The 144,179-nt window shown below is 36.0% G+C and overlaps 2 protein-coding genes and 2 long non-coding RNA genes across 6 annotated transcripts; 1 reads left to right on the top strand and 3 right to left on the bottom strand.

Annotated features, from left to right (window-relative positions):
* Positions 1-16,807: 16,807 nt before the first annotated feature.
* On the bottom strand, positions 16,808-18,459 carry PGK2 (phosphoglycerate kinase 2). The gene is given in 1 exon segment (NM_001328313.1): positions 16,808-18,459. A coding segment is annotated over 1 exon segment (1,254 nt). The 5' UTR covers positions 18,336-18,459; the 3' UTR covers positions 16,808-17,081.
* Positions 18,460-18,527: 68 nt separating this feature from the next.
* LOC107975161 (uncharacterized) lies at positions 18,528-86,493 on the top strand. 3 transcript variants are annotated; one of them, XR_008548520.2, is made up of 8 exons: positions 18,528-18,632; positions 32,892-32,945; positions 42,669-42,786; positions 53,157-53,262; positions 72,910-73,098; positions 78,810-78,882; positions 81,223-81,348; positions 85,492-86,493. It is a non-coding gene; the product is annotated as an uncharacterized LOC107975161 (long non-coding RNA). The 3 variants fall into 3 exon arrangements; XR_008548518.2 differs by lacking the exon at positions 72,910-73,098; XR_008548519.2 differs by lacking the exons at positions 72,910-73,098; positions 81,223-81,348.
* Positions 46,690-56,560, bottom strand: LOC740424 (uncharacterized). Its single transcript, XR_169692.4, has 5 exons — positions 56,405-56,560; positions 55,731-55,835; positions 55,508-55,625; positions 50,259-50,298; positions 46,690-47,994 (listed from the first exon to the last, which is right to left on the bottom strand). It is a non-coding gene; the product is annotated as an uncharacterized LOC740424 (long non-coding RNA).
* On the bottom strand, positions 67,123-103,323 carry CRISP1 (cysteine rich secretory protein 1). Its single transcript, XM_001148958.5, has 9 exons — positions 102,669-103,323; positions 100,383-100,514; positions 91,289-91,356; positions 85,957-86,085; positions 82,154-82,244; positions 80,465-80,613; positions 72,709-72,806; positions 70,247-70,335; positions 67,123-67,250 (listed from the first exon to the last, which is right to left on the bottom strand). The coding sequence occupies exons 3-9, from the start codon at positions 91,352-91,354 to the stop codon at positions 67,123-67,125; spliced, it is 750 nt and encodes a 249-aa protein (XP_001148958.2). The 5' UTR covers positions 91,355-91,356; positions 100,383-100,514; positions 102,669-103,323.
* Between the last annotated feature and the right edge of the window lie 40,856 nt (positions 103,324-144,179).

Genomic DNA, 144,179 nt, shown 5'->3' on the forward strand with positions numbered 1-144,179 from the left:
CCCTATAATTAGTCTGATATAGTGGTTCTCAACCCTATCAGATCCAATGCTTTCTTCTTATCGTAAATTTTAAATACCATTCCCTGACAGACATTATTCTGGAAATAAATGCAGGGATAATATATCCTTGACTTCTAGAGTGTGCAAAGCCCTGAGAATATAGTTTTTTTGGTGCCTCTTTTTATTTAAACTACTTGACTTACCTAAAATCAGCAAGTAAGCATAGTCCTAGTGGCCCAATATTATTTAATCCCGATAAAACACACACACACACACACACACACACACACACACACACACACAGGCAGGTGGGAGTGATCCACTCACAGGCAGCCTACTTGGAACTGAGGCCTTGCCACAGAGGCTGAGACAACCTATAGATTCAATCATGATGCCCTTGGGGGCAACTAGATCCCATGTATGGAGCAGAGATTTGGACAGCAGCTCAAAGGGGGAGAAATGGAGACTAAGAGCCACTCAAGTCCTAGACTTGGCTTAGAGCACACTTCTAGGACAGTACCACTGGCCCCAGCCTATCCCAGCCACAGAAGGGAGACTTAGATATTTTCAAGAAAGGTACTTTAAATAAAAGCAATCCCCTGAGATTCAGATATAGGGGCAGGGGCCCTGCTTGTTAAACATTTTTTTTTAAGATTGATGTTAGTAACATAATATATAACATATATTACACAATATATGTTATATATTATGTTATTAACTAATATAATACTAAGAACAGTACTGAACATTTTTTAAAAGAGTTATGTTAATAATATAATATATAATATATAATTTAACAGAGAAATTAAATGAAAGTAATTCATAATGTTACATATACTTTAATTCAAAAACTTTGTTCCACAACTACACCAGAAAATGTAATGAAATTCTCAGATACTTACAGCCTCTTTTCATGAATAGATTTGTATTTAACAAAATAAGAACATCACAAGCCCTTATTTACAGGAAGTATAGAAAATAAAAGAACAGAAGTATAGACAGACACCAGAAAAAATAGGATTAGTATAGTTAGAGACCAGACATATTTGTATATGATAAGAGAAAGAGGGAAATAACCTTAAATGAATTTGCGATTACATGACAAAGCAAATTAAAGGTTGATAAATTGAAAAAATAAGGAAGTAAGAATTTCTTGTAAATGAGCTCAATGTTATCTATAAATGCACTGATAAAATAACTCCTTGGACTGTAATTTGGGTCCCGGGGGATTATTGTACTTTGGAATGATTCCCTTGAAAATTTCTAAGTCCTATTCTTGTGGCTGAGACCAACTGGGTCTACAGTGACATGCAGAAAATGTTGCCCATGCCAAGATAGGTAACTACATGGGCTCCAGTACCCATTTCTCCTCTTTAGATTGCTCTTCAATCCTGTATATATGGGGTGAAATTGGTGAAGATTCACAGTAATTATATCTGCTATACTGAATTTCTAGCACATATTCAGGCATACTTTAAGTTACTCGCATTTAAAATAAACTTGGAGACCACGTTCTTCAAGAGGCAGTAGGGAATATAAGACAGATTTAAAAAACAGTGATTTGAGAGGTTGTAGAGGAATTATGTAATCTGCTGTTGAGGAGAGTATTGAAAATGATTGAAGATTAAAAATGGTCCTTGACTCCAAAAAGACTACCTGTGTTGTGTGGTAAGAAAGTTGGAAGGGGCCGATGACTTCAAAAAGGAGATAGTGTAGTGCGAAGTTAAAAATATCTCCCTATTTCCTGGTTTCATCTGTCTCTATGTGGATGGTAGAATCAGAGATTCAGTAGAAGGGTGTCTGACAGTCTACTAAACCATTTTCACATTTTGCTTTCAAACTCTGTGCTTTCCCAGGAATTGTTTAATTAGTAGCATGCTGTTAATGTGTAGTATTCACTGCACATTTGAAAATAGTGTGGATTATATTTATAATCAGAAAAAAAGTGTTTTTGCTTACATAATTCGTTTTTACCCAAATGAAAATATCTGAAGAACCAGAGGGACCACAAAAGAGAAATCAAATTTGTCTTCAGAATATAATTAATTTCATGACATTTATTACTCCACTTATTGAATTATTATAATTTCTAGTTATTAAAAATTCTGTGAGGAAATAAATTAAAAAATAGGTTAGTTTGTGCATGTCAATCATATATTTGTTGGCTTATTTTTTTTTCAGTTAAACATGGTTCTAATCTTGCTGTCCCACTTGTTGATAATGTTCTTCAATCTGAAAGTCTCATGATTCTTTGGACCACAATCATAAATCATTAGTATTTTTATTTTTATTTTATTATTTGCTTTAGGTTATGTTGATGTTGATTTGGCTTAATTTTTATTTTTATTTTATTTTATTTTTTATTATACTTTAAGTTTTAGGGTACATGTGCACAACGTGCAGGTTTGTTACATATGTATACATGTGCCATGTTGGTGAGCTGCACCCATTAACTCGTCATTTAGCATTAGGTATATCTCCTAATGCTATCCCTCCCCCCTCCCCCCACCCCACAACAGGCCCCGGTGTGTGATGGTCCCCTTCCTGTGTCCATGTGTTCTCATTGTTCAATTCCTATGTATGAGTGAGAACATGCAGTGTTTGGTTTTTTGTCCTTGCAATAGTTTGCTGAGAATGATGGTTTCCAGCTTCATCCATGTCCCTACAAAGGACATGAACTCATCATTTTTTATGGCTGCATAGTATTCCATGGTGTATATATGCCACATTTTCTTAATCCAGTCTATCATTGTTGGGCATTTGGATTGGTTCCAAGTCTTTGCTATTGTAAATAGTGCCACAATAAACATACGTGTGCATGTGTCTTTATAGCAGCATGATTTACAAGCCTGCATCAGCACTAGTGTTCTCTTCTACCTAGGTAACCTAAATCATGATAAAATTCCAAGATGACAGGAAAGTACTTATAGGAGTAAACTAATTATTTACATTGGGCATTTCAGAACTCTCCAAAAGTTTAAGTAGTAATAGTTTATGTCAATTTATAGGGAACAATCTAAATTTCTCATGATACCTTTATTTGCCATCTGAGAGGCCTTATGTTTTTGTTCTGGTTACTACTTTTAGGCCAGTTCTACTAAAAGTACTTCCTCTAATCTTTTGATTTATTGTAAACATCAGTTGAGGGAGAAATACAATATAATTGTTTATTTAGTTCTATTTGGATGTGCTTTACAAATTTTTAGTCTCTTTAGGCTAGCACTAATTCTATTCCATTCACTAAGTAGATCTTTTCTGTATCATCTCACAGTCATTTCTGCATCTAAATTCTTAAAGTTAAATAAGTGGTTTGTTAACTCTTACTAATACATATATGAGCACTTTAGATACAACCTGAGAGGGGCTTCTGGCTGATTTCGGTCAGGGCTGTTTTCTTTTACAGACTTAAGAGTATATTTTGGTTTGAGGGTGAGGGGGATTATCAGAAGCTTGGAATGCTCCTGTTTGAGGCAGAAGTTTTATGGCAGGGTTGGAATGTCTCTGGGAGGAGGGGAGTTTATCTTGGGGCAGATATCTTTCTGGCCAGACGGGGGTAATCTCCAGGCTGGCATCTTCCCAGCCAGAGTGGGGTTATCTCACGGCTAGGATGTCTCTGGTCAGGGAGGGGTTTGGAATGTTTCTGGTTGGAGGTGTTATTTGTGGTTTATGGTCGTGCTGACCTTAGTCATTAGGTTGATGCCCTTTGGATTTAGGTGGTTTTTTATTAAAGTGAACTTTAGAATGAGGGGCTTGTCCAAGATGGCAATGCTCCTGCTCGGTCAAGCATAATCATATGTACAAAATAGAAATAGATTTATGTCATTTAAAGTGGTGTTTTTTTTTAATTGAAGTGTCACTCAGGGCTACATGAACAGTTTTGAGAAACATGTGGGCCCAGATAATTTTATGGGAATTCTTTAATTCCATGGCTGTATTCTCTCCTAAGATCATTCAGACAAACAATATGACCATAGGTGTTTTTTTTTTTTTTTTGCAGATTTTGTGTTGATTGAAACTTTGTGCTCATTTTAGTTTCTTATCATTTCCACTTAAGACTGTGTGCTTCCCGTTTTACAACAGAAAAGCAGCATTCACACATCTTGAATCACAAGTTGCCTCAAGATGCAAAAGCCTTGATAAAGGGACAATCTGAATTATTAGTATAAAAAGAAACCTCCTTTAATTAAAACAGCAAAACCCCATGGTAAGTCCTTAAGTCTGACCTTGTCATAGACATATTCTGTTAGAGAAAATCGTGGTATTAGAAACAGATATTTAGGCTGGGTTGCAATGTTCTAAATTTTGATATATTATGGAGTGAGGTAGTGGGAATAATGATAATTTTCAAATAATCTTGTGCAGCATCTATCCTCCAGCTATTGTCATCAAAGACTGTATTGTTATTGAAGGAGAGTCTTTTACAAACAATGTAAGAAAGTTTTACCATGAAATATTGAAACCAAGACGATAAAATATAGGAAGTCTTCTAATTTTTTCTACTCATCTACGTATAATCTTCAGATTAAATATATAAGATTTATTTTGAAACACCTACTGTAAAATATTGATTTGTAATGAATTTGTCCCATCTTCACCTTTACCACTTTCAGGAGAGACAGCTTTGTGGCTGCTCTCATTAATTGGTGTCTCCACTGCATACTTTTTGTGATTTCACTGAGGAAGAGGTGAGAAGTTCTATATTTCCATCTCTGGTTAAAAGAAACATATAAAGAGTTAGAGTTTTAGATTTTAAAAAATATTTATATTTAATTATGAAATACTATAATTCTACCTTTTTAAAAACTTGAGCAAAATTTCTTGCCCACAGTTATGTGGCTATGAAAAAATGTTAATAAAAAAAGAGGTCTAAACTGTTATTTTTAAAATGAGGAACACATTATGCATAAACCATGGTAGCCTCTATCCTTAAAAGTTATAATGTGTCAGCAGTCTCTAAGTGGTAGGGTTATTTTTCTTCAGAATAAAAAATAAAGCCAGTCTTTCATGGGTCTGTACAAACAAAAATGGTCAATTATTACCAAAACTAATATCAAAGTATTGGAAAACCAAAGTGTGTATATATAAGCATACAGCTTCTTAATTTCCTTTCTCATGAAGTCTCAGAAATACTTTCAGAATCATTATCCTAGCATGCCCAAATTCAGAAAGTGTCCCATGAAACAGTGGTCCCTAGTAGTTGGAGCACAGGCTGTAAAGAGACTCCATTACTCAACCTTGGACCAGATGATCATTCTCTTTCTGCTTTAAGATTTTATTCATAAAATGAAATAATTAAGATTCCATTCCGAGATTTTATTTGCAAAATGGAATAATTCTACCTTATAGTGTAGTTCTAAGGATTACATAACATACCATTGGTAAAGTGCTTAGTCCTGGGATTAAAGTAAGTTCTCAAAAATGGAATCTATTATTAACCCATGTGAAAAAAAGAATGGTTTCAATTTGTCATTTAATTGATTCATTAATAAAAACTTGTCAAGCTCCTATAATGGATCAGACAATTGTTATGTGTTTTGAATGTCAAAATTAATAAGACATAGTTCTTCTCCAAAAGTATAGGGTGGAATATATGCATAGCCACATAAAAATAGAGCAAGTGCATTGCTTGACACCACTGAAGCAGCTATCTAGTGAACAAGAGTAGTCTTTATTCTTCCCATGGCTACAAAATAAGGAAAGATATAGTATTCCCTCAAATTAACATGTAAAAGAGAAATAAAAGAATGTGTTTGTCAAAATTTCAGTACTAATATGGTGGCCTTTATCATCACTGAGAAAAAGGATGCATTAAAACTTTAATTATCAAAGCAGGCTTTAAACACCAAGAAGAATGACTGGAGATCAAGGAGAGTATGTTTCACATACTGAAATATATCAGAACATAGCTCACCCAAACTCTCCAAGGACACTGAAAGACTGCAGCTGAACAAAGAACTTAACAGGTCTTTTAAATAAGACTGATCTGACAGTTTATAAAAATGGTTTCCTGTAAATACTTCTTTCCAAGGGAACTCTGGTCTTTTGAAAATGTTTTTAATCCATTTAACCCTGAATAGTTGCACAGATTAAACCATTTTCTTATTATTAATAATGTAAATGCATACCTATTTTGAACTTTCTTTCAAACACTGTGGTAAGCACTTCACAAATATTGTATCCATTGGTCTTGTTAAAAAAACACTTTTGACAAATTAAATTTAACAGAGTTCATTTGAGCCAAGAACAATTCATAAATCAGGCAACAGTTAGAATCAGAAGAGTCTCAGAGAGCTCCACCCAGCAGTGTGTGCGGTGCAATTTTATAGGATACCCACAGAAGCAGAGTTGAGAAATGACCTGATTGGCTACAGCTAGGCATCTGCTTTATTTGGGCATGGAGTGATCAGTTGGCTACCTATAATTGTCTGAAACATGGCTGCTTGTGATTGGCTGAAACTAGACTCTTCCTTGTACTCCTAACTTAGGTTTGAGACTGTTTACTTATTAATTTAAGTTGTAATTTGCTTTGTAGGGACTCAGGGTATGGAGACAGCCTCAGGCTAATGGCCTCCTGCTTATTTATCAGTCTTCACACACAAAGACACACACACGTGCACACAACTAATATATCTTAATATCATTTCCATTTTACAGATAAAAAACAAATAAGAATGGTTATGTCCCTCATTTTAAAAAAACTATGTTTGATCAACAGTATGTCTTTAAAATAAGGACATAACATCTCAAATTTAGTGAACTGATTTTCCTCTTGGCTGATGATTGCAAAATAATATGCTCAGTCTTTCTACTGTTTGTTTAGAATTATTCTATTCAAAGGATTAATATTATCATGAATTAACTGAATAAACAATTTCACCATTAAGTGGTGTATCTGCTTGCTTCAGAGCCAAAATAATCCTACTGGTTCTAGTTATTTGATAGACTGTGAGAAATTATATATGATTGATTACTTGAATATTGATAATTTTAAATTGGCTTATTGGTAGAGTGTTTAGACTAATAAATATAAGAGTTTATGGAAAGGTAATAGTCATGCATTCTCACCTTTGCATCATTTTTATACAATGCGACAATATATAATGCTTTGAAGTATTCAGATAATTTGCATATAGTATGACTGAATTGGAGATGTCTCCATATTTTGCAACTTGCTAGGTTACAGCTGAGTGTTTGGAGTGCAACATTCTTTTAAAAGTCACGAAATAACTGTAATTTGCTCAGGGAAGTCTTACAGGCTAGACATTCTTTGCCCCTCCAGATCTACACTCAGTCTCTCTTTACCGTTTCCACTCCTGGATCTGATTCCTCAGAAGTTCTCTTGTTTTCTGGCTTTCTATTTGCCAGAAAACAAGATTCTGCCAGTGAGAGACATCATCAGGAAATCTAAATGTGGAGAAAAGAGGTTAGGCATTTAATTCCACCTTCCTCTCTAGCCCGCACCTCAAGCTGAAATTTGGCTCTGTACCTCCTATGCAACAGCTTCTCTCTCCAGCTACAGCTTTCACTAGTCTCTGATAACAGCTCCTTCTCCTTATAAATTTCTGGTCTAGGGCACCCCCAGTTGTGGGCCCTCAGGTACTTCATCTTAATTCTTAACCCTACCCATACTTAAATAGATCCTTCAGTAAACTGCTTTGAATTAAGTATTTCAGTGTGCCTCCTAGGGTGACCAACCATTCTGGTTTGCATGACACTCATGAATTTATTTTAGCACGAAAATCAGATGCCCTTGCTACACACGAGGACAGTTGGTTACCCTCAGCTTCCTGACAGAGACTTGTCTGATCTAGATGGCTAAGATAGTGAGGGTCTGGTAAAAATATAGGCTATGTGGTTGAAAGAGAGGGAGATATTTTATCTGGAAAGAGAGTATGTTAAGTTTTGCTTCAAGACAGTTGGCTTATTTTATAGTAAAGAGTGTAGAAAGTTTAGAGAAGGGTCAGAAGAAACCATGTGTAAGGTGAGGATATAGAGTGTCTAGCATTGTGGTAGGTGATTTTTATAATATTATATATATATCTCACCATGCCATAAATGTGTTTGAGTAAAGTAGGGTCTGTAAATAGTACAGCTTACCAGCTCAGTAGACAAGAAAATCGGTTGCAGTCATTACATAAACTTAATCAATCTAAAAATTAACCTACAATTACCTTAGAATATCTGTCAGAATTTTATATCTATCTCTGAAATTAATTGAGAATTTCTAAATAAACAATGAATGAACATGAGTGTCAAGTACCTTTATATCATTTACTTAGGCATAATTATATAAATAAGTTAAAAATAATAGGTAGCAAGTAGAGTTTTGATATAAATTTCAATTTATTCTCTGCTAAGAAAATCATTAGTTTCTGCTGATGAGATAGTCAAACAATTCACTCTCAATATCTCATCACAGTCACCGGTTCCTCTCCCTTCATCACTCTTCCTGCTGGTACAGTATGCAGAACTAACTTTTTGTGTCTTTGATTAATGACTTCTCATTACTTGTATAGGAATTCAACTTTTTTTCTCTAATGATTGATTATCCTGTATCCTGGGTAGCTCACTTTCTTTACTGTAGCATGCTATAATAAGTGGAACATTCCGTTTCCTTTGACAAGAAAAAAAAATTCTTGATTGTGAAAATGAGGTTCCTGTTATGTAGCAACATGGACATTGTTACACTTTTGCTCTCATTGTACAATTTGTATTTTCCACATATCTCCCAATATTACTTTCAATTTATAAAATAACAGCATCACCAACAATAATAAATTGATAGCTGCAAATCTACTATATGCCAAATACTGTGCTAGACCCTGAAGTAGAGAGTTGAATAAGATGTAGTCTCTGACCTTCAAAAATTGAGAGAGGGATATGGCAACAAAACATTCCAATAATATTAAAGAGTAAAACAACAGGTTTGCACAAAGAACAAAATAACCCAAAAGTGTGATTCACTCATCTGGAAGTGTGGATTGGGCAGGGAAAAGTTGAGTTAAGACATTTTGCAGATGTCATATCTGAGCTTATCCAGTTAAGTCCATTTCCTTCTCAATTGTAAATGACTTGCCCTGATGAAAAGGTGATTAATGCAACAATTATACCGTATAAGAGTGTATACAATAAAAACTAAGCCTCGTTCTCACTCTAGATTTTTTTCTATCTGTGTAAGCAACCAAATCACAACTTTAAACAGCCAAACAAGAATAAGCAAATACAAAACCAAATACTTAAATGTGCAGGTATTGTATTAACTATCAATTTTCTCCTACAGAAACCAATTTCAGACACCTTGTGAATACCCACTTTTCCTTACCTGGGGAGTTCTTCACCTTCTTTTAATCTAAATAACTCTGTTAAGACAAAGAGTAGTTGAATCCATTTCACTGTATTTATATTTCTTTAAGTTCTCAGACACTGTAGTTGGGGGGATGTAGCCTTTATATATAGAAAGTAAATTTCAAGTTGCAAAAGGAATTTATAGTTGGAGAGCCAAGGTTCTGATTTTTTTTTTCTTCATCTACAATTTAGACCTCAATGTACAATGTCCCCTAGCTTCTAGGTCATTCTTTTCTTTTTGTAAAGAGTCTTAGTAGATAAAAATTACAGCCAACCGTCTCAAGTATACCAACCAGAGTTCCAGAGCCATATAATTTAAAAACTAGAAGGAACCTCAGATAACATATAAATAAATATATTCTTTTTCAGCTAAAGAAGCCCAGAGAAGTGAAATGATTTGCCTCAGTTAAAACAAGTAGGTAGTGGCATGACTGTTCACTAGAACTAATTCCTGTTTCCTTTTAAAGTGGTCTTTATCCTAATACAAAAGCTGAAATAGAAACACTGGAGAGCTTATTACAGTACATGTTGCTGGATCTCATCACCAGAGGTTGTAATTTGTTAGGGCTAATGGAGGCCCAGTAATCTGCATTTCTAACAAGTTTCTGGATGCTGCTGCTGCCTTGGTAAAAATACATTGAGAAACCTGCTCTACAGCATGCATCTTGAGGCCTTACATAAGTATTTTTAAACCCAAGCCTGTAATAACTTAGTAGAAAGAAGTCCTGACTCTAAAGTGAATATTTCCTTTTTCCTCCTAATAAGACACTTCATCTCTCTGTAGTACACTTAAAGGTTTGACCTAGGACCTTAAGATTTTCTCTCGGTAATTACGTATTTATTTAATTTAAAGCCAGTTAATGTATGCATGCTTCTTAAAATATGAAATAATATAATATTTTTATTGTATGACTTACACTTTTTTCATTAATTGAAAGTACCTTCATCACCATTCATGATTATTGATTTACACGTCCTGGATTTACCTATCCAATATTTACCTATCTTGTCAAATTAGTCAACAAGGACTGTAAATTATTCTGTTACAAACTTGCAATCCCCTGCTAACCCTTTACCTCTCTGCTTCCATCTTCCTTTCCCTCCCCATTCACTACCTGAGCTCATGTGGTCATGTCAGAAGTATATCATTAACCTGCAATGATTATACTTTTACTTTTATTTGCTCCACAGACACAAATTGACAAAAATCATTCTTCTTTCAAAGGAATCACAGTGTCTAAATAATTCCAAGGTTTTATAAATATATTAAGAAAACAATTAAATGCATTGAGCAAATATAACTGCCTTATTAAAAGATATTTTTAACATCACTAGACTATTTTTGCTTCTCTAAAAGTATAATTTTCTAATAGATCAGCTATACACATTTAATTTGCATGCTCATTGCTTTCTATTAAAGCGATTATGTATGTTTTCTGGAAAAAAAATCCTAACTTTTTATAGACAGAATTTAACTAGGGTTTTTGACAGAGATATTCTCAATCAACTACCTATTCCTCTCACTTTGGATAGTAATGAAGGCCGTCATAGAAAATGAAGGTTTATAATGAGACACTATAGTACCCTACCATGGGGACAATGAATGGCAACATGTTCTCTTTAATCTCTCCTTTCTTCATTTTATTTTTTTAGGGCAAGCATGGAGCCATTATGAAAGCTAAAATTGAATTTTTCTTGAACATTTAAACATACACACACATAGAGGGTATATTTGGGTAGCGATTGTTTCCAAATGACATTCTTTTGGAGAAGGATGGAAGGTTGTATCTTTTGAAGAATTTTATGAGCCTTAATTTTTTGGAGAGTCTTAAGGCTTCTGTATGATTCTAAAGAGTTAGAGAAACCTGTGGTAATCCAAAGAGTGAAACTAAAGACTGGTGTTTATCACAGCTTTACTAACTAATGTTCCTTGAAATAAGCTATATCAATTTACAGATATTATTAAAAATGCACAGAAAATAAATGAACACTAATATCCAAGCATGTGAATTAAATAACTCAAATTGCAACCTTGGCAATACCACAATCTTATGGTAACATTTTAAGGTTTTTAAAATTTTGATATTAATACATAGCAAAGTATTTTTAATGTGTACAATTATATGTAACTACAGAATTCTTATAACTATACAAAATATTATATTAAATATATACATATAACATATACGTACATATATGATAGATGCATGTATATGTATTTATATACAGTCATACATACATTGTTTAACAACTAGGATATGTGTACTTACACAAATCTAAATGGTATAGCCTACTACACACCTAAGCTTTATGGAGTAGCCTATTGCTCCTAGGTTACAAACTCATATGGCATGTTACTCTACTGAATACTGTAGACAATTGTAACACAATGGTTAAGTATTTGTATATTTAAACATATATAAACATAGAAAAGGTACAGTAAAAATACTGTATAAAAGGCAAAAATGGTACACCTATGTAGGGCACTTACCATGAATGAAGCTTGTAGGACTGAGAATTACTCTGGTGAGTGAGTAGAGGGTGAATATGAAGGCCTGGAACATTACTGTATACTACTGCAGACTTTAGAAACACTGTACATGAAGGCCACACTAAATTTATTACAAATATTTTTTTCTTCAATAATAAATTAACGATCTTGCTGTAAGTTTTTACTTTATAAACTTTTCATTTTTAAAATTTTTGACTCCTACTTTTTCTTTATTAACAAATTAGAGTAAACATCATATTTGTGTGGTTGCAAGGGCACAGCCTACTTTGACAGCTTGGAAAAAATAAACAGTAATTTATGTTACAAAAAAAAAAAGAAAACTTCTGTAACAAAACTTATCTTAAAACACAAAGACATTGTACAGCTGTACAAAAATTTTTATTTCTTTATATTCTTATTCCATAGCCTTTTTCTATTTTTAAAATAATTTTTAACTTTTTAAACTTTTTTGTTAAAAACTAAGACATGTACACACACCTTAGCCTAGGCCTACAGAGGGTCAGGATCATTGAGGCATCACTAGGTAATAGAAATTTTCCAACTCAACTATGATCTTATGGGTCCACTATTGTACACGCAGCCTGTTGTTGAGTGAAATGTTGTTACTGGGCACATGACTGTATATTGCTCCACAAACATCTTTTTCTAAGACTTCATTGTGTTATGTTATTTTTTCAATATGCTAATTCACTGATTTTTTTCCTGTGCACTTTCAAGTCTTTTATTTATTTCTACACCACTTAATATTTTATACTGGCAGTACTTGAATTTGTCATGTATTTTTATAATTCTTGTCAGTTTATTTTCTATCTCGTGATTATCTTCTATATTCATTTTTCTTCTTTCATAATTTTTTAAATGAAGCGTGCTTGTTCTCTAAATGGTCTCCTTTCTCTTAGGGTAAATCATCTATGAAAACATTTTCTCCATGGATCTACTGGGGTATTGTGAAATTGTCATAGGTTCTTCTTTTTGATATTGTCTTAACTTCACCCTTTGTTATTCTTCCTTTCAGTAACAGTTTTAATGGGGCCCATGATGACTCAGTTAAAGAACATTATTGTCCAGTTTCCCTTTCACTTAGATGTGATCATATTATGAAATGCAGGCTGAGATGATGTAAACAAAATTGATATCTGTGACTTCCAGTGCTCCTCCTTAAGAAGACGATGTTTTCTCTGAATTCCCCTTTCCCTGCACAGTAGGTTGGAAAATGTCAATGACTGAATTGATCCTCCTGCTCCTAGAGATGAAAATGAAGTACAGATAATGACAGAGACATTTTTGCTCTATTAGGTCCTTGGATGAGCTCAAGAAATGTCTGCTTATCCCTAACTACCTTGGAAAGTTACCTTAAGAAAGTAAAATTGCTATGTTGCTTGAGAAGCTATATTTTTAAGTATTTTTATTATAGTAGTTTCTAGAACAAGATTTCTCAACCTTAATACAATTGACATTTGAGGCTGAATATGTTTTTGTAGTAAAAAGCTGTCATGTGTATTTTACGGTGTTTTGTAGCAACATTAGCCACTACCACTAGACCCCTATGGTATTCTTCTGGTCGTGACAAGCAAAAATGTCTCTGGACTTTGGCAAATGTCCCCTGTGGAATAAATGTGTTTCTGTTTGAGAACCACTAGTCTGTAGACTAACGAATGTAGACATTGTTCCCTGTAGTAATGCTGCCTTAATAAAACTTATAAAATATTGCATTCACTTAGGAGTCAGTGAGAAGAAGTGAAGAGGCATTGAAGGCTGGAAGGTGGTGATAATTCTTCTGCTGCAGCATTGATAAAACTGTTAACTGTGGAAAGTACTAGGCAGAACATATTTCTATGGAGATTAAAGCAGCTAGAGAAGTGCTTAGAAAGGCAGAATGTCAGTATATTTTGATTGTTACATGTAGTTTTTAGTAAAATATTATAACAAAAAATGAGCACAGCTAAGAAAAAATGAACAGTTGAAATTAGAAATAGAGGTGACAGAACTTTTTAGGGAGATAACCTAAAATTGGCTAATAAGCTAGAAAAGTGAGATCTCTCAGAGTTGAAAAAACTAACTGCCTCGATACTTCAAACAACGGGAGAAAGAGTGTCACTCATGGCTTTTTTTAGAGACCCCCCCCATTTGGACTTTTCAGCCAAAAGTATGAAAAAGCCACATGCAAAGATTAGATTATAAATATTGCCTTCATACCACTACCAACTTTTTCATATGACCACATTAGTCATCTTTAAAATAAAGAAAAGTGGGCCCAGGGCCAGGCTTACACCTGTAATCCCAGCACTTCGGGGGGCCAAGGGGTGTGGATAACCTGAGGTCAGGAGTTGGAAACCAGCCTAGCCAACATGGTTAAACCCTGTCTCTACTAAAAGTACAAAATTTAGCCAAGTATGGTGGCATGTGCCTATAGTTCCAGCTACTTGTGAGGCTGAGGCAGGGGAATCACTTGAACCCAGGAGGCGGAGCTTGCAGTGAGTTGAGATGCCCCACTGCACTCCAGCCTGGGTGACAGAGCGAGACTCCGTCTCAAAAAAAAAAAAAAAAAAAAAAGGGCCCAGCAAAGAAGTCAATTAATTAAAAACAAGAATCAGAGGGTTAAGAAGTGTAACTAGAAGACATTTTTGGTGAAGTTCTTCCAAATGAAACTAAATACACCAGAAACCTTAATTCTTGCAAAAGTTGAAAAACCACTAGCTCCGCATTGAAAGGCTTTTAATTGTGTGATACAAAAAGACATCCTTGGTTTATTAAACCGAAACCAGCAGCTGGTCATGGTGGCTCACACCTGTAATCCCAGTACTTTGGGAGGCTAAGGCGGGAAGATCATTTGAGGCCAGGAGTTCAAGACCAGCCTGGTCAACATGGTGAAACCCCACCTTTACTAAAAATACAAAAATTAGCCAGATGTGGTGGTGCATGCCTGTAATCCCAGCTACCTGGGAGACTGAGTCATGAGAGTCACTTGAACCTGGGAGGTAAAGGCTGCAGTGAGCCAAGATCGTGCCACCTCACCCCAGCCTGAGTGACAGAGAGAGATTCTGTCTTGGAAAAAAACAAACAAACAAAACTATACCAGCAAAAAGAGGCTAGGAAATCTGTGCAGTGGCCTGATATGGCCTGATGAAGCATACCGTCTGCTTGAGGATATGCCATGGAAGTTAAGGAAACAAAATGTCCCAATTGGTCAAATGACCGGCCAGAAAAGGACAATGGATAAGTTCCTCCCAGAGACCAGAACCAGTCTAACCAAAGAAATTGGGCTGCTGCCAGGTCAGGGAGTTCTTGAAATTCTGATCCAGAGTGATTTATTTCATAATTGTAATGAATCAGTGGCTTTTTCTAGGTGAGTATTTTTGTTGCTGTTGTCCTATTTCTTTTTCACTATTGTATATTGGCTATGTATGGAGTCGGGGGCTGGGAGGTATGAGAAAAATGACTGTGTTTTTGAGTTCATCGCTGTTCCGCCCCCACTAGATCACACAGAAAGAACTGTGCGTAATTCAGAGATATCCAGTTTTTAGTAGGGTGCAGTAACTGGACAAGTCATTCGATTGTATCGTATCTCTTGGAGAACAGATGTTTTCTTTTTGGAAAGCAAAACAGAACAAAACAAAACATGAATACTTGTACATGGATACTTGGGAGGCCAGCATGGCAGTCTGTCAGAAACCATTAATTTTCTTCAGTGTTTTTCCCCTCCTTACTTCCTTTCAGCAATAGAATCTATTGACTTTTAGCTGGGCACAAGGTATGCAGCTAGAGAGAATACATCCCCAATCTTTCCTTGCAAAATAGGCCTTATCTCACAACTAATGCCAATAGGATACATGAAAACAAATCTCTAAACTTTTTGAATCATGTATTGAAAAGAAAACTAATTGCCTTTCAAGAACTTCCCCCTTCAGGTTGGCAATCAAGTAGCAAAAGCTTGAACAGTGGCCTCATACCATACACAGACTGAACCCCCTCACTGGGAGTAACAGATCTGTTTCACCAGTTTGGTTCCCTAGATGACCTTATAAAGGAAAGCCGATGTTATTTGCCCTGGATTCTCATGTGAGAGAGCGACATGTTTTATTCTTGTTTCAACTACTCAAGTTTTGGTTCCATTAATCCTAACTCCTACATCTTTCCTGGGATTATTATGATATTAACATTCTGCTTAAAATATGTTGAAATTTCAGGTGTATTAAGATTCATATTTGAAGCTCAATTATTCAGGATATTGAATATCACAATTGATCTGGGGTTATGGGACATAAGACATTATAGCTGGGAAAGGTTAATCTGCATTTTTACTCTTAATTACTATTCTTGTTAATAGCGTTGCCCTAAACTACCTCTGTCTACAGAATAAAGCAAAATATTTTCCAATAAGTGTTTTTGTTTTTTCTACATTTCTTATCATTTTATCTTCTGTTTTCTAATAGAGAATTTTTATCTCTATTTTCCCATTATTAAACCAGCTATGTATATATATTTTATTTATCTCAAAAACCAAGTTTTAGAACTTACCAGTTATATTATCTATTTATTAAATAATGCCTGCCTTAAAAATAAAACAATTACTTATTTACAACTTGGGTTTAACTTGTAGCTCTTTTTCTAGCTGGCATTTGTGTGTACTCTTGTGCATTGATATGCACACAAACATAATTCTTACCTTGAGTTTAATTTCTTTTCTTTTTAAAAATTCCTTGGGTTTAATAAGTATCTTTCATTTCTCTTTTTTTTGGTCCTATTTAGTATAACATTTCCTCTTAGCAGAACTTCAATGGTACCCATGAGTTCTTTATATGTAATTATTTTTCTCAGTTTATTTGGGCATATTTATTGTTTGTTTGTCAACTTTCATTCCACCCTTTTCCAACAACTTAAGTTTTATCTTTTGGGTTTCAAATTATAAAACAATAGCAAAGTTGGACTACAATAAAAAGATTCAGTTTCTTCAGCTCACTTTCTTTAATAGGCAACTTAAGAATATGTCCTCCCTAGATAGCACAATGGTGAAGTTCAAATGAGAACTTGAATAGGCAAATGCGTGACCAAACTAAAATGAATTGCTGTGCTGATATTAAGAGTTCCTGACGGCCCACTGCTTGTCCATTACATAGGTCTTGATCTAGGAGTAGATTTTAACAAAAGTCACATCGAGATGTAAAAGCATTAAGCTGACTTAAGGGCCATGGACAGAAAACAGAAGGAAGTAACACTATGTTAACTAAATGTTGCTGAGGGCCTCTACTCCAGGAAGGATTTTACCTTCCAGAAGCTCTAGACTGGCCCCGCCTCCAGTGCTGACATGGCTGACTTTATCTTCAGTGTTCCATTTGGCACAGCAAGTAGCAGTGTCTCCACCCCCTATAACAGTGATGCAGCCCTTGGAAGTGGCTTTCACAATTTCATCCATGAGGGCTTTGGTTCCCTTAGCAAAGGCATCCCATTCAAATACTCCTAACGGCCCATTCCAAACAATTAGCCTTGCTTGAGCCACAACTTGAGCATGATTCTTGTTGCTCTCAGGACCACAGTCCAAACCCATCCAGCCAGGAGATATGCCAGATGCTACAGTGGCTTTTCCAACCTGAGCGTTCTCATCAAACTTGTCCCCAGTAACAAAGTCAACAGGAAAAGTAATCCTTACACCATTCTTTTGTGCTTTGGCCATGATATCTTTAACGATCTTGGCTCCCTCTTCATCAAACAGGGAAGCACCAATCTCCATGTTGTTGAGTACCTTAAGGAAGGTATAAGCCATTCCACCACCAATAATCATCTCATTGACTTTGTCCAGCATATTTTTGATAAGTTGGATCTTGTCTGCCACTTTGGCTCCACCAAGTATAGCCAGAAAGGGTCTCACTGGGTTTTCCAAGGCTTTAGCAAAGTAATCTAGTTCCTTCTTCATCAAGAATCCGGATGCTTTATGGGGCAGATGCACTCCCACCATGGAACTATGAGCGCGGTGCGCAGTGCCAAAAGCATCATTGACATAGACGTCCCCTAGCTTGGAAAGTGATGCTCGGAAGGCTTCTATTTTATCTGGCTCAGCTTTAATCTTCTTTCCAGAGGGATCTTGGCCCTTCCCTTCTTCCTCCACATGAAAGCGCAGGTTCTCCAGCAGGATGACTGAACCAGGAGCTGGATTGGCACAGGCTTTCTCCACTTCTGCGCCTACACAGTCCTTCAGGAACAGAACATCCTTGCCCAGCAAGGATTTGAGCTCAACAGCAACAGGCGCTAAGGAATATTTGTCAGGCATGGGAACACCATCAGGCCGACCTAGATGACTCATAAGAACTACTGCCTTGGCTCCATTGTCCAGGCAGTACTTGATGCTTGGGATGGAAGCCTTGATCCTCTGGTTGTTTGTAATCTGGTTCTTCTTCATGGGAACATTGAAGTCTACTCTCATGATGACTCGCTTCCCTCTAACATCCAGTTTGTCTAAAGTCAACTTCTTAGAAAGAGACATCTTGACAATATGAAGACATAGGCTGACACCTGGATCTTAATGCTGAAGAACCAACTTGCTGTTGAGGGGCTGGGTCGGTGGTGACTTCTAACGCCTTTGCCCTTGTCCCGCCCCTTTCTTCTCCTCACTGTCTCGGGCACAACAGCCACTGTTAGACTGGAAAGGAAATCTAGCTTTGTGATTGGCTCATGGTCCTGTCAATCTCGATCTGAACTGTGTTGCTAGGTGAAAATTCCAACTTCCTGGGCAGAGGGCCATGTAGTGGAATAGAAGTACCTGGCTTCGGGCGAGACTTGGGTAGGTGAAGAAACCCCAGAATAAGAATGGTTCTAAAAAAACAAGAATAGTCCTGAGGTGTGCGCCGCCTTCTGGCTCTTTTTGCCCCCACCCCACAGCTCGGTTAACAGTTGCTCTTATTATTAAAAACAAATCAAAAAGAACTCCACCTCCACCCCCGCAAACCTACATACACCTCATTCATGTCAAATCTTAACCATTTTGATATGTAAAAATCTCTGCAGTGCCAAATAAAAGGAATATTTGAAATAATGATTTTCATATGAAACCTTGCTTATTCAAGTCAGGATAGTATAGTTCTGTTTTTTCCTTGTCTTGATAAATATTTCTTTGAGGATGTGGCTTGTTGTTAGTCTTCATCTTTAGATCTATTCTAGGACGGGGTGGGAATGCTGTCATATTTTCATTACTTTGCTTCTTCCATTTTCAGACTATCATGAAAGAATGTTTGGTCACTTCTGCAGGAGAATCCCGTAAGATCATAGCAAAGAGAGTATCAGTAACAAGTGCTGAAAGTAATGGTGACATTTCTTTCAGACTACAATGTTATGATGAGGCTCCTTATTTTTTGTCTCCTCTCTGTTTGCTTTCCTACCTGCACAACTTAGAAATTGAGCTGAAAAATAAATGCATGGTTTTTATGAGGATGAAAACATATATTAGAATTGAAAGTGAGTAAGATATTCTATTTTTGGAGAAAGCAAATGTATGTGGCTAGTTGGTTTAGTAATGAAAATTGGCTTTACAGTTTTTTTCATTCTACTCCATAAGTTGAGTGAACTAAATATGTAAAATGAAGGCTTTGACAGAAATATATTTGAGGCATCTCCTATTAAGATGGCTAAAATAGAAAATAAAAACAAGTGTTGAGAAAGAAGTGGGCAAATTGGAATCCTCATTTATTGCTGATAGGAATGTCTAATGGTGCAACCACTTTAAAAAACAGTTTATCGGTTCCTCAATGTTGAACATCGAGTCAACAGCATTTAAAAGCAACCTTAAATGGTGTTAAAATATATAGTAACAGAAACTCTCATTTATTGCTCCCAGGAATGAAATATGCTACAGCCATTTTGGGAAACAGCTTGGCAATTTCTTAGAAATATGCATAGACTTACCATACAAGTCATCAATCCTATTTCTAGATATTCATCCAAGGACATCAAAAACCTGTATTCTCTCAAACTTCTGTAAACAAATGTTTAGAGCAGTTTTATTAATAATTACCAAAATTGTATATTCTTCAAGTAATAAATAAATAAACTGTGATATATCCATGCAATGGAATATTATTTTTTTTAAAAAGAAAAGAAACAAGCTATTTACTTACACAAAAGCCCTGGATAAAACTTAAATGTGTCTTACTAACTGAAAGAAGCCAGGCAAAAAAATTATGTAGTTATTGTATAATTCCATTTGTATGACATTTGAAAAAAGGCAAAACTATAGGGATGGAAAACATATCAGTGGTTGCTACATGTTAAGAGAGCATGGTCAACTATAATGGGGATACACAGGAGGAGTTTTAGTGTGGTAAACTTTTCTATGAGGTACTGGAGTGGTGGATACAACATTCTATGCACTTGTCAAAATTCATAGAATCGTACGTTGTAGAGAGTAACCTTTAATGAATGCAAATAAAAAAATATGATCCAGAGTGTTAGGGAATCGTATTATATAATGTAGCCTCTGACAGATAAGCCTAACTGTATCGTAATATATAGGAAATTTTACTACATGTGATGTGGAAATTTTACTACAGGTGATGTGGACAAAAAAAGGAAATGACTTAAGTAACTTTGCAAAAGAGGTTTTCAGTTTGTAAAACTAAAGACAAAAACAGCTGTCCATAAATATAATACTCTAGTTGGTAAGTTTGAATATCACAAGCTTATAGGTGAATAATTCTTAAACTATTTGTGTTATTAGAGATAAACAAATAATGGAAGATAATTAAAAGTTTCTCACTGTCAGGAAAATAAATTACAAATAAGCAAGAGCAGAATGAAATCTGTGGTGCTGGATTAAGAGTCTGAGATATCAGTATGAATTCATATTAAGTTCAATATACACATAGGTTGATATGGAAAATAATTACAGATATGTGTATAAATATGTGTTAATTTTCTCTTGCTACTGTAGCAAGTTGTCACAAATTTAGCTACTTGAAATAACACAATTTTGTGTTCAAAAACAATTCTGTAGGTCAGAGATTCAGGTTGGCTCTGCTGGTTTCTTGCTCTGGATTTCATAAAGTTTTGTTGGCTGGGTTTTCATTACAAGGCTCTAGGAAGAATTTACCTCTAAGCTCATTTAGGCTTTTGGCAGGATTCAGTTCCTTCCAATTATAGGACTGAGCTACCTGCTTTTGGCTGGCTGTTAATAAATCCCTAAAGGCCCTCTCAGGTTTGTAGTTTCCTGTATCTGAGAGCCAGCAATGATGCATTGAATTCTTCTTACAATTTGAATCTCTCTGATTTTCATTTGTACTCCATCTGTTTTCCACTTTCATCCAGAGAAAATTCTCTGCTGTTAAGGACTCATTTGATTAAGTTGGGCCAAACTAGATAATACAGGATAAACTCCCTAATTAAATACTGTGATATAATTATATCTGCAAAGTCTCTTTTGTCATGTAGCATCAGTATTTACAAGTTCTGGGGAATAGGACATGGACATCTTTGGTGGGCCATTATTCTGCCTACTCAAACAGGATTTTGATAAACACAAATATTTTCAAGCTCTGTTCATAAGAGGGCAGAGAAGCAGTGACTTATAAATAAATAAGTGGGGGTGGGGGAAAGGACAAAACTTCTCTACAGAGGAATTCCAAATAATGTGTGTAGACACATTCCTCTACTAGAGGTGGAGCTTAATGGACTGTTTGAATGTAGTGATAAATAGATTCTGAGTATTCAAATTATTATTCACCATGATTTACAAATACTAGATTTGAAATACCCAAAAGGAAAATATACTCTTCTGTTTTAGCACCTTTCTGTAAAGAAGATTTGCAGTGTGCTCTGCACTGAGCTAAACCACAGGGGCATTTTGTCACCACTTCCCCAAGATCTGTCTTCATGTAACAGCATCAAGCTCTGAGGACCTTTTGTCTTTCAAAATTAAAATCCTGTTACCACATATCATCCCACATAGAGGCTGAAATGTCTTCTTGACTAAATCCAGTTTTCATCTATGTTCACAGTATCAGTGTCTCTACGTTCTCCTGTTCTTGGACAGGTTTTCCAGGTTTTCTTTATGCAAATGTCCTCTGTTTCCCTCCAGGTCTTTTAAGGGCTGCTTACTTAGCTACTAGTATTTGCTCATGGTGGTGACTGATTAAAGTCTATGATGGAAAGATTTCATTATAGGTTATCCATTTTCTTTGAAAATTGAAACATGTTATGGATATAATCAATTATTCTTTCTATTAGGAAGCCTTTGAAATATTTGGGGCAGTTTAGCTTCAATTCACCTTTCCATTGACAATGATTGTAAAATATGCAAATATATATTCCATACATTATGCAGAGTTCTGGGTGCTGAAATGACTAATAATCTATAGTTATGTATATTCTCATGTACATATTGTGTCATTTTAGTCACTAATTTTTAATATTTCAAAACACACCAATCCTTCTTTTAACAATTTAAAAACAATTTTTAAATTGTTTATGAATTTGTAAATGTCCCTATTAATAATAGCAGCAAACTTCAATTTATGCATTTGAAAATGTTTCCATGAGTATTTGGGATCATTGTAAAAGGTAGACTAAGGTGGCTGTATGGTGCTATCTCTCCCTTTCAATGGCGAAAACCGCTACTCTTGCATCAACCTAATATATAACTTTTTACACAGTGCAGAATTAGTTTGAAAACAACATAATAATTCACACGATAACATTATGTATGAATTAGCCAATGCATTTGTTTTAAAGTATACTTTTTTGCATTTGTTCCTCCATCTACTTATCTATTCTTCTTCTTTTTTTCTCTTTATTATTATTATTATTATTATTGTTATACTTTAAGTTTTAGGGTACATGTGCACAATGTGCAGGTTAGTTACATATGTATACATACGCTATGCTGGTGCGCTGCACCCATTAACTCGTCATCTAGCATTAGGTATATCTCCCAATGTTATCCCTCCCCCCTGCCCCCACCCCACAACAGTCTCCAGAGTGTGATGTTCCCCTTCCTGTGTCCATGTGTTCTCATTGTTCAATTCCCACCTATGAGTGAGAATATGCGGTGTTTGGTTTTTTGTTCTTGTGATAGTTTACTGAGAATGATGATTTCCAATTTCATCCATGTCCCTACAAAGGACATGAACTCATCATTTTTATGGCTGCATAGTATTCCATGGTGTATATGTGCCACATTTTCTTAATCCAGTCTATCATTGTTGGACATTTGGGTTGGTTCCAAGTCTTTGCTATTGTGAATAATGCTGCAAGAAACATACGTGTGCATGTGTCTTTATAGCAGCATGATTTATAGTCCTTTGGGTATATACCCAGTAATGGGATGGCTGGGTCAAATGGTATTTCTAGTTCTAGATCCCTGAGGAATCGCCACACTGACTTCCACAATGGTTGAACTAGTTTACAGTCCCACCAACAGTGTAAAAGTGTTCCTATTTCTCCACATCCTCTCCAGCACCTGTTGTTTCCTGACTTTCTAATGATTGCCATTCTAACTGGTGTGAAATGGTATCTCACTGTGGTTTTGATTTGCATTTCTCTGATCACCAGTGATGGTGAGCATTTTTTCATGTGTTTTTTGGCTGCATAAATGTCTTCTTTTGAGAAGTGTCTGTTCATGTCCTTTGCCCACTTTTTGATGGGGTTGTTTGTTTTTTTCTTGTAAATTTGTTTGAGTTCATTGTAGATTCTGGATATTAGCCCTTTGTCAGATGAGTAGGTTGCGAAAATTTTCTCCCATTTTGTAGGTTGCCTGTTCACTCTGATGGTAGTTTCTTTTGCTGTGCAGAAGCTCTTTAGTTTAATGAGATCCCATTTGTCAATTTTGGCTTTTGTTGCCATTGCTTTTGGTGTTTTAGACATGAAATCCTTGCCCATGCCTATGTCCTGAATGGTAATGCCTAGGTTTTCTTCTAGGGTTTTTATGGTATTAGGTCTAACGTTTAAGTCTTTAACCCATCTTGAATTGATTTTTGTATAAGGTGTAAGGAAGGGATCCAGTTTCAGCTTTCCACATATAGCTAGCCAGTTTTCCCAGCACCATTTATTAAATAGGGAATCATTTCCCCATTGCTTGTTTTTCTCAGGTTTGTCAAAGATCAGATAGTTGTAGGTAAGTGGCGTTATTTCTGAGGGCTCTGTTCTGTTCCATTGATCTATAGCTCTGTTTTGGTACCAGTACCATGCTGGTTTGGTTACTGTAGCCTTGTAGTATAGTTTGAAGTCAGGTAGTGTGATGCCTCCAGCTTTGTTCTTTTGGCTCAGGATTGACTTGGCAATGCGGGCTCTTTTTTGGTTCCATATGAAATTTAAAGTAGTTTTTTCCAATTCTGTAAAGAAAGTCATTGGTAGCTTGATGGGGGTGGCATTGAATCTATAAATTACCTTGGGCAGTATGGCCATTTTCATAATATTGATTCTTCCTACACATGAGCATGGAATGTTCTTCCATTTGTTTGTATCCTCTTTGATTTCCTTGAGCAGTGGTTTGTAGTTCTCCTTGAAGAGGTCCTTCACATCCCTTGTAAGTTGGATTCCTAGGTATTTTATTCTCTTTGAAGCAATTGTGAATGGGAGTGCACTCATGATTTGGCACTCTGTTTGTCTGTTGTTGATGTATAAGAATGCTTGTGATTTTTGTACATTGATTTTGTATCCTGAGACTTTACTGAAGTTGCTTATCAGCTTAAGGAGATTTTGGGCTGAGACAATGGGGTTTTCTAGATATACAATCATGTCGTCTGCAAACAGGGACAATTTGACTTCCTCTTTTCCTAATTGAATACCTTTATTTCCTTCTCCTGCCTAATTGCCCTGGCCAGAACTTCCAACACTATGTTGAATAGGAGTGGTGAGAGAGGGCATCCCTGTCTTGTGCCAGTTTTCAAAGGGAATGCTTCCAGTTTTTGCCCATTCAGTATGATATTGGCTGTGGGTTTGTCATAGTAGCTCTTATTATTTTGAGATACGTCCCATCAATACCTAATTTATTGAGAGTTTTTAGCATGAAGGGTTGTTGAATTTTGTCAAAGGCCTTTTCTGCATCTGTTGAGATAATCATGTGGTTTTTGCCTTTGGTTCTGTTTATATGCTGGATTACATTTATTGATTTGCGTATATTGAACCAGCCTTGCATCCCAGGGATGAAGCCCACTTGATCATGGTGGATAAGCTTTTTGATGTGCTGCTGGATTCGGTTTGCCAGTATTTTATGGAGGATTTTTGCATGGATGTTCATCAAGGATATTGGTCTAAAATTCTCTTTTTTGGTTGTGTCTTTGCCCGGCTTTGGTATCAGGATGATGCTGGCCTCATATAATGACTTAGAGAGGATTCCGTCTTTTTCTATTGATTGGAAGAGTTTCAGGAGGAATGGTACCAGTTCCTCCTTGTACCTCTGGTAGAGTTCGGCTGTGAATCCATCTGGTCCTGGACTCTTTTTGGTTGGTAAGCTATTGATTATTGCCACAATTTCAGCTCCTGTTATTGGTCTATTCAGAGATTCAGCTTCTTCCTGGTTTAGTCTTGGGAGAGTTTATGTGTCAAGGAATTTATCCATTTCTTCTAGATTTTCTAGTTTATTTGTGTAGAGGTGTTTGTAGTATTCTCTGATGGTAGTTTGTATTTCTGTGGGATTGGTGGTGATATCCCCTTTATCATTTTTTATTGCGTTTATTTGATTCTTCTCTCTTTTTTTCTTTATTAGTCTTGCTAGCGGTCTACCAATTTTGTTGATCCTTTCAAAAAACCAGCTCCTGGATTCGTTAAATTTTTGAAGGGTTTTTTGTGTCTCTATTTCGTTCAGTTCTGCTCTGATTTTAGTTATTTCTTGCCTTCTGCTAGCTTTTGAATGTGTTTGCTCTTGCTTTTCTAGTTCTTTTAATTGTGATGTTAGGGTGTCAATTTTGGATCTTTCCTGCTTTCTCTTGTGGGCATTTAGTGCTATAAATTTCCCTCTACACACTGCTTTGAATGTGTCCCAGAGATTCTGGTATGTTGTGTCTTTGTTCTCGTTGGTTTCAAAGAACATCTTTATTTCTGCCTTCATTTTGTTATGTACCCAGTAGTCATTCAGGAGCAGGTTGTTCAGCTTCCATGTAGTTGAGCGGTTTTGAGTGAGATTCTTAATCCTGAGTTCTAGTTTGATTGCACTGTGGTCTGAGAGACAGTTTGTTACAATTTCTGTTCTTTTATATTTGCTGAGGAGAGCGTTACTTCCAAGTATGTGGTCAATTTTGGAATAGGTGTGGTGTGGTGCTGAAAAAAATGTATATTCTGTTGATTTGGGGTGGAGAGGACTGTAGATGTCTATTAGGTCCGCTTGGTGCAGAGCTGAGTTCAATTCCTGGGTATCCTTGTTGACTTTCTGTCTCGTTGATCTGTCTAATGTTGACAGTTGGGTGTTAAAGTCTCCCATTATTAATGTGTGGGAGTCTAAGTCTCTGTGTAGGTCACTCAGGCTTGCTTTATGAATCTGGGTGCTCCTGTATTGGGTGCATATATATTTAGGATAGTTAGCTCTTCTTGTTGAATTGATCTCTTTACCATTAAGTAATGGCCTTCTTTGTCTCTTTTGATCTTTGTTGGTTTAAAGTCTGTTTTATCAGAGACTAGGATTGCAACCCCTGCCTTTTTTTGTTTTCCATTTGCTTGGTAGATCTTCCTCCATCCTTTTATTTTGAGCCTATATGTGTCTCTGCCTGTGAGATGGGTTTCCTGAATACAGCACACTGATGGGTCTTGACTCTTTATCCAATTTGCCTGTCTGTGTCTTTTAATTGGAGCATTTAGTCCATTTACATTTAAAGTTAATATTGTTATGTGTGAATTTGATCCTGTCATTATGATGTTAGCTGGGGATTTTGCTCGTTAGTTGATGCAGTTTCTTCCTAATCTTGATGGTCTTTAAATTTTGGCATGATTTTGCAGTAGCTGGTACCGGTTGTTCCTTTCCATGTTTAACGCTTCCTTCAGGAGCTCTTTTAGGGCAGGCCTGGTGGTGACAAAATCTCTCAGCATTTGCTTGTCTGTAAAGTATTTTATTTCTCCTTCACTTATGAAGCTTAGTTTGGCTGGATATGAAATTCTGGGTTGAAAATTCTTTTCTTTAAGAATGTTGAATATTGGCCTCCACTCTCTTCTGCCTTGTAGAGTTTCTGCTGAGAGATCTGCTGTTAGTCTGATGGGCTTCCCTTTGAGGGCAACCTGACCTTTCTCTCTGGCTGCCCTTAACATTTTTTCCTTCATTTCAACTTTGGTGTATCTGACAATTATGTGTCTTGATGTCGCTCTTCTCGAGGAGTATCTTTGTGGCGTTCTCTGTATTTCCTGAATCTGAACGTTGGCCTGCCTTGCTAGATTGGAGAAGTTCTCCTGGATAATATCCTGCAGAGTGTTTTCCAGCTTGGTTCCATTCTCCACGTCACTTTCAGGTACACCAATCAGATGTAGATTTGGTCTTTTCACATAGTCCCATATTTCTTGGAGGCTTTGCTCATTTCTTTTTATTCTTTTTTCTCTGAACTTCCCTTCTCGCTTCATTTCATTCATTTCATCTTCCATCGCTGATACTCTTTCTTCCAGTTGATCGCATTGGCTCCTGAGGCTTCTGCATTCTTCATGTAGTTCTCGAGCCTTGGTTTTCAGCTCCATCAGCTCCTTTAAGCACTTCTCTGTATTGATTATTCTAGTTATACATTCTTCTAAATTTTTTTCAATGTTTTCAACTTCTTTGCCTTTGGTTTGAATGTCCTCCTGTAGCTCGGAGTAATTTGATCATCTGAAGCCTTCTTCTCTCAGCCTGTCAAAGTCATTCTCCATCCAGCTTTGTTCCGTTGCTGGTGAGGAACTGCATTCCTTTGGAGGAGGAGAGGCGCTCTGCTTTTTAGAGTTTCCAGTTTTTCTGCTCTGCTTTTTCCCCATCTTTGTGGTTTTATCTACTTTTGGTCTTTGATGATGGTGATGTACAGATGGGTTTTTGGTGTGGATGTCCTTTCTGTTTCTTAGTTTTCTTTCTAACAGACAGGACCCTCAGCTTCAGGTCTATTGGAGTACCGGGCCATGTGAGGTGTCAGTCTGCCCCTGCTGGGGGGTGCCTCCCAGTTAGGCTGCTTGAGGGTCAGGGGTCAGGGACCCACTTGAGGAGGCAGTCTGCCCATTCTTTGATCTCCAGCTGCGTGCTGGGAGAACCACTGCTCTCTTCAAAGCTGTCAGACAGGGACATTTAAGTCTGCAGAGGTTACTGCTGTCTTTTTGTTTGTCTGTGCCCTGCCCCCAGAGGTGGAGCCTACAGAGGCAGGCAGGCCTCCTTGAGCTGTGGTGGGCTCCACCCAGTTTGAGCTTCCCGGCTGCTTTGTTTACCTGAGCAAGCCTGGGCAATGGCGGGCACCCCTCCCCCAGCCTCGCTGCTGCCTTGCAGTTTGATCTCAGACTGCTGTGCTAGCAATCAGCGAGACTCTGTGGGAATAGGACCCTCCGAGCCAGGTGCAGGATATAATCTCCTGGTGCGCCGTTTTTTAAGCCCATCAGAAAAGTGCAGTATTCGGGTGGGAGTGACCCGATTTTCCAGGTGCCGTCTGTCACCACTTCCTTTGACTAAGAAAGGGAACTCCCTGACCCCTTACGCTTCCCGAGTGAGGCAATGCCTCACCCTACTTCAGCTCATGCACGGGTGTGCACACCCACTGACCTGCGCCAACTGTCTGGCACTCCCTAGTGAGATGAACCTGGTACCTCAGATGGAAATGCAGAAATCACCCATCTTCTGCGTCGCTCACGCTGGGAGCTGTAGACCGGAGCTGTTCCTATTTGGCCATCTTGGCTCCTCCCCTTACCTATTCTTCTAACATAGTTCTGTTGCATAAATTTTAAGCAAATTTTACTCTCTTTACATTTTGTTTTTATAATCTAATTTTTTTGAAGATAAAAGGAATCATGGAAATATGGCTAAAATTAAATAGCTAAGTTACCCAATCACAAATAGGTAATTTTTAGGACTTTTGTGTATTGAATTCCTACAGATCTCTGTTATTGATTATTAATTGATGTAAGCACTGAATAGGACAAACTCAATGTGACGTCTAAGATAAGAATTTTAATGTTATTACAATAAAGTTAATGAGACATAAGTTCTAAAAATATATATAATAATGTATATAATAATACAAATCATTACCAGTTCAAACTAATCCTAGGGGAGGATTGATGTATTGCTAAGATTAGGTTTTATTTTCCTTAGGGAGTCCAAATTAGATCAGTAGATGCAGTCATCCTGAACAAGAAAATTGTGTTATAAAAGTTATAATTTAAAAGGGTGTTTCAAGAGGGAACATTTTAATTAAAATTTTAATAAAAGAGATTGGAAGCTAGAGAGTTTAATTCACACTGATAAGTTATGTTAGAGTTATTTTTAACTAATGAATAACCTGTGATTATTTTTCTAAAGACATTCCAAAAACTTTTCAATTTAGCTTTAAATATATTTTATTATTCTAAAATAAAATAATGAATTACTTCGTTAAAACCAAAACAATTTTAAGTATCAGCTTGTCTTCTAATACTGAAACTCAGGACATTCACATTACTATATGTTTTTTTTCTATTACCCCCTAGCTCAAAAATTTCTGTAGAAAATAGAAGTATGGGATACCTCTTGAGAAATGAATGGTCCATTGAATTTTAATAAAAGATATCTTTTTATTTATTAAGGCTACTACTTAATCATAGTTATGACCTATCTAATTGTGGCTTGCATTATGCAAAGCATATTTATAATTTAAATAATTATATTAGTTGGTTAACTTTCGATACAGTCAAAATATTTGCCTGATACTATTTATTGGAGTTTCATCTATTATAACATATTGAGGATAACACTGTGATCGAGAAAGGGTATAGGTGAGAAAGGAGACAGCTGTAGTTTGCATAAGCTCTAATCTAAAAGAAAGACAAATGATAAAAATGTGTCTTTGTATCTCCAACATTAACTAGGGGAGTTGGGACAGTTACTGGATAAATTCAGTATAGGCGATAAGAATAATTGACAAACTAGCTTAATGGAAATATTTGGAAGAATATATACATTCCAAAAATATGGCCAGACATCACTGACTTCTGTATAAGATGAAGACCTGTAAAATAGATTCTAGTTCTCAGTCTCTTACCTAGTTTTGGAGATTCCAATGTGAGACAGGGAATTATATGGAACTCCTTTTAGCAACCACCAAAACCTATGGGAGGCCCATGGGAGCCTAAGGTTTTTGAATTCTTGCATTCTTGGGAGGCAGAAAGTGGCCTTCAGTGGAAGTCCACAAACCAAGAAGAGAGATTGAGTTGCTGTAGAGGATATTTGTTGCACTGTTTCTCCCTCCATTGTATGCACTTGAAATCAAGCCTATCCATGAGTGTGATCAGGATGGAGTTAATTGGAGCAGCAGTTGGAAAGGGTATGTCTTGTGAACTTTGATGGGCTAAGTCCTGGGCAGTCTTAAAATTTTGATGTTATAATTCAGTAAAAATAAAGTGTCAAGAAAAAAGGAAAAAAGAAAAAAAGTGAAAAGACAAATAAAAGAGAAGAAAGAGAAAGAAACTAAAAAAGTGAAAAGACAAATAAAAGAGATGAAAGAGAAAGAATCTTGGATAAAAAGCTTGAAACCAGTGCTTTGGGGACCAGTTTGAAATCTCTCTTTCTTTTATTGTTCCAATTGTAGAGTTCTACAGAGGCGATACTGGAGCCAGGCTGGGGTGAAGCCCCAAGAACAATAATTATGCTTAGGTCTGGCAGGCTCTAGCTCTCAGCTGATAATCTAGGAAAGAAGCTATTGAAGTAGACATACTGTAATATTTCCTGGAGGACAGACAATATCTATGCTGGAAGTGGGAACAGGGAGCAGGAAATCATGCGCTATATCATAAGAGGCTCTTTCAATGTTTATTTTCCTCCAATTTCAATACACACACATAAATTTAGTTAGCACTTGAGGCTTGGCTTACCCTGCAGATTGGTAATAAAGACAATAAAGGTATTTATAAGGAGAAAAATTCAACATGTCTGAGGAGCTTCAGCATTATGAGTGAAAGCTAACAGATAACAAAATATATCTAAGGAAGCAAAATTCATAGCTTAACACAAGATTTAAATAAATGAAAAAAGTCTTAAATAATTACAATGGAAATACGAAGGACAATGAAGCCATTATAAAGCATAACCACTTCAACATATTGGATACAAAAAATGTTGAAATATGTAACTTAAATGGATAGATTGCATGGTAAAATAAAAGCTTTTAAAATAATGAATGAGTGATCAGATAATTTGTGGATGAATTCTTGCATAACACACCAGAAAAGGGCCAAGAGAAAGTGAATGAGGACGAAGTTAAGGTGTGAGGAAATTAAAATTTGTAACAATATTAATATCTATCACAGAGAAGGCATAAAAGGAGAAAATATATAAAATGAAGATGATTAAGGTTTTAACAAATAACATCATATAATGGAATAAAAAATCAGATCTCAGGTTCAAAGTGTTCATAACATGATATGCAGAATAGCCAATATTTGAAACAAATTCACACTCTAGAAACACTACAATACATTTTAGGAACATTAACACCGAGAACATATAGTTTTCTTAAGTTTCCAAGATAGAAAAGCAGATCACTGCAAGGGAAAAGATTCAGATTGAGAGCCCACAACAGGGTAACTATAGTCAATAACTTAATTTTACATTTTAGAATAACCATTATAAAAGAGTGTAATTGTATTGTTTGTAACACAAATGATACATGCTTGAGGGGATGGACACTCCATTCTCCACGATGTGATTATTTCATAAATGCTTGAGGGTATGGACACTCCATTCTCCATGATGTGATTATTTCATAAATGCTTGAGGGTATGGACACTCCATTCTCCATGATGTGATTATTTCACATTGCATGCCTGTATCAAAACATCTCATGTATCCCACAAATATACACACTTACTATGTACTGACAAAAATTAAAAATTAAAAAAATTGAATTAAATACAAACATTTCCACAATTAGCAAAAACAATTTTTAACCTAAATTTTATATCTAGCTAATGTATAATTTAAATGGGAGAGTTAATTAAAAGTATTTCAAATCATAAAGAATATCAGAATTTTTGTCTCACTGGGAGACAAAAGAAGCTTTTTAAAAAAATAAATAAAAACAAAAGACCAACTCTGGGTAATTTTATTCAAATAGGAGGAAATTTAAGTGCAGAACAAATCAATAAGTTTGGAAAACTAAGCATGACTAAAAATTCTAGTAAAGTTAATTGTCCAGATAAGTAATCATCACAGTTTTTAGAGTATTTATTGTTGTTTTAAATCATAATTTGATTTTTATAATATTGCCTTGTCTCAGATGAGACTTTGGACTGTGGACTTTTGGGTTAATGCTAAAATGAGTTAAGACTGTGGGCTGGGTGCAGTGGCTCACACCTGTAATCCCAGCGCTTTGGGAGGCCTAGGCTGGTGGATTTCCTGAGCTCAGGAGTTCAAGACCAGCCTGGGCAACAGGATGAAACCCCATCTCTACTAAAATATAAAAAATCAGCCAGGTGTGGCAGTATGCTCCTGTAGTCCCAGCTACTAGAGAGGCCGAAGCAGGAGAATTGCTTGAACACAGGAGGCAGAGGTTGCAGTGAGCCAAGATCACGGCACTGCACTCCAGCCTGGGTGACAGAGCAAGACTGTCTCCAAAAAACAACAACAACAACAACAACAACAAAAAACTGGGGAGGCATGGTTGGTTTGGTTTGGAAATGTGAGCACATGAAATTTGGAGGGGCCGGGGTGGAGTGATATGTTTTGGCTGTGTCTTCACCAAATCTCAACTTGAATTGTATCTCCCAGAATTCCTACATGTTGTTGGGGGACCCAGGGGGAGGTAATTGAATCATGGGGGCCGTTCTTTCCCATTCTATTCTCACAATAGTAAATAAGTCTTATGCGATCTGATGGGTTTATCAAGGGTTTCCACTTTTGCTTCTTCCTCATTTTCTCTTGCTGCTGACACATAAGAAGTGCCTTTCGCCTCCCGCCATGATTCTGAGGCCTCCCCAGCCATGTGGAACTGTAAGTCCAATTAAACCTCTTTTTCTTCCCAGTCTTGGGTAGGTCTTTATCAGTAGCATGAAAATAGACTAATACAGGCATATTTCAGACACACTTTGTTTTTTTCAAATTTTAACTTCTCTGAAATCAGGACGCACCTGGCAATGAAGTGAGTTACAGATATGAATAGAATCTACTATTCATTCTAGTAAGAAGACATGGAAAATTTTGTTCAATTTGTCTTGGTTTCACTTTTCTGTTGGCAATATATGTAAAATATACCTTTCATTATCCTATGTACAGAATTCTGGGTGCTGAGATGACCAATAATCTATATTAATATAAGCAAATTTAATCAATTATTTTAGGAACAAAATAGACTAATCCTTTAGTAAATATGAATACTTACTTTTAATGAAACAATTAATATTCCATTTAAAGCTATTAATGTAAAGTTTAAAAAAATTGCATTCTAAAAAATTTTTATTTTTTTTAAATTAACGCCTTAGGATTTATTTTAGATTGCCATTGATAGCTCATTAGTCTTTTTAAAGCATCATTTATTCCTTTGCTCTGTCTTTTTTTAAGCTTTTATTTTAGGTTCAGGAGTGCATGTGCAAGTTTGTTATATAGGTAAATTGCATGTCATGGAGTTTTGCAGTACAGATTATTTTATCACCCAGGTAATAAGCATGATGCCCAATAGGTGGCTTTTCATTCTTCACCTTCTTCCAACCCTCCACCCTTAAGTAGGCCTCAGTGTTTCTTGTTCCCTTCTTTGTTCCATGAGTACTCAATGTTTAGATCCCACTTCAAAGTGAGAGCCTGCAGTATTTGTTTTTCTGTTCCTGCATTAGTTTGCTTAGGATAATGGCCTCTAGCTCCATCCACATTGCTATAAAGGCAGCTAGAAAGAAGGGGCAGGTCACCTACACAGGGACCTTATGCTAACAGCAGAACCTTCAGCAGAAACCCTACATGCCAGAAGAGATTGGGAGCCTAGTCAACATTCTTAAAAAAAGAAGTTCCAACCAAGAATTTCACATCCAGACAAACTAAACTTCGTAAGCAAAGGAGAAATAAAATCCTTTTCAGACAAGAAAATGTTAAGAAAATTTGTTACCACTATATTTGCCTTACAAGAGGTCCTTAAAAATTGAAAAATAACTTCTATATGTCTGCATAATTGTCTTGCAATAGACAGGAGTCTTATTTTCCTGTTTGACTTTGTATTTTTACAGAGCTCAAAACTTTCAGTAAGACAGCCAGGCGCGGTGGCTGATGCCTGTAATCCCAGCACTTTGGGAGGCCGAGGTGGGCGGATCACGAGGTCAGGAGATCAAGACCATCCTGGCTAACACAGTGAAACCCTGTCTCTACTAAAAATATAAAAAATTAGCTGGGCATGCTGGCGGGCACCTGTAATTCCAGCTACTCGGGAGGCAGAGGCAGGAGAATGGCGTGAACCCGGGAGGCGGAGCTTGCAGTGAGCTGAGATCATGCCACTGCACTCCAGCCTGGGTGCGGAGCAAGACTCCATCTCAAAAAAAAAAAAAGAAAAGCTTTCAGTAGGACATAAAAGATTATGACTAGGGCAACCAATTACTGAGTTTTCATAAAACAAATCTTTTCATTAGTCTAGGGTTAATGTTTAATTACAGTTGTAATATATCCAATAGCAGTCTCCATAATAAAAACCATGTTTTATAATTTTTAATAATTTTATAATGTTTACATGCATAAACATTTTATGTTTTATAATTAATTATATTTAATTGATTAATTTTCAATATCTTTAAAGTTTTGCAGTGTAATCTACCATGTGGTTTAATCTATAATAATATGCTGAAAATAACACTGCCACAGAGAAGGGGTAGAGGCTGGAGTTGAGAGGGTTGTAGTCTGTTTCCTCCCTCTGACAGTGATCCTGGCATATGCCATGAGATTCCTGTGCTGCTGAAATACTCCATGATTGAAAGGCTGTGGTCATAAAGAGGGGAGTGGGAAATATTAGTTTGTCTCACATTTTTGAGATATGTGAGCTATGTACCATATTAATCACATTTGGGTTCTGATATGGGTTGGCTGTGTCTCCACCCAAATCTCATCTTGCATTATAGCTCCCAAAATTCCCACATGTCATGGCAGGGACCCATTGGGAGGTAATTGAATCATGGGGTTGGTTCTTTCCCATGTTGTTCTCGTGACAGTGAATAAGTCTCACGAGATTTGATGGTTTCATAAAGGGAAGTTCCCCTGCACAGGCTCTTTTTGCCTGCCACCATGCAAGAGGTGACTTTGCTCCTCCTTTGCCTTCCACCATGATTGTGAGGTGTCCCTGGCCATGTGGAACTTTGAGCCATTTAAACCTCTTTCCTTTATAAATTACCCAGTCTCGGGTATGTCTTTATTAGCAGTGTGAGAACACACTAATACACGTTCTCACAAATTATTTTAATTTTTGAAGCAACTTGAATCTTTCTCTTATGGGGGAGGTAATTTGTACCCAGATCAATCAAAGAAATCACTGTCTATGGCAGCTATAGCTTTACAAAATGTATTTCTTAAATAATAAGACTTGAAAATTAAAATTACTCCTTGATCCATGGGTTGCAGAATTGGTGTTGTGTTAGTAGGCATGAAAACAGTATTAATCTCCTTGTACAACTCCATCAGAGCTCTTGGGTAACCAGGTGCATTGTCAATGACCAGTAACATTTTGAAAGCAATATTATTTTGTCAGTATTCTGTCTCAACAGTGGGCTTAAAATATTCAGAAAAATATGCAGTAAAAAAATGTTCTGGGCTGGGCGCGGTGGCTCATGCCTGTAATCCCAGCACTTTGGGAGGCCGAGGCAGTTGAATCATGAGGTCAGGAGTTCCAGACCAGCCTGGCCAACATGGTGAAACCCTGTCTCTACTAAAAATACAAAAATTAGCTGGGCGTGGTGGCGTGTGCCTGTAATCCCAGGTACTCGGAAGGCTGAGGCAGGAGAATCGTTGGAACCCAGGAGGCGGAAGTTGCAGTGAGCTGAGATCGCGCCACTTCACTTCAGCCTGGGCGACAGAGCAATACTCCATCTTGAAAAAAAAAAAAAAAATTCTGGAAGACAGCTGCTTAGAAGCAGCTGTAGTCTGCAGCTCTCATGGAGAAGAACGAAAATTTCGAGTGAATTCTACACCTTCAACTGAGGTAACCAGGTTAACCAGGTTCTGGCTTTGGGACTGACTAGGTGGTCAGCATGATCCACAGAGAGTGAGGAAAAGTAGGGTGGGGTGATGGTCCACCCAGGAGTGTCATGGAATCAGGGGAACCCCTACCCCTAGCTAAGGGAGGTGGTGAGTGATTGTTTGACCTGGGCCAGGAAACCACATGTTTCTCATGGATCTTTTCAGCCCATGGATGAAGAGATCCCCTTGTGAGCCCATACCACCAGGGCATTAGGTCCAAAGCACAGAGCTGGGCAGACTCTTGGCAGTTGCTCAGGCACACACAGAGACCCAGGAATTTTTGCAAACTCAGGCCCCTGGAATTCTGATGAGGCAGATCTGTCCATTTCCCTAGGAAAGGGGCTGAAGTCTGGGAGCCAAGTGGCGTTGTTCAGCAGGCCCTGCTCCCAAGTTAAGACCCACTGGCTTGGAATTCCAGCTGGCCAGAGGCAGCAGGCTGGATACTGCATGAGATGTTCGAGTTCCCTGGAGGAGGGGCAGCTGCTATCTTTGCAGCCTGAGTTTGCTGTTTTGGCCTGCCAGCTCCAGGGAGTCTGGGTGGTCCAAACCAGGAGCAATTCCCCAGAGCAGAGCACAGCTGCTGTGGCAGATCATGGCCAGACTGCTTCTTTTTGTTGTTGTTGTTGGAGTCTCACTCTGTTGCCCAGGCTGGAGTGCAGTGGCACTATCTTGGCTCACTGCAACTTCCACTTCCAGGATTCAAGCCATTCTTCTGCTTCAGCCTCCCGAGTAGCTGGGACTACAGGTGCCCGCCACCACACCCAGCTAATTTTTGTATTTTTAATAGAGACAGGGTTTCACCATATTGGCCAGGCTGATCTTGAACTCCTGACCTTGTGATCCACCCACCTTGGCCTCCCAAAGTGGTGGAATTACAGGCGTGAGCCACCACGCCAGGCCCAGACTGCTTCTTTAAGTGAGACCCCAATCCATCCCTCCTCAATGGGCAGGGCCTCCCTTCAATAATTTTAGCAACTCCAGCCAATGTTTCATGGAAAGAACTCTGATCTTTCTGGGTGGAGTCCCTCAGGGGAGGGGTGGCCGTGGTCTTCACAGTTCAGTGACTTACCCTTTCCTGACTGCTGGATCTGGAGAGTTCAGGTGGTCTGGAGGAGGGGGCTTTCCCCCAGCGCAGCATACCTACTCCACCAATGGGCTGCCAGACTGCTTCTTTAAGTGGGTCCCTGATCCCATGCTTTCTGACTGAGTGAGACCTCCCAACAGGGATCTCCAGGCACTTCTTGTAATAGCATTCGGGGCGGCATCGGTTGGTGCCCCTCTGAGATGGAGCTCTGGGAGGAAGGAACAGGCTGCCATCTGTACTCTTTTGCAGCTTCACTGGTAATACCTCCAGGTGCAGGGGATACCCGGGTGATTAAAGCCTGGAGTGGGCCCCCAGCCAACCACAGCAACCCTACAGAAGAGGCAGAAGAGAAGTCTGACTGCTAAAAGAAAAACAAACAAATAGAAATCAACAACAATAGCAGCATCAACAAAAAAGACACCACAAAAACCCCTTTCAAAGGTCAGCAACCTTAAAGATCAAAGACAGATAAGCCCACAAAGATGAGAAAGAATCAATATAAAAATGCTGAAAATTCAAGAAGCCGGAGTGCCTCTTCTCCTCCAAATGATCACAGCACCTCTTCAGCAAGGGCATAGAACTAGGCTGAGGCTGAGATGGCTTAATTGACAGAAATAGGCTTCAGACTGTGGGTAATAATGAACTTCACTGAGCTAAAGGAGCATGTTCTAACCCAATGGACAGAAGCTAATAATAATGATATAAAATTACAGGAGATGATAACCAGAATAGCCAGTTTAGGGAGGAATATAAATGACCTGATGGAGCAGAAAAACACAACAAAACTTCACAGTGCAATCATAAGTATCAACAGCCAAATAGGCCAGGTGGAGGAAAGAATCTCAGAGCTTGAAGACTGTCTTTCTGAAATAAGACAAGCAGAAAAGAATAGAGAAAAAAGAATGAAAAGTCATGAACAAAACCTCTGAGAAATATGAGATTATGTAAAAAAAAAAAAAAAAAAAAAAAAACCTGTGACTGATTGGAGTACCTGAAAGAGACGGGGAGAACAAAACCACGTTGGAAAACATACTTCAGGATATCATCCAGGAGGACTTCAACCTAGCAAGACAGGCCAACACTCAAATTCAGGAAATCCAGAGAAGTCCAGTAAGATACTCCATGAGATCAACCCCAAGACACCTAATTCTCAGATTCTCCACAGTTGAAATGAAAGAAAAAATGTTAAGGGCAGCCAAAGAGAAAGGCTAGGTCACCTACAAACGGAAACCCATCAGACTAACAGCAGACCTCTCAGCAGAAACTCTGTAAGCCAGAAGAGATTGAGGGCCAATATTCAACATTCTGAAATAAAAGAATGTCCAACCCAGAATTTTGTGTCTGGCCAAACTAAGCTTCCTAAGTGAAGGAGAAATAAGATTGTTTTCAGACAAGCAAATGCTGAGGAAGTCCATCACCACCAGGCCTGCCTTGTAAGAGCTCCTGAAGGAAGCACTAAATATGGAATAGAAAAACTGTTACCATCCACTACAAAAACACACTGAAGTACACAGACAGTGACACTATGAAGCAACTGCATAAATAAGTCTGCACAATAACCAGCTAGCATCATGGTGACAGGAACAAATTAACACATAACAATACTAACCTTGTAGGTAAATGGGCTGAATGCCACAATTAAAAGACACAGAATGGCAAACTGGATAAACAGTCAAGACCCATCAGTGCGATGTATTCAAGAGACCCATCTCACCTCATGTGCAAACGCACACAAAGGCTCAAAATAAAGGGATGGAGGAGAATTTAGGAAGCAAATGGAAAACAGAAAAAAGCAGGGGTTGCAATCCTAATTTCTGACAAAACAGACTTTAAACCAACAAAATTCAAAAAAGACAAAGAAGAGCACTACATAATGGTAATGGGTTCAATTCATCAAGAAGAGCTAAATATCCTAAATATATATGCACCCAACACATAAGCACCCAGACTCACAGAGCAAGTCCCTAGAGACTTTCAAAGAGACTTAGACTTCTACACAATAATAGTGGGAGACTTTGATACCCCACTGACAATATTAGACAGATCATTGGGACAGAAAATTAACAAAGATATTCAGGACCTGAACTCAGTTCTGGATTAAGTGCACCTGATAGATATCTACAGAACTCTCCACCCAAATTCAACAGAATATACGTTTTCTCATTGCCACATGGCACTTACTCTAAAATTGATCACATAATTGGAAGCAAAACACTTCTCAGCAAATGCAAAAGAACTAAAATCATAACAGCCTCTCAGACCACAGCACAATCAAATTAGAAACTCACTGAAAACCACACAACTACGTAGAAATTGAACAACCTTCTCTTGAAATACAAATGGGCAGTCATTAACCCTTAAAGTTCCAAAATGATTTCCTTTGACTCCATGTCTCACATCCAGGTCATGCTGATTCAAGAGGTGGGCTTCCATGGCCTTGGGCAGCTCTGCCCCTGTGACTTTGCAGGGTACATCCCCTCTCCCAGCCACTTTCACGAGCTCACATTGAGTGTCTGCACATGCTCTCTTGCCTGCCACCATATAAGATATGCCCTTGCTCCTCCTTGGCCTTCTGCAATAATTGTGAGGCCTTCTCAGTCATGTGGAACTGAGTCCATTAAACCTCTTTTTCTTTATAAATTACCCAGTTTGAATATTTCTTCGTAGCAATATGAAAATGGACTAATACACATACCTCAAAATAATAACAGCCATATATGACAAAACCACAACCAATATCATACTGAGTGGGCAAAAGCTGGAGGCATTCCTCTTGAAAACTGGCACAAGGCATGGATGCCCTCTCTCACCACTCCTATTCAACATAGTTTTGAAAGTTCAGGCCAGGGCAATCTGGCAAGGGAAGGAAATAAAGCATATTCAAATGGAAAGAAAGACAGTCAAATTATCTTTGCAGATAACATGATCCTATATCTAGGAAACCCTATTGTCTCAGCCCAAAAGCTTCTTAAGCTGATAAGGAAATTCAGCAGTCCCAGGATACAAAATCACTGTGCAAAAATTGCTGCCATTCCTATACACACCAAGAACAGGCAAGCAGAGAGCCAAATCATAAATGAGCTCCCATTTACAATTGCTACAAAGAGAATAAAATACCTAGGAATACAGCTAACATGGGAAGTGAAGGACCTCTTCAAGGAGAACTACAAACCACTGCTCTGGGAAATCAGAGAGGACACAAACAAATGGAAAATCATTTTATGCTCATGGATAAAAAGAAACAGTATCATGAAAATGGCCATACTGCCCAAAGTAATTTATAGATTAAATGCTATTCCCATTTAACTACCATTTTACATTCTTCACAGAATTAGAAATAAACTATGGAACCGAAAAAGAGCTCATATAACCAAGATAATCCTAAGCAAAAAGAACAAAGCTGGAGGCATCATGCTACCCAACTTCAAACTATACTACAAGGCTACAGTAACCAAAACAGCATGGTATCAGTACAAAAACAGACACATAGACCAATGGAACAGAATAGAGAACTCAGAAATAAGACTGCACATCTACTACCATCTGATTTTTAACAAACCTGACAAAATTAAGCAATAGGGAAATAATTCCCTATTTAATAAATGGTGCTGGGAGAACAGGCTAGCCATATGCAGGAAATTGAAACTAGATCCCTTCCTTACACCTTATGCAAAAATTAACTCAAGGTGGTTTAAAGACTTAAATGTAAAACCCAAAACTATAAAAATCCTAGAAAAACATCTATTTCATTTACATCATTCAGAACATAGGCATGGGCAAAGATTTTATGATGAAAATGCTAAAAACAATTGCAACAAAAGCAAAAATTGACATGTGGGATCTAATTAAACTAAAGAGCTTCTGCACAGGAAAATAAACTATAATTAGAGTGAGCAGACAACTTATAGAACGGGGGAAACTTTTTGCAATTTATCCATCTGACAAACGTCTAATATTCAGAGTCTACAAGGAAGTTAGACAAATGCAAAAGAAAAAGACAAACAACCCCATTAAATAGTGAGCAAAGGACATGAACAGATACTTCTCAAAAGAAGATATTCATGTGGCCAACAAACATATATAAGAAAAGCCCAACATCAATCATCCTTAGAGAAATGCAAATTCAAACCACAATGAAATACCATGTCACACCAGTCAGAATGGTGATTATTAAAAAGTGAAGAAACAACAGATGCTGGTGAGATTGCAGAGAAAAAGGAATGCTTTTACGCTGTTGGTGGGAGTGTAAATTAGTGAAACCATTGTGTAAGACAGTGTGGCAATTCCTCAGTGATTTAGAAGCAGAATTACCATTTGTCTCAGCAATCCCATTACTTGGTATATACCCAAAGGAATATATGTCATTCTGTCATAAAGATACTTGCACACATATGTTTCTTACAGCACTATTCACAATAGCAAAGACATGGAATCAACCCAAATGCCCATCGATGATAGCTTGGAGAAAGAAAATGTGGTACATATATAGCATGGAATACTATGCAGCCACAAAAGGAATGAGATCATGTCCTTTGCAGAGACATGGATGGAGCTGGAAGCTGTTATCCTCAGCAAACTAATGCATGAACAGAAAACCAAACACCACATATTCTCACTTATAAGTGGGACCTGAATGATGAGAACACATGGACACATGAAGGGGAGCAACATACACTGAGGTCTTGTTGGGGGCGGTGAGAGGAGTGAGAGCATCAAGAAGAATAGCTAATAGATACTGGCCTTAATACCTAGGTGATGGGTTCATCTATGCAGCAAACTACCATGGCACATGTTTACCTATGTTACAAACCTGCACATCCTGCACATGTACCCTGGAACTTAAAATAAAAGTTGAAGAAAAAAAATGTTCTGCCATCCAGGCTTTGTTATTTCATTTATATGATACAGGCAGATTAGATTTATTATAATTTTTAAGGGCCTTAGGATTTTTGGAATGGTCGATGAGCATTGACTGAAGTTGAAACTTAAAGTCACTACGTGTATGAGCCCCTAACAAGAGAGTCAGCTTGTTCTCCGAGGCTTTGAAGCCAGACATTGACTTCTCCTCTGTAGCTATGAAATTCCTAGATGGCATATTCTTCCAATACAAAGTTGTGTTGTGTATATTGAAAATCTGTTGTTCAATTGGATACACACAAACTCAAAGGTGGGAACAATAAACACTGGGGATCCCAGAAAAGAGAAGGTGGGAGAGGGCATGGTTGAACAACTGCCTATCAGATGTTATTCTCACTACTTGGGCAATGGGATCATTAGAAGCTCAAACCTCAATATCATGCAATATAACCATGTAAGAAACCTGCACATGTACCCTCCGAATCTAAAATAAAATAAAATGAAAGAAAAATCTGTTGATTAGTGTAGCCCCCTGTATTAATTATCTTTTTTTTTTTCTTTTTTTGAGACAGATTCTTGTGCTGTCACCCAGGCTGGAGTGCAATGTTGAAATCTCGGCTCACTGCAACTTCTGCCTCCCGGATTCAGGCAATTCTTGTGTCTCAGCCTCCTAAGAAGCTGAGATTACAGGTGTGTACCACCACACCTGGATAATTTTTGTATTTTCAGTAGAGATGGGGCTTTGCCATGTTGTCCAGGCTGATCTTGAACTCCTTGCCTCAAGCAGTCTGCCCACCCCAGCTTCCAAAAGTGCTGGGATTATAGGTGTGAGCCACCACGGCCTGCCAGCATTAATTATCTTAGATCTGGATAACTTGCTGCAGCTTCTCCATCAACATTTGCTCTTTCACTTTGTACTTTTGTTTTATGAAGATGGCTTCTTTCCTTAAACCTCCTGGAGCAACTTCTGCTACCTTCAAACTTTTCTTCTGCAACTTCCTCCTCTCTCTCAGCCTTCATAAAATCGAAGAGGGTTAGGGCCGTGCTCTGGATTAGGCTTTGCTTAAGGAAATGTGGCTGGTTTGGTCTATGCAGACTACTAAAACTTTTTCCATATTAGCTATAAGGCTGTTTTGCTTTTTTATTATTCATGTGTTCATTAGAGTAGCACTTTTAATTTCCTTCAAGAACTTTTCGTTTGCATTCACAACTTGCTAACTGGCACAAGAGGCCTAACTTTTGACCTATCTCAGCTGTCAACCTGCCTTCCTCACTAAGCTTACTCATTTTAGCCTTTTGATATAAAGTGAGAGACTTGTAACTCTTCCTTGTGTTTGAATACTTAGAGAATATTGTAGTGTTGTGACTTGGCCTAATTTCAATATTGTTCTGTGGAAATAGGGAGGTCCAAGGAGAGGAAGATATATGGGAACTGCCTATTGTTGGAGCAGTCACAACACACATAACATATATTAATTAAGTTTGCATCTTATATGGGTGTGGTCCATGGCACCTCAAAACTATTACAATAGTGACATCAGGGATCACTGGTCACTGTAACAAGTACAATAATAATGAAAAAGTTGAAAATATTTTGAGAATTACAGTATTGTGAGAATGTGGCACAGAAACGTGAAGGGAGCACATACTGTTTGGAAATGGTCCTAAGAGACTTATTTGATGCAGGGCTACCAAAATCTTTAATTTGTTAAAAAAAAAAAAGAGCAGTATCTGTATAACACAATAAAGTGAAGTGCAGTAAAACAAGGTATGCTTGTATTTATACACTTATGTTCATAGCAGCATAATTTGCGATAGCCAAAGGTGAAAACAACCCAAACGTTCATTGACAGCTGAATGTATAAACCAAACGTGCTATATACACACAATGGAATATTTTCAGCCTTCAGAATAAATGACTTTCCAACACATTAAAACATGGATGAACACGGATTGAAGATATTATGCTGAGGGAAATAAGTCAGTTACAAAAGGACAAGCACTATATGGGTACACTTATATGAGGTACCTAGAGTAGTCAAATTGTTAAAAACAAAAAGTGAAATAGAAAAAAAAAAACAAATTGATAGAAACAAAAAGGTCTCCAGGAGCTGAGGAAAGGGAAAATGAGCAGTTATTGTTTAATGTGCATAGTTCCAGTTTAGGAAGATGAAAAAGCTCTGTAGATAGTGAGATGGTTGCAAAATAGTATCAATGTACTTTATGTTCCTGATCACTAATGCTACATAACTAAAAAGTGATAAAATGGTAAATTTTATGGGAATTCCTCTATTGGAAAAGAGGCAGAAGCTGTTGTTTTTATTATTTACATACATTACAAATGTAACTTAAAAATGAGATTGATTTTGTGGCTTCTTGAGAAACCAAATGAATAAAAATGGAACTAAGGGGTGTCAATGATAAACACAGCCAAACATTAGGTAAATTGTTGAGAAAAATACTTTAGCTGGTAATAACTATTGCAGTAGGGAAAAAAATCCAGTGGGAACTTAAGTCAACTTAGATTCATACAGAATGACTGGGCATTTTAAAGGGAGGATGAGGAAATAGGGAGAGGGTGAGTGGAAGCTCAATAGTGCCAAGGAAAGAAAAAAAATTTTAAAGTGAGCAGTTTGTCCACGGGAAACCCACCTGGGTTTGCTAACTGGCACTAACTGGCACTTGTGGGAATTAGGCTGCTCTTTTCCCACAGACACTGAGACAGGGGCCCTAATCGTCAGGTGTTGGCTGAAACAAACTTTTGAAGATCTTGAGTTTTTTCAGGAAGGCACTTTAAGAAAGGCTAATATCATCCTATGTATGCAGCCTTGAACTGTTTGAAATGATCGAAGTGTTTGTTCAAGTGTTTATAGGCCAAAATTGGCAGGTATATTCAAGAAATAGGCTCCTCTGTGACAGGCTAGAGTTAGGTAAAAGAGAATCTTTTTTAGAGGTTAAGCATCTTCTATAAGTCATATATTAAGGAAATTACACTTCCTTGGGATCTGAATTATAAGGGGAACTCAGTAGGTCAAGTGTAAGTTTGTAATAAGCCAGTAGAATTATAACAGTTTTTCTCATTTTTCTGGTCACACATGCTTACAGTCACTTAAAAATACAGGTATTTGCCAACACACAGGCTTACCCTTTTATAAGGGTTAGCTGCTATATCTTTATCCAAGAATGTCCATTCCCTCCTCTGAAAATTTTTAGACTCATTGTACCAGCCTTCAATTACATTTGATCATGAGACAGGATAAGATGACAATTGTATATTTCCTTGACATTTACTATCTGAAAAAAGGAAATAGGGCTGGGCCATACCCTACAAGAATATTTTTCTCATTTTTATTTTACAAATGCTTCACTGATCATCTAGGCAACATCTAGAGGGGGTAAACTCAGTTATATCCCTGTTGGCAATCTTCTTTCTTTCTCATTGATAAATAAGTATGTGGTGCCCAGGTTCAGTGATAAGGTGATAGCAGGAGATGATAAACAAGCGTTGAAATCAGATCAACCAACCTTTCAGTTTCTGTCTCTTTCAAGCTAATGGAGATGAGTGAAACCAAATCAGAGAAGCTTAAGAATTGTAACAGGGTCCATGGCTACTCTGAAGCCATTCTATTCATTATGTAAGGACCATGAATGAAATAAGCATCTGTTCTATTTAACCATCCACCTATGGTGTGGGCTTTTCATCCAGCATGGTATTTAGGAATGATCTTCCTTTCTGTGGGCCAGGGAAAATGCAAATTGTCAACTTATTGAACCCAGTCCCACATTGTTTCCCAGGGCCACAGTTTTTCAGTCAAATACTCATCCACCACTCCACCTCCACCTCCTCCCACATCTCAGGCACTTTTTGGTAGAGTGGCCACGTCTTCTAGTTCAGAGTGTCCCAAGGTATGTGAAAACTAAATCCAGGAGGTCTACCTAATGATAGACTTGCCTTTCTCTACACAATATCTGAGTTCCTTCTCTGAAAAACACCCTGCTACCTACACCAAGGAAATTAATACGGCTAAGGAAAACACATGACAGTGTATTCATTTCTTGTCTTTACAACAACCACCAACAGTAGCCAACTCAGCTTATAGTGTTGCTTCTCTGTGATAGGCAACATAAGTCTTCAAAAGGCCATTCAGATTTCTGCCCCATTTTAAGAGAATATGAATTTAAGTAATTCAAAAGCCTGACATTCTGTCACAAGGGATTGTGAGGAGAAGACAAGAAAGAGAAAGAAAGTTAAAAAAAAGAACTATTATTTCCTGCCCTACCTGTTCATCCCTATCTCTGGTAGTTTCCATCCTCGATGGGGTAGTGAGCTTTAGAAATATCTAGATAGATATGGAAGCAGCTAGAAAATTGGGGGTATTTGTATACTTTCCTCAGAGAATAAGAAGGAGTAAGCAAACTTTGAGGGAAGACTTGAGTTAATGTTTTACAATGTGTCCTTGGTAAAGAAATAAATCAAACTGCTAGAGCCCATGTCCTTTAATATGGCTTGGGTTAATAACTTTTCAGATACCATAGAAATGGCACACAAAATTGCTAAGGGTGCTCAAGAGTAAACAAGAGGTAGAGAAAATCCAAGATAACAGTATTTTATTTTAATTTGCAAAGACAGATTTTAAAAAGTATTGTACTGCATTAGACCAAATTTGCTACGTTGAATTCAAATTTATTTTATTTTTTTTTCAAATTTTTTTTCTCCACTATTTAACAACAAGACTAGTGAGGAAAGTTAGCTCAATTCATAGAAAATAAACAAATCAATATTTTCCCTACACTTTTCAGTGTAATGTTAGCCATTTGGTGATCTGCAGAGTCAGGTTGGTAGGGCTGTGTTGGGCTGTGCCCACAGTGGAAACCTTAGCCACCACCACCTACTACTGATGAAAAGCACCAGCCAGTCCTCTTAGTTCCTGCACCCAATGTTGCTTTCTAAAGAGCTACTTTTAAGAGCTACTTTCTTTAAGAGCTACTTTTACTTGCTATGTATTTTTAAGGTGGATGTGTGATAAAATAAGGTCATATATGTGTCTATATACAAGTAGTACACTTGAGAAATAAAAAAAATTCTTGACGAGTTACAAATGCTAAAGCATACAATATGGTGGAATCCTTTTGTCATAAGAGTTTTGGAGAATAGCTAAAAGAGCTTAGTTTTATTCAGTTTTGCTACTGAAAATTAATTTGTCAATGATATTGCTCAAAGATTACCAATAATCTATAGATATAGAAGTTCCATTAGTACTTTTTATTATTTTATAATAAAATATTCTTGTAGATATTTTTAATATCCACTTGTGTAGAAAGTACTAATGGCTTTTCTGAAAACTAGCAGTGAACCTAATTTACATGGTTATTGTATTGCCATGAGATGGGCTCACCTTTGACCCCTTAAAAATGTTCTTATGCGCAGATCAGAAGAATTGCCTATCGACAATTCCTAAAGCTAAAGAAATCCTAGCGGTAATATATTGTGGGTAGCTGAGACAAGTGCATTGAGTGGAAACCATCTAAGCATCTAGCTGCCTGTCCAGTCATTATTGCATTGCTCAAATATTCTATAATTTTTAGAGCTTTGATTCCCTTATCCTTGGTGACCTGAATTTGGAACCTATAAATGTGAATATTCAAATTAAATAATAAAACCTGTGTATTAGACCATATTTCACTGTCAAGTATGGGTACATATGCAAATACAGACTGTATGATGTAACTTCGTCTTGCCAGGAAATTAACAACCTCTGGAGAGTTTTGAGCACATTGGGCCATACAGAGCCGCTACATATCCCTGCTTGCAATTTTCCACTCCTGTTCTTTGATCTGTATCAGTTTACACTGCTTTGACATCATCTTGGCCTTTTGTGCAGCATCTTTACTCCAGTTCTATAGAGGAAGAGTAAATATCAAACTCATGATCTTATTAAAATTTCCATGATGAGTCTAGATTATTTTTTAAAACCACATCTAGCAATATCCTCAACTTATAAGCTAAAAATTTAAATAATGAAATTACTCTTTTATTTATGGTAGAAAAAATAAAAAGTTCGTTAAATTCACAAATTCAAAATTTGATAATAACAATCAGATTAGCCTCTCTTTCTGATGTAGTAAAGACTTAAGGAAATGCTTTCAGTAGATCTACCAAGATAGAAATCCATCACATCATTTATTTGTAGTTTTACCTCTGACACATTATTTTTTCTCGATATCTCAGTTTCTTTGACTCATAGTTCATATTAAAACATTTGTTCCAAAGGCTTAATGTGATAATCAATGCCATATAATTATTATATGGCAAATCCTGCACTATGTCCTGAATTAATAAATGGTAACTATTTTTGGAAAGCAGTATAGTATTGGGCATCTATATTTAAAATTGTGAATAATAAAAATTAATAGGTAACACAACACACTAGAATCTGTTTTTAAGTCTGCAAATATTTTTTCTTACTTTTTCCTCACAGCAACTCCAAAATGGAGGTACTATTGTTATCTCCATTTACAAATTAGGAAACTGAGGCACAGATATGCTCTTGGGTACTTGTCAGCAGCAGTTGTTCTACAAGTAAGGTGAAAAGTAGAACCTCTTTATCACTAGGTATTGGATAAATAATCTCCCTAAGATTGTTTCATCCTCTCTCTACATCGATTTAAAGGACTGCCACTATATTCACATGCAAAATATTGCCAAAAAAAGTGTGAACATTGTTTTTTCAATAGGCTTTTATGTAAGTTATTTAGCTACACATTAGAATAATTTTAGAATGACAACCTAACTTAGAATTTCAGTATTTTCTCTTTTAGTGGAAAAAGTCTTAACTATGATATGTATGTGCTGCCATCTGATGATAACTTTCTAGGACTACATTTCATGTTAATGAATTAACTAAACTACAGGATGAATGAAATAATTCATTAGCCTGACACTGTGTAAAGACATGCTTGTCAGGTTTTAATTTTTTCATGCAAGAAAAGACACATTTGTTACAGCCTGTGTCTAAGGAACAGAGATACAACGCCATATTCAGTTCTCCCAGGAGAGGGAATATTGTCGCACTTGTTAATAAAGATAACTTGCCTATTACGACCAGGTTACCATGTACTTAGAACAGGAACTTACCTAGTTAAATCCCAACTGACTGCTTGTTATGGATGCAGTGCATCATCATTCTGAAGGGCATATTCGCCCAGCAGCTCGGAGTCCTGCCCAGAAGCAGCTCTACTGTCTGCCCTTTCTGAAAATTGCCATAATCCCTTTGCTGGGCAAGCCCACTTCGAGAGCTGGTAGACGTACATTTCAGGCTACCTTTCTCCAGTTCAGGACAACTCAGAAGAGCTTTCCTAGTTTTATAGCTTGCCGGGGGATTAGCTAAGGCTTGTGTTGTGACTATATCACAAATCAGTTTCTTCTTGTGCTTAATCTTGCTCCTTGACAGGTAAATTATAAACATAAATCTGTAGATTGTAGCCTAATAAACATTCTGCATGCTAATTTCCATCTCAGAGTAAGCTTATTATATCCAAGGAAACCTTCCTGTAACACTAATTATATCCAGTTTGTACTTCAGACCACTTTGAGAAAACTATCTAGGATATTACCTCTGATTACTGCTGGTAAAATACTTCTGTTTTATGATACATCCAGGAATAAAGCCACGAATGTGTACTCATCATTGCTGCACGAAAGCTATGAATTCTAGCTTTAACAAGTGATTTTATTTAATCAAGTTATCACTTTAGGTAATGACTTCTTTTCTGTTTTTGAAAATCTCTGCAGGCAGTTATGTTTGGGCCTGCACTCCAACTGTAATTATATCAAGTTCACCCCACACATCCCATGCATTGCTCATAAAACAGCTTATTCTATATTCTCCTATTTCCTTTGAAATGTCACTCAGTTTTAGTGATAAACTTAATTTATAATCTTGTTACTATTTCATGATTTTGTACCTTGGTACTTGAATACATGCATTCTTATAATATTTTCTAATGTCTCCTTTGTACTTATCTTAAATCCCCAGGAATAAGGTTTCTAAAACCTTATTTTTAAATAAAAAAATGAGAAAACTTATTTTTAAATGAGCTCATATAAGGCTACATTTTTTATTGATTCTTCAATCTTGTTAGTACTAACTAGGCACACTTACTTGCTCATCTGGCAACCAAGGAGTTTGGACCCCATTTGTCCTAAGGAAGAAAAGTGGTTAAGAGCAGAATACCTGGAGCTGGCCCACTTCCATTGGAATATGGGCTCCAATGCTTATAACTTTGGATAAGGTGCTTAATTTTTCTGAATGTCAGTGTCATTATCTGTAAAATGGAGATGGTAGTATTATCTACCTCACAGGATTATTGAAAGAATTAAATGAGTCAATGTAAGAAGGTACTAGAAAATTGCCTGTCAATAATAAGCACCATATGCATGTTAGCTAAAACCCTTCCAACAGGGGAGTGCTTATGATAGCTATTGATTTGTATTGTTTTGTTCAAATGACATTTTGAACAAAGATTAAAATTTTGAAATTCTTTTTTATTCTTTTGTTTCCTTCTTTATGTGATTTGTGTGAAGAAATTGTTCATTAGAATCACCCTCCAGGGCCTGCACTATTTCTAACTCTTGTTCTTTAGGCCAGTCCAGGGTTCAAGAAGCAGGCTGAAGGTGCTCATAAACCTGAGTGATACTGCTGGCCAATGAATGTGAAGCTAATTACCTCATGCGCCTGATACTTTCCTAAACTGGTCTTGTGGAAGAACATAGGTTTAGAGTGGAAACACAGTTTCTCTAAGCTCTTATGAAATGCAATGAAACTAGAGAGTAAATTTACCTACATTTGTTTATCTGACAACATCAACAGGCTAAATATCTGGATATCTTAAATCTCAGATGAGTGTCTTAGCCTCTGGATTACTGCCCAATGAGGAAAGCTATGAAATGCATGGATAACTTGTTAATCAGTATTTGCCATATGTGCTAGCAGCATCAGCATCAGTTGGGAGATTATAGTGGCCTCCATGTCAGACCTCCTAAATCAGAATATCAGAGAAGGGGGCCCAGGTAAGTGTGCTTTACTAAGTTCTTCGGAAGATTCTTAAAGACAATGAAGTTTGAGAAGCACTATCTTAGGGTATATAAGCATGAAGCTAGACTGGCGGAGCTCTGTCATTGACTAACTGTATGATGGTGAGAAAGTTGCTTATCTCCTCTGAGCTACTATTTCTTTTTCTGTATCATATGTTTGTTGTGAAGATCAAACTTTTAGTATATTGCAAGTGCATGGAACTTAACAAAAACTCAGTAGACATTATTACTATTATTGCCAATATTGATGTTGCTGTTTTTTAGGTCTTACCATCTGCAGCATGTTGCTGGCTGGTGAAATGACGCCTCTCCTGAGGGTGTTATATGCGTTAATAATTTCTTCTTGTACAGCTGGTGATTCAATGTTTGTTATTTAAGTGGTAAAATTGTTCACTACATTTATTAAATATTTAAATGGTAAATAATATAACTGCAAATAAACAATGGATAAAACCTAAAAATGCTACATAACAAGGCACCAGTTGAGATTGCTTTTAACAATTTTAGAATCCATAGTAGTAAGTATACTGTAAATGTATGTACAGGTATATAGTTTTCCATAGCTATACCTTATTTAGGTTATAAACATGTATATTTTGCATAAATTCCTTATATATTGTTTTTAAAAACAAATTGATGAGAGGGCACAGAGTTGGTGCTCATTACGTCTAACCTCAGAAGCAGGAGACAGATTAGTTTACTTAGTCTGTTCCATTTTTAGAAGCAATGATTTTTTTTGAAAAGGTTTAAATCATCAAGCTTCAGCTAAATTTTTAGAGTGATCCAGATAAAGGGAGACAAAGGAGGATGAAGACTCATGCAATCAGCTGACATTTTTCTTAGGCTGATTTATTTAACATGTAGTTCAGCCTCCACAGTATTCTATTTCTTTTACAGAATAATTGTGTGTTTTACAATTAATGGCATCTTCTATTAATGAAATACTTTATTATATTGATTTTCATTCCTAGGTTACCATACTTCATCTGCCAATGCATTGAAAACTTGGAATGTAAATTAATTCAGCCATTGTGGAAGATGGTGTAGTGATTTCTCAAAGACCTAGAAGCAGAAATATCATTTTATCCAGAAATCCCATTACTGTGTATACACCCAAAAGAATATAAACCATTCTATTACAAAGATACATGTGTGCATATGTTCATTGCAGCATTATTCACAATAGTAAAGACATAGAGTCAACCCAAATGCCCATCAATGACAAAGAATATGTGGTACATATACACGATGGAATACCATGCACCCATAAAAAGGAACAAGATCACGTTTTTTGTAGGGACATGGATGGAGCTGGAAAGCATTGTCCTCAGCAAAATAACACAGGAACAGAAAACCAAACACCCCATGTCCTCACTTACAAGTGGGAGCTAAACAATGAGAACACATGGACACAGGGAGAGGAACAACACACATTGGGGCCTGTTGGGGGGTGGGGTGGGGGAGAGAGAGCATTAGGAAAAGTAGCTAACTCATGCTAGGCTCAATGCATAGGTGATGGGTTGATAGGTGCAGCAAACCACCATGGCACATGGTTACCTATGTAACAAGCCTGCACATCCTGCACATGTACCCCAGAACTTAAAATAAAAATAAAAATTCAAAAAAACTCAAGAAAAAGAAAATTTGATTTCTCATTGTAATATTGAAAATATAAGTTAATAGATGTAAATTGCAGGATATTTACATCATTAGAAGCAAGTTTCATGACCGATAAATGTTTGTATGGGACAAAATTCTAACCAGCCTATGGAGGTTGAGGAGACTTCCCTGCTATTTTCACTAATTTTACCCAGCTTGTCTTTCACAAGTATGAATCTTGATGACACCATATGACCCCACATCTAGGACAACCTGAAATGTGTGTTTTATTGAAGCAAGTTTTTGCCTATGTTTACTGTAGAGATAATTTTATAGCCTCCTATATCCTGCTGTTGCTCTTGGGCAGGTTTCCCAGGTTTTGTGGGTGAAGATGTCCTCTGACTGATTCTCTGGCAATCCTTTGATGGCTGCTAGCTTAGGCCAACTTCTCTAGAGTGATGACTAAACTAAAGGTAAGAAGATATCAATACATACTGTTAAAGTCAAGAGAGTGCATTTTGAAATCAACTTTGAAATATGACACAACCAATAATCTATTATTTATTCTATTAATAAGATGTTGAGAATTTAATCAAATTCAATTCACCTTTCTCTTGAAAATATACGTAAAATATACATTTTACTAGGCTTGTGCAGAGACAAGATGCAAAGATACGCAATCATTTATATTTCTATAAGCAAATTTAATCACCTGTTTCATGAACAAAATGATGAATTATTCACTCATTTGATATTAACATATACATTTTATGAAGTAATGGTCTTCATTTTGAAACTACCCATGAACTACAAAGTTTGTATTGTAAAAAATTTCCATGAACTTTTAGGATTGTTCTTAAAGGTAAAAAAGTGTCTGTGCAGTTCTATTTACTCATTATTCAATGCAGAACAACTTTTTTTTTAAATTAAGAGATTCTTATTCTATCACATTGTGGAAAGATAAGTAATGCATACATTTTGGCATACCTCTTTTTCTATTATTATATTGGTTTCTACATCTATTTAGCTATTCTTTTCTCTAACATATTACTATTACATAAATATTAAGATAATTTAGTTTTATTGAATTTTCATTTTTCCAATATGGACATTTGTTGTTTCCTAAGTGAATGTAAAGTGCATTAGATAATCATAGGGACAAAGTAAAATGGCTAAACCACTCAAATCACAAGGACATATTTTCTGTAGGTACTATGCATACTGAACACCTCCTTTTCTCTGTTATTAGTTATTATTTCAGGTAAGCACAGAATAGGACAAACCCATGATGTGAGGTCCTACATGGAAATTTTAATTTTATTAAATTGAAGTAAATAAGAATCATTACAAAATAAACAAGGCAAATCATCTCTATCTCAAACTAATCCTAGAAGAGGACTGATATGTTGCTGAGATTCACTTGTGTTTCATATTCTCTTAGAATCCAAATTGTAGCTGCAATTACCTTGCATAACAAAAAATTGTGTTCTAAATTTTTTTGTTTTTCATAAAGTGCTTCAAAAATGATCCTTCTATAGAATTTTAAAATAACGATGAGGAGCTAGAGATTTCAAATCCACAATAACAAAGTTAATTTTCTAATGATACTTCATTACTAAGATTTTCTTAATTTTAGTCTTAGGGAGATTTTTTTAAATCATTAAATAATGTAATGAATTTGTTAATAAAAACTGGAATACAACTTCTACATGCCTGCATAATTATCTTCTAATACACACACGCAGGAGCCTCATTTTCCTTTATGAATTTTGATCACTGCAGAATTATACCTTCCAAAAGGAAATAGAAGAATGTGACTAAAACAAATTCGATTTTCATAAAACACACCTTTCTTTATTCATCACAGTTATGCTATATACTCTAGAGGTCTGCATAATGTAAAATAGATTTTCTCATTAAATAACTGCACATGATTGAATAATGTTTAATGTCTTTAAAATGTACCCTCTGTAATACATCATGCGATATCTTTTACTGCCATACAGGATACAGGCGGGGGAGGAGAGACTTGTAGTCTGTATGGGGTCTAGCTCTAGCAAAGAAAAGGAAATATAATATGTGTTTTTAGTTCCAGCATTAAGTAGGGGAACTGAGGAAAGTTAGATAGAACTAAGGAAGATAGAACTGAGGAGCGTTAGATAGAGATTAGATAGAACTGTGTAAAGGGACACGGATCATTGATTCTCATAACCTTAATAGAAATATCCCTTAAGAATATACGCATTCCAGAAAATGGCCAGACATCACTAATTTCCTTATAAGGTGGAAATTTAAGTAAGACATACTAATTTTCTCAACTTCCTCTACCCCTAGAGATGACAGAAATTAGACCTGAATTTTAATACAGCCTTTTTTTCAATTATAAAAATTGATGTGCCCAAGGATGTTTAATTATTTTGTTTTCTTGAGGGGCACAAGTAAATAGCCTTATTAGGAGATGTCCAAAGTTCATGGGGAAAAGATAGGCTGCTGTACAGGATTTTTGTTGAACTATCTATCTTGCACTCATTCCTGTTGAGATCAAGCCAGTGATTGAGATTAGGATGGATGTAACTGGGGTAGCAGTGGGGAGGGGAATGAACTTTGATGAAACAAGTGCTGGCCAGGTCTGGAATTTAGGTCTAAGAAGTCCAAAAAATAAAATGTCAAACAAAAGGAAACATCAAGAAAATAAAAGGAGGCAAAAGAAACTTGTACCTTGACATGAGACGGGTGTCCTGGAAATAGATTTAGAGCATCTGCTGCTCTTACTTTGGCAATTGTAGAGTAATTTTAGAACACTGCTGGAGGCATGCTGAAGTGGGAAGCCAAAAACCTAGAACAACAAATATATTTAAGTCTGGCAGCCTCTATGCCTTGACAATTAAAATAGATATAGCAGAGAAGGAAGAAATTATGAATACAGCAGCAGAGAGGTTACCTTGTGAGAAGGAATTGTCCATTTGCGGGAACAGAGAAAAGGGAGGAAGAGACCATTAACTGCAACATAAAGCATCTCACGTCTTGTGACTTTCTTCAACTCAACCTAAAGCAGAAAATAAATAAATAAATAAATAAAGTGAGAAGTCTTGTCTGATGCCTTCAGATATGCCAACAAAGCCAAGAAATATATTGATTCAAAAGTATTTAATCTTAGGAGAGGAAAATAACAGTGGAACATCATATACTAAAAGAAACTGAACTATTTAAAAAATCAATACAAATTGTGAAAAGCACAAAGGTTGTAAAAGAAATAAACATAATGGAAATCTAAATAGTGATCAAGCTACTGTAAAACATAACTGCTTAGCAATATTGGAAATGAAATAAAAAATAGTTAAAATAAAAACTCAAAAGGATAGGTTGCATAGTTCATCAGTTATATAAATAGGTAAAGAAAGAGTGAGTGAGTTGAAGCAAGGAGGTGCAATGCTTTCAGAATGCATTGAAAAGCGACAAAGAGAGAGAATGATAACAAAGTCAAGATATGTGAAAACTAAAAGAAATTATCAAGATCCACCAGTGATAGTCATAAAAAGAGAGAAAGTATAAATAAATGTGACAAAGTATTTGAGAACATGATTATGTATCATGAAAAGTAACATAAGATCTCACATAAAAAGAGGATTATGCCAAGAATGGTGGTGCACTCCTATAGTCCCAGATACTCAGGAGGCTGAGGCAGGAGTAATTCTGGAGCCCAGGAGTTCAAGCCTCTAGTGCACTATGATCGTGCCTGTAAGTAGTCACTGCACTCCGGCCTGGGTAACATAGCAGGACCCTCACCTCTGAAAAATAGAGGGAGAGAGAGAGAGAGAAAGAGACAGAGAGAGAGAGAGAGGATCATGCATTATACAAAACAGCTAAGATTTAAGACACATACCTAGAAACATCACAATGAATTTAAACAACACAGCAAGAAGGAAAATTGTTTAAAGTTTTCAGAAAGGAAAAATAAGTCACATATAAGAGAAAAGACCTAGATGGATGTCTAGTTTTCAAAATACTCCTGGGTATTTTAAACAAATTTGTTAAGTAATTGCAGCTGTATTTTATATTTTGAACGATTGCAGTCATGACAGGCATGTTACAATGGCTTCTTTGTACATAATATACATTACTTTTTATATTTGTTTAGCAGCTCCTTTTATCAGGTTTAATAATTTCACTTCCATTCTTAATATATTATGAAATATCAAGATATTAGTCCAATTAAAATTTATTAGCCAGTATGAATGAAGAACACATTAAAACTCTATTAAACAGATATTTTTAAAAATCTGGAAAAATAACTGACACACATGTTCATGGGTGAGATGGTCTGGCAATGAAAGAAGCAAATTTTTCTCAAACAATCTATAAATAAATACAAAGACAATCATAATCCATAGGATTTTTAGAGGGTGGATAGATGAATATATTGTAAGTTTTAAATGGGAAAATAAGAACTTTTTAATAGGGAAATTTAAGAAAGATAATAAAAGAGCCCCTCACCCTATCAGATATTAAGACAAATATGAAGCTTGAATATTGAAATCACAGAGAAAAAGGCATAGAATGATTATTCTATGAACTAGAGATTATTATGTTAAGTGAAATAATCCAGGCACAGAAAGACAAACATCACATGTTCTCACATTTGTGGGATCTAAAAATCATAGCAATTGAACCAATGGACATAGATAATAAATAGAAGGATGGTTACCAGAGGCTGCGTAGGGTAGTGGGGCGTTGGGGAGCAGGTAGGGGTGGTTAATGGGTACAAAAATAGCTAGAAAGAATGAATAAGTCCTACTGTTTGATAGCACAATAGAGTGACTATAGTCAATAATAATTGTACATTTTAAAATAATTTGAAAGAGTGTAATTGGATTGTTTGTAACTCAAAGGATAAATGCTTGAGGAGATGAATACCCCATTCTCCATGATGTGCTTATTTGACATTGCATGTCTGTATCAAAACATCTTATGCACCCCATAAATATAGATACCTACTACATATACGCAAAACATAAAAATCAAATAAATAAATAAATGAAAAGAGAAAATAGTTTATAGGGTAAATAATATTTGATAAATTATCTTACTGTAAGGGGAAAAGTAGAAAAATAGATCCTCAGCTAACCTAAATTATTTTTTAAAATATTATAATATATGAAATATGTTGTAGGAAAGAATTCAGGAGCAAAGAAAACTGCAGGTCCAGGAGTTTCTACGAGTACATGCTCATGTAAAGGGGTTTATGGAAGAAAAGTTAAGACATTTTTAACAAACAGATGAAGACTACTAAAGGAGGTGAAAACCTGAAAGATGAATATTAATATACAATTAATAGCAAATGGGTAACTTATGACCATATTTTAAAAAACTCAAATTACTTGTATTTGTTCAAAACAAAATGGTTTGTGCATTAAACAGATATTATTAGATATTGCTTGTTGAAAATATTTCCATGGTTCAGATTATACTGGAGAAATCCTGTGTTGTTTCTTTGTGGCATCGTTTTATCTTTTAAGTTATCTTTTCCAATAGACTGGGTCCATATCTATATTAGTGGTACCATCAATAAATACGCTACCTTCAGCGTTTTAGAATTTTCTGAAGGCAACTGAAAAGCAGGAGCTTGACTCGCAAATGATCACATACTGTAGGTGCTTCTTCTTCGTATATTTGCAATTTTTATACAGTATAGATGCTGAACTATAACATTCCATATAAGTAGTTTGCAAATGCGCTTGACAGAGTAATAATTTTTTAAAGAAAATAACAAAGATTCATAACAAATAGAAATAGACAATACTAATAAAAGGATGCCTCAAACGTTTAGTTCTTTATTGTTCAGTTGAGAGCAACTTCTTGACAGAATTTTTTCTATCGAGAGGGTTTACACATACCATATGCCATAGTGATTTCTCAGCTTGCAAGTATGTTTCATAGTCCCGAACCACAGTGAAGAACTTTTTACCCAGATTTTAAAGCCCCACCAATTAGAAGAATTGCTTGTGATATATATAGCAGGTCAGGAAACCTCTGTTTTCTTGCATCTGTAGATAATTGACCTGCTACACGGCGAACTTAAGCAAAATCTTAATTCATTCAAGCAAAAAAATGCAGGTTCACTTAGTGGTAGGGTAATGGCCAAGATAGAGGAGCCACATTCTCTCAGGTCCTCCTTCTTAAAACTGAAAAACTTTAGCATACATAACAAACAAGCATAGGAAGACTCTAGAAGTGAAACTAAGAAAGCAGACTGCGTAAGGACCTTGGACTTGAGTATCAGCATGAAAATGACTTCTCTGAGTTTCCTTTTTGCTTCCCATATATACTAGACAGAGCACTGCAGAAGTCTCAACCCCAGAACCACGAACAGGATCAGACAAAAATTAAAACAAACAAACCGAAACAGAACAAGGGAAGCCTGCTCAACTCAGCCAAAGGGTTAAGAAGGGTGAAATAATAAAAAAGAAAAAAATTTTTAGCCATAACTGTCTGACTCCAGACAGACAATGAAAAGACTGTCCACAAAATGCTTGGAATGGCTTCAGTAGAACTCAGCACAGGGGTCATAACACCTTACAAACTTCTGAAAAATTAAAGCCAATGAAAAAATTTAACAGGCAGAGAGAAACAATATATACCTATGGAGGAATAACAATTTTAGTGACAGTAGATTTCTCTTCCGAAACCACAGAGTTCAGAAGAGAGTGGCATGCTTTACAAGTGCTAAAAAAAATAATGATTAATCCTGAATCTTATATCCGGTGAAAGTATACTTCAGGAATAAAGGGAAAATAAAGGCATTCTCACATAAAGAACAGTCAGATAATTTATTTGTAAGCCTACTCTTAAAGGAAGGCTAAAGGATGTTCTCTAGAGAAAAATTAAAAGAGATGATAAGAGAAGTTTTAAAAATTTAGAAAAGAAAATATCAGAATGGATAAAAATGAGAGTTAAATACAGGAGACTTTTCTCTTCACGATTTTCTTAAAATATTTGTTGGTTGAAGCAAAAATTGTTACACCACACATGGTGATGTTTAGTATATGTGAAGTTAGTACTTAGTATAAATATATTATTAAAGTGGGAGGAAAAGGTACCTAAATAAAAGTGAGGTTTCTACCCTTCACTCTAAGTGACAAAATATCAGTACAAGTAGACTGATAATTTAAGTATATATATAGTACACACACACACACACACACATATATATGTAGAGTAACCACTGGAAGAAACTATACAAAGTGATACACACATTAAAATTAAAACACATTAAAAATGTGCAAATAACTCACAGGAAGGCAAGAAAAGAGAAACAGAGGAACCACAAACAGAGAAACAAATGAAAATAAATAATATAAGGCCAACTTGAGCCTAAATACACTAATAATTTTAAAAAGCACAAAGAGAGAAAATGGTGGAGAGAATATCAAGATGGATCATGATATAGTTCAGTAAAAAATTGAATTTGAAGCTTGGCCAAAGTGAGAATTCTGCTATGACAACATCATTTAATACATTATATTTAGATATGCACGTGGATACATTTTCAGTGATAGTCATCACGAGAACATCAGGCAAGGGAAATTTCAATGATACTTGAGTCTTCCTGAATACCTCTGCGAGGCATGATGGAGCAGTGGGAATGGTGTTAGACTCAGTCCAAAGGAATGGTTAAAATGCGATAAGAACCCCATCGAAGCTCTCACATAGTTTCAGACACAAAGAGGTATCAGGGCTAAGACTCCAAACCAGGTCTGTTCTCTAAACTGAAACATGTCTCACTTAGAAGCTCATTCTCTATCATGGTTCTAACATTCTATTTATTATTTGACAGCTCTATGCAATGCTTAGTTTAACAAGTATTTAAAAATCCTGTTCATAAAATGGTTGGAATGGATGAGAAAGAAAAGAACATTTTGAAAAACCTACATTTCATGTGTGTACTTTCCACATTAATCTTCTAATAACTTCCTGTTATAGCTCTATATAGTGATATACTATTTTATGGCATCTTAAATTTTGGAAGGAGCTATTCTTTGTGTAGGATCTCTCTGTTACTTTCAAGCTATTTAACCATGAAGAAGTCATGTAAAATTTTGGAGTCTTAGTGTCTAAATATGTAAAATTGTAATAATAAATCCCACCACAAAAGGCTATATGTAGTTGAAGTGATACCATATAAATAACATAATGTATTATTAACATTCAGCATAATTCTAAATACCTGAATATAGTTACTGTTTGAAAAAATGATTTGACATTTACAACCTCAAGCTAGATACCTAAATGCAGTTGAGATTTGCAGAAATGAAATAATTATCATGCCTCTTCAGAGATAATTTAGCTTTATTTAAAGAACATATATTTTTGATAAGTCTTTTACTAAATAATATTCTCAAGTTTTTTGTAATATAATTCACTTATATGCTTAAAGAAGCTCCAATATTCACAAAATTTTATCAACAAATGACACTCCTCCCCTGAACTTTTTCATGTACTAGAGGTATTTACATAAATAATTCATCAAGAGTGTTATAGGGTGTTGTACAAATTAAGTAAAAGACCAGAGATGGTATTTATGGTCCTTTTGTGCCCAAATGCTTCATTCTAAAAGGGTTACTAAATGCAGTGTATATTGCTGTGAATGCCATAAATACCACCTCATGGTCTTGTTTCGGAAGTACTTTTCTGGAAGGTTTTTGCATTTAAGTGGTAATGAATTCTGAACTTCAAGTTCCGTGAAGCCGGATAAAAACATTTCTATTCCATTTTTACATGAGGTCATTGGTTTCACAGTATGAAAATTTCTATATTGCTTCATGATTTTTCTTCCCATAAGAACATGCAGTAACTACAGGCTAATATAAGTATAAGGAATGTACCACATTCCTACTATGATACAATGGTTTCCTGTATATGATCCCAGAACTGTTCTGGTATCACCATTCCTTTAGCAGTGTCCTTCCTTGTTAAGGAAAACACAGTATTTACCATGGTGTCCCAACTATTTAGGCTTTGAGCACATTTCAAAAGTCCACTATTACCTTGCATGGCAATTATCAGTCTGGACACTTTGAAAGATTTTATTTTCTTTGAAGGATTTTATTTTTATTTTAGTCTCCATATAAATCTATATAGAATATAGTATATATTGTAGTGTTCTTATAATGGAGAGTCAAGAATGTGCTACCTTTGTTTGGGGCCTCATTTAGGCTTTCTTTTCAAGTTACCCAGTAATCTAGATCTATTTTGTGCCACCCTGCCCTCCACTGCCACCTGACAACCTAATCAGATTTTTGTTCTGAATGGTGACCTTTTCTACCTTTGCTTCACAGATCATCCTGACTTTCATTCCTACATGTAAACACACACACACACAAACACACACACACACACACACAGAGAGAGAGAGAGAGAGAAACACATATCTGTTTTGGGCTCCTGAGTCTGTGACACTCCTCCCCAGACAGTGACCTTGAAATATACCTAGAGTTTTCATACTATGAGTAAGTGTGCTACTCTGTTCATAAACACTGTTGATAAGCTATGGACATGAGGGTGATGTTGAAGACCATTCCGAAAAATTACACCGTTGTTGGCCACACATTTTCTTGGAAATAGCCTATGAAGCTATTTAAGTCACTTAACCAATATTCATCTTTGAAGTAAACATGGTTTCTACTCCCTCCTGCAAGTGATGTGACACATGGTGGAAACCTAGGGAACTTTCTTTTATATCAACTTTCAGGAGAAAAGAGTGGATTCTGGGGAAAATAAAACACACTGAAACTAAAAACAAATACCAGGTATCGGGCTTTGTTTGTAGCTACACTGTTGGCCATATTTCTTTTTCTTTTTTCTTTTTCTTTTTTTTTTTTTTTTGAGACGGAGTCTCGCTCTGTCGCCCAGGCTGAAGTGCAGTGGCACTATCTCGGCTCACTGCAAGCTCCGCCTCCCGGGTTCACGCCATTCTCCTGCCTCAGCCTCCTGAGTAGCTGGGACTTAAGGCGCCCGCCACCACGCCCAGCTAATTTTTTGTATTTTTAGTAGAGACGGGGTTTCACCGTGTTAGCCAGGATGGTCTCGATCTCCTGAACCTCATGATCCGCCCGCCTCGGCCTCCCAAAGTGCTGGGATTACAGGCGTGAGCCACCGCGTCTGGCCCCATATTTCTTTAATGTTCAAATTTACTAATGTTTATGTCCTCATTTGAAACAGGCAAAGATTTGTGCTTCTTGATCACTGAATATATTAATATTTTACAACACTAAGAACTCATTGTTTAATATTTTGTTTTCACTTTCATTCCTCTACTTACTTAAAACGTGTGTCTGAAAAGGTTTAGCTGCATTTTTTTCAAATTATGTAATTTAATAAAATGAAATCAAAGGATTAGATATTTCAAATAACTCACAGCGGCATAAACTGTTTCCAGTTATGATATTAGAAATGTAAAAAATCAGAAAATGCTTGAGTGAAAGGAGGAATGAGAGCAACAGAGGACATAGATGGAGGAGGGAAAGACTGGATCATGTCATTTGCATTAGATTCTATAATTTTGACTTTTAGAAAACTGCATCTCTCATCAAAAGAATATAAAAACTTTAATCGTTTTTCTAACCACCTGCATAGTATTTCATATCATGGATCATTCCTAATTTTCTTAACCATTTATTGCACTTACGTGTATTTTTATAGCATTTGGTTTTCCTTTATTATAAATAATGCTTAAGTAAAAATCTTTTTATAGAGATACATTTTTGCATGTGAGTATTTCAGTATAATACATTCCTTCATGAGAAACTAACAAACCAAAAACCATGTTATTTTTAATATCACTTGGTATCTTTAAATAGGGGTCTTTCTACAAACTTTTAGTTCCCACTAATGATGTATTGAAATGGTTGCCTCTTCCCACTTCTCTGATGGGTAGATTTTAACATATAATTAATTTATTCTTGGCTGGACAGAAAGATAATCCTAACTATATTTGCAATACACTTTTTTGCATTATGAAAGAGGTAACTTTTCTGTTTAATGGCATGTGCATTTCTGTATCTATTTAGTGGATTTCTCTCCTTTTTTTTCTAATGTAACACTTCATTATTATCAATCTATAGATTCATTTTCTATATTTATGTAAACATACATAAGTCACATAGATCAACTATGTATTGACCTTTTAAAATAAAAGATTTAAAAATTAATCTTAACCTTTCACTTGCTGTACTTCTGCCTTTATACATGTTTTTTTTTTTTTTTCCAGTGAAATTACTATCTTCAAATAAATACTTTCAAGATTTCATGTCATGATTTTGTTCAAATTTCCTGCCCTAGTATCTTAATACTGTTTTCCAAAAATTATCTTTCTCATATGTAAATATCTTTATCAAAACACACATCTTTAATTTAATTTTAATTTTGGTGGTCTCTACTGAATAATTATTTTCCAAATGAATTTAGGATAAACATGTAAATTCTATAAAAGCTCTTCTTGATATTTCCATTCTGATTGCATTGAATTACTAAATAATGTGGTGAAATCAGGTATTTCTACTAAATTGAATGTCTTCTTTAATCAAAGGTAGTTTTATACTATAGATTTCTGTGAAAGCTCCTTTATTGTATTAATAAATTATTCCATACTTGTTATGTTATTTGGGTTGGGGCAGAGACTGTTCATTTATCACCATAACACTTGTTCACTGTTGAGTTCACAAAAGGGAAGAGTCCAGAGTGTGCCGCTCAACTATGTCTGAAAGGCAGAGCTCAGGGACTGGAGTTTGAAGAGAATGAATAATAATGCCAGCTAATAGTTATCGAGCACACTTTAAGCACAAGATACCTTTCTAAGGATTTTACATACGAACTCATTCAATCCTTAAAACAAACTTATGAAGTAGGTTCTATCTCTTACTATAACTTATGGATGAGGACAAAGAAAAATAATCTTTTTCAAAGTCACAGAGCAAGCACATGTTGTGTCCTGAATTCAAACCAGCTGGGTGACACCTCTGCTCATGCTCTTAATCTTTGTATTACACACTTAGAACTATTTTTTTTTGCTTTTACTACTGTGAAAGTACAGACTGCCACTGGATATTGTTTCTGCTTCAGAATTATTTGTTATTATTTATTCTATATTCAATAACATTTGGAAAGAGGTGTAAGACTGTTTCCATTTTTTAGAAAGGTGTTGCATGGTAAATAAGAGTTCTTTCTCTGTTATCTAAAATAGCTTTTTAAATGATTTTCCAAACAATATGTGTGATTCTGAAAGCTTTTGAGATAATAGAAGAATGGTGTACATGAGGTCATCCACCGCCCCCAACCTTCTTCATTACAGGGTACTTTTCACACAGTCAGTGTGCTCTGAGATATTTTGGGGGGGGAATACTTTTTATATTTAACAAATACAATTTATTGTGAAATAAGCCAACATATTATTTAAATTTGGGTAATGTAGACAAATGAGGTCAAAGTTTTGTTACTTGCTTATTTGATTTTCCTTAGACGTAGGCATACCCTTCCGCCTCCTTCCCCAACCCTTAAGAAATATTTGAATATGCTTACTCTTATGCAAAGTGGGAAGAGATGTGATTGGAATGCAAATTTTGAGAAGTATCATGTTAATTTCTAGAAAGAGCATATTGTAGTGTAAGAATACAGTAACACTGCCTGCCAATATGTTACAATAGACTGCAGGATTAGTTGGTTATCTAGCATGCAAAATTCAGAACTCAGGGCTCTAATTTAATCACTCTAAAATCTAATGCTACCTTGGTGAGGTAAGAGAAATCATAATACCTGGTAATGCAAAAATGAGTAAAGATTTTCTACAGCACACACATTTAATTTTCTTAGGGTAAATTATTACTTTGATTTTTGTAATGAGTTCCATTTATTAAATATTTCAGCTATAAAGTACCGTCCTACTTACTGTGTCCCAGGATGAGTCACTGTTCTCCTGATGTTAATATGTCCATGATTGTGCTAATGACAATTACTCAAAAGATAGATACAATCAAGTGGATAGATCTAACATATGTAGTTTAAGTAAAAAGTGAGAAAGGGTCTGAAGGATTTACATGGGAGAAATGCCCATAGATCTAGATGGAAAGACATGGGTCATGTCAAGAGGGCATCATTCTCAAATTGTCCTCTTTTCTTGGAGCCACACAGAATTTTTGTACCTGTGACGAGAACCTCTGTATGATGCAGAAAGGGTTTGAGGCATGGCTTACCTGTTTACTTTTGGAAAGTGGGTGATGTCTTTTTTTTTTTTCCAAACACTTTATTGAAATGAGTAAAGAAATATACAAGTAGGTAGAACTGCGTATAACTTTGGTATAATGTTAAAATTTGACCAAGTATTTCTAGCCTTCCCTTTCCCCATGTCAGGCCCTTCAATATTCCCTAAGGCTTTAGTGCATTTTACGTTAGTTGGCCTTAACTGTGCTCTTCCATTGTGTTGAAATAATCATAACCTTTGCAACCCTGTTTACCCAGAAGATGTTCCTCATTCCACCCTAAGGCTTTCCTGAATCTCCAAACAGAAGCTATTTATGCTCATCTGGCAATAATAATATGTGACCCATATGTCTTTAGGGACTTATTAATTTCTCATATTATGCTATTTTATATATCTTTTATACTGCCTTTGCAATGAAATGAAACTATATTCCTTCCATATATATAAACATGCATCTTGTATGCAATCAGTACTGAATACATATTTTGTTAAATTAATGGCATACGAAGTTTTTTATTGTTTCTTGCTTCACAAATGTATATATAGATGTGTCAATAAAACAATGAGACATTTAAACTACTTCCAATTAAGTGATATTTACCTTGCAAGATGAGACTGAACTCTGTTTGCTTTGTGGATTCCTTTAATGATTGATTTAAAGTAGAAGTAAAATTTTAAAAGTGAAGAATTATTACTGGATGTTAGTTGTGCAGAGAAGATAATCAGAGTGGCTGAAAATATGGGGAAGGCGGGGGTGGGAGTTTAACCACATAAGGCCTATTTTAGCCCAGGTTACTGTTGAGGGACCCAGTTACACCATAAGTTGATTTATGCCAGCTTAAAAACTATAAATCGCATGATTTAAATTTAAGGCAGGTGTTGGACTTGACCTTTTACTCCAGCACTAAGAAAGTTTAAAACAGTGTTACTTCAGGATGTATCAGGATGGGAGTTAAGGTCTCCAGCATGATTAAAATCAGTGAAATTTAGCAGAAGCTACTGAACTATAGCAAAAGACATGAATCCAACAGACATCTCCTCCTCATCGTCACAGCATAGAACAGTTGAAAATAACAAAGACCTATTTTATCTCAGTGTCACACAGACAAGTGGCTTTACAGAATAGGATAGTTGTTGAGTGGTTGCATCCCAGATAATGGACTTGTATGTCACAGTCGAAGTATTCATCATAGTAGATGCAGGGGTTAGCTGAAAGAAAATAGTATGGTTTTACAACACAGTCTTTTAAAAATCGCATTTGCTGAGGAGAGACCATCTTATTAAAGACAAAAAGAGAAATTTTTATTAACAATAGCTAACTAAATTTAATTAGCATAAGCTAACTAAATCTGAATGCAAAACAGGTGATAAGATCATGTATGAAAAGAAAAAGGTAAAATTTTTGTCTTTGTGTAAAACAGGTTTTTATCACAATTTTTTAAATCCAATATAAACAGATTGGAGAGGAATCATATTTTTAATTACACTGTCATTTTGAAAGTATTAACTATGCCATTGCAATATAAAATATTCATAATTTTTTGTCTAATTCTCTAATGCTGCATTATTTAATGGTTAAAGATTTGCTTTGGATTATTAAAAGTAATGTATAACCAATGGAAAATGGAATTAAAAAGCACATATAGGATGGCATATATAATCTCTCCATCCACCCAGAGGTTATCTCAACTAACATTCTAGTGATTTTTCTCACCTTGCTCTATCCTATGGATGTGCACGCACCTACATCCTGGTACATACAGAGGCAGAAATGCACACGAAATTCTCCAATCAGTATGAAGATACCCAAAATTTTAAATTTGTGGCAATAGCACCAAAAAGCTTACCAAAATATTTTTGACCTGAATTCTCTATCACAACTAACAAATGTATCTATTTGTCTCTATATAAAGGCAAAAATAACAACAATTTAATTCCCTCTCTCTTTTAAGATTTTCTGACCTTTATGCAGTCTTGAATTTGAATCTTGATAATGGAAAAATTTAAATTTTTCCATTATATCTCTTCTCCTTCAATTATAAAGTTTGATCATTGCATGAAATTTATAACAATCTTATAAATTTTATTTATTTTTATTTTTATTTATTTATTTTTTTTTGAGACGGAATCTCGCTCTGTGGCCCAAGCGGGAGTGCAGTGGTGCAATCTCGGCTCACTGCAAGCTCCGCCTCCCGGGTTCACGCCATTCTCCTGCCTCAGCCTCCCGAGTAGCTGGGACTACAGGCGCCCGCCATCACGCCCTGCTAATTTTTTTGTATTTTTAGTAGAGACGGGGTTTCACCGTGTTAGCCAGGGTGGTCTACGATCTCCTGACCTCGTGATCCGCCCGCCTCGGCCTCCCAAAGTGCTGGGATTACAAGCGTGAGCCACCGCGCCCGGCCTACAAATTTTAAATTTACATTTATGTCTTACTGTTTATTATTTTAGTGAATATCCTTCTATGCTATATACATTTTCCTCTTCCTAAATTATTAAACTGATTCACCTTCCAGGAACTTGGAGAATAACTACAGTAGATTTATCAAGGTGCAACAAGGAGATGAAATATGGATGTCATATTACTGCCAGAGCAATTGTATATTTGATAGTGTATCTCTGCTTCTTTTTCCTACAATCAGTAATTTGCCAGAGTCATTACTCATTTTTTAAAAAAAATCAATTACCTATCTTTATCCTACTTTATTCTCTTACGTAGTATTCTGGTGAAATATGATTATCAGTGGATTTTTTTTTTCTTTAGCAGTAACATATATTTTCTTTGAATCTGTAAAGTGTTGTAATCCATTGTTTTCTTTTTTCTGTTGTTCTTAATTTATATACTTTCCTAATATTATAAGTAAGAATTATTTTTATAAATTTTATTTGAATTACATTAAATGAATTATATCTGCATGTCTAGGTCTTACATTTTTAGCATTGTTTGTGCCCAATATGTTCAATTCTTAAGTTCATATATTTCTTTAATAGCTCTCACTTTCTCAAACACTTACAGGTGAAGAAAGGGCTTATGATATACATCATCTATGTGATAGAATCAATCTTCTTGAGTAACATTTCTCTTTCCTACTCTTCTTTTACTTCTATTAAATTGTTATACCACCACAGACATTGCTTTTCTCACCTAGATTCTAAAAATCTACTCAATTGCTATCCCTTCTCCTGCTAAGGCATAGGTAACTGGTTGATTTTTTTTTTTTTTTTTTCCGGTGGGGAGGAATCTCTCTCCATCTACATTTTTTTCCAGAAACGGGGTATAAAAAGTGAAGTGGATACAGAGAAAGAGAGAGGGAGACAGATAGAGAAGTAAATAAAAGAGTACAAGAGAAGAGAAATGAGAGAAAGGTAAAAGGAGGAAGAAGAATCCATTTTCTTTCTTACTTTAAAAGACAATAAAGTAACCTGGTTAGGTGAAGAAAAATAAGTGGCCTTTCAAGTCGGAGGTCACAGGATATTTTTCTTAGGTTTATTTTTTTCTCCACAGACTTATTACTAGTATAATTTATCTTAATCAAGATTATTCCTAGAAATTAAGAAATTATGTTTGCAGGTAGGCTTCAAAAAGTGAAATTTGGCTATCTAAGGGAATAAACAGAAATGGCACCCATTTGGCTAAAACTTCACCTTAGGTAAGATTTATTCAAGAAATTAAAAAAAAAAAAAAAGAGGCTGTAAGGAATAATGTGAGCATCAGCAAACTTTTTAGATGGTTCACAGGAACCAAAGAAGAATAAGGATCACTCAGTAAAAATTGCATGCCACAATAAGTGGTCAGGCAACTTGGGTAGGTAGTCATGGAGGGGCAAGCAATTGGAGAACACCGGTAAACTGAAAGCAACGGGCCTAAATTATGGGCTGCAGTAAGGGGGTCCAAGAACTTCTTAGAGAGCAGAGAAAAATCTACACTTACTTCAATATTTTATCTAGGTTGACCCTAATTAAATATTTTAATCTATTGGGTGGGAACTCGAGTTCTCAGACCTAGACTTTGTAATTTCCTTTGCCATAGGTTAAATCAATGGTCTTCAGTCACTCTGGCAATTGGGGAGGGGTAAGCAGAAATAATTTGTACATGAATGAGATGAAAGCTGTAGAAAAGTGCGATGTTTTTTAATGCTTAATTTAAAGGATGTATGGTTCCCAGATCAATGGGTTAACTGTAAACAAACAGAATGTATAAAACTTACTGCAAAGTTTGTCTTCACAGTTACTTGGGCAGGCTTCACATGGGACGCCCGTCTTATAAGGTTCATTCTTTGTTTCAGGATCATTTCCCCTTGAATAAAAAAAAGTGATTTCATAAAACCCATCTTTGAAAAACTCACATAAAACTTTACTCACAGTGTACAACCAATTTTAAAAACAAATTGTGTAAACATTCTTGTAAAGAACAGTGATAATTTTTAAGATGGCTGTGAGATTTCCAATCTTACAGCTATAATATTTTTTAGCACGTAGAACCAATAAATGTGAGTGACATGAAAATATTTTTCAGTCAATGTGCACATCTCGTTGGACAGTCAAGTCCTAACAGTACTTGGGAACTTTGGGTACTCCCAAGTACAAGCAAGGGGACTCACAAGCAAGAGGGCTTTAGAGCCAATTACAATAGAACATTCTTCATTAATACCTATAAGGACTTGGTAAACCATCATTTAAAAGGGCATGATTCTTACCAATGTTAAGAAGAAAACCTCAAGTGAGGCAAGTTAGAGAGGTTCTAACTCCATCTTGCACTATGTTATAAGAAACTTTTTACATGTTAATGTCTTTTATTGAAAGAGATGGTGTATATAAAAGATGAAAGTACATCAGCATGGATAAAACTAAAGTGCTGGGGTGTGGGAAAGAAAGTAGATGAGAAGTTCTAGTTCTGGACTAATTTGAAACTTTAGAAAAGACGGGCAGGGCTCAATGACTTATCCCTGTAATCTCAGCACTTTGAGAGGGCAAAGTGGAAGGATTGCTTGAGCCCGAAAGTTTGAGAAAAGCCTGGGCAAAAAAAAAGCAGCTTCATATCTAAAAAAAAAAAAAAAAAAAAAAAAAAAAAAAATTAGTTAGGCCTGGTGGCGTATGCCTGTAGTTCCAGATACTTGGAAGGCTGAGGTGGGAGGATAGCTGGAGCCCAGAAGGTCAATACTGCAGGGAGCTATGTTGACACCTCTGCACTCCAGCCTGGGTGACAGAACAAGGCCTTATCTCAAAAGGAAAAACAAAAAAGAAAAGAAAATTCTTACCCGTGTATGTCTAAAAACATAATGTAGATAACATCTGCTTCTAAATACAACTTTAAAAAGTAAATGTTCTGGTTTTAAAAAGCCTTTTTAAATATGATATTTGTTTATCTGAGCTGTTAAAATTTCACTTTGAAAAGAAGATTATTACTAAATTCAGTAAGAGATTTAATCAGAGACTTGGACTAATCTTCAACCAAGAAAATTCCCCATCATAGATCTCCATGTTTTGTACTTTTCTTTTTTGGATCAGTTGAAGTTCACTGCAGACTACCAACCCCTGAAAACGTGTATCACAAATGATGTGTTGTAGCAGCAAAGAGATTTTATTGTCTTCAGCACAATTTATATATAACTCATATAGAGTTATTATATGGTGATATTACACTCTGAATCAATAGTGATAGTGGTGGCGCCACTGAAAATGTGAAGTATGGCAGTGTGTTTTCAAATAAATCATGTTCATTGATTTATACTGAACATTTTGTATTGTGCTACATACATGGGAGGCAGTGGTTAAGCACCATGCATTGAGTTCACATTATGTAGGAAAGACTTATGTGTTAATCTAAGAAATACATGTAGCTGAAGGAGATATATGATGGCGTCACTGACTTTTATCAGCAGAAGTGCAGAAGTGATATTGAACTGGCATTTGTAGTCAAATATCAGGCAGTTCTATCCAGCTCTGAATAATCTTCACTTTTCTGATAACCGTCACTGGAGCCACACAGATGGGCCCTGCAGTCATCCTTGTCTTACTTGATCTTGCTTCATAATCACAGTTGATAGGAGAAGAAGGTGCAGCAGAACCTTACTGAAACAATCAGATTAAATTTTGTAGGAATTGTGACTAGTATCTGTGGTAGAATCTGTAACATGTATATTTAATTTTTAAAGAGAAGACATGCAACAACTTTTTGACTAGATAGCTAAATACAGGGAAAGACACTTGGCTCTTTCTATTTGTTTCCTTGTTAAGACTCCACTGCATGTCTGTCCTTTTGGTCTAACAATACTCTTGTTTTGTTGAAGTAAATGTCCTTGTTTCTTTGCTTAATCAATTTTTTTTCTCTTATATAATAATTACCTGAAGAATCAATGACACATAGGAAGACTGCTGGTAAATTGCTCTGAAAATATATTGGAGTTTTTTTTAAATAAGAGAAAATACAGTCAAAGGAATAAAATAATATATAACTAAATATGTGTTTTCACATAACTAGGAAGTAGTCAAGACTCAAACTACAGATTGTGTAACCATTCATCTTTGAAGGACATCTGGGTTATTTCCAGCTCTTGTCTATTGTGAATAAAGTTGCTACAAACATTTATGCACACAAAAAAACAATGTTTGAAAAACTAGATTAGGTTACTTTAGGGGGATATATATTTTAAAAACTAATAATACATACTCATGACAATAGTGACAAACGTAGAGATATCGAGGTGATCCTTTTTGGCGGCAAGATGCAATGGCACAGCCAATCAGGTAAGATGTGGCCCAAACAATCTGCAATGATAAAGAGTTGTTTTATTACAGATTAAATATTTTACTAAATGACTATAATATCCATATTGTCATCCATGATTAAAAGTAAACATGTTGCTTTTAGGTTTACTTTGGGCATGGCTTAATAAGAAGTCATAGAAACAAAAGGACTCCCACGTGTCTGGATACCACACATGCATGTACACGCACATAGCTGCACACAATGGAAACCAGGTGGAGAAAATCAGCTGACGGGGAGGATGACTTGATGATTGACATTGTCTCTATTTTTTGTCAGTTTTTCTTTTTGAAAGTAAGTTGGGCTTCTAGATGTAATTTCTAATTTTAACAAATCCCAAAGTTCATTTTCTCTGGGATAGGAGAGATGGGTAGAGAGAGGGTAAAAGTCCAAAAGGTAGCGTTGATCATTTTGCTATGAACAGGCTGATGTTCAAAGAGGACTTGAGTGTTGCCTTTCTGTACATGGGCCGTACATGACTGTGCATAGGATTCATTTCTCTGATCTTATCCAGTATACTCAGGGATGATCAAAACTCTGTGTCAATTCTCCATGACTCATTGGAACGAAACATGAGTGGCTGTCATCAACGCTGGCTCATTCTCCCCTTCTCATCAAACTTATGTGGACAAGATAACTTATCAGTTTACATAATGAAGGCTGCTTGGTGGTTATATAAAAATCAAAGCTTGGAAGAAACTTTTCTTATCGGTCAGTGAACAGGCATACTGTAGAGTACTGAGTTGGTTTTTGAGGAAAAGTGAGCCAGGCTTAAATTCCATCATTTACTTCTTGGGTAGGGTATACTTAGAAGTTTGCTTTATGCCTCTGAGTTTCATTTTCTCAGCTGTAAAATGGGATACAACAACGCTGTCCTCTACATTATAAGTGAATGGTAGGATTAAACATTCAAATATTTAAGTGGTTCAAAAGGAGATGTTTTCAGTAAGTGTGATTGTTCTCACTCGCCCTCCCTGCCTTATGTGAGCCTGGGTAGCTTTCTCACAGTCCTAGAGACTTTCCTCACATTTCTGTTCATGTTCTTGATTAGAGAACATGTTTGCTATGACTCTTTTAGATAAAATATTGTTTTCTCTTTACAAAGAGAGTCATGCATGGGTGCCAATCTCTCCACACCATATGGCTTTTAATTATCTGCTGCTAACCTAGGCTTTTACTAAAACTATTGCTCTATCTGGGCATAAAAATTTTATAATGTAGATTCTTTGTTTGCAGGTTCTTACTAACATTTTCTACCAATGAGTATTTTCTGTAAGAGACCCTGTTGAACTCAGAATCTAATGGAGCACATAACCTGAAACATGATTTTAATAAAAATGCAGCTGAACATCTATTTTGCTATGTTCTCTCTATATATTAATTGGTAATAAGATTATTGAACTTAATTTATTCATTTATTCTTTTAACTCATAGCAAAGAAAAATTGAAAATGAAACTTTTTTCATTAGGCCTTCAGACACAAATGATTGTAGAAAAAGAGCTTTTATTTTACAAAATTTTTCTATGAACATACTAATGTATTTATACAAGGCTACAGAAAATGTCGGAAAATGTCTGGAAAAGCCTTGTGGTATATTCCCCCACTGGGCCTGCTGTCATGGGCTTACTCACCTTTGCATTAATGTTCTTGCTGTTCAGTTCATTCTGCTTGGAACCCTGTATTCTGCTACTTGCCCTTCCCTGCGCTCAGCTGCTTCTGATTTTTAGAACATTAGGTGAAATGAAGTTCCCATCTCTCAAGTGCATATGAAAGATTAAGAGCTGTGTAAAGACCACTTGACTAGGATTCAGATCTGGGTTCTAGTCCTAGCTCCTCCATTTGCTAGTCATGAGAGGAATCCATAACTGGTGGAAGGTAAAATGTTTCTATATTCTACTGTGTTAAATTTTAAGCAAATGAAAGCGAATTTCTCTGATTTAATTGTCTTCATTCCTGGAAACAGGAAATGAGAGAAATCATTTTGATAAAACGGGTTCTATTTTGAAAGTGACACCGATTCACTTTGAAGGAGACAAATCAAGATTATCTGAAGGTGATGGAATTCAGTTAATATACCACAGTGATGAGATAATGCTTTTGTGATAAAATTAGTGCGTTAGTTGACTTATATAGGAAATAGAAGGTTTGAATCCAGGCCACAAATTTCTTAGATTTTTAGCTTTCTAGATATTTATTGTATTTTTATCCCTTAATCCTTTGATAAGGTAAATTACATGATTAGTTTAATGTTAAGATACTCCTGGATTCCTGCCACATACCCTTTGTGTCTAAGTGTATCAATCTTAAAAGAAAATGCTATTTACTAGTGTTTTATTTAGGATTTCTGCATTAATTTCTGTGATTATGCCTCTTTTTTATATGCTTTATCTTCATTGGCTTTTAACATCAAATTTAAGTAGGCTTTATTTCAAGTGGATTTTATTTTAGATTTTATGTAACTTACCAATGGGCACATGTGAGAACATAGTGAAAGGAAGCAGTCTTTAAGCCAGAAGGAGAATCCTCTCAAGAAACTAACTATGCTGGCACTCTAATCTTGGACTTCCAGCCTTTGTGAATTCAATAAAATAAACTTCTGTGGTTTAAGTCATTCAGGAATGTGATATTTTGTTATGGTAGACTGAGCACACTAAAACAGATTTTGGTATCAAGAACTGAGATGCTGCTTCAACAAATACCTAAAAATGTGGAAGCAGCCTTGGAATTGGATAATGGGTAGAGACTGGAAGTTCTTAAGTGCATGCTATAAAAAGTGTAGATTGCCTTGAGGGGAGTGTTGATAGAAATAAGGGCATTCAAGTCTATTTTGTTGTGGTCTCAGATATAAATGAGGGACATGTTCTTGGAAATTGGAAGAAAGGTAATCTTTGTTACAAAGTAGCAAACAAAATGGCTGCTGCCTTGTCTTCTAGTGTTTTGTGGAAGGCAGAAGTTGTGAATAACAAACATAGAAATTTAGCTGAGGAGATTTCAGAGCAAAGGATTGAAGGAGTGGTTTGGTTTCTCCTCATCACTTATAGTAAACCTACAAGAGGAGAGCAAGCAATTGAAGAAATCTTTATGCAAGGAAGAACCAGAACTTGAAGATTTACACAATCATTAGCCCATCTATATTGCAGAAAATGAGAAAGTATTTTCAAAAGAGAATCCTAAGGATGTCGCTGAACAACCATTAGATAAAGACACCATGGATATGATTTATGGATTTAATCATACATCTCAGCAGAAATAGAGGTGTGATTATGCAGTGGAGGTACTGCCAGTTTGAACTAAAGTGGACAGAGAAAACAGACCCGAGTGAAGGAAGGCTGTCCGACTTCTTAGACTCTTCAGAATGACATGATAGAGATATTTCACTGCAAACATGATTTATCTTTCAAGAAAAGGGAAGAATGACTCCCCAGATGTTTCAGAGATCATGAGGGCTCCCATGCCCACTACAGGTCCGGGGAGCAAGGCTGCTTCCTGCTTAGCTTCAAACAGTGTTGTCCCTGCAGATGATCTCTGAAAACAGCCATGTTAGCAGGGCCTCTTCTGAGAGTCATTTGATGAGGCTGCCTCACTGAGCTAAAGGGAAGAGGCTGCCCACAGAGCCATGGGTGATGCTGCCTCCAAGTTGGCCAAGAGTGCAGAGCATCAAACCAAAGAGAATTATTCTCAAGCCTTACTATCATATGAAATTTCTTTTTTTGTTTCCATATGAACTTTAAAGTAGTTTTTTTCCAATTCTGTGAAGAAAGTCATTGGTAGCTTGATGGGGATGGCATTGAATCTGTAAATTACCTTGGACGGTATGGCCATTTTCACGATAATGATTCTTCCTACCCATGAGCATGGAATGTTCTTCCATTTGTTTGTATCCTCTTTTATTTCCTTGGGCAGTGGTTTGTAGTTCTCCTTGAAGAGGTCCTTCACATCCCTTGTAAGTTGGATTCCTAGGTATTTTATTCTCTTTGAAGCAATTGTGAATGGGAGTTCACTCATGATTTGGCTCTCTGTTTGTCTGTTGTTGGTGTATAGGAATGCTTGTGATTTTTGTACATTGATTTTGTATCCTGAGACTTTGCTGAAGTTGCTTACCAGCTTAAGGAGATTTTGGGCTGAGACGATGGGGTTTTCTAGACAAACAATCATGTCATCTGCAAACAGGGACAATTTGACTTCCTCTTTTCCTAATTGAATACCCTTTATTTCCTTCTCCTGCCTAATTGCCCTGGCCAGAACTTCCAACACTATGTTGAATAGGAGCGGTGAGAGAGGGCATCCCTGTCTGGTGCCAGTTTTCAAAGGGAATGCTTCCAGTTTTTGCCCATTCAGTATGATATTGGCTGTGGGTTTGTCATAGATAGCTCTTATTATTTTGAAATACGTCCCAGCATCACACTACCTGACTTCAAACTATACTACAAGGCTACAGTAACCAAAACAGCATGGTACTGGTACCAAAACAGAGATATAGATCAATGGAACAGAACAGAGCCCTCAGAAATAACGCCACTTACCTACAACTACCTGATCTTTGACAAACCTGAGAAAAACAAGCAATGGGGAAAGGATTCCCTATTTAATAAATGGTGCTGGGAAAACTGGCTAGCCATATGTAGAAAGCTGAAACTGGATCCCTTCCTTACACCTTATACAAAAATTAATTCAAGATGGATTAAAGATTTAAATGCTAGACCTAAAACCATAAAAACCCTAGAAGCAAACCTAGGCATTACCATTCAGGACATAGGCGTGGGCAAGGACTTCATGTCCAAAACACCAAAAGCAATGGCAACAAAAGCCAAAATTGACAAATGGGATCTAATTAAACTAAGGAGCTTCTGCACAGCAAAAGAAACTACCATCAGAGTGAACAGGCAACCTACAACATGGGAGAAAATTTTCGCAACCTACTCATCTGACAAAGGGCTAATATCCAGAATCTACAATGAACTCAAACAAATTTACAAGAAAAAAACAAACAACCCCATCAAAAAGTGGGTGAAGGACATGAACAGACACTTCTCAAAAGAAGACATTTATGCAGGCAAAAAACACATGAAAAAATGCTCATCATCACTGGCCATCAGAGAAATGCAAATCAAAACCACTATGAGATATCATCTCACACCAGTTAGAATGGCAATCATTAAAAAGTCAGGAAACAACAGGTGCTGGAGAGGATGTGGAGAAATACGAACACTTTTACACTGTTGGTGGGACTGTAAACTAGTTCAACCATTGTGGAAGTCAGTGTGGCAATTCCTCAGGGATCTAGAACTAGAAATATCATTTGACCCAGCCATCCCATTACTGGGTATATACCCAAATGACTATAAATCATGCTGCTATAAAGACACATGCACACGTATGTTTATTGTGGCATTATTCACAATAGCAAAGACTTGGAACCAACCCAAATGTCCAACAATGATAGACTGGATTAAGAAAATGTGGCACATATACACCATGGAATACTATGCAGCCATAAAAAATGATGAGTTCATGTCCTTTGTAGGGACATGGATGAAACTGGAAACCATCATTCTCAGTAAACTATCGCAAGAACAAAAAACCAAACACCGCGTATTCTCACTCATAGGTGGGAATTGAACAATGAGATCACATGGACACAGGAAGGGGAATATCACACTCTGGGGACTGTGGTGGGGAGGGGGAAGGGGGGAGGGATAGCATTGGGAGATATACCTAATGCTAGATGACGAGTTAGTGGGTGCAGCACACCAGCATGGCACATGTATACATATGTAACTAACCTGCACAGTGTGCACATGTACCCTAAAACTTAAAGTATAAAAAAAAAAAAAAAAGATCAAAAAAAAAAAAAAAAAAAAGAAATTTCTTTTGCCTGGTTTTGGATTTGCCTGGGACCCATTGCTGCTTCCTTTTCTATTTCTATCTTTCGAAATGAGAATGTCTATCCTATGCCTGTCTTTCTGTTGTACTATGGAAGCATATAACATTTTTTGTTTCATAGGTTCACTCCTGGAGAGAAATTTTACCTCTGGATGAATCACATCTTGAATCTCATGCATTTAGATAATATTTAGGTAAGACTTTGGGCCTTAGACTTTAGAGTTGATGCTGGAATAAATTAAGAATTTGAGGGCTCTTGGGATGGAACGATTCTATTTTGCATGTGAGGAAAAAATAAATTTGTTGGGGAGGGGCAATGGTACAATGTTATGAGCTGAATTGGTCCCCCAAAATTCATATTCTGTACCCCTAACTTCCATCCAGTGTAGCTGTATCTGAAAATAGAGTTTCTAAGGAAATAATTAAGATTAAATAAAGTCATATGACTTGGGCCCTGTTCCAGTAGGATTTGTGTCCTTATATGAACAGATGCTAGATAGCTTGCTCTTATGGTCTCTCTTGTCTCTGTCTCTATCCTTGACTCTCTCTGGCTCCTCTTTTGCACTGGGGAGAAGCCATGTTAGGACATTGTGAGAAGGTGTCAGGCAGAAAGCTTTCACTAGGAACTATGCTCTATTAAGATCATAGACTTCTAGGATCCAGAATGTGGGAAAATAAATTTCTGTTGTTTAATCCACCCAGCTGTGGTGTTTTGTTATGGCATCCTAAGCAGACTAATAGAGCAAAGATGTGAAGAAATTGCAAATTTTGTAAATTGCTGGTGGGAATGTAAAATGGTGCAGCTGCAACAGAAAATATAATAGTACTCCAGTTTTTCAAATAATAAACACAGTATTCACATATGATCCAGTAATTCCTCTCCTTGGCATATGCCCCAAACAATTGAAAGCAAGCACTCAAACAGATATTTTCACACCAATATTTAAAGCAGTATTATTCACAATAGCCAAAAAAAAAAAAAAAAGGAAACAACTCAAATGCCCATCAGAACAGACAAGCAAAAGGTGATATACACATGCAGTGAAATAGCATTTAGCCTTAAAAAAAAGAATACAATTCTGACACATGCTACAACATGGATGAACATGGATTTAATATATCATGCTGAGTGAAATAAAGCAGACACAAAAGGACAAATATTGTATGTTTCCAAATTTATGAGGTACTTTGAGTAGTGAAATTCACAGAGACAGAAAGTAGAGTGGTAGTTGCCAGAGGTCTGGGGAAGTAGGGAGAGGAATGGAAGGTATTGTTTAATGAGTACAGAGTTTCGGTTTGGGAAAATGAAAATATTCTGGCGATGGCGTTGCACAACGATTTGAGTGAACTTATTGCCACTGAACATTCATGCCACGTTAATGCTGAACATGAAACCAGTTAAAATGGTAATTTTTTAAATGTATATTTTACCACAATAAAACTAAAGTTAGAAATCAGGGGTTTCTCTGTATTGTAAGGTACCATTATTTTCACTTTTACAAATACTACCAATATCAAATGAGATTGATGTCTTATGATTTTGTGAGTTCCTGAAAAATCTAGTGAGTAAAGAAGGGTACTAAGAGGTTAGGCATCTTCTCTAAGTCGTATTTTGAACAGAACACTTCCTTCTATTTCAAATTATAAGAGGAACTCAGCAAATTGAGTAAAGATTGCCATAAGAAGGTAGAATGATTTTCAGTTGTTTCTTACTTACGTTTCCACACACATGCTTATCTCTTAAACAATATGTGTGTTTGCCAGCACACAGGTTACCTGAGTGTAGTGGTCAGTAGTTATGTCATCATCCGTTGTTGTCCATTCTCCATGTTTGAAACTTGTAGACTCACTGTACCAGACTCCAATTACACTTGACCATGATACAGGATAAGATGTCATATGCATATTTTCTCCACAAAAGGTATCTGAAATGAGAAAACGGGCTGGGTCATACTCTGAACAAATGGGAAATAGTATACAAGGAGACTTTCCTCATTTTTATTTTATGAATGGTTCACTGATCATCTTGACAACATCTTCTGAGAGGGAGTAAAATAAGTTGTATCCCCGCTGAAAATCTTTCTCATTGATGAATGAGCATGTGGTACTCAAGTTTGGTGAAACGTTGATAGTAGGTGATGAACAAGTTTTGAAATCAAATCATCAACATTTCAGTCTCTGCTGCTTCCAAGCTGCTTTAGATAGGTGAAACCAAATCAGAGAAGCCTAAGAGTGCTAACAGGGTCTATGGCTTAAAGGAAGCTACACACAGGTGTTCATAATACAAAGATGTTGAATAAACAGTTGTTTATTTAGCCATTCATGTATGGTGTGGGCTTTTGGTTGAACATGGTATTCAGGAGTATCTGTCTTTTCTTAAGGCAGGCAGGAACCACTTTGCTAATTCACTGCTAAAAAGCATTGGACTAAGATTCCAAATAATCTGTAGATATAAATGTGAATTAGCATTTTTAAAACATGTTAATTAAAAAGAGATTCTCATGTTAAAATATAATGTTTATTCCTGAGTGAAGGTGATATAGTTTGGATGTCCCCTCCAAATCTCATGTTGAGATGTAATCCCCGTGTTGAAGGTGGGGCCTGACCAGAGACCTCACGGTAGTGGATTCCTCAAAGAACTTGGTGCTGTCTTCATAATGGTGAGTGAGTTCTCATGAGATCTGGTTGTTTAAAAGTGTGTGGCACTCCCCAACTCTCTCTCTCTTGCTCCCTCTCTCACCATGTGAGACACTTGCTCCCCCTTCACCTTCTGCCATGATTGTAAGCTTCCTAAGGTCTCACCAAAAGCCAAGTAGATGTGGGTGCCATGCTTCCTGTACAGCCCGCAGAGTCATAAGCTAATGAAATCTCTTCTTAATAAATTACCAAGGCTCAGGTATTTCTTTATAGCAACACAAAAACAGCGTAACACAGAAGCAATAATTTTTTTTTTATTATTTCCTGGAAACTAGCAGTAAGTTACCTAATTTATATGCTTCAAGATGGGCTCATTTTTGAGCACCTAAAATTGTCTTATGGGCAGCTGAGCAGGGCTGCATATAACTTATTTCTCAACTGCATTATCGTTCCAAAGCTAAGCAGATCCCCATGGTGCTATTGTTCAGTAGCTATATTAACTCCACAGAATGGAGACCTAGGTTTCTAGCTGCTCACTCCACTCTTCTGCAATACTGAGATTTTTTATTCATTTCTCCTCATGGTCAGAACTTGGAATCTGAAAACTCCAGAACTTGGAATCTGGAAACTTAAAGATATAAACCTTAAAAATTAATGAGTTAAAACAGTGTAATAGTCCACAATTCACTGCCTTGTATGACCCAGTGCAAATGAGGAAATCTAGATGACTTAATTTACTTTCATCAGGGTACATAACAATCCCTGTTTTACTTTTTTTTTTTTTTTTTTTTTTTAGTCCAAAGGCGGGTCATATAGATACACACTTACTTGGAAGTCTCCTCTCAAGGGGGTTGCTCTCTGTCATATCACAATACTTTGAAAAAATTCTGGCATTTTCTGCAGCCTCTTCACTCCAACTCTGTAGTGGAAAGAAAAAAAAAAGCACATGTTCCAATTAATATTTTCATAAGATTCTAATTTATTGTTTCTAATAATCCATGAGATATATCTTCAATTGTATCAACTAGAAATTTAAATAATGAGATTACTATTAAACGTTCTAGTAGAAAGAGAAAGACAACAATTTCAATTTATTATGTTGGCCCTTGAATTCACAAATTCAAAACTTGGTAATTACATTCAGAGATAGATTCTCTCTCAGATGTAGTAGAGAATTTAAGTAAATGCTTCCAGGGAAACAGACCAGAGTTACTTAGTAATTTATTTGTAGTTTAAACTCAGACATGTTATTTTATCTCTTTGAATCTCAGTTTATCCATCTGGAAACTGTTACCTGTAATTTATGCCCAAAGGTTTGTTCAAATGTGATATTCCAAGGAATACAACTGAGATGTGACAAATCTTCTGTATTGAATAAATGCTGGCTGTGATTAGAAGCAAGTATAGAGTCATATTTCCATCTAAAATTATGAATAACAAAAATAAAAGCTAACTCCACATGCCAGAATCTGTCACCAATTCTGTGTGTATCTTCTCTCACTTTAACCTCATGGCAACTCTACATAAAAAATAATATTATATCCATTTGTAAATAAGGGAAATAAGGCACAGAGATGTTAAGTAACTTTTCGGGGTCACACTATAAATAACTGACAAAATAAGAATTTGAATCCACTTAGGATGGCTTCAGAGTATGTGTTCTTGACTCTCAGTGTGCATTAACTGTGCTGAGTTGAAGCATTTGGTCAGGTATGACTAAGTAACAGCTGTTTTCCCAATGCAGAAAGGGAGAAATTCTGCATCTGTAAATATGACACTCTGTGATAAATGATCTCCCTAACATTCTCCTATCATTGTGGTGTATATGAAACTGCCCAACTTTTACAAAGAACTGAGCCTATGAACATTTGTCTTATCTGAGTTCCTTTGTCAGGAAACCCACCATCGGGCCCCGCAGGTGGTAGTAGGGAACTGAGGCTTTCCTGATCACCACACCTGGTCAAGGAGACACAGCTGCTGCCTGTTGACAAAATCCTCTTCCTTGTCCCTCCTGTTTTCTGTCCCTCCTATATAAACTTTTAACTTTGGTTGGTTAGGGAGAGGGAGGGATTTGACAGTCAGGCTGACATCACCCTCAACAAAGCCTTTCTTCCCAGGCAATGGGCAATACTCATTTTTGTGCTGCAAGCAACTAGACCTTGGCTGAAACCCTGGTGTTCAGCAGCATATACATCCATTTAAAAGAATACCCTTATATGTGCATATAACAGATTGCCAACAGAAGTCATAGAGTTTGTTTTTACTATAAGTTTTTATGTAAATCATTCAGCTACTGTTTAGACTGTTTGGAGGACACTCATTTTCAGTGTCGTCCTGAGCATGTAGTTTAATTATTATATGTATTTGCTGCCATCTTGTGGTCAATGTTTAGAATTACCCTTGGGGTTGATGAATTTACCAAACCGTGAGATGAATTAAATAACTCATTAGCCTAGCACTGGGTAAAACCATGGTTTTGTAGGTTTCGAAAGTTTCAAACAAACAAAAAAAAAATTATTTTAGTCATGGCTATGTCTAACTGATAAGCAGAGATGACACAACACATCTACCAGTGTATAGCCTCTCTGGGCTGGGGGAATACCATGGCATTCACTACTAAGAACAAAAAACCAAACACCGCATATTCTCACTCATAGGTGGGAATTGAACAATGAGAACACATGGACACAGGAAGGGGAACATCACACTCTGGGGACAGTTGTGGGGTGGGGGGAGGGGGAGGGATAGCATTAGAAGATACACCTAATGCTAAATGACGAGTTAATGGGTGCAGCACACCAGCACGGCACATGTATACATATGTAACTAACCTGCACATTGTGCACATGTACCCTAAAACTTAAAGTATAATAATAATAAAATAAAATAAAAAAAAGAAAACTTACTGGAACTGGAACTTATCTGGTTAAAATATAGCAGGATGTTTGCACTTTGAAGATGATGTATAGGACATTACCTCTGATTAATGTTGGTGAGATACTCCTATTTTGCGACATATTCAAAATTAAAATTAAAGTTTGTATTTATGATCGTACCAAAGCTCTGAATTCCAGCTTTAACAAATGACTCTACTTAGGTTCTAATATTGTGTTCAGAAACTTTTTTTTTTTTTTAAAGAAAATCTCTGCCTGGTAATTGTGGTTAACTCTTCAGTCCTATTGTTCCTTAAATTTGCTGTTGCTACTTCTAATCCTATACATGTCCTATGCATTGTTTGTGGAGCAGCTGAACTCTCATATTTCCTTTGAAATATTTCTCAGTTTTACTGGTACACTTACTTTTATCGTCTTGTTGATGTTTCATACCTTTTTACGTTAGTGCTTGAATATATGTATTCTTGTATTATTTCCAGTGTTTTTTCTGTATTTGCCTTTCATCTCCAATCTCAAATCAGAGGCTATATTTTTTACTTTTCTTTACCTCTGTTTGTACCTCCTAGGTAAACTTATTTGCTCATCTGGCAACCAAGGAATTTGGACTCTACTTCTCCAGCTCCTCGGATCTGGCCCACTTGCATTTTAATCTGTGCCCCAGTCCTTAAGATTTTGAATAAGCTACTCAATTTTCCTTAGGTTCCGTGTCATAATATGTAAAATGAAGACAATTTTATTGGGAGAAGGAAGTGAGTTAATGTAACAAGGTATTAGAAAAATGCCTGTAAATAATAAACACATGTATGTTGGCTACAACACCATGCAGGAATGCCTATGAAAGCTATTGATTTTTATTTTTAGTTCAAATACCCCTTTGGATTTTAAAGTGATTAAGAGATAAATCTCAAAATCATTTATCTATTTCCTTGTTTCATCCTCTTCATCATTTGCAAGAGAAAGGTGCTCCTTAGAATCACCCTCCAGAGCCTGCACTATTTCTAACCCTTGTTGCTATAGGCTGGTCCAGGGTTCAAGGAAGCAGGCTGAGGGTGCTCATGAAACTGAGTGATACTGCTGGATAACAAATGTGAGGGTAATCACCTAAACACCTGAGACTTCCCTAAATTTGTCTTGTAGCAGAGCATAGCAGGTTTATAATGAAAGAATTTCTCTTCCTATTTATGGGATGCAATGAAACTGGGGGATAAATTTGCCAATGTTTATTTACCTGGCCACATCAACTAACTAGATATCTGGATATTTTAATTCTAGGAAGAGTGTCTTAGCCTCTGGACTACTGCCCAATGAAGACAGCTATGAAATGCATGGATAACTTGTTAATCAATATTTGTCGTATGTACTGGCAGCATCAGCATCAGCTGGGAGCTTGTGGTGGTCTCCAGGTCAGACCTCATGAATCAGGATATCAGAGAGTGAGACCCAGGAAAGTGTGCTTTACTAAGTTCTTCAGGTGATTCTTGAGTACTTTAAAGGTTGAGAAGCACTGTCTTAGGATGTGGAGGAATGAAGCTAGAGTGGCTGAGCTCTGTCATTGACTAACCATATAATCATCAGAAAGTTACTTACCTTCTCTGGACCTTTGTTTCTTCTGCTATGTAAAAGATTTGTTGTGAAGATAAAGCTTTTAGCACTTTGAAAGTGCATAGAACTTAATAAAACTCAGTAAACACCATTACTATTATTGCAATCATGATTGTTGCTATTTTTTGATCTTACCATCTTCAGCATGTTGCTGGCTGGTGGAACTACTCTTCTCCTGAGGGCATTGTGTATATTAATGATCTCTTCTTGTACATTTGGCAAGTCGGTGACGAGCTTATTAAATTGGTCTCTAGCTGATTTCTTCTGTTACCAGAAAAATATTAATTAGTGTTACTTCTTTTAAGTGGAATTTGTCACATATATTTTGCAGACCTATAGGTAATGCAAATTTATAGTTTATATTAAACAGTGATTTATAGCATTTTTGAATTTATAATGTCTCATTATATTGGATTCCATTTCTCCAGTACTAATTTTGAGGATTTCTCAACGTCAGGCTGACATTACATTAGTCTTCAGAATAATGCACTTGTTATCCTGTTATTAGGGTTTTTCCAGGTTCATACTTTGGACCATGTTGAAGCACTTTTTATTGGGCAATAATATCCACAAAGGGAGATATCTTAAAATCACACCTGTTACTTACTTCTCTGGCTTATTCTCCACACCTCCCACCCTGCAACAATTGTACTCTCTGCTTCCCAAATAAACTACTTCCACTTGAACCCTTGTCTAGAGGTGTGTGTCTGGGAGAACCCAAACTAAGAGATTCATTATTGAGGACAAAGTTGCAAGTGTTATTAACACAAATTCTGTGTCTTCTTCCTGTTCATATGAGAAAACATCAGTGCTCTCAAGTGTATGTGTGAGAGAGTATAACATAGAATTCAAATTCAGCCTATAATCTTGAATTTGTGACTGTTCTTTTCATTTATTTATTTTTTATTCTGAAACTCACTAAGAAGAAGAATACATGACCAAAGTATTTAGGTTAGCATTAATCGCTATAAAGAGAATCTTTGTGTGTGTGTGTGTGTGTGTGTGTGTGTGTGTGTGTGTGTGTGATATCACATGTACTTCATACCTTTTTTAAAAAATGTGGCAGAACTAATGTACTATAATGTGAGGGGTGTCTGTTGCTTCCTTAACTACCACATGACCATCAGCACAATTTATGAATGAATACGATCTAGCATCATAACTTACACAATATATACAAGTATTCACTGTCATTTATATCAACAGTTTAGGGTATGGGGAGGAAACTTAAATATGGAATTCAGAAGACTCCTCTAGAGACTGTCTCTGTGGACATACTCACATGATGTCACTTTTTTCTCACATTGCAAGTCATGCTGATTTGGACTAGAGGAGAGGCTGCGGACCCACATGATTCCACATACTATTTCCAGATTACAACTCTCCTTGCTCCTCTGAAAACCTCTGCTGCAGGGAAACTCATGACATTTTCCTCTCACACCTCATTCCTAAACATTTATTTAACATCCTATCATGGATTTTTTTCTTACTTCCTCTCATTCCTGGAAATTGGGTTTCCTGAAATGAATTCATCTTTTCCACCCAGATTTCTGAAGTCAACTCAAAGGACTTCAACATCCACATGGATGAATCCAACCCTTTGATGTCTCAGGCCCTCAAAATCTTCCTCCTTTAGACTTCTCCTTCAGTCCTCTTTATCCTCACTTTAATGGTCACCTACTATATCTCATGATCATCCCAAAACACCATAGCTCCCAAATCACCTGGTCAAGCATTTCCCTGCCTGATTGGAATTTCCTGTTCTTCCAAGTTGCCACGATCAGCCATTCTGGCTGTTCTTCAATATAATCGAGCCTTCTAACTCATTCTTCATTTTCTCTACTAGCCCTCTCTTGTCTTTCCTTTCATCTCTATCTGTGTTCTCTAATTTCACAACTCTCCTTTTGCAATATTGAATCTTTTGTCTGCACACCATCATCTAGAAATGCCTACCTAAAACACTCCAACTTTGGATGAGACTGACAATTCTCTTGCCTGTTCTATCAGCTGAGCATTGCCAGAAAAATGTCTCACAAAACAAAACAACACATATCTGCATGACCCCAAATCAGTAAGATTGACCTCAAATAGTTCCTTAATTCTGCTAATCAATTCTAATGAATTGTTTGATTAACTCACTCTGTCACTCTCCACATTATTGTAGAACTTTTGCAATCTCCCCTATTCACAACTACCTTCTCTCAATAGAATGTGAAATATCCTTCTTCCCTCAGTAAAGAGAAGCCATCAGAGGGCAGCTGCTTCATCTGTCTCACCCAGTCTGTCAATCTACCTGTATCTGTCCCCTTTCTTTCCTCCTCTTCTGTGGTACAAGTGAATGGGTCATTCTTTCTAATCTTTCTAAGGCTCAATTCTCCAACAGTGTTATTTAGTCCATTCTCTTCTACCGTTCCCCCAAATCTTACATTATTTACTTTTCATTTTGTTTGCTGTCAGCCACTCTTTCTTTTTGGCCCTTCCCAGCAGTGTTTATTTATGATTATGCAGCTTATATCTCTTTTTTTGAGAAGAAGTCTCACTCTGCTGCCAGGCTGGAGTGCAGTAGCACGATCTTGGCTCACTGCAGCCTCTACTTCGCAGGCTCAAGCGATTCTCCTGCCTCAGCCCCCCAGTAGCTAGGATTACAGGTGTGCACCACCATGACTGGCTACATGCTGCTTATTTCTTAAAACAGATAAACAAGCAACCATCTCTTCATTTACGTCACTTTCCCATTCAACTATTGTTCTCTGTCTCTACTCTCTTTCCCTATCAATATTCTGGAAAATATTGCCAACTCTGGCTGTCTACAGTTGCCCAAGTAATAGAGCCTCGCATTTACCTCCCTCCATTTTTTTCAATAATATATTCTCTATTCTAGGTGATCCACCTGCCCTGCTGCTTAGGCATTAGGCAATGTCTGGAGAAATTTGAGGTTGTCATGATGGGCATGATAGGGGGAGAGTGCTCCTGCCATTTTGTGAATAGAGGGCAAGGATGCTGCTGCTAAGTTCCTGCTAGGCCCAGGACAGCCCTCACCACAACAAATAATTATCCCATACAAAATGGCAATAAGGTTGAAGTTGGGAAACCCTATATTAAAAATACTCCTATTAAAATCTGTGACAAGCTCAATTTGCATATGCAATATTGTTTTAATGACTTTATTCTACTTGGTTTATTGGCAGCTGACTCCTTTGACTAAACTTTCAGTGTAGAAATACTCTTTCTTTTGGTGTAAGGAACAAACACTCTTTATTTTTCTCTTTCCTTTCTTTGCTTCTTTCACCTGGACTGATTGTGGCTACTGTCTAGCTTTGAGCTGGCCTCCCAGAATCCACTAATGCTTTACTATGTCTCTAATCTCTCTCCCACTCCTTGATCCATTCTTTCATAATGAATTCTCCAGTCATCATTTGGAGTAAAAATTTTAAAACACAGACACAATGGATTCACTTTACTGTTAGAAGTCTTCAACAGTTTACCATTCATAAAAAGAGGAACTAAAATCTTTAACAAGGCCTTTGAATACTCTGTTTATTCTCAGCCTCTATTTAGGATATGTGCCCTTATCTCTGATTTTTTTTTGTTGTTGTTGTTATCTGAATGTGCCAGTTTCCTTCCTGCCATAGAATATTTGCCCATGCCTGTACCTTTGATAATACACCTTGTTAACTTGCAAAGCCAACTTATTCTTCAGATTGCAGGTATACCGTGTGCTCAGATAAGTCTCTAATTAACTCAGAGACGATTCAGCCTGCCTGTTACCTGATCACAACTCTCCATAGTTTTCCTTAAAAAAACTTTTTGTGTGACATCTACCAGATTGTCATGGAAAACTACCTATATAAAAAGTAAAAACAATTTCTGTTAAATTAGACACCTAATATCCCAAAAAACACTGCCACTGGTGGAAGTTTAAAATACGATTCAGGTCTGGTGGTTAGTCTATTTGCTTTCTACCTGGAGTCTGAAAAAAGAAAGCATAATACTACTTTTGTTGGCAAATTGGAACACATTATTTATTTTAACTCGGACTCATGTTTAAAGTTTATGTAATAAATTTGTGTTGGGGGCTAAATTTATCTTCTTGTTTAAATTTAAAATTCTTAAGCCTTTATTTTATGACCAAACTATCTATAAAATTATGAAAATATTCTAATAATTCTCTGTTATAGAGCATAAACCTATTGTTTTATCAATGCCTTCTACTTTTTCTTTTGTATTCTTGGTCAAAAGTGGATTGGGTATGGTTTCCCTTGGACGGGTAGGGTTCTACTTATCTGCTCCTTGCTCTGGACTTTAAACTAGTGACACTAATTTCTTCTTTCACATGACAATCTGGGCCAGGCTGTTTCCCAGAACTTGGCCTAAGTGGTCTAAACAGCCTAGTACTAGGTCTTGATGGCAAATATAGGTTTCTGACTGTTTGCCCTTTTCCCATTCCTCTGAAATGGTGGCTATACTTCAGGTTAGCTTTTTCCTTATTATGAAGCATGAAGGTCACCCTTCCTCACTGGGGAAGTAAAATGGTCAGAGAATCAGAGGGAAGGAAGAAGTCTTATTCAGGACTCTAATTCAGGACGCTAATTCCAGCTTACTGGAGGATTACTGGGCATTAAACAGGAGCTCCACCTAGTCTCTCTCTGGGGAAGAAGAGTGAGTAATAGGAACCAAATACCAAACCAACACCCTAATAGCCTAATGCATATGGATTTTCTTTCCACAATAAAACTAAGTGCCTTTTATTTCTTACTTCTCTACCTGGCCTATGAAAATGTAAAAACCACTCATTTTCTATACCAAAGTTATTTACTTCAGTTTGTCACAAAATTTTGGGTAAATTAAAATATATATTATTTTCTTTATATCACTGAAGTTATTTAAAGGTGAATATTATTGGCTGATCATAAAATATTATATCATTGAGTGTTCTACTTCTGTTTTGTGACTGTTAAAGTTATTGTTTTTAATTATTAGTGAGATTATTGTTTTTAATTATTAGTGAGATTAAGGTAGCCAATGGAATTCAAACTGCTAATCAGCTCCTCACGTCGCTCTTTGTGCTGTTGGCACCTTTCCATTTTATATTTAATTTTGATGCTTTAAATTCTTGTTATAGTAAAAAATTATATAGGTAATCTGCATTCTCAGTTTTTTTCCTGTGTTATTCAGAGAGGCCACAATGAAATAGATATGGACCCACAGAGCTAACTGATTAAGTATAATTTCAGGGCCTGCTAGTCCTCAGATATTGGCCATATTACTCAACTTTACTATTCTTTGGTTCTCTCCTTTATAAAATGGTATTAAGATGAGTACTTGCCTAACAGGGCTATTGTGAAAACAAAGTGAGTAATGGGTGCAGTGGCCTCACAACAGTGCCTCTAACATGGTGAATTGTATTAAAGTGTTAGCTCTTATCTTTATTTAGAAAGTAATTATGAAACATCCAACCCTCACATACTTTCATGGACAACATAGGCAGTAAGCAAGCAGCAGCAACCAAAAACAAGAGGCGTTTAATTTCCATCCCTGAAAGAAAAATAACACAATTTTAGATTATTCTCAATTCATGGGATAACATCTTGTAATAAACTTTATTTAAACCACTTTTACATGTGTTTGCATTTTTTTTTCTAAAAGAAACCTTTAGGATCCAAACAAGGTTTAATGTGTTAGTCATTGGGACCCAGATAGAAAGGCAGGACTGTTGTTTGAAGGATAGTAGAATCTCAAAAATATAAATTGTTTTAATCCCTGGACCTTTGAATATGTCATATTGTATGACACAAGGGAATTAAGGTAGCAGATGGAATTCAAACTGCTAATCAGCTAACATTAAAGTAGGGAGATTATCCTGGAATACCTAGGTGGACCCAATGTAATCACAAGAGTATTTAATGTTGAAGAGGAAGTCAAAAGAGTCAATGTCAGTGATGAGCATGAGACAGACTTGACCAGTCATGCTGAATTTGAAGACAGAGGAAGATACTCCAAGCTAAGGAATATGGACAGCCTCTGGAAGTAGGAAAAGGTAAGGAAAAAGATTCTCCCCATAGTTTCCCTGTTGACATTCTGATTTTAGCCTAGGAAGATCTATTTGAATTTCTGACCTCCAGAACAGTAGGATAATAAACCTGTATTTATTTTAGAACATTCAATTTATGATAACTTGTTATAGTAGCAAGAGGAAACTAATATAAGAACACAGAAAGATTCTATTTAAACTCTCCGTCAGCTACAAAGAAGAGGAGTAACTTGCTACTACTAATTTATGTAAGTGACTTGGCGATATTCCATAATATCTGATCACCTTGCTAAGCATGGTTGTCATTACAAGTCAGACAAATCAGAGCTAATGTACCTTCTCTTTTATTTTTAGTTAATATAGCTAGCTAACTCTAGGATATTAATAAGTATAGATTATTGAATTTGGTTGGCACCTTCTTTTCACCATCTGCCAAGTTTATTTCTGAATTAATCCTGCTGTGTGAGAAGCAAAAAAGGCTAACAGTTTGGTTCTCATTTTACAAAAGCAAGCACTTTTAAAGAGCAAGTTAACAAATTTGTGCAGAATAATACAGGGCAGACAATTAATCGTGCTTTTTCACCCAATGATGTAGTTTACCATTGCTCTCACGCTTCCCCTGCTGACTGCCAGACATGCTCAATATGAGAAGAACTCTCTAAATCAATTCTTTCAGAGAACATACACATGTAAACAATCTCACCTTTATCGCTCTTTTTCATCTATTTCCTTTCCTTTCTTTCTCCCTCCAAATGTTCACATAGCCTCACATTTCAAGATTTATCGTAATATGGTGACACAGATGATGAAATGTCCCTTTCTCTTTCTAATGCTCAAAAAATCTAGTAAAGCAGATAATATTAACCCTGAGGTAACTGAAACAAAAAAAGTAAATAAAAGGGAGATTCTGAGGGGAGGGGCTTCAAGAAAGATAGCTGACTACGCATCTGGCACTTGCCTTCTCCACAAAGAAGAACCAAAATAAGGAGTAGATAATTAAACTTCAAATAGACCATCTAGTATTCAACAGATAAGTGACATTAAACACCTAAAGCAAAAAAGGAGAGAAAAACAAGGCAGTTTGCTCAGTTGGGACTGACTGGGAGCCTGGAAAGGCTCCTTAACGCATGGAAAGGGTAAGTGAGTGACCCCTACTGATGCACATTTTCATCATGGACTTCTGCTTCCTAGCCATTGGGATGCTTCTAGACTCTCACAGACCCCTCGAGGCTACCAAAGAGTTGCCTGGAGACTGCCCAAAGGCAGAGTTCCAGAGGAGAGTTCACGGTGGGTCGCACGGGTTTCACACACCCTTGAGTGCTAGGCAGCTACAGAAGGGTCCTTTATTGAGAGCCTATTCCCAACCAGGCTGCATCCTGCACAGGGCCCCAGCAGTCCTTGCATATCCACATCTCTGGAGCCACATTGACATTTCCCACCTGAAGTGTCTGCTGCACCTAGCTGCTGCTGCCAGAGATGATATATTTAACAAGTGCTGAAAGAAAAAAAAAAAAAGAAACATCCACCTATGGATACTATAACCAAGAAAGTTATTCTTCATAAATGAAAGATTAAAAAAAAGTTTTTTCCAGACAAGCAAAGGCTAAGGGAATTTACTACCATTAGACTGGCCTTACCAGTAATACTTAAAGGAGCCCTACACATGGAAGTGAAAAGATATCTACCATCATGAAAACACACAAAAGTATTAAACCCACTGGTAGAGCAAACACAAATAAGGAAGAGCAAAACTCAAATGTTATCACTACATAAAACTACCTAACCACCATGATAAACAATAAGAGAAAAAGGAAACAAAAAATATACAAAACAGCCAGAAATCAACTAACAAAATGACATATCAATAATAACATTGAATGTAAATGGATTAAATTTTCCACTTAAAAAATACAGAGTGGCTGAATGGATTAAAATATGACCCAACTGTAGTCTATCTATAAGAAACTCATCTCACCTGTAAAGACAGATATAGACTGAAAGTAAAGGGATATCAAAAGATATTTCATGCAAATGGAAACCAAAACCAAGCAGGAATAGGTATAGTTTATCTTATAGCTATAAGATACAACAGACTTTAAGTTCAAAACAGCAAAAGCAGACAAAGAAGGTCATTATGTAATGAAAAAGGGATCAATTCAGCAAGAGAATGTAACAATTCTAAATGTATGCAACCAACAATGGAGCACTTAGATATATAAAGCAAATATGATTATATCTAAAGGGAGAGATAAACTCCAATGCTATAATAGTGGGGACTTCAACACCCCACTCTCAGCATTAGACAGATCATCTATATAGAAATTAACAAAGAAACATTGGATTTAAATTGGATATTAAACCAAAGGAACCTAACAGACATTTATAGAACATTTTATCCAACAGCTACAAAGTGCACTTTCCTCTCATCAGCACATGAAACATTCTCTAGGATGGACCATATGTTACAAAACAAAACAAGTCTCAACAAATTTTTAAAAATTGAAATGATGTCAAGTATCTTCTTTAACTACAGTGAAATAAAACTAGAAATCAATAACAAGAGGAACTTTGGAAACTGTAAAAAATGTGGAAATTAAACAACAGACTCCTGAATGACCACTGGGTCAAGGAAGAAATTAAGGAGTAAATCAAACAATTTTTTAAACAAATAAAAATTGAAACACAGCATACCAAAACCTATGGGGATACAGCAAAAGCAGTGTTAAAAGGCAAGTTTATACTGACAAACAACTACCTCAAGCAAAAGAAAGATTTTAAATAAACAATCTAATAATGCATCTCAAGAACTAAATGAAAATAAGGATAAATCAAACCCAAAACTGGCAGAAGAAATCACAAAGTTTAGAGCAGAACTAGACAAAATAGAGACTTTAAAAAATATACAAAGGATAAAAAAAAGTTGATTTTTGAAAATATAAACAAGACCAATAGGCCGAGTAACCAAGATAAAAAAGAGAAGGCCCAAATAAACAAAATCAGAAAAACAAAAGATATTACAATTGTCACTAGAAAAATACAGAAGACCACAAGACAATCATGGATAACTATATACTAACAACTGAAAATTTTAGAGAAAATGAATAAATTCCTGGAGACATACAACCTACCAAGATTGAATCAGAAAGAAATAGAAACCAGAGCTGACCAATAATGAATAATGACACTGAATTGTAATAAAAACTCTACCAATAAGAAAAGTCCAGGATCAGATGATTTCACTGCTGAATTCTACCGAATTTTCAAAGATGAACTAACACCTATTCTTCTCAAACAATTCCAAAAAAATTCAAGGAAAGTTGCCCTAATTCATTCTAAAAGGCTGGCATTACTCTGATACCAAAACCAGACAAGGATGCAACAAAGAAGAAATCTATAGGCCAATATCCCTGATGAACATAGATGCAAAGTTCCTTAACAAAATACTAACAAACCAAATCCAACAGCACATGTAAGATATAATGCACCATGATCATTATAGCAGTGGGATTTATAGCAGGGATGCAAGGATGGTTCAACATATGCAAATCAATAAATGTGACATATCACATTAACAAAATAAAGGAAAAGAACCATATGGTAATCTCAACAGACTCCTTAAAAGCATTTGATAAAATTTAACGTCTCTTCCTGACAAAAAACTCTCAACAAACTAAGAATTGAAAGAACCTAGCTCAGCCAGGCACAGTAACTCATGCCTGTAGTTCCAGCACTTTGGGAGGCCGAGGTGGGCAAATCACTTGAGGTCATGAATTCAAGACCAGCCTGTGCAACGTGGTGAAACCTCGTCTCTACTAAAAATACAAAATATTAGCAAGGCATGGTGGCACGCACCTATAGTCCTAGCTACTCAGGAGGTTGAGGTGGGAGAATCACTTGAACCCAGGAGGCAGAGGTTGCAGTTAGCCAAGATCATGCCATTGCGCTCAAGCCTGGGCAACAGAGCAAGACTCCATCAAAAAAAAAATAACATAACTCAACATAATAAAGGCCATATATGACAAATCCACATCTAACATCACACTAAATGGAGAAAAGCTGAATGTCTTTTCTCTAAGGCCTAAAACAAGACAACATTGCCCTTGTCCAGCACTCTTATTTAACATAGTGCTGGGAAGTTCTAGCCAGAGAAATCATGTGAGAAAAAAAAATAAAAGGCATTCAAATTGGGAAAGAGAAAGGCAAATTGTCACTCTTTGCAGATGATATGATCTTATGTCTAGAAAACCTAAAGACTCCACCAAATTCTTAGATCTGATAAGTAAGTTAAATAACTTTGCAAGATACAAAATCAACATGCAAAAATCAGTAGTGTTTCAAAGAAAATACCTAAAGATAAATTTTACCAAAGAGGTGAAAAATTTCTACAAGGAAAACTGAAAAACTCTTATGAAAGAAATTGAAAAGGACACAAAAATTATGGGCTCTAATTAATTCTAATAGAAGATTTTGAAAATATATAATATTACTGATATTATTAGAAAAATATATATATACACACACAATCTGCATATTTTACATATAGTTTTTTTGTCAAAGGTGTGTGAAAAAATTCATTGTTTCATGATATAAGATATTTGATATAATGCTAAATCTAGGTAAATTAATCCCAGAACTTATTTTCTGTGCAAGTATTAAAAGCATCCAGAAGAAAACTTATTATGATCTCTTGAGGATGATTATGGGATAATCGGTATCACCTGGGATTATGGTTACTTTGCATGTTGGCATATCCAATGAATTCTGGTTGATCAAAGTTTAGGGCAACTATGCTAAGGGAAACTGCTAAGAAGGGACCTTAGATTTTTCAGTCCATGCTTTGGCTGAGGTCAATGAATAGGTAAAATGTGTACACTCAAATTTACACCTTCTCAGAGAAAAGAAGCTACAAAAAAAAAAAAGAAAACAAAACAAAACAAAAACTGGAGGGTCATTTTTGTTTGCTTGAGGTCTAAAATAGTCAGTTGGGGTGACTGAGTCAAAATATGAGGGTAAAAGTTAATAATTCAACATCAGAAGTAAATTAAGCATTTTAGAATGAGGATTGAATACAGGAAATTATGAAGGTATCTCTATTGCCCCAGAATTATAATAGTACAGATTTTGGGCCTTGGGATAATTCCCGGACATATGGGTCAAAATCAGGTAAAGCTGAAGGGATGGAAAACTGCAGGAAATAGAGCATTTGGCAAATAGCAAATCCTGCTGATGTAAGAAAGATGCAGACCTAAAGATTAGAATTGTAGAGTATGGCTCAGAGCTGGAACAGAGGTTGTGAGGGTGAAAATATAAATGGGCCCAGGGTAAAAGACCCTGTAGATCCAGACTGAGATACTAAGCCCTAGTCCAACCTCTGGGACTTATCTTATCCCAATGTTCCAATGGGATAAATTATTCTCTACCACCTGGAAAATTGCAAATCTAGGAACTAAGTAGGCCATTTCAACCAAGGAATTTCATAGCTGCTTGAACTTAGGTAAAGGTAGCTCTTCTGAACAGAAGTATTACAGAAGAAGAAGAAGCATTACTTCATTGGCTTTAGCATCAATTCCTTCTTAACACAATTATTTTATACACAAACGGCAATCTTAAGCCAATACTCTTAAAATATTTCCAGATAATAATACCAGCAACTTGATACATTATTTAAATTATTTCTTTTCCCTTTAGTTTCAGATTGTGTTTCTTGTTGACAAATTTGTAGATCATAAACAACTAAAAGTTAATATTTTGTGAGAGGAAAGATCAAAGATGAGGGAAAAGACTGAGGACAGCTGGGTACTGCCCTATGGCATGCCCTGGGGAATGTACTCTCATAGATTCAATTGTTAGACCATGACCTTCTCAGAAAGCACTTACATGAAGAACAGTCCCTTCCTAGCCTTAACCAAAGAATTAACTCTACAAAGAATTAACATGAACTCTACAAGAAATACATCTTCTTTTTAATCTTCCTCACCTCAGTGAATCTGTTATTTGTTTAAAAAAGTTACTGAGGTATAACTTACATATAACACAGCATGCAAGTCTTAAGTGTATAGTTTGATTGATTTACAACTATGTATATGCTAGTGTAACCACTACCAAAAGCAATATATAGATGATTTCCAACACCCAGGAATGTCCCTTGCACCCCTTTCAGTCTGAAGCCCTCAAGAGTAAAACCTATCTTGATATAACTAGGATTAGTTTTATCAGTTTTTAAACTTTGAATAAGTGAAATATCTATTTTTAATGTCTAACCTTTTTCACTACTCATTATTATACTTACGAGACTCATCCACGTTGCATGTGAAGAAGTTTGTATTTGTTAATAACTGCAGAGTATTCCATGGTATACACACAGTATAATTAATTTAATCATTCTATTATTTATAAGAATTTTGATTATTTTCAGTTTGGAACTATTATAAATAAAACTATGAACATTTTCTCTGTACCTCTTTTAGTAAACACTGTTGTTATTCAGTGTGTGTGTGTGTGTGTGTGTGTGTGTGTGTGTATGTGTTTGGATATATACCCCAGAGTGGGATTATTGGGCTGTATGGTATACACATGTTTTCCTTTGGTAGGTATTGTCAAATATTTTTCCAAATGAGTTTTATCAAATCATACTTCCATCAGCTTCATACCCTCACCTATTATTTGTATTCTCAGCTTTTTTCAATTTTATCTATTATGTTTGTGTAATACTATTTCATTGCAGTTTTTAATTTGTATTTGTTTAATAACAAGATATTGAGCTTATTTACATGTGCTTATCAGCCACTTTGATCCCATCTTTTCTGTAATCTCTGTTGAATGTTTTTTCCATGGTTGTAATTAGGTTGGCTCTTTTTCTTATTCGCTTGTATGAATTCTCTACATGTTCTTGATAGGGCAATTGTCAAATGTTTTACAAATACCTTCCCTTAGTCTGTGGCTTACTATTTGAACTATCTTAGTTGTAGCTTTTGTTAAACAAAAGTTTTTAATTCAAATAAATCTAGTTAATTTTTATTTTCTTATGTTAGTGCTTATGCATGTGTTGGCGTGTGTGTGTTCTATTTAAGAAATTTTGGTTATCCAAAAGTAATGAGTCATAAAGGCATTTTCTTCCATAAGATAGATTTAACATTGAAAAAATATTGGAGAACAAAGCTGTAGGATTTACAATACCAAGTATTAAAACTCACTATAATGCTGAAGTCATTAAGACAGAGTACTAGTAACACAAATACAGATAAATGGACCAATGGCATATTATGTAATACAGAAACAAATTCACATACATAGTCACCTGATTTATGACAAAGTCTCAAATGCAATTGAGTGGGGAAAGGATGATCATTTTTATAAAAGAGATGAGGTCAATGGAATATCTAATAGAGAAAAGATAAGGATTCTGATAACTACCTTCCACTAAAAACAAAAATTATTTTCCCTTGAGTTACAGATTTAAACGTGAGTACCATCTTATTTTTACAAATCTAAATGTGCAAACTATCATATTTGTAAGACATAAATACCAGCTATTTGATGATTATCTGATATTATTTGAAGTGTGCAGTCATATTTCTTCCAAATTCTCTTGTCTAATGATTTTCTCTCATTATAGTCAATTTGATCCATTGCATTATATGTAAAAGGTCTTTGTGAAAAGAAAAGGAAGGTGATTGGTGGTTGCTTTGGTATATATTACTAAAGGTAAGATTTCCATAAGCAGTTTTGGAGAGAATAATTCAGAGAGTACAAAGCATTAATGGGATTGAGATAGAAACTGGAAAGGGAGTGAGGGAGCAGGAAGGGCCCAAAGGGAAGTTGTTGAGGAAGGCTGAGGTGGGGCACAAAATTTGTGTAATTTACAAGTCCAAGACCTAGCATGAAGACCCTGGAGACTTGAAGCAAGGGTGGAGACTGGCAGATGGAAAGACTGCAGAAAGAAGTTTGGACAGCTTAAAATCCTGCCCGCTGGGGCCCACCACTGAGTTCTCAATTTCTCCCTCATGCTGTCTTGGTTCTGATAGAGGCTGCCTTACAGCCTTTGTAAAATAAATCTTTTATCGCCATTATCCATTAAATGTCTAGCAACTCCCCAAAACAAAATGTCAAGTTATAAAAGAGACAGAGGACCACTACCTGTTTGACTATGGCCCCTTATTACTGGCTAATTCTTTTGGCAGCATTTTCAATATTTTGTGAAATAAAAGATGCCTACCTTGTCATTTTCAGATCTATATAACCCTATGGTAATTGTCCCTACGTGAAAAAATGTTTCTTCTAAGCCCTCCCCAAGAAGTTCATGAGAATGAATTCAACATGTAATATTACTTTGTATTTGTGTAGTATATCTTAGCTTATAAACCCCTTTATTAAAAGCATGGAGATAACTAACATTTACTTTTAGATAACAATAGCATTAGAATAAAACTTTGCATGTAATCTCACTTAACATTATAACAATGCTTTTGGGTAGTCACTTATGAATCTTATTTTCAAATAAAGAAACTGACAAAGATATTATATAACTTACCCAAGTCCAGACAGCCTTTAAATTTGTGTCCTGATAAGAACCCAGCCTTTCTCTAGGTAGTGTATTTGTGCTTTTAAATGACAGTCCACAGGGGAGATTTGTTCAATGAGGCAGTCAGTACAAGGTAAATGCCTATAACAGATCAAGGGATTTACGGTGGACACCAGGCATGAATACATGATAATCAGAACAAATCTAGAGTCTGTGAAGATTACAAATCATGATTGTGGGGACATTTCTAGTTTGCAACCCAGGCAACATCATCAATGGAACTCACCAATTTTAAACTTTTACCCTGGGAACAAACTGCAAAGATTAGTTGTATGATTCAGCAGAGCCACAATCAGATAACAAAGGTCACTGTAAGGGAAAATGACTTGCTGGTCCAGAAACTTCTCAACTTTATTAAATTCATTCAGTAATTATTTATTGAGGTTTTAAGATGATTTATGCTCTCTTCTAGATGCTGAGGACACATAGAATCACCAAACATATAAACTACACAATCTTATGGAGTTTGGTAACTGTTCTATAATGTGTCACATACTTGGAGAGGCTCTGGGAATGAAAAGATAAATAGTCCATTTTCCTAAGAACTTCCTGGTTAAAAGGAAAACTTCTGCAATTTGGGAGAATTCTAATAGAGATTTGTCCAGGAACAATGTGGAAGCAACTAACTACCTTGAGAGGTCTAGAAATACTGAACACTAAATTGTAAAACACTAAAAATTCCAGAAATCATTTGAGTCACATGATGAGAAATATCACAGGACACTTAGAACAAAGAAAGAAATATCACACAGACAGAAATCACATATGAGAATAGAAAATTTGCTCTGAAACTAGGTGTAATCAGATGTTTGTGAATTGTCTTATTATTCTGAAAAGTTGGGAAATGTTTGTATATGTGAGTGCATGGCCGCTTATATTGAAGTCATAGCTTGCTGGCCTCTTTTTAAAATTATGAATTAAGTCTTTGTTCTTTGTAAGAAAGAATACGTTATTATTTAATAAAAAATATTTTTCTTGTATCTTGCTTAAGAAAGGGCAATTGAATATCTAAAAGGAAAGAGTAAAAATAAGGTAAGAATTGTGTAGTCATAAGTTATTCTTTGTTAGTTCTGGGGTGAGGGTTAGGAAATAAAAATTAAAAGAAAGATCAGAGTCTCTTAAGATAGAACTTTCTGGTCTTGCTAAAGTATGTAATGAATGTCCAGAAAACCATCTGCAGGAAAGGAGAAATAAACATCACTAAAAATTGCTCACCTATACCTAGAAGAATTTCTTTTTTGGTTGAGGGAGATGGTGTTAATCTAAAAACATAGAAAAGCTTATCTGTAAACTCTTTCATAGATAAGATGAATTATCTTTAGCTTAACTTTAATTGGCTTTAAAGAGTTTTACATGATCTTGAAATTAACACTTCCAAATTATTGAGCAACTTTCTCCAACAAACTACATTGTAAAAAGAAAGCTGCAAAAGAATGCTATTACTTCACCAAACCAGCATGGTTTATATATTAGAAATGTATAATTGTCATTTATTTCTTGCTAAACTGCTGTTTATAAAGGAGAGTGTTGATTCAACATCAAGTCAAGTGTTTATGGAAACTTAATTGCTCTGGTTTTATCTGTTGGTCCTGGCAATTCCTGGCATTGCTCTACCCAACACAATGCTGTCTGTATTTATAGCACTGATGTGTTCATATAGAGTTGCTATCCAGCTTCAAATACAGTTTTAAAAGAATTTGGGAAGTGTTGGAAAGCAAAGAATAACTTGATTTGCATGTGAGTCCCAAATATTGGTGCCAGTTGGCTGTTTCTGTTCACAAATTTCCTATTTTCATAGATTGTTCTCTTTCTGTTTAAGCTTTTTAGCATAGTAGGAAACTATCTACAATAACTTTTTTCCCTAAAATAATAATCTGACACATTTATCTAGCATATCATAACATGATAGAATATTTCTAACTGGATTATCCCAGAAAAATCTTGAGAGATAGATAAAGGCTAATGTGTTTACAATCACATCATGTTTGTCTGAATATATCCATTTTAAAAAGAACCTTTAAATCAATCATTTACTCAGAGATTGGCTAACAAAAATTTTAGAAAGCCCAAATACATAATACATATTGAAGGAAGCATTCATGTGTTAAATGTGATTTTAAAATCACATTTGTAAAATAATTTTGCATATATTCTAGCTGTGGCTTTATTCTAATTATCCACTGGACACAGACATCCTCTCCTTTCCCTTCACTTTCTCCATGACTGAACTCTTACCTACAACAATCCCATTTGTGTCTCATTGCTTCTTCATACCACTCAGTAAAATTGTGCTTATGCTTCAAAGTCCTGTATGTTGCAAGGGCTCAATGACTCCAGACTTGCTCAGAAACTCAGGCCAAAAAGTACTCTAGATTTTAACAAATTCAAACTTATGTTGCACATAAAATAAAGCAAAAGTCAGTTTCTGAATCTGAATTTTAAGAACCCTGGGAGATTAATGGCCCTTTGAAATTTTCCCCCTCTTCTTCTACAATTTATAGCTTTCATAATCAGAATGAAAGTCAATATACATTTATCATTCTATTCAACTTTGTTTTAGTTGTCTACTTCTCATAATAAATAATCCCAAGGCTCAATGATTTAAAGCAATAAATGTGGTCTCTTGGTTTCTGGGAATCAGTAATTCAAGGATGGCTTGACTGAGCACATTTGGTTTATGGTGCCTCATTGATTGCAATCAGTTGTCAGTTGAGGCTGCAGACATTTATATCTCTGATGGCTTTCCTGCTTCCAAATTGATTTACTTATATGACTTGCAAGTTGGTGCTGTTTGTTGGTGGGAAGCCCTAGTTGCTCTCCAGATTGGCCTTTCCACAGGGCTTCTGATTATCCTTATAACTTGACAGTCACCTACTCCTGAGCAAATGATGCAAGAACACAGGAGAGGCTGAAATGCCTTTTATGACATAGAGTGAGAAGTCACACACTTTAATATTCTATTGTTCACAGAGTCTAGCTCTAATTCGATTAACAAGAAGACCACACAAGAGCATAACTACCAGGAGGCAAGGATTATTGAAGCTATCCTGGAAGTTGCCATCATACACTCCTACCCCTAACCTCTTTTTAACTTTAAATTCAGTTTTTTCTATGGCCCACTTGAGGAAAGTCTTGTGATTCCTCTCAAGCTATCAGAAAGATGTCAGTATAAATCTGGAAGTACGAAAACAGTATCCTTTCTTTCCCAGGAGTAAAAGTGTTTAAAAATCATGCCAAAAATGTAAATGGAAAAGGAAGGTACTGTGGTCTAAATGTTGGTGTCCCCTCAAAGTTTATATGTTGGAACCTAATACCTAACGTGATTGTGTTAAGAGTTTGGGCCTTTTGGGAAAGACTAAGTCAAAAGGGCTCCATTCCCTTCAATCTTGTTTATAAGGGGACTAATCCCATGGGTACTACACCCAAACAAGGTTGAAGGGAGTGCCTGTGCCGTTTTTGCCATGTGAGGATGCAGCTAGAAGATGCCATCTATAAGGAACAGGTCCCTTATCAGACTTTAAATCTAACAGCTCTTTGATCTTGGACTTCCCAGCCTACAGAACTGTGAGAAATAAATTTTTGTTTTTTATACATTACCCAGTCTAAGGTATTTTTATTATCACAGGCCAAACAGACTAAGAAAGAAAGATAGACAAATAAATTGCACTGTCACAAAAACAAACTTCCTAACCAATACCAAGTCTAGCAATCACACGGATCTTTCTCAAAAATGACTGTAGAGATTTAGATGCAGTTAATTTGGAATTTGTGTCAGCTAGGATGCCAAAACAAAAAGATGACATACTCAAACTGGGTAATTGAGGGAGAGTTTAATGATGGAAATTTCCAAAGTTGAGGGTAGGGTGTAATAATACCAGTACGGACAATAGAGTAACCAGTAGTAGTAAATTTGTCACTCCTAGCCTGAATGGGTGAGAGAAAGCAGGAGTTATTGTAGGTTGGAAAGTGAGGGAGCTGTGTGGAAAGGGCTGCCTTGCAAGAAGCTGTGGCCTCAGGTATTGAAACACAGCTAGCCCATAGAACTTCTTCAGGTTGGGAAGTAAGTAAATACATACCTTGGACTTTGGCCAAAACTGACTCGAAGTCAAGGTCAAGACAGCCTGTTAATACAGACAATTATGCAAATTTACATGATTTAATTTCTAACCTTCAGTTTCTTGTGAGACTCACCCAAATTTACTTGAGTTGTTTAACTCTGTATATATAACAACATCCTTGAGTTATGAAGGATATTGTTTTCTGCTCCAAATTAATCCCCAAATTTTGCTTAAGGTTGTTTGTGTAGACTTTAGTTTGGGTTTCTAATAACAAAATTGGCCAGGCGTGGTGGCTCATGCCTGTAATCCCAGCACTTTTGGAGGCCGAGGTGGGCAGATGACCTGAGGTCAGCTGTTCGAGACCAGCCTGGCCAATGAATGTGGTGAAACCCCATCTCTACTAAAAATACAAAAATTAGCCTGGTGTGGTTGTGCGTGCCTGTAATCCCAGCTACTCAGGAGACTGAGGCAGGAGAATCGCTTGAACACAGGAGGCAGAGGTTGCAGTGAGCTGAGATCGCGCCATTGCACTCTAGCCTGGGGGATAAGAGGGAAACTCCATCTCAAAACAAAAACAAAACCAAGACAAACAAACAAAAACAAAGAAAGAAAGGAAAAAAGTATGTGTCTGTCTTCCTTCTAACATGCACTCATTATTCAAAAACATTGATTTAAGTGCCATCTCCATGCCAGGTGAGATATAAGATGATGAACACATAGTTTTGAACAAAATAATTGCACTACTGGAACAGAGGTTACATTGTAATGATCACATGGCTTCAGGAAATAGACATGGTAATGAGGACAAAGTGATGGATGCTTCTAAAATGGTCACTCTACAGGGCAGTAATCCATGAATCTACTGAACATAAACTCAGCGAAAGTCAAAGCCAATTTTTTCTAAGTCCAACCCACCATACATTTGAAAAATATGTAGAAATACATTAGAAATCTGTAAACAGGTACACATTAAGAAGGGATAAGCCAAATGCTATCCCTCCCCCCTCCCCCCACCCCACAACAGGCCCCGGTGTGTGATGTTCCCCTTCCTGTGTCCATGTGTTCTCATTGTTCAATTGCCACCTATGAGTGAGAACATGTGGTGTTTGGTTTTTCGTCCTTGCGATAGTTTGCTGAGAATGATGGTTTCCAGCTTCATCCATGTCCCTACAAAGGACATGAACTCATCATTTTTTATGGCTGCATAGTATTCCATGGTGTATATGTGCCACATTTTCTTAATCCAGTCTATCATTGTTGGACATTTGGGTTGGTTCCAAGTCTTTGCTATTGTGAATAGTGCCACAATAAACATATGTGTGCATGTCTCTTTATAGAAGCATGATTTATAATCCTTTGGGTATATACCCAGTAATGGGATGGCTGGGTCAAATGGTATTTCTAGTTCTAGATCCCTGAAGAATCGCCACACTGACTTCCACAATGGTTGAACTAGTTTACAGTCCCACCAACAGTGTAAAAGTGTTCGTATTTCTCCACATCCTCTCCAGCACCTGTTGTTTCCTGACTTTTTAATGATCACCATTCTAACTGGTGTGAGATGGTATCTCATTGTGGTTTTGATTTGGATTTCTCTGATGGCCACTGATGATGAGCATTTTTTCATGTGTCTTTTGGCTGCATAAATGTCTTCTTTTGAGAAGTGTCTGTTCATATCCTTTGCCCACTTTTTGATGGGGTTGTTTGTTTTTTTCTTGTAAATTTGTTTGAGTTCATTGTAGATTCTGGATATTAGCCCTTTGTCAGATGAGCAGGTTGCGAAAATTTTCTCCCATTTTGTAGGTTGCCTGTTCACTCTGATGGTAGTTTCTTTTGCTGTGCAGAAGCTCTTTAGTTTAATGAGATCCCATTGTCAATTTTGGCTTTTATTGCCATTGCTTTTGGTGTTTTAGACATGAAGTCCTTGCCCATGCCTATGTCCTGAATAGTATTGCCTAGGTTTTCTTCTAGGGTTTTTATGGTTTTAGGTCTAACATTTGAGTCTTTAATCCATCTTGAATTAATTTTTGTGTAAGGTGTAAGGAAGGGATCCAGTTTCAGCTTTCTACATATGGCTAGCCAGTTTTCCCAGCACCATTTATTAAATAGGGAATCCTTTCCCCATTTCTTGTTTTTGTCAGGTTTGTCAAAGATCAGATAGTTGTAGATATGCGGCATTATTTCTGAGGGCTGTGTTCTGTTCCATTGGTCTATATCTCTGTTTTGGTACCAGTATCCTGCTGTTTTGGTTACTGTAGCCTTGCAGTATAGTTTGAAGTCAGGTAGCGTGATGCCTCCAGCTTTGTTCTTTTGGCTTAAGATTGGCTTGGCAATGCAGGCTCTTTTTTGGTTCCATATGAACTTTAAAGTAGTTTTTTCCAATTCTGTGAACAAAGTCATTGGTAGCTTGATGGGGATGGCATTAAGTCTATAAATTACCTTGGGCAGTATGGCCATTTTCACGATATTGATTCTTCCTACCCATGAGCATGGAATGATAGCATTTGGAGATATACCTAATGTTAAATGATGAGTTACTTGGTGCAGCACACCAACATGGCACATGTGTACATATGTAACTAACCTGCACACTGTGCACAAGTACCCTAAAACTTAAGTATAAAAAATAAAAATAAAAAATAAAATAAAATAAAAAGGGATAAGCCAGAAAAACCTAATTTTTCAAGGATATAACACAACTTTCCTTATTCCTATAAAGAAAATTTTTCCAAAATATGTGTCTGGAAGGAGTTAGGCAAAGAAACTCGTGAGTAAAATTGCAGATCTCAGGAAATATTGCTTAATTTTTAAAACTAAATGCCATTTAATTTGATTAATGATTAAATATTATGAATCAATATTTAACTTAGTCTTCATAAATTTTTAGTTTACACTTTGGCAGCCAGGTCCTAGCATAAAGCAACCACCCTAAAATTTCCTTATATGTCCTCATGTTAGGCTATTTTTCCTACCTAGAGAATATAATACTTGAAATGGTTTCTCACTATGCACACTTGAACTTAATTTTGATAATTAAGAATGAAGTTTACATTATTCATCAACAAAATGGAGCAAAAGGAACAGAGTTATTTATAGAACTGGTTATATTAAATGTGAAGGATTATTATTTCTTTCAAGATTATGTATTGCTTATATTATTGGTGGTAAAATTTCTACCTTTAGTGAAATTATTAGCAATAGTAGATAAAATATTTAAAGTTTTTTTAAAGCTCAGTACCTATACTTAACAAAAATATAAACTTGACAACCCACTTGACCTCCAGATTTTATTTCTCCAGTTTCATTTCAGTGGATCAGAACAATAAAGCTGAGCTACTAATATATTTTAAGGAGTGTTAAACTGATAGACACAAGCAGATATCTGTGTATGACTGAAAATTCCTAATTAGTTGATTGGTTTAAATACATTCCTTAACCCACAGTTACTTTGATTTTCTTATTTTTAAATATAGAAAATAAGATATATGCTCTCCCAGTATTCTTCCTGAATTAATATACCATGTTGAATTTTAGTTTTCTCTGTCTTTCCAAAGTTAGAAAAAAAATAAACAAATGAGGAGGGAGACATTTTCAGTCAATAATAGAACCTTAGCAAGCCAGAAACCTAATGTAGTTATTACTATCAATGATAGATCCTCCTTCAGTAGCTACTGAATAGTAAATATGGCAATTCTGAATAATATTAGAACTAAAACAGTTATGTAGTTTCTTGAGGCAAGTACTGATGCCTAATGCTATAAAACATTTAGAAAAATAGACCCAATTGATTTCAGATAACTAAAAACACTCAGAAAAATCATGATTTTTTTCCCTTCATGTTCTTCCAGAGAAGTTCAAATCATAACTGATAATGTGCAAAGAGTAATGACATTTGATTTTGAATGTAAATGTTAGAAGTAACTTTCCTCCTGGGGTAGGGAAAACCACCATTTTTAAGGGTTGGTTGACTCAGTCCTTCCAGCCTGCCTTCAGGATATTATTTTATGAGGCCAGCATCATCCTGATACCAAAAACTTGGTAGAGATACAGCAACGACAACAAAAACTTCAGGCCAATATCCTTGATGAACATTGATTCAAAAATCCTCAATAAAATACGGCAAACAAAATCCAGCAGTGCATCAAAAAACTTATCCACCACGATCAAGCTGCCTTCATCTACAGGATGCAAGTTTGGTCCAACATATGCAAATCAATAAATGTGACTCATCACATAAGCAGAATTAAAGACAAAAATCACATGACTATGTCAATAGAATGCAGAAAAGGCCTTTGTTAAAGAAAACCACATCCCATTCATGTTAAAAACTCTCAATAAACTAGGTATTGAAGGAACATATCTCAAAATAATAAGAGCCATATACGACAAACCCACAGCAAACATAATAACAAATGGGCAAAAGCTGGAAACATTTTCCTTGAAAACTGACACAAGATGAGGACGCCCTTTCACAACACTCCTATTCAACATATTATTGGAAATTATGGCCTGGGCAATCAGGCAAGAGAAGAAAATAAAGTGTATTCAAATAGGAATAGAGGAAGTCAAACTCTTTGTTTGCAGATGACACGATCCTATATATAGAAAACTCCATTGTCTCATCCCAGAAGATTCCTAAACTAATAAACAACTTCAACTTCAGCAAAGTCTCAGAATACAAAGTCAATGTGCAAAAGTCAATAATATTCCTATATACCAACAAGAGGCAAGCAGAGGGCCAAATCATGAATGAACTCCCATTCACAATTGCTTCCTAGGAATATAGCTAACAAAGGAAGTGAAGGACTTCATCAAGGAGAACTACAAAATACTGCTCAAACAAATCAAAAAGGACACAAACAAATAGAAAAATATTCCATGCTCATGGATAGGAAGAATCGATATTGTGAAAATAGATATACTGCCCAAAGTAATTTATAGAGTCAATGCTATTGCCATTAAACTATCATTGGCATTCTTCACAGAATTAGAACATTTTATTTTAAAATGTATGTAGAACCAAAGAAGACCCCAAATAGCCAAGAAAATTCTCAGCATAAAGAACAAAGCTGGAGGCATCACTCTGCCCAACTTCAAACTATACTGCAAGGCTACAGTAATCAAAACAGCATGGTACTGGTACAAGAACAGATACATAGACCAGTGGAACAGAATAGAGAACTCAGAAATAAGACCGCATACCTACAACCATCTGATCTTCGACAAACCTGACAAAAACAAGCAATGGGTAAGTATTTCTATTGAATAAATGGTGCTGGGAGAACTGGCTAGCCATATGTAGGAAATTGAAACTGGATCCTTTCCTTACACCTTATACAAAAATTAACTCAAGATGGATTAAAGACTTAAACGTCAAACCCCAAACTACAAAAACCCTAAAAAAAAATCTAGGCAATACCATTCTAGACATAGGCATGGGCAAAGATGTCATGACAAAAATGCCAAAAGCAATTTCAACAAAGCAAAAATTGACAAATGGGATCTAATTAAACTAAAGAGCTTCTGCACAGCAAAAGAAACTATCATCAGAGTGAACAGTCTACAGAATGGGAGAAAATTTTTTCAGTCTATTCATCTGACAAAGGTCTAATATCAAGAGAGTATAAGGAACTTAAACAAATTTGCAAAAAAAAAACACCACCAATAAAGGTGGGCAAAGGACATGAACAGATACTTCTCAAAAGAAGACATTCGTGCAGGCAACAACATATGAAAAGAAGCTGAACATCACTGATCATTAGAGAAATGCAAATCAAAACCACAATGAAATACCATCTCACTCCAGTCAGAATGGCTACTATTAAAAGTCAAAAAACAACAGTTGCTGATAAGGTTGCAGAGAAAAAGGAATGCTTTTACACTGTTGGTGGGAGTGTAAATTAGTTCAACATTTGTGGAAGACAGTGTGAAAGTTCCTCAAAGACCTAGAGGCAGAAATACCATTTGACCCAGCAATTTCATTACTGGGTATACACTCAAACAAATATAAATATTCTATTATAAAGATACATGCACATGTGTGTTCACAGCAGCACTATTCTTAACAGCAAAGACATAAAATCAACTTAAATGCCCATCAATTATAGGCTGGGTAAAGAAAATGCGATACATATATACCATGGAACACTATGTAGCCGTAAAGAGGAACGCGATTATGTCCTTTGCAGGGACATGGAAGGACTTGGAAACCATTATCCTTAACAATCTAACACAGGAACAGAAAACCAAACACTACATATTCTCACTTGTAAGTGGTTGCTGAATGATGAGAATGCATGGACGCATGAGGGGGAACAACACACACTAGGGTCTGTCGGAAGGGAAGATAGGGGGAGGGAGAGCATCAGTAAGAATAGCTAATGGATGCTGGGCTTAAAACCTAGGTTATGGAATGATCTGTGCAGCAAACCACCATGGCACACATTCACCTATGTAACTAACCTGCACATGTACCATTGAAGTTAAAATGAAAGTTGAAGAAAAAAAGAATTATCTCACCAAGCTCTGTCCTGGTAGCTGCAAAGAAACTGGACTATGAATGTGTAAAGCTCACACACACACACACAGACACACATGAAATAACTTCCCAATTTTTTTTTGAATTTTAAGAAAATTCGAGCCCTTTAAAGCTTAGATCTTGCCTTTAGGCTTTTGCAGATTTATTTAAGATAAAGTCAATATAGGCCTAATCTCATAGTATGAACCTGATAGCCTACTACAAGCGATATGTTCAATGATTCTTTCTGGTCCAGAAATTCCAAGCAGGTCAGAAGGAGAGAGAGCAAATGGGTAGCAGTGAATCATGACATTGGATTTATATAGTCCCACAGATTACTCTCTCACAAAGTACTCTTTCTATTAGAATGGAATGTTTATTGACAATATAGATGAAAAGTCGTGGCCTTATATAAATTTGGGAGCCAATTTTTTAGTTCAGACCACCAGCAGAAAGACAATATGTTCCATGTGATATTACTTTAAAATCACTTCCATCAACATGACCTGGAGAAAACCCTCAACAGTCAAACTAATAGTCAAAAATCTCTGATCTAGTAATCACAGTGTGCAAATAAATAAAATGATGTATACAACTATCTACCAGAGTATGCTGTATATTATCCGAATATATTTCAAAAGCAAGCAAAAACAAGGATGCTACCTTAGTCTCTCACAAAGGCATATGTTTAATTGTACCTGTTCCAGGTTCTGCTTCTTTACCTCTCACCTTGTCTGCTAAGGGGACGTTTTTCTCCACTAATATAAGAAGAGGAAGAATTTTCTTAATCCATTTACAATTATTCCTTAATGCAGTTAAGAAAATGACAATATTCCTGTGTAATAGAAGATATTGTCATTTCTGTCTTATATACGAATGGAGTACGGTTCTGAGAAAAAATTTAAAATCTCAGTACTATAGAAATCCAGGCCCCATAGCTTCTGAGTCTAGATTTTAAAATAATACTGTCTTCTGCTTCACATCATTTTAAAACAGATGAGGTAAATGAAACAAAATTAAAAATGCCCTTTCTCTCTTGCATAGTTTTAGTGAGGGTGATATTTCTACTAATTCATAAATTGGTCACCAAGAACAAACAATGGGGTCAATCTTCAGCAAACTAGGAAGACATTTTGCACAGAGAAATAATTTTGTGGTGAAAACTCAGATGAAATAATGTGAACACGATTCAGAGTTCAATGTGTTTGATGTGGCTATATTAATGAAACATAGGTTGAGTATCCCTTATCCAAAATGCTTGGGACCAGAAACGTTTGGGATTACAATTTTTTTTATTTTAAAATATTTGCATATACATAATGAGATATCCTGGGGATGGGACCCAAGTCTAAACATAAACTTATTCACATTTCATATATACTTTACACATAGCCTGAAGATATTTTTATACAATATTTAAAAATAATTTTGTGCATGAACCAAGGTTTGTGTACATTGAACCATCAGAAAGAAAAGGTGTTACTATCTCAGCCACCTACTTGGACAATCTGTGGTTGCTTGGCAATGCCATTATTTCTGACTCTAAATATATATGCAATCTATAACCAATAATTTTCTTACAGTTATTCACACATAAATACTTAACAGAAAACAATTATGATATACCATTAATATAGTGAAAAATCATGTGTTTAGGCTAACTAAGCAATAGAGTAGCATCACCAGAATACCTGTATCTGCTGTTAAACAGCAACAACAAACAACAGCAAGTTTTTAGTCTCCACCTATAATGTGTTTTGATTAAAACCTTACTACACACTGTATTTTTTTAACTTCCTCTGTGTTTTCTCCCTCCCATGTTTTTTATCCTTTTCTTTACTTTTATTTTTATTTTTTTGGTACAGAGTGAGTGTATATATTTATGGGGTACATGAGATATTTTGATACAGGCATACAGTGCATAATAATCACCTCAGGGCAAATGAAGTATCCATTACCCCAATTATTTATCCTTTCTTTATGTTAAAAATCTAATTCTATTATTATAGTAATTTTTAAATGTGTGATAAAATATTGCTGACTATAGTCACCTGTTGTGCTATCAAATACTAGATCTTATTTATTCTATCTAAGTAAATTTTCTCTATCCCTTAACCACCCCCACTTCCCAACCTGCCCCACCCAACAACCCTTTCCAGCCTTTGGTAACCATCATTCTACTCTCTATCTCCATGAGTTCATTGATTCTAATTTTTAGATGCCACAAATGAATGAGAATATGCAAAGTTTGTCTTTCTGTGCCTGGCTTATTTCACTTAACATAATGTCCTCCAGTTCCATCCATGTTGTTGCAAATGACAGTATCTCATTCTTTTTTATGGCTGCATAGGACTCCATTGTATATATATGGGGTATATATCACAGTTTATTTATTTATTTGTCTATTGATAGGCACTTAGGTTGCTTCCAAATCATGGCTACTGTGAATAGTGCTGCAATAAACATGAGAGTGGAGGTATTTCTTTGATATACTGATTTCCTTTCTTTTGGCTGTATACCTAGCAATGGAATTGCTAGGATCATATAATAGTTCTATTTTTAGTTTTTTGAGAAATCTCCAAACTGTTCTTCATAGTGGTTGTACTAATTTGCATTCCCACTAACAGTGTACGAGGGTTCTCTTTTCTTCACATCCTTGCCAGCATTTATTATTGCCTGTCTTCTGCATAAAAGTCATTTTAACTGGGCTAAGATAATATGTCATTGTAGTTTTGATTTGCACTTCTCTGGTCAATGGTGTTGAGCACCTTTTGGTATACTTACTTGCCATTTGTTTGTCTTCTGTTGAGGAATGTGTATTCAGATTTTTGCCTATTTTTAAATCAGGTTATTAGAATTTTTTCTTTAGAGATGTTTCACCTACTTACATATTCTGGTTATTAAACCTCTGTCAGATAGTTTGTAAATCTTTTCTCCCATTCTTTGGTTTATGTTTTCACTTCATTGATTGTTTCCTTTATGGTGCAGAAGCTTTTAACTTGATGTGATCATAGTCGTCAATTTTTGCTTTGGTTTCCTGTGCTTGTGGGATACTATTAAAAAAATATTTGCCCAGTCCAATGTCCTGGAGAATTTCCTCAATGTTTTCTGGCAGCAGTTTCATAGTTTGATATCTTTGATTTAAGTCTTCAATCCATTTTGATTTGATTTTTGTACACAGCAAAAGATAGGGTCTAGTTTCATTCTTCTGAATATAGATATCCAGTTTTCCCAGCATCATTTATTGAAGAGAATGTCCTTTCTCCAATGTATGTTATTGACACCTTTGTTGAAAATGAGTTCACTGTAGATGTATCAATTTGTTTCTAGGTTCTCCATCCTGTTCCATTGGTCTATGGGTCTGTTTTTATGCCAGTACCAAGCAGTTTCAGTTACTATAGCTCTGTAGTATAATTTGAAGTCAGGTAATGTGATTCCTCCAGTTTTATTCTTTTTGCTCAGAATAGTTTTTGCTATTCTAGGTATTTTGTGGTTTCATATAAATCTTAGGATTTTTTTTCTGGTTCTGTGAAGAATGTCATTGGTATTTTGATGGGGATTGCATTAAATCTGTAGATTGCTTTGGGTAGTAAGGATGTTTTAATACTATTAATTCTTCCAATCCATGAATCATGGAATATTTTTCTGTTTTTGTTTGTTTGTTTGTTTGTTTGTTTTTGTTTTTTGGTGTTCTCTTCAATTTCCTTCCTCAGTGTTTTATGGTTTTCATTATAAAAATCTTTCACTTTGTTTGGTTAAGTTAAATTCTAGATATTCAATTTTATGTGTGGCTATTGTAAATGGGATTACTTTTTAAATTTCTTTTTTCACATTGTTCACTGTTGGCACATAGAAATGCTACTAATTTTGTATATTGATTTTGTATCCTGTAACTTTACTGATTTTTTTATCAGTTCTAATAGTTTTGTGTGTGTGTGTGTGTGGAGTCTTTAGGTTTTTCCAAATATAAGATCATATAATCTACAAACAAGGATAATTTGACTCTTCCTTTCCAATTTGGATATCTTTTATTTCTTTCTCTTGCCTGATTTCTCTATCTAGAACTGCCAGTATTATGTTAAATAGCAGTCATAAAAGTTGGCATCCTTGTCATTATCCAGATTATGGCCGCATAATCAGAGAGTGCTAGTTGCAGGTCTAGAGATAAGGGCAAGACTGCTTTGAATTTGTTTTTACTCAAGGGAATTCTTATGACATCAGGGTCATAACCTAGCAACAGATTGCATCATCTGCAGCCTGTATAGATGACTTTACTAACTAGCTGGATATAGGGAGATAGTGTTTAGTCCTGGTATGTGCGCAAAAGACCCATTCTAGAAAGCACAGCCCTGGGGCTATGTTTCCTATTAATCCTGTTGGGGAAAGTTTAGTAGGAAAAACAAACAATTGAACTGAATATCGTGGGTCTATGCAATCTAGCTGCCTCTGAGAAATAGCTTGCTCTATTTCCTCAATTTCTGTTTTTGCTGCAGGGGTTAAATACCTGGGAGAGTCTAGGGCTTATTGCTCTTTAGGATAGAAAACAGGTTTTGTAACTTATCAGTAGTTATGCCCAAAGTGGGCGAAGCCAATTAATATCACCCAGTAATTTCTGATAATCATTTAAGGTGTGTAAGTTGTCAGTGTTCAATTTAACCTTTTGAAGTCTCACTGACCAGGAAGTTAGTATGTATCCAGAATATTTCAAAGGAGAGGACTCTGTACTTTTTCAGGGGCTATGATTAAACCTCTTAACCATGTATTCCTTTGGACACAGACATATAGACTTAAAAGTACTGGCTCTGTTGGATCTGCTAGTAAAATATCATCCATAAAATGAATAATCTTGCAATTAGGAAATTCTTTTCTACTTGGGAGAAAACCTTGATTTACATGACACTGTCACATGGTAGGACTGTTCAGCATCCCTTGAGGAAGTACTTTCCAATGAAATCAGTGAGCTGGCCTTTCATTATTGATAGCTGGTATAGTAAATGCAAAGTTTTATCTGTTCTGTTCTGCAAAGGGAATAGTATAAAAAACAGTCTTTTAAGTCAATAACGACTCTAGGCCAATCTTGAGGAATCAGCTTGGGGGAAGTGAGCACCTGTTGAAGGGGCCCCATAGGTTGCAAATTAGCATTAATAGCCTGTAAGTCATGTAATAGTCTCCATTTGCCAGATCTTTTGGGAATAATGAAAATGGGTGAATTCCAAGGGCTGTTTGATGGTTCTATGTGGCTGGCTTTTAATTGCTCCTCAATTAATTCATGGGTTCTTTGTAATTTCTCTCCCTTTAAAGGTCACTGTTCTATGCAAATTGGATCTTGAGAGAGCCACATCAGGGGTAGCGGAGGAATAACAGTGGCCATTATTAGAAAGAGGTCTACAGAGTGACCTCAACCCTCTCATAAATGGGCTAGGAGCTCTGATTTCTCTAATCATTCTTCTTATCTCTTTCTAAGCACCAAAATAAATGGGTACATACATCCGATTGCCTTGCCAATCTTGCATTACCGGGCAGGCTAAGAGCTCCCCTTCTAATGCCGCTTGCCTAAGACAGGGTCCCATAGCTGTAGTGTATCCCTTGTCTTTCTTCCAATTTATTGGAGGAGGGAGCTCAGGAAAAACCTTTGTTTTCTCTTTGGTATCTTTACCCTGTAATGGTGGGACTAAGGGAGGAGGAGCAGGCAGTAAGGTAGGTGATGGTTCTTCCACCCTTCCCTTTTTAGGCTCTTCTGGGTAGAGTGGGGCCAAAGCAGCCCTAACTAATGCCCATAACGTTAAAGATGTTACTGGGACCCGTTGCCCTTGTGCATGATGTTGTTTAAGACTACTCCTCACTTGTTCCCAGAGCTCTAGGTCTAACATGCCTTCTTCCAGGAACCATGGGTTATGGGAAACAAGAGTTTGCATTAGGTCTCTTAATTGAGCGTGTGAAACCAAGGCTCCACTAGCTTTAAGCAGCTATTTCAATACTTTTATATACTGTTTCTTTTGAGCTAATAACTGTTGTCCCGTGATGAAACCCTAGCCTGAAAATTCCCCCAAACTTGGAAATCCCGAGCAGGCATCAGTGACTTACTGACTGTGCAGTCTCTTCACCTTTATTTTTGGGGGTTCCATTGCAATCTGTTGCAGCATTCCTCACAGGGGGGCACTACCTGCCAGGTCTGTCCAGCAGACTGGCCAAGAGACAAATGAAAGAAGTATGCAAACGTCGGTATTTTGCCTGAGAGTATAGCTAGGGAACTGCACAGCTTAGCACCACCAACAAGAGTGCAGCCCCGATAAGTTAGAGCTGCTTGTATTTATTCAGTACAGATTTAATCACAAAGGCCTGGAGCAAACACAATTTGTGGGTAATTAACATTGTTGCCCCCCTGGGTAGAAAGCAGGCCTACACACGCGAATGATCAAAGGTTGGTTTCCGGAGATGAAAGTAAACGAATTCATCTACATAAATTCTTTTACATTCCCTTGTTATCTACCCTTCGCACTCTGCTTCAGGGTAAGAGAGTTAGCTGCCTTCAGCTTTTATTCTCTTCCAAAGCTTTGCAAAACCTCTTGGCCTTCCAAGAAGGTTTGCGTCTTTCCCTATAATTTTTCTCACCACCCTGACCTATCTCCTACAATGTATTATTATTATTATGTCCACAATTCTTATTTTGATTTGTATGGAAATTTTTGTTTTTGTTGTTGATTTCTGCAGTGTTAATTTTTGTGAGTCTGTTTTATTTAAAATATTTCCATCAGAAGGAGGATTTGCATCATGGTGGATGAGAGGCAGGACTAGCTTGCAGCTCCAGACAGAGAAGTGTGCAGAGGCTCACATTGTGAATTTTAGCTCCAGATTGACTGCAAGAACAAACCAGAAATCCTGAAAGGACCCACATACCCTCTGAAGAAAGCGGACTACTCCTGCAGGACCTAGGAGATACCCCAAAAACTGTGAGTGTCCCAACTGTGGAAGTGGGAAAGGGAAACCCTCCTCTCCTGAACAAACAGCACCACTGGAGAAGCTGAAGGTCTGCTTATGGGAGAAATTTCTGATCTTATCTGGAGCTGAGTCAATTTGGAGAGCAGAGCAAAATACAGAGGTAAAGGAGGCAGCAGAAAGGCCCTGGGAGCTCGCCGGGTCCCCTAGAAGGCCATTCTTGCCTGGCACCACAGAGATCCATCCAGAGGGTGGCCAGAGGAGCAGGAGGTAAAACTCCACAGGGAGAAGGAAATCTCTAGCTGAACTTTGTAACAATTCAAAGGGGGTTTGAAACCTGGCTAGATCTTGGGGGAGGGTGCAAATTCAGTGTGCAGACCCCACAGGCAGGGGTAGAACCATGCCCTTTTCATTTGCAGTTGGGAGGTGGGTAGCCTGTGGCAGATTTTCAAGCCCGTCTCACACTGCACCTGGAAATGGACTCAGGGCTGTTGAGGGGGCATGGTGGGAGTGAGACCAGCCCTTTGGTTTGCATGGGAGCTGGGTGAAGCCTGTGACTACCAGCTTTCTCTCACTTCCTTGACAACCTGCATGACTCAGCAAAGGTGGCTATAATCCTCCTAGACACATGACTCCAGTGACCTGGGATTCTCACCCCCATCCCTGACAGCAGTGGTAGCAACACGCGCCCAAGTAGATTCTGAGCTCAGACACGCCTAGCCCTGCTCCCACATGATAGTCTTTCCCTACCCACCCTGGTAGCTAAAGACAAAGGCACATACAAGATCCCTGCCCACCCCGGTTCCTCCTCATACTAACACAGCTGATGCTCTCTGGAAAGCACCAACTCCTGGCAGAAGGCCAACCAGCACAAAAATAGAGCATTAAACCACCAAGGCTAAGAACCCTGAGGGAGTCCATTGCACCCCCCTGCCTGCCACCTCCACCTCCACTCAACAGGCACTGGCATCCATGGCTGAGAGACCGATAGACAGTTCACGTCACAGGACTCTGTGCAGACAACCCCCAGTACCAGCCCGGAGCCTGGTGGACTCACTGGGTGGCTAGACCCAGAAGACAGATAACAATCACCACAGTTTGGTGTACAGGAAGCCACATCAATAGGAAAAAGGAGCAAGTACTACATCAAGGGAACACCCTGTGGGACAAAAGAATCTGAACAACAGTCTTCAGCCCTAGACTTTCCCTCTGACAGAGCCTACCCATGTGAGAAGGAACCAGAAAACCTATCCTGGTAATATGACAAAACAAGGCTCTTCAACACCCCCCCGCAAAATCACACTAGTTCACCAGCAGCAGACCCAAACCGAGAAGAAATCCCTGATTTACCTAAAAAATAGTTCAGGAGGTTAGTTATTAAGGTAATGAGGGAGGGACCAGAGAAAGGCAAAGTCCAATGCAAGGAAATCCAAAAAATGATACAAGACATGAAGGGAGAAATATTCAAGGAAATAGATAGCTTAAAGAAAAAACAAAAATTAAGGAAACTTTAGACACACTTTAAAAAATATGAAATGCTCTGGAAAATCTCAGCAATAGAAATGAACAAGTAGAAAAAAGAAATTCAGAGCTCTAAGGCAAGGTCTTCGAATTAACCTAATTCAACAAAGACAAAGAATAAGAAAATATGAACAAAGTCTCCAAGAAGTCTGGGATTATGTTAAATGACCAAACCTAAGAATAATTTGTGTTCCTGAAGAAGAGAATTCTAAAAGCTTGGAAAACATTTTGAGGGAATAATTAAGGAAAACTTCCGTGGCCTTACTAGAGAAAGGAAATTCATCACAAAAAGATCTTCACCGAGGCACATTGTCATCAGGTTATCTAAAGTTAAGACAAAGGAAAGAATCTTAAGAGCTATGAGACAGAAGCATCAGGTAACCTATAAAGAAAAACCTATCAGATTAACAGCAGATTTCTTAGCAGAAACCCCACAAGCTGGAAGGGATTGGGACCCTATTTTCAGCCTCCTCAAATGAAATAATTATCAGCCAAGAATTTTGTATTTAGTAAAACTAAGCATCATATATGAAGCAAAGACACAGTCTTTTTCAGACAAATGCTGAGAGAATTTGCCATTACCAAGCCACCACTACAGGACCTGCTAAAAGGAACTCTAAATCTTGAAACAAATCCCAACAAAACAGAACCTCTTTAAAGCATAAATCACACAGTACCTATAAAACAAAAATACAAGTTAAAAAGCAAAAACAAGAAACAAAAAGTCAAGGTATACAGGCAACAAAGAGCATGATGAATGTAACGATGCCTCACATTTCACTACCAACATTGAATGTAAATGGCCTACATGCTCCACTTCAAAGATACAGAACTCCAGAATGGAAAAGAACTCACCAACCAACTCTCTGCTGCCTTCAGGAGACTCACCTAGCATGTAAGGACTCACATAAACTTAAAGTAAAGGGGTGGAAAAAGGTATTTCATGCAAATAGACACCAAAAGCAAGCAGTGGAAGCTATTCTTACAGCAGACAAAACAAACTTTAAAGCAACAGGAGTTAAAAGAGACAAAGAGGGACATTATATAATGGTGAAAGACCTCGTCCAACAGGAAAATATCACAATCCTAAATATATATGCACCTAACACTGGAGCTCCCAAATTTATAAAACAATTACTAATAGACCTATGAAATGAGATAGATAGGAGCACAATAATAGTGGGGGACTTCAGTACTCCACTGACAGCACTAGACAGGTCATTAAGTCATAAAGTCAACAAAGAAACAATGTATTTAAACTATACCTTGTTACAAATGGACTTAACAGATATATACAGAAGATTTCATCCAACATCCCCAGAATACACATTCTATTCAACAGCGCATGGAACTGTCTCCAAGATAGACCATATGATAGGCCATAAAACGAGCTTCAATAAATTAAAAAAATTGAAATTATATTAAGCACTCTCTCAGACCACAGTGGCGTAAAACTGGAAATCAACTCCAAAAGGAACTTTCAAAACCATGCAAATACATGGAAATTAAATAACCTGCTCCTGAATGAGCACTGGATCAAAAACAAAATCAAGATGTAAATTAAAAAATTTTTCTAACTGAACAACAATAATGACTCAACCTAATGAAACCTCTGGGATACAGCAAAGGTGGTGCCAAGAGGAAAGTTGATAGTCGTAAACGCCTACATGAAAAAGACTAAGAGAGTACAACTGACATTCTAAGGTCACACCTCAAGGAATTAGAGAAACAAGAAGAAACCAAATTCAAACCCATCAGAAGAAAGGAAATAACCAAGATCACAGCAGAACTAAATGAAATTGAAACAAACAAACAACATACAAAAGATAAATGAAACAAAAAGCTGGTTCTTTGAAAAGATAAATAAAATTGACAGACCATTAGCAAGATTAACCATTAGCAAGAGAGAAAATCCAAATAATCTCACTGAGAAATGACACAGGAGACATTACAACTGACACCACTGAAATAAAAAAGTTTATTCAAGACTACTAACACCTTCACTCACATAAACTATAAAACCTGGAAGAGATGGATAAACTCCTGGAAAAATACAACCCTCCTAGCATAAATCAGGAAGAATTAGAAACCCCAAACAGACCAATAACAAGCAGAAAGAATGAAATGAATAAAATGAAAATAATGAATAAAAAACTACCAACAAAAAAATTCCAGGACCAGATGGATTCACAGCAGACTTCTGCCAGAAATTCAAAGAAGAACTGATAGCAATCCTTTTGACACTATTCCACAAGATATGGTAAGAAGGAACCCTCTCTAATTCATTGTATGAAGCCAGCCTCACCCTAATAGCAAAACCAGGAAAAGACATAACCAAAAAAGAAAACTGCAGGCTGATATCCTTGCTAAAATCCTTAACAAAATACTAGCTAACCAAATCCAACAATATATCAAAAAGATAATCCACCATGATCAAATGGGTTTCATACCTGGAATGCAGGGATGGTTTAACATCAAGTCAAGAAATGTGATACACCACATAAACAGAATTAAAAACAACAATCAGGTGATTATCTCAATAGATGAAGAAAAAGCATTTGACAAAATCCACATTCCTTTATGATTAAAACTCTCAGCAAAATTGGCATACAAGGTACATACCTTAAAGTAATAAAAGCCATCTATGACAAACCCACAGCCAACATAATACTGAATGGGGAAAAGTTGAAAGCATTCTCTCTGTTAACTGGAACAAGCCAAGGATGCCCACTCTCCCCACTCCTCTTCAACATAGTACTGGAAGCCCTAGCCAGAGCAATCAGAAGAGAGAAAGAAATAAATGGCATCCAAATTGGTAACGAGGAAGTCAAACTGTCACTGTTTGCTGATGATATGATTGTTTATCTTGAAAACCCTGAGGACTCCTCCAGAAAGCTCCTAGAACTGATAAAAAAGAAATTCAGTAAAGTTTGCAGATACAAGATCAATGTACACAGAGAGCTACAAATCAGTAGCTCTTCTATACACCAACAGTGACCAACCAGAGAATCAAATCAAGAACTCAACCCCTTTTACAATGGCTGCAAAAGTAAATAAAATAAAATACTTAGGAATATACCTAACCAAAGAGTCAAAAGACCTCTACAAGGAAAACTACAAAACACTGCTGAAAGAAACTGTAGATGACATGAACAAAAAGAAACACATCTTATGCTCACATGTGGGTAGAATCAATATTGTGAAAATGACCATACTGCCAAAAGCAATCTACAAATTCAACGCAATTCCCATCAAAATACCACCATCATTCTTCACAGAATCTGAAAAAAAATTCTAAAATTCATATAGAACCAAAAAAGAGTCCACATATACAAAGCAAGACTAAGCAAAAAGAACAAATCTGGAGGCATCACACTACCTGATTTCAAAATATACTATAAGGCCATAGTCACCAAAACAGCATGGTGCTGGTATAAAAATAAACACATAGACCTGTGGAAACCACAGAATAGAGAACCCAGAAATAAACCCAAATACAGCCAACCGATCTTCGATAAAGCAAACAAAAACATGAAGTGGGGAAAGGACACCCAACAAATAGTGCTGGGATAATTATCCCCAATTGGGTAGCCACATGTAGGAGAATGAAACTGTATCCTCATCTTCACCTTATACAAAAATCAACTCAAGATGGATTAAGGACTCAAACCTAAGATCTGAAGCTATAAAAATCATAGAAGATAACATTGGAAAAACCCTTCTAGACATTGGCTTAGGCAAGAATTTCATGACCAAGAACCCAAAAGCAAATGCAATAAAAACAAAGATAAACAGCTGGGACCTAATTAAACTAAAGATCTTTTGCACGGCAAAAGGAATAGTCAGCAGAGTAAACAGACAACCCACAGAGTGCGAGAAAATTCTTCACAATCTATACATCTGACAAAGAACGAACATCCAGAATCTACAATGAGCTCAAACAAACCAGTAAGAATAAAACAAACAATTCCATCAAAAAGTGGGCTAAGGACATGAAGAGATAACTCTCAAAAGAAGATATACAAACGGCCAACAAACATAAGAAAAAATGCTCAACATCACTAATTATCAGGGAAATGCAAATCAAAATCACAATGCGATACCACTTTACTCCAGCAAGAATGACCATAATCAAAAATTCAAAAAACAGTAGATGTTGGCATGGATGTAGTGAACAGGAAACACTTCTACACCAATGGTGGGAATGTAAACTAGTACAGCCACTATGGAAAGCAGTGTGGAGATTCCTTGAAGAACTAAAAGTAGAACCACTATTTGATCCAGCAATCCCACTACTGGGTATCCAGCCAGAGGAAAAGAAGTCATTACACGAAAAACATACTTGTACATGCATGTTTATAGAAGCACAATTCACAATTGCAAAATCATGGAACCAATCCAAGTACTCATCAATCAACAAATAGATAAATAAATTTATATATATTTATATAAATATATTTATGTATATTTATATAAATATATTTATGTATATTTATATAAATATATTTATATATATTTATATAAATATATTTATAGATATTTATATAAATATATTTATATATTTATATATAAATATATTTATATATATATCTATAAATATATATAAATATATTTATATGTATAAATATATATAAATTTATTTATATATAAATATATTTATATGTATAAATATATATAAATTTATTTATATATAAATATATTTATATATATTTGTATATTTATTTATATATTTATAGATATATATTTATATTTCTATATTGTATATATTTATATATAAATATATTTATATTTATATATTGTATATATTTATACACACATTTATGTATATTGCATATATTTATATACATATATATTCTTGTACATTTATATATATGATGGAATACTCCACAGCCATGAAAAGGAATGAATTAACAGCATTTGCAGTGACCTGGATGAGACTGGAGACTATTATTCTAAGTGAAGTAATTCAGGAATGAAAAACCAAAGATCGTATGTTCTCACTCCATATGTGGGATCTAAGCTATGAGGATGCAAAGGCCTAAGAATGATGCAATGGACTTTGCGGACTTGGGGGTAAGAGCGGGAGGGGAGTGAGGGATAAAAGACTACAAATATGGTGATGTGTATACGGCTTAGGTGAAGGGTGCAGCAAAATGTCAGAAATCACTACTAAAGAACTTACTCATGTAACCAAATATCACCTGTACCCCAATAACTTATGGAAAAAAATAAATAAAAATTTTAAAAAGTTAATGTCAAAAAATAAAAAAATCTCTATTAAACACAGTGTATATATATGTTTTATATTAAAAATCTGCTTGTGGATTTATTTTATAGTCTGTGGCTAAAAAATTTGGAGTCATGAGGAAACCAATATTCTCTCCTCATTACAATGTCCAATATATGCCAAATCAAACAAGATTTACATAATTAACTGGAAAACTTATAAAATATAAGAGGCATTAATCATTTAAACATTTTTTAAGAAGTAGAATCCATAAGGAGGAAAGTACTCAATCACAAGTAAACAGTTCAACGACTATTTACAAAATGAACAGGCTCACATTTAATGGGTTGAGTGGTGGCTTCAAAAAGAAAAGCCCATATCCTAATACCCAGAAACTATGTATGTGACCTTATTTGGAAAAGGGTTTTTGCAAATGTAATTAAGCAAAAGATTTTGAGATGTTATCATCCTGTATATCTGGGTGGTGGGCCTTAAATTCATAGCAATTTATAAAGGACAGAAAAGGGTAAGACAGAGACACAGAGACTATCTTGGAATTGTGCAACCACAAGCCAAGAAACAACAGAAACCAGGTGGAAGAGGAAAAAAGGATTCTTCCCCAGAGCCTTCAGAGGGAGCACAGCCCCGTTGACACCTTGACTTCAGACTTCTGGCCTCCAGACCTATGAAGAAAAAAAACAAAATAGTTGTTGTAATCAATCTAGTTTAGGATGATTTGTTACAGCAGTCTTAAGATATCAATATAACACATAGCTACCAAGGTCAAGAAGTAGACTGTTAACACTTAAGTATCCCCTCTTGTTCCAACCACATTCTTCTTCCTAACAGCACAGATAATTTGTGAATGCTTTTGAATTATATATGAATGAAGTCATGCAGTATTTTTTATGACTAGTTTCTTTTGCTCAATATTACATTTGTGAAGTTTAGTAGTGTCACTGATGCCATTTATATTTTCATTTTTGAATGATAATTTCATTTTACAAATGTATCACACTTTATTTGACTAACTGGCAATGGACTTTTTTATTAGCTTTTGGTAATTTTGTGCAATTCTATAATTTTTAGTAATTGCATTACAAATTCTTGGATACTTCTTCGGGATACATGTGCATATTTTTCTACTGAGTATAGAAATTATATTGCTGGGTCACATTCAAATTTAGTTTAGTTCCTGCTTCTGTAATTCCCCTAGAGTCAATTGTCCTATATATACTAACATGGTTCCTCCCTTCCCATTTTCTACCTACCTAGCAACAGAAAATCTGCTTGGACTAAAAGGAAAAATCTTCAGTATAGATTGTTACAGTAGGGTGTTTTTCCTTTATTGTGAAGAGACGTATTTATTTGGTATGACTGCCTGAAGTGATCTAATTATACTATTGATAAATAAACCTTTGCAGTGCCCACTGCTTGCTTAACCTGCTACAACACCATTCTCAGAGATATTACATAGGATCTAAATCTCATTTTTCACATTTGCCCCATGGTCTGCTTTCATCTCCAATCCCTCAAGATCCAGTCTCAAAGGTGAACTATTCCATGACTCCCTCCTGCCCTATCCAAGTTAGATTTTGTTTTAGCAGGTTTTTTGGATTGTTGTTTTTAAGTTTTTATTTAGCTTTTTATTATATAGTGAGACTGGTCCTCAATATGGAGTCAACATGGTTGGAGCTGGCCAGGCCTGATGGCTCACGCCTGTAATCTCAGCACTTTGGGAGGCCGAGGCTGGCGGATCACGAGGTCAGGAGATCAAGACCATCCTGGCTAACACGGTGAAACCCCATCTCTACTAAAAAATACAAAAAACTAGCCAGGAGTGGTGGTTGGCGCCTGTAGTCCCAGCTGCTAGGGAGGCTGAGGCAGGAGAATGGCTTGAGCCCGGGAGATGGAGCTTGCAGTGAGCCGAGATCACGCCACTGCACTACAGCCTGGGCCACAGGAGAGACTCCCTCTCAAAAAAAAAAACAACAAACAAACATGGTTGGAGTTAAAAATTATCATGCTTGTGAAAGCAACTAAATGGCAGAATAATACAAATAATATCTAATTATTATGTTTGTGTTTGTTATTCCTTTATTAAATGGAATTTTCATAATCTAGGAAGGACTCTACTGTTTCTGACAGATCAAATATCTAAAAATATCAAATAACCTGATTAGTTTATTGTGAATAACAGAAAACAAAACAAAAAACACTAATAGCTTGCTATTTTTTTTGTTTTTCAAGTAATAAACCCTAAATATAAGGGCTCCCAATTAAAACAAAGTAATAGAGGTCCTAGCATTAATTTAAAAAATGAGTTACTAATGAAGGGTTATTACAGTTGACCCTTGAAGAACATAGATTTGAACTCTGTGGGTTCACTTACATGTGAATTTTCTTCTGCCTCTGCCATTCTTGAGACAGAAAGACCAATATATCCTGTTATTCCTCCTTCTCAGCTCATTCAAAGTGAAGACAACCAGGATGAAGGCTTTTAGGATGATCCACTCCCACTTAATGAATAGCAAATACATTTTCTTTCTTATGATTTTTAAAAATAAAATTTTCTTTCCCCCAGCTTACTTTAGTGTAAGAATACAAGAAAAAATACATATAATATAAAACATTTAATTGACTGTTTTGTTATTGGTATGACTTTCAGTCAATTATAGGTTATAAGAAGTTCAGTTTTCGGGGAGCTAAACTTAGGCATGGATTTTTGATTGCACAAGGGGTTGGTGCCTCCAATTCCCATTGTTTTTCAAGGGCCCACTATATTTTGCTCATCCTAGAAAGCAGCTTTTATGCACAAGAATTGGTACCCCCTTTCTTTGACTTTCTTACAATTTTTTAGTAAAAGGAATATGATTATGTGGGAGAAATTATTGCTAGTTTCTCCAATAACCCTATTTCTGCCCATGGATGTACCATTCTGGATCAATTTTTCATCTGAATATTATTTAGCAAAAATTTATCCTGGCATTTGATAGATCTGACCAAAAGTCTTAATTTCTACTGCTTAATTCCCATTGCTATTGAAAGTTTGCATTCCTTTTTAATGTGCATGTACTTCGTGGTTCTCAAAGTATTTAACAAACAAAAGTTGTACAGTAAAGATTTGTTAAAGAAAGGAAAAAGGAAATGAAAAATGAGGATGAAAAAATGGAGACCTCTTCTTTTATTATTACAGCACATTTGGGCACAGGATTTTAAGTGTTCATTTCTTAGAATGCTATTGACTGCCTTAATATTTCTCTCAGTTTGCCTGAACTTCAGACGGGATTCTTTCTGACTATAGGCTTCTGACCTACCTTTTCTTAGAGCATTTACTTGGGAAACTGGCAATTGTAAATTTTTTCTCTGACTCTTTGAGATGTAAACCTTATATAAACCAGGAACATCTTTCTCAAGAACTTTGGAACTATTGCTTTGAATCATAATCATATAGAACCTAGAGACTGTCTTTTAAACTCTGTGGGAGAGTAGAAGCTTAACTTCACACAACAATCAGTAAACACGAATAACCTAATCACATGGACCAAGCACCCTCAATGTCCTCCAGTACTTTTCAATTAGCTGGCTCCAGTGTTTTAAAATTCTCCAGTCTTTTGTTTCAATGGAGTTGAGTTCAATCTGCCTTTCCTATTGCAATATAATCTTAACCCTTATTACGATAGTATTGAATAAGGTTTTCCTTGTCATTTTTAACAAGTATTGTGTTATTATGTATTATGTGCAAGTTTTCTTTTATACTACGTCCCTTACTGTCTCCTTACCTTTTCAGTTCCTCATTATCTTTTATACTTTAGGTCAGATGTTATGACACATCTATTTCCAAGAGACAAAAGAGTAATGAGACTAAAGTGAACTCAAGAATGTAACTCTCCCCACACAACACTGGGCTCATTTAAATTTTAAAATGTCACCATTTTCTATGGAAGCCAAGTTCAGTCCTCCTCCCTTCAGAGACAGCAACATTTTGGGTAGAGAAAGTCATCCTTTATATTTCACAAACCGAGGAGGCTTGAATGAAATAAACAAGAAGGACAAGGGGTCCACAATCTATTTTCAAGGAGCAATGGATAACAAATGGAGAAAACATTTAAAGGAAAGATGACAAGAGGAAGACACAGGTCACTTAGAGAATCAGAAAAAATAATGACAACAAAGAGATAAATTTGAAAGTGCTAATTTTAAAAATGTGAAAATAAACAAAATTCTTTAAGCCTCTGCCAAGTAATCCATGAACTTTGTACATTCCTATTGCACCAAAGAGGTGGATGAACTGATAACTTCTGAACAGTCAGTGGGAAAATGATTCTTTTCCTGTAGACATACAGTCAGATAGGGTAACCCACCAGACTGGAGGTGTCATAGGCATATTCTTTTCCACTTCCCCAACTGCTTCTCTTTCATCATCCTTAACCAACCTTAGAAAAAAAAAAAAAAAAGAAATATCTCGTATGGATTACACAGTACTAGAATCAGTAATTTAGACCTTGAAATTCTAGGATGTAGTATAATGAACTTTAACTTCTAAAAAAGAAGGAACTAGAAGTAAATCATATGTAGCTTATTTTAAGCGTTTTGTTTTTTAAAAAGTAAGGATGAACATTAGAAAACCCTCAAGGAAATCTATCATGTGTTATGTTTCAGCAATGCCAATATTTGTGAAAGCACTTTATACATTATTTTCTCCTGCATAGAATCCTCCAGTGGTTCTTCATAGTTTTTATGATATATTTTATATTATTGGTTAGAAGATAATTTTCCTCAGAATATGGTTCTGCCTACCTTTTTTGTACTCATTTGCCTTCTTTACCTCTTAAACCTTATTTGGAACATCAATATTTGTGTTTGTTGAGTAAATCATGTAACAGCTATTTCTGACAGGAGTGATAATATAATGAGCATATTTATCTAACAACATGTAGTCATTTTTCTCTCTTAAAATGATGTAAACTGAACTACCTCTGCTTATTGTACAATACTTCTACCTGTTTGCTGACTTTGGTACCTTTCATTTTGATGCTAAAATATTTGCTGATCCTCAGCTATCTGCTCATTTTTAAGAGTGAGGCACTATAGACATTCATTGGAAGCACATGAGGGCAGGTCTTATAAACTGGTAAAGTTCACCGTAGATTAATCAAACGTCAATGTGGTTTATATTTTGTATAAGCTGTATCTCAGTACAGTTTACCTGGCTCTAACAGGTAAAGCGTATTGATAAAGAAGGGTATCTAACATGATGCTAAAGCTCAGGGATGTCTTTTTTTGGCTCCCAATGAGAGTTCCAAGTGACAATAGAACCTTAGCTTCACTGACTCTCTTTTATTCTAAAATTTTTCATCTTCTTTTTTGATTTTGTGTTTTTGTTTTTGTTCATTAACAACCACTAAATTATTCTCCATTAGTAGCAGTAACTAGGAAGAGTTTGGCTTTATCATCTGATCATTTCATGACTATGGCTGATGGATGACAGAAATGTGTTCTATCACCCATGAAAGATGATGAAGAATTCATTTTGTTAATATTTTTCATATATTTTTCTATTTTTGAGCTCAAATATATGAATAATTTCATGCCCCATGGGAAGAAATGTGTGAGTTTTTTGTGTGTGTTTATTTGTAATCTGTAGTTGAAGTTGTAGAGCTAGAGCTGAAGCTATAATTCAAGCTCTCTATGTGCTTGTCTGTGAGTTTATAAACAAGAAACTTTTGACATTTACCTATGACTATAAAATGTTTTCTTACCTCCAGAATTTATTAATACATTATTATAAAAGAATGTGCATGCCTGTAGAAAGTTGTGCTATTTAAAAGACAAAGTGCACTGGACATTTCGGGAGATGATCTTATTTACTTTATTGTAATAAGGAGAATTTTAATTAATGAGAAACGTCCCAGAAGAAAAAGAAGAATCTGGGGTTTAATAGAAGCTGGCCTACAAAGGAGTAATCCACAAGTGTATGAACGTCATGAACAAGGAGGCAGAAGTATTTTACTTCAAAATATGTGAGAATATGACAGTTCTTTGCCATGAAACACATGATCACAAGGGTGGGGAACTTCTTTGTTGTTGCTGCTTTCTAGGAACATAGGGCTCAGATAAAATTTAACATTGACAGTTACATGCACTTGGTTAATATTTTAAAACGTTTGTATGAATCAATTCTCATTTATCTACCTGCCATTTCTTTATATACTATGTAAGATAGATCATTCTCGTTAAAAGTTAATAGTTAACATTGCTAGTGGAGTCGATATGATGAGCAATAGTGACAGAAATATGTGTATGTGTGTGCACTTTCTTCCCAAAGAGATATAGAAAAATTTTATCTCAAAATATCAGCTTCTTCTAGAATATGAAAGCAAATACAGCAATGAACATATAAAGAAAGACAATTCTATCTTAGCTGAGTCTGAATAGAAGCCATAACACATATTAAAATTTTTACAAAGTTTGCTCATTTCTGATGGGCTTATGCCTTTGTTTTATTGGCTAATTTCTGCCCCTTCAATAGGAAATATTATTCTTTACTTTCTATGAAATTTGCCTACATTGAAAAAATTCCCTGTCTTATCAGAATTGTTTTTAATTATTTCAAAGGAGATGGTAACCCTATCTTCCAGTTTCTGTGAAAGCGTTGGGACCTAACTGTGGTAGGTATATTGCTCCAAGTTGTAAAACTGCCTCCTGTCATAAAGATATGAGAAATTTATTTTTCCTTTGGATAAAGTCAATTAGCAAACACAGATGCCCTGTGACTGCACTCTAACATTTTTAAATATTTTTCCACTAGCTCAACCCAGTCTTTAAAAACATGCAGCCTCCTGCTCCTGCATAATTTAGTTCAGACTTAGTTCTGGTCTCTCTCTCTCTCTTATTGCAATAGCCCCTTTCCCTCCTATGCAATACGGCTTTCAAATAAATGTCTGTACTAAACCTGGATTTGTTTTTCAATTGACACGTTTGACAAATTCATGTTATATTTGTATAAAAATCAAGGTTTTCTGGGATTTTTTTGAAAAAATTATTTGAGCACTTCAAATGTCAAAATTTGGAGCCCCTCCCCACCGACCAGGAAAAAGTTCTTTAATTTAAATTAGCAAGGAGTTAAAGACCCGGCTGCTGGTATTATAGGAGCAGAGTGGAAGGTTAGAACTGAAAATTCTGAATCAGCATGTAATAAGCTATCATTTTTTCCTTACAATTTTTCATTGCCCTCTGCTTCATTTTTGGTTTCTAATTTCAAAGCTCTTCTTGTTTAGTTTCTTCAATTTATAACTTTTCTAAGTTCTTCAGAGGAGTCATCTGCCTGTATAAATAAAGGAAGTCACTGAGGAAGGGTGGTGGGGAGAAAGTTTAACTCTTCTAAATAAAGACTTTTAATCAGTCATTCTAGGTCTTATATTTCCATCACTCACATTCATTTCCATTTCCCAAGCTGAGTTATCAATTTATGTCTTTCAAATGTTATATTTTTCATTGATAGTATGAATATTTTCCTCATACTTCTTTGTTGATCAAATATTTGACAAACTTATAGTCACCAGATTGGTTTATACATGTAAATTGCTAAAATCCCTAAAAGTTTATTCTATTTTTAGATATGTATTAAAAATTTTTAAAGGAGATATGTTATCAAAACACCAAGTATCATTATAATTGCATTTATGAAGCTCTGTAGTTCTATTATGTCAATCAAGACAAAAGTTCCTGATAGATTAAAAAAAATCATTAATAGTGTGAAATTTTTAATTGTGAGAGAAAAGAGATTTTTTAAACTGAGTTCTATAGATTTTCCACAAAGGGCTTCCCTAAATCTAAAAGGAGAAATGACTCAGGAATTCCTCTGTTTAGGAATAGAGGGTGAAATGTGTTGTAATTTTAGCTGTGCCAATGAGTAGTACAGATGGGATGAAGAGATAGCCAGGCAGATGGTGCCAAAGCAAGAATAGCAGCTGCTGGTGAGTGAGAGCTGAGCAGATGGTGCAATGGCATAGGCCACGGCAGCCATCAGCAGTGAGAAGTATTATAAGTTCATGTTAGAAGATTCTGGAACAGCTGTCCTGAACCTAGTACAATATGAGGCCCTTAATTTCAATGATCATTTGTTAGTATGCACTGGTATTGAGTGTTGAGGAAAGACACCAGTGATTATTGAGCAGGCTGATGCTTCTATAAGAATACAGTCATTGATTTTATCTTTTCAGTAATCTCACTAGGCAAAGAAAATGTTATTTATTGTGTGTATACTTGCAGGTACAAGAAGGAGTCCTAATATTTGCATAAGGCATTATTGTTGATGATTTTTAAGCACTACCAAAACATATCATTTCTTAATCCTTCAAGCTGGTTTTTCTTATGGCACGAAAGCCTTCAGATGCATAAGAGACAAAAGGGTATTGGCTGAAAAATAACAATTCCTGTTCTTTCTCAAAACTGTTAAATCAGAAATTCTATGAATAAAGCCATAAATCTATGGTTAACAACCCTCTCCAGGGAATTTTATGCACACTCAATTTAGTCCCCACCTTAAGGATATTTAGGGAAATGTTGACAAAAATGTAAAATCTGTTTGAATAAGTATAGCTGCAATGAAAATAAGTTAAAATAAGTTTTTTTTTTTAACTTATGTGTATAGGAAGTCATATGAGATGATTTTGACTTCATATGTGACTAGATGCAGATGCTCAAATGTTATTGCTCTTTCTCATTCTCAATCTTTCAGATCTGCTTGTCTCTGCTGGGCCTCTTTTGATGGAGTAGGAAGGTTCATCTTCCAAACAATTCCTCTCCTTGTCCCTGAAAATGTCTGTTCTTAATTGTATTGTATTCCTGTCTTGGGAAACAATAATTCCCAGGTCTGCAATGGGAAATTTTTATCATAGGCCAGCAGGTGTAATGACCAGAGAAAAAGTGAATATGGATAGTTTGGGGAACTGAATATAGTTTAACAGAACTCAAACTTGAACAGGATAGGGGTGGGCCTAAAAATAGAGAGTAAATCAAAATATTCATATGCTAAAAAGTCTGAACCTTATTTTTGAGGAGATTTTTAAAACGACATTGAAAGATTTACTCAGGCAATTGGCAGTTTTAGATAATCATTTTTGAAAGATTATCTTTATCATTCCTTTAATTCTTAGGGACAAATACTGTTCAAAGACACCTTGAAATTTAAGGAATCTTAACAATGGAACTCCTCTCACACCTCTATCTCCCTGCCTTAAAATGTGTTCAGCTTAAAACTGACAAGTGGATGGAAACTAAACATTTTCTGAATAATTTACTACGAAACCCAGAACTTCTAGTTCTGCAATGCTTTAATTTTAGTATAAGAGTGGCAATGTGTATTGGCCACATTTTAAAAAATGAACCATAGAGGAAAGAATGCTATTCATGTAAGAAATTAGTATCTTTACAGCATGCTGACAAATTTGTTTGCACCTGCTTCTCTGTAATGTGAAAATGTCCCATCTTAAAACTGATGTTCCATATCTCCTGACCTAATCACTAAAAAATGTTAAAGATTAAGAATTTATGATGAGAGAATAAAAATAGCTTTCCAGTATTGAGTATTTAAAATATGCAAAGAGCTCAACATGTGTTTTTTATCACTTACTTCTCATTATAATTCTACTAGGAAGTACTATAACACTTCTCATTTTTCTGTTGAAGCGTTTGAGACTTTAGGAAATTAAATAACCAGGCCGAGATCACATAAGAATAAATGGTAGAGATAAGATTTGAATGGTTTTCTCTCTGATCTCAGCATATATATATATTCTTAACCACTATGTATATCATGCCTGTGACTTAACCAACTTTATCCTTAGTTTTCTACTTGATAAAATACATATTATAACACTACCTCACAGGATATCTGTGAGTGTTAAATGAAACATATACATGTAAAGTGACTAAGGCAATAATTTAGGTTCATCATTTGGAATATTGGGCTCTTGAATCACTATGGCTTTGGGAGAAACTGCTATATTGTTGCTTACCAGTTTATTTTTATTTGTAGGTCCAGAAGTAACTCAAATCACATTTGCTCACAGTTTAATGGTTGGAGATGTTCAGTGGTTCCATTAATGGCAGGGAAGTGGGTTGCAAGGTATAGGAATGCAGATGGAATATTTGGTGAGCTCCACTGTCACTCAACAATACATGGCCACAAAATTATGATGTTTGATTTCCGAAAAGAATTGTCATAATGTAAATCCTAATTTTGCCTCAAATCAAAGTATAATTATTGAGGTTTTAAGTTGAGGAGGGACATTCCACCTAACTTTTCAGATACTTTAGCTATGTAATTCAAACCTTCAAAGTCTACTTAAGTTTTTACAAAAATTCTTGCTTCTAAATGGTCCACAAATCACAGATTTTTGTAAAAAAGGAATTCTTGAATTTAAATGTTTTAATTTTTATAGCTTACTGTAAATTACTCTGTTTTTCACATAATAGAATGAAATATTATATTTATGATTTAAAAATTTGAACAACTAAACTGGCCAAATTAAAATTAGAAGTTTCTGCCTCCTCTTCTCTTAAGATCTAAGTTTTGGGCACATGACAATTCATGATCAGCAAAATGCCAACAGATTTTACTTCTTTATACAAAGTCTAAATAAAGGATAACAAAGCCGTCACTTTTTGTTAACATTAATTATAATCTTTCTATATAACACACAGTTATGCAAGAACTTTTTTTCTGTTGCCTCTTATTTAGGTTGTAATTCTTCTGATTGTTTCTTGTCTAATAGTACACTATGAAGTCATGATTAACATTTTACAAATATTCCATCAGTAAGAGCTTATTTTGCCTGTGAATTTTTCTGCTTCATTACCTTCTGTCAGTACATAACAACCATAAGTAAGGAAATAATTAATTTCCATTCTAAGAATTCCTATAGGAACAACTGATATTTTCCTGGCAGTGTTCATGAATACTTGAAGATATGCCAAAAATAAATCATGAGAAAGTGCTATTTGTCAGGATACTTAGCCCCAAAATGGGTTATTGTCAGCATCTAGCAGATGTGAGGTGATGACACGGTGGCAGGTCATATTCCCCACTAGATTTGGCAGTCCTTAGAGTAATAGAAGCCAAGGCATATTAACCTTGACTCTGGCTAGAATACCCTCCTGAAAATCCTTTCTTCTCACTAACACATAGGCAGCCAAAGCTTCTGTTCTCTTCTTAGGCTAATGAGCATATCTAATGCTAAAGGTAAATACCCAAAGGACTAGACTATATTTAACAACAGTGTTATATGTAAACTGCCTCTTCAGAGGATTTATAGTCAAAGAGTTGCTAGCTATAGGACTTAGAGAAGGTGAAGTTTATTCTAGACAGAAGGATGTTAAACTTGTGATTTGTCATGGTTCTTTTATGCCTGTGGGAATCTATGCTATTATCATGACCATTTAACCCAGAATTTGTTTCTAATTATTTTCTACTTATAGACATAAAAGTAGGGTTTGTTATAGGAGGCCCACTTATTTTAGGGAACCTAATTCTAAAATACTTTTCCTTAAATATGATTGCTTATGTAAGCAAAATGAATTTAATTTACCATTTTCAAACATCAATTTTTTGCTCTTTATAGATAGTGGCTTCAAAATTGTAAAAGGGTTGAAACTTATCTACTCCTATTTAATAAGGAGACAGTCCTCTAATGACGTTGCATATCTATTTTTAATAAAGCTGTAACAAAAAATTATATGACTTCTCATTTTTCACTTAATCAACTAAGCTTTTGTCTGTATGTTCAGAGAGATTTTCCTAGTTACTAACTTTCTAACACGCATTTTACTCTTTATTATAGGTAATTCAAAAATATGTGTATCATTTCTGAACTTAGGTGGTAAAGTGGAGACTCACTAGTTTACATTTAGTGGTAAAGACTGCCTTTATAAATATTCCTACAGTTTAAAGGCTTTGCTCTCTGGTCTTGAATATGTAACAGCTTTGCAAAATGTTTTGTGAGCAAAGTATATATTCAGAATATTTCAGTATCTGAGTTTTGATTAAAGGAATAGAGAAATAGCATACACTATTGAAATAATTTGTATGGCAATAATAAGGAATATGATATAATCTATCATTGTGTATCTTTTGGTACAAAATACCCAACTAGTAACTTTACCTTTACTCTCACAACAACTCTGCAGTGAGTTCATTTTACAAGGAAAAAAAGTTTAAATACTTACCCAAGACCACATGGTTATGACATTCTTGAGGATTTAAACCCAGTGGTGTTTTTTTTTTAATTCTCTGCTCACTATCTTTCTACTGCATAACACTAATCTTATCTTACGGGCTTTTATTTCTCAATACTAAACATTTTTCAGTCTAGACACCAATATTTTGATAGACATCAAATTACTTATTTCAGTTAATAAGTAAGGGACTGACTAAAATACATAAATTAAAATACATAAAATTGGAGAAGCATGGTGTGTTATCATGTTTTGCGTTGCTATAAAGGAATACCTGAGACTGGGTAATTTAATAAATTATTTGGTTCTGCAGGCTGTACAAGCATGGTGCCAATCTGCTCAGCTTCTGGTGAGGCCTCAGGAAACTTTTATTCATGGTGGAAGGCGAAGGGAGAGCAGGCAAGTCACATGGGGAGAGAGCGAGCAAGAGAGAGAAGGAGGTACCAGGCTTCTTTAAACAACCAGCTCAGGAGAACAAATAGAGCTGGAACTCACTCATTACCATGGGGAGGCCACCAAGCCATTCATGAGGGACCCACCTCCATGATTCAAACACCTCCCACTAGATCTCACTTTCAACACTGGGGCTCACATTTCAACATGAGATTTGGAAGGGACACACATCCAAACTATATCACAAGGTTAATTGTGTTTACTGCAAGCATGTTAAATTTGTTCCACCTAACAAAATTTACCCTTTTGTTATAAACTGTTTTGTTATGTAGTTTATAAAACCCTTTAATATTTAATCTCTCAATGGGTTTTCAAGAGTGTCCACACTGACTACATGAACACCGTAATTTTACATCATTTTGTGCATTTCATTTTACAGAAAGCTCTTATTGTTCTTTGATTCAGGTTTTTACTATTAGTGTATTCATCAAGTCACATTATTTCCCAACAGAGTATTTGAAATTTGGTTACTGTAGTGATACATTTGCATGCAATTTTAACTTATTTCTTTCAGCATGGCAACTAAAAGGGAGAGAAATGGCAGGATAATGAATTAGTAAGGATTTGGGGACAAAAAATATTTATTACAAGGGCTGCTTGAGAAAGATCAATAATTATAAGAACATATAATCTTGTAATGCAATTGGAAGTGAATTTAATTCAAATTTGGTTCTCTTATTTCTCCTTTGAGACATCTACTCAAAGTAGAGTAGCCTTCAATAGCTAACAAAATGCTACTGTTGTCAACTCAAAGATCTCTTTTATTCTTAGCACCCGAACTTTACCCTTCAACCTGGGACAGGAACCAGTGTTACTGATACATAAAAGTTTAGGATAGTTAAAGCAAGGAGATTAAACTGAATGTGGATATGTTAATCTTGGTATTTTAAATAAGAATAAAGGGCTTTTAAGAAAGATATAGCTGGAAAACTTGACACAACTGCCCTTTATAAAAATGTGTTTTAATGTTAAATAAGCAGACAAAGAAAACTGAGAGTGAATAGGAAATTGGATAGAATTGGGAACAATAGTAGCATTTTCTTGGCAATTGAAGACTACTCTGCTTTGAGAAAATGTCTCAAAGGAGAAAAAGGAGGTCTTAAAAAAGGACTAGATGAAATATTGACACATAAAATCTCTTTGACATTTTCTGTCAGAGTCAATCTTGGCAGGACAGTACCTTATACACGTAGAATAAAGGTAGATGTCATATGAGCAAACAGCAAACCTAAGTCCATATCTTTAAGTTACTCATACATTTCCAAAGTGTTATTAAGAGTAGAACACAAAAATTTAAGGAGAGAGAGAAGAGGGAGAGGTGAAGGCCTGGTGACAGAGTACTAGAAGAGAATGCTGAGAGTCTGGCCACAAGGATGTTTAGGCTTATATAATATCACTAGCATTAATAAGATTAATATGTAAATAATTAAAAGAAATGGATTATTTCCAATGGAGGAAAAAAATATTCTACCTATTACTGAATATCATGTCTATTTCCTCATTTGGCTCTTAGAATTTTAAGCTGAATAAACCAGCAAGTAATATGGTTCATGCTATTGCTTATTCTGAATATTAATGTTACTAATTTAAGCTTTTTTTATATTTGAGCAATAAAGCATTTTAATGAAATGTTATATTTTTTAAAATTTAACTTTTGTGTCAAATATTAATTGATATTTCATTAAAATATTTTTACAGAGCAAGTGATTTCATGGAGTAATAGATTTTGTAGAGTAAGATATTTTACAGGATGAGGTTAATTGTACTCAATTGATAGCAGTCTGAGCATGATTTTTGTTGATAAATTATACCCCCATGAATTACATATTCAAGTCTCAGAGTCCCTTAAATTGTGAGCATGCTCTTTTTCTTTTTCTCTCAACTCTAAAATATTGTTACCGATCTTAAAAAAAATTGACTTCATATTCTTTTCACATTTGGAAGTAGAAACCTAATGCTTAGATAAATATCTTGTGTGTGTGTGTGTGTGTGTGTGTGTGTGTGTGTTGTGAGCTAATATAGTTTGTATTTCTTCTTTTGTTTGGACTTTGTATAAGACGTAGCTTATTCTGAAGCTGTTCAAGATTACATAAACACAGATTTTAAAAAATGCTTTTAAGAGGTAAATATGTTAAAATTAGTTCACACTGTATCCCCATACTAAAACCACACAGCATGACAGACAAGACATTATTAGTACATACTTATACAAACATGCTCATGCCCAGAAACAGGTTAAATTTATCTGGGGAGAAGAAATGGAATGAAAACAAAGTAGCCGCGTGAAGAGGCAAGTCTATAGGGCTTCGCTCCTGGAAATGACTCTTGGAAATGTCATCTCTAAGTTCCACTCCCAGGGGAAGCAGTTCTAACAGTGCCCCACCCACTGTCAGGGAGCAGAGCACCTGTTTGCAAATGGAAAGTGGAAACCGCTTTGACTCTGACTAGGATCTGTTGCCTGTAGTGAGCAATATCCCAGGAGTGTCAGGAAAGGGCCATGACAACCCCTCAACCAGAGCCTGGGGCAAGCTACACACTGACTCTGAAAATGTATTGGTTATATTTTCTTAGCACAATACAGAACCAGATATATAAGAACTGGTTCTCACCTGAGAAACCTGGGGGTTCCTAGAAAAGCAAGCACAGACCAAACAAAGATGGAGAAATGAGCATGAAGAGAAAACAATCAGCTGGCCAAGAAATTTCTTCCAAAAAAATATGGTTGCAGTAAGAAACATTAATTTCATGGAACCATCCCAACAAGAGATCACTCTTGAGATAACATAAATAAAAGAATATGCTAAAGGGGAATTAAAATAAGACTGAATAAAGTTCTCAAAAATATAGCTAGCATTCCAAAATAAACAGAAGGCTATGAAACAGAATCAGTTGGATATGTATCAATAACTGTTAGATACAGAGAACCAGCACATTATTGATCTTGGAACAAAATATATATAGTCACCCAAGAGCATTACCCCTCACTTGAAGAAGGAGTCATTAGCTCCTTGAAGATTCAATGGATGATGGTGATTGCATTGTGTTAGGAGCCTGAGATTTTACAAGGTTATTTATCCACTAAACAACTCGGTATTTGAATCTCCCTCAATAAAGCCCTGAATCTTCCTGGTAGAAAAAGCAAAGCATTAAGATTATGTGTCCAAGCTTACTGAGTTAAATGACCTTTTTTCTGACCCAGACTAATAGCCCTTAACCTATCAATGCTTTTAAGGGCTTTCATTGTTATAAGCTGCCTTGTGAAGCCCAAAGCTGAGAGGAAAAACAGTAGCCTATTTCTCAAGCATTCATTTCAAAGTCAAGTAAATTTTCCATGTACCTGTGTGTCTAATAACTAAGACCTCAATACCCATGTACTTGAAATAGACATGAATTTTAATCTAAGACATGATCTGCCTAAGTGTGACCACTTAAAGTTACCTGCAGAATTTGCCATATTTACTGCACCACTGTTCCTCCATCTAGGCAGCATTTCTAGGGAAAAAAGTTATCCGTCAGATGACTGTCGAAATGTTATTTTTATATCAGAGTATATTTATTGTAGTAGCTTAAATGGTTATAGAACATTTGTTAAATTATTTTATGCACACATTACTTAATGCTAAATCAGAAGAAAAACGTAGGTGCAGCCCATTTAGGCCCTCAGGGTCTGGACTGTGTGGTGAGTGTTGAAAATGTTCAGTGAGCCAAGAAGCTGTCAGCACCAGGATTGCTGGTGCCAAGAGAGGCCTGAGCAGACTGCTCCCTGCTGGCACCCTTCTTTCCCTGACAGGGATACTGACGGTGAGAAGGACACCACTGCTGCTGCTCTGGTTCTTGTCAGAACAAGAAATCACAAGTAGATCTACAAATAGCCATTTTGTTATCTTCTAGGAACCAAATACAAAGCATTCCCAGTTTGTGTAAGATAGAGGGAGATCAGAGGCAGGCCGAAGGCTACAGCTATGAATGGCAGATTAAATGCTTTCTTTCTACAGCTATATTTATGTCTAATAATAATTATGGTTAATGAGAAGTTGAGAACAGATTCACCCTTCTATCTAATTCCCCAAATTATATTTTCAATTCTACCACTAAGTTTTTTCCAGAGCTACCCGAAGAAAATATAAAGTCCGATAACTTTGGAATTTATATAAGTATTCAATTTTTACAGTAAATTAAAAACAAACAAACAAACATGTAAGAATTAGTAAGGCGAGAACCAAATCGGCACAATCTGTTTTGTTAACGTGCATAATATTCTGTCAAGGCAGGTAGTTCAGCAACAAGAACATCATAAATAATTAATCAGTAATCAATCAATTACAACATTATCACCAATTATAACTGACATTCTTAATCTTTATATATTTTTTATGGCACTGCATGGATATATTTTGCAATTTGGCTTCCTTATGAAGTTTGTAGTTTAGATAATATTTGCTACTGTTTGCTTGCATGTTCATAACAACGTGTTTTAGAAGGCAAACACATCATGACATTAAATAAGTTTCTGAAAATGTATTTTTTTTAAAACATCAAAGCAATTTTAATGCTATTGCAATACCTGTGAGACCCCCTAACATGACCCAGGCAGATTTTTTTTTAAATCTGGGAAAAATGACAAGTCTACATGCTGTGAAAGTATAAATTCATGCACATACCAGTCCTCTGGGTTACTGAGGATACTATTTAGCATATTGAGGGGAATAATTGACAATGTGGCACACCCACAGTTCAGCACACCCTCCACCATTTGAAAATGTGTGTTTTTTTTTTGCATTTTGTTTAAACTTTAAGAAATATTAAAGCTGTTGAATTTTATTAAAAAAGGATTTTCTGGATAAAATATTTTTAATCCTTACCCTTCTGATGGGTTTAATCATATATTAATAATAATTTCTTAAAAACTTACTGTGTTCTGGAGGCATTTTGAAGAATATAAAGCAAATATCCCCATTACCAGGAATTTTACAATCCAGCTTGATCAACAGATTTTTCATGGAAACACTTTGGGTATCAATGATTTTATTATTTAACCCTTGGAATTCATGATTTTTGACACCCTCACCCTTACCTACCTACATATTTTCTTTTCTAGTGACTACCCATCCATGGGTCGACTCAATTTCTCTCTGACATAAGGAATCAAAATAAAATTGTTGATGCTTTCTTCTGAGAACTCTTTTAGGCCTTTCCAAATATCAACTCACTTGGCCCATAGACTACTTCCTCTTGCATTATTTATGTATATTCTTACTTCCTATTTCTGTGCCCCATTAAGTCTTAATGTCCCTATGTTTGTTTAGTTAGCTTGATTTTTAATAATATAGATTTTCACCTTTTCTGGAAATCTAAGTATGTATCTCATGGCATATATATAATTTTTCATTTGAGGCAGCCAAAGGATTTTGAATTAAATGTAAACATTCGGATTCAAGTCCTTGGTTTGCCATTTGCCCATCTGTGTAATTTTGTTTCACCTTTCTCTGAACCTCCTTTTTCCATTTACAAAATGAAGTTACTGTAATTGATGATCAAACTGCTGTCTTGTCCCAACGCCCATGATTCCATAATCCTGACTCTCCAAGTTCTATTGTACCAACTAGGTTTCTTTCTACATTCAACAGGTAATAGTGTCGTTTAAATATTTGAATGAGTTTTTGGCATAATCTTACTCTGAAGAAATTCACAGGGCATAGGGATATGTTTATTCTACAATTTTTAGTACCCACTATTTGTGAGGTGTTGTGGGAGTGTTGACAGAGTTTAAGCTTCTATGGTAAGAATCTTTAGAAAGAGGTGAAGAAACATAGAGAAACTGAAAATTTGGTTAAAATATAAAAGTAGCTAACTCTCTTGAAGTTCAGAGTAAATCTAGGTTACTTCATAAAGAGTGATCGGGGCTGGTGGAAAATCAGAATCTACTTCATAGTATAGGTTTCAAGGAGTAGGAGAATTTTAAAAAGTGGAAAATGTGGGGAGATGATGCTTGTAGCACAGTGAAGTATTGACATGACACAGTTTGTAAAATACAGGACATTTTAGAGAGAAAGTTCAGTTTTCCTGGAATGTATACTTTGTGTAGAGTATGTCTTGAATGTTGAGATACGAAGAGAAAACTTTTTTCCTTTTTTGAAAAGGTTTACCATTTAAAAGCTTTTAGTTATTATTATTATTATTATTTTCAAGGGTACAGGTTGTTAATAGAGAAAGACCAAACATAGAGTGGGTCATAATATTTATTTGTGTGTTTATTTTTTATTTATTTTTATTTTTTTAGATGGAGTCTCACTCTGTCACCAGGCTGGAGTGCAGTGGTGCAATCTTGGCTCACTGCAACCTCTGCCTCCCGGGTTCAAGCGGTTCTCCTGCCTCAGCCTCCTGAATATCTGGGACTACAGGCGCCCACCACCACGCCCAGCTAATTTTTGTATTTTTAGTAGAGATGGGGTTTCACCATGTTGGCCAGGATGGTATCGATTTCTTGACCTCGTGATCTGCTCTCCTCGGCCTCCCAAAGTGCTGGGATTACAGGCATGAGCCACTGCCCCCAGCCTATTTGTGTGTTATTAAGTAGCTCAAATTGTTAATTTTTATACAAAATAATGGATGAGGTGATTGTCTATGTGCAACATTTTTTGTTAGAGTTTCTGTATGATGTTCCTTCTCTGATGGAACCTTTCTTTCTCTCTCTATCCCTTACCTTACCTTTCTCTTTCCTTTCCCCTTCCCTTTATCTTCCTTTCCTTTTCCCTTTCTCCTCCCCTTCCCTCCCTCCCCTCCCCTCCCCTCCC

The sequence above is a fragment of the Pan troglodytes genome, chromosome 5 (genome assembly GCF_028858775.2).
Source record: "Pan troglodytes isolate AG18354 chromosome 5, NHGRI_mPanTro3-v2.0_pri, whole genome shotgun sequence".
Classification (NCBI taxonomy): Eukaryota; Metazoa; Chordata; class Mammalia; order Primates; family Hominidae; genus Pan; species Pan troglodytes.

Bases quoted from the DNA above. Each gene is read 5' to 3' on its own strand.
- CRISP1 (XM_001148958.5), bottom strand. From the start codon at position 91,354: ATGGAAATTAAACGCCTCTTGTTTTTGGTTGCTGCTGCTTGCTTACTG. The intron at 82,245-85,956 runs GTAAGATCAAAA...TTTCCACTACAG, and splicing joins CCAGCAACATGCTGAAGATG to AGTTGGAGTGAAGAGGCTGC. The intron at 80,614-82,153 runs GTAAGTGTGTAT...TTCTCATTTCAG, and splicing joins CCTTGAGAGGAGACTTCCAA to ATACCTTTTGTGGAGAAAAT.